Source organism: Buteo buteo, chromosome 18 (genome assembly GCF_964188355.1).
Source record: "Buteo buteo chromosome 18, bButBut1.hap1.1, whole genome shotgun sequence".
NCBI lineage: Eukaryota > Metazoa > Chordata > Aves > Accipitriformes > Accipitridae > Buteo > Buteo buteo.
In genome coordinates, this window is record NC_134188.1 from 26,058,588 (window position 1) to 26,175,795 (window position 117,208).

At 40.2% G+C, this 117,208-nt stretch overlaps 4 protein-coding genes across 15 annotated transcripts; 2 read left to right on the plus strand and 2 right to left on the minus strand.

Moving 5' to 3' along the window:
- Nucleotides 1-3,238: 3,238 nt before the first annotated feature.
- AAMDC (adipogenesis associated Mth938 domain containing) lies at nt 3,239-14,913 on the minus strand. 7 transcript variants are annotated; one of them, XM_075050203.1, is made up of 4 exons: nt 14,848-14,913; nt 10,349-10,499; nt 5,707-5,802; nt 3,239-4,953 (listed from the first exon to the last, which is right to left on the minus strand). In XM_075050203.1, exons 2-4 carry the CDS (start codon nt 10,478-10,480, stop codon nt 4,813-4,815), a joined length of 369 nt encoding a protein of 122 aa, XP_074906304.1. In that variant the 5' UTR covers nt 10,481-10,499; nt 14,848-14,913; the 3' UTR covers nt 3,239-4,812. The 7 variants fall into 7 exon arrangements, with proteins under 7 accessions (XP_074906304.1, XP_074906305.1, XP_074906300.1 ...); XM_075050204.1 differs by lacking the exon at nt 14,848-14,913 and adding an exon at nt 14,724-14,746; XM_075050199.1 differs by lacking the exon at nt 14,848-14,913 and adding an exon at nt 14,183-14,241.
- On the plus strand, nt 14,451-79,503 carry RSF1 (remodeling and spacing factor 1). 2 transcript variants are annotated; one of them, XM_075050189.1, is made up of 16 exons: nt 14,451-14,786; nt 37,813-37,904; nt 42,340-42,432; nt 43,101-43,306; nt 45,328-45,485; nt 48,754-50,474; nt 52,871-53,068; nt 54,299-54,403; nt 56,036-56,115; nt 60,136-60,190; nt 61,508-61,617; nt 64,631-64,698; nt 65,786-65,993; nt 67,635-67,858; nt 69,980-70,171; nt 71,665-79,503. In XM_075050189.1, exons 1-16 carry the CDS (start codon nt 14,585-14,587, stop codon nt 72,237-72,239), a joined length of 4,287 nt encoding a protein of 1,428 aa, XP_074906290.1. In that variant the 5' UTR covers nt 14,451-14,584; the 3' UTR covers nt 72,240-79,503. The 2 variants fall into 2 exon arrangements, with proteins under 2 accessions (XP_074906290.1, XP_074906291.1); XM_075050190.1 differs by lacking the exons at nt 14,451-14,786; nt 37,813-37,904 and adding an exon at nt 39,912-40,028.
- Nucleotides 79,504-83,471: 3,968 nt separating this feature from the next.
- CLNS1A (chloride nucleotide-sensitive channel 1A) lies at nt 83,472-94,308 on the plus strand. 3 transcript variants are annotated; one of them, XM_075050196.1, is made up of 7 exons: nt 83,472-83,668; nt 85,531-85,667; nt 87,963-88,073; nt 88,822-88,932; nt 89,397-89,570; nt 90,968-91,052; nt 93,687-94,308. In XM_075050196.1, exons 1-6 carry the CDS (start codon nt 83,520-83,522, stop codon nt 91,033-91,035), a joined length of 750 nt encoding a protein of 249 aa, XP_074906297.1. In that variant the 5' UTR covers nt 83,472-83,519; the 3' UTR covers nt 91,036-91,052; nt 93,687-94,308. The 3 variants fall into 3 exon arrangements, with proteins under 3 accessions (XP_074906297.1, XP_074906298.1, XP_074906296.1); XM_075050197.1 differs by having other exon boundaries at nt 87,966-88,073; nt 90,968-91,042; XM_075050195.1 differs by having other exon boundaries at nt 83,473-83,668; nt 90,968-91,042.
- Nucleotides 94,309-94,355: 47 nt separating this feature from the next.
- AQP11 (aquaporin 11) lies at nt 94,356-108,921 on the minus strand. 3 transcript variants are annotated; one of them, XR_012653467.1, is made up of 4 exons: nt 107,715-108,921; nt 102,226-102,342; nt 97,521-98,150; nt 94,356-94,428 (listed from the first exon to the last, which is right to left on the minus strand). XR_012653467.1 is itself a non-coding variant. In XM_075050193.1 (4 exons), exons 2-4 carry the CDS (start codon nt 108,307-108,309, stop codon nt 98,098-98,100), a joined length of 765 nt encoding a protein of 254 aa, XP_074906294.1. In that variant the 5' UTR covers nt 108,310-108,371; nt 108,483-108,921; the 3' UTR covers nt 96,724-98,097. The 3 variants fall into 3 exon arrangements, 2 of the variants coding, with proteins under 2 accessions (XP_074906294.1, XP_074906293.1); XM_075050193.1 differs by lacking the exon at nt 94,356-94,428 and having other exon boundaries at nt 96,724-98,150; nt 107,715-108,371; nt 108,483-108,921; XM_075050192.1 differs by lacking the exon at nt 94,356-94,428 and having other exon boundaries at nt 96,724-98,150; nt 107,715-108,371; nt 108,452-108,921.
- Nucleotides 108,922-117,208: the final 8,287 nt, after the last annotated feature.

Consider the following 117,208-nt stretch of genomic DNA (forward strand, 5'->3'; position numbering starts at 1 on the left):
GGCTTCTTGATTGCATCCTGTATTTTTTTCTCTTGATTCCTAGTTTGAATTGTGGAGGAAATCGTTGTTTTTCCTTTTCTTCTTAGGTTTCATCTATTCAAGCAGATGACTAACTCATTGGCATTTTAACTGAATTGAAAAAAAAGTGTTCTGTAACACTGATGATCTTAAGATTCAATATCAAATGCTGTTTCCCTAACACTGTACTCTTTCCAAGATTCAAATTTACCTTTGATTTCCCCACTCTGTGGGTAAGCAGACTTGTAAACATAGAATCACAGAATGGTTTGGGTTGGAAGGGACCTTGAAGACCATCTAGTTCCAACCCCCCTGTCATGGGCAGGGACACCTTCCACTAGACCAGGTTGCTCAGAGCCCCATCCAACCTGGCCTTGAATGTTTCCAGGGATGGGGCATCAACCACCTCTCTGGGCAACCCGTGCCAGTGCCTCACCACCCTCGTAGTTAAGAATTTCCTCCTTACATCTAATCTAAATCTACCCTCTTTCAGTTAAAACCGTTACCCCTCATCCTGTCACTACACTCCCTGGTAAAACATCCTTTGTAAAACATCCCTCGTAACTACGTTATATTGGAGCAGGTCTTTCTGTACAGTACACTACTACTCTCTTGCTGCTATTCTCTACCTTTTCCCTTCTTACTAAGTATGTGTTTGCTTTTGTTTTGTTATTTTTTGGTTGGTTTGTTATTTTTTGGTAGGTTTTTTTTTAACTGCTTACCTTGATCCCCAGTTTATTTTAGCTTACTTTCTCTTTTAAATGCATTTTCACCCCGTGTTCCAACATACGGGAAATGTGAAAGGCAATTTGTATAAAAGGTAAGCATTCTGAGATTTTGTTGTAGTTGTTTAAATCTAGATACTGACTTTTTCCTCCCACCCTCAGGTTAGAGACATTTAGGCTTTTCTGCTCTCAACAATACTGGAGTTCACGCTCTCTGTGGAGCTCCAGGACTTTGTGTCATCTCAGAAGTGTCTCTACCCATTCACTGGTTGTCCTTTAATTTTGGCTAACACTATACTTCTGCACTGCAATAGCCTAAGAGATAATTGATCTCGGAATGAAAAGAAATCAAAGGGCCATACTCGTGCAAAAAGCTAATTCGCATCTTTCATCTCTATTGAAGAGGGAACAGAGCACTTCAAATCACAGTCACCGGAGTACAGGGAGATTCTGTTCTCTCAGATGTTTGCCAGCGAAGGAACATGGTGCCAGTAAAGAGCTGCAGCCATAGGGAGATTGAGCAATCCAGAATCAAGGGCAAATAATTTGCCAAAAACTAACGATGTTCAAACACCCCTCACCTCTGCATTTTACCTCCCATAAGGCATAAGGGAAGAGGGTCAAGAATCTGGCAGAGAGAGGAAAAGGCTGAGCTTAGTGGTTTGAAAACATGTTGTCGTGTTTACCGTTTTTTCAGACTTAATTATACATGGCAACTGTGTGTGTGGGAAGCCTAGCTCTGGATGCTTTTAACGGGAAATTCATCATCAGCTTGCTGCAGTCCACTGAAATTCATTAGGCCAATTCTTAGAACTTTGCAAGTAAATAATGCAATTATCAAGTCAAGAACTCCTAAAACAATGCATAAATGTACGTGGAACAAAGTTGAAGCTTACGAGATATTAACTCAAACCTGGTCTGACTTTCACGTATCTGATCTTAAAAAGTACAGGAAAAATTAAGTGGGCAGGTACAGTCCCTGCAAAAAGTACCGAGCAAGTTCTTGGGAAGACAAAAGAACACGGCAGGCATTTAAATTAGGACCATATGACATCATCTTGGGTTCCAGCTCACGGCGATGGGTTTCCTCTGGATTCCTGTCTTGCCTGTCTGAATTCTCAAATCTTTTGACCAAGTCAGAGATACAATCGCTATTTTTGTCTTATTTCACTCGCCTCGTCCAGTTCATTCCTAGTAGCAGGCACTAAGAATGGGGGAGCAGGCTGCCTTTTCAGTTTACAATTTGCTAATGCAATATTGGTGGGACTTCAAAATGAAGTTTGAATGCTCACAGATGCTAGACTTTTGCACAAACGCTGCCCGATGTCCCTTAAAAATGCTGGTCGCGTCGCGTTCGGTGTGCCTGTGAGCCTTTTTATGGCCTCTTTCTCCTGGCTGCCAGCTCGCACGTGCTGCTTCACAAAGATAAGGGCTGGGGACCGACCCGCTGGGCGGCGGAGCAGCTGGGGTGGAATCTGCCTGGCACCCGGCCCAGCCGCGGCTCTGCCTTAATGAGAGCGTCAGGGTGGGAGTTCGCTGCCTACTGGGAGATCGTTTTCCTGGTGGGAGGCAGAGGAGTGGGGTATGCGAGAAATCCTGCCCTATAAAAGTGCATTCCCATGATTTGGGCGACGAGCCTGTAATTTTAGCAAATTATTTATGGCTCTAGCTGAAAGCAGCGATTTAAGAAAGATACCGTTCTGAGCTCTGGTTGAATTTTTTGATGAATCAGTCCCAGCTGTTTCCACCATGTAGCAAAGCCATTTCAGGCACCAAGGAGGAAATGGGGCTTTCAGTGACTGGAGCAGCCCAAGTGGAGCGGCCGCTTTTGTGCGAACTGACAAAGCTGACTCGGGAAGCTGTGACGAGAGCAGGAATAGAAGACAGGGATGGAAAAAACTTGCAGCAGATAATCTCCTTGTGGACACCGACATTTTGTACTGATGGTAGCAAAACTTGGCGGATTTACCTTTAAAAAGAGAAATCCATTTCTCCCTGTTTTAGAAGTGGAATCTTCTGTATCCTACCGCTTGCCAAATGAAAGGCACAATTAAGAGGCTGCAGCACAAAGCTGGCTAGGGCGCACCTCTGAAAGTCACCTGGCAATGCTACACGGGGTTTGCTCCTCCCATGCCTTTTGGGAGGGCAAAACACATCGCACGGGTGACAGGAGCCCACGGTATTTTTCTCAAATGCAGCACCTGGGCTGAGCAGTTTTGTTGGACGTGGCTTCTTCATTAATGTGCCACATTAGTATGAAAATATTTTTTAAAAAATGAAAAAAAGGAAAAAACCCCTGGAAGTGAAAGTTTAAGTCTTTGCTCAACTTCTCCTAACAGTGTAACTCACATATGGCAGTACTTTAAAAAAATGGAATTGCCCTCTCAGTAAAAACCTTACAAAGCCTCTTCCTATTTAAGGCTGCCTTAAGGCCCAAAAGCTCACAAAATAACACAAATATATGACTGTGATCAAGAAAGTCAAACCACCTCCACTGTAAGATAATGACATTTAATGCAAAAAGTCTTCACACTGCAGATTGGTAGGAACTGGTTCTACTGGCATTCCCTTGGGATGACTACGGTCTTCTGGGTCAGTGGTTCACCTTCTACTTCACACCATGCAAGTTATTCAGAAAAATGTCACAGCAGTTACGATGAGAATTATACCGGCTGTTGTGTCAGAGAGCACAGATGCAGCTGGAAAGGCAGTTCTTGCTGGTTTTGGTAAGATCTTGCCTCAAATATAGCTACACTAGTAGAAAATACTGGCGTAATTAGGAGATGGCAAGATAAAATTTTCAAGTACTCACTTTCCCTTTGCTTTTACACCACATTGTATTTTATCAGATAAAAGGTTTTAAATGATTGCTAGAGCAAATAAACAGAAAAAGAACATAGTATTTTGTGAAGGGTTATTCTTGGGTCTTGGGAAAGTCGTGGTGTTCTCATACTGATCTAAGCCTCTCTGCTACTACTTGGATAGCTCCAAGTGCCTCAGGGCTTTTATAGTGTCATCTTTGTACTTTCATTAATACACACAGACTTCATATGCACGGATCAAGAATTACTGAGCCTGGTGGGAAAAAAAATCTACAGTAGGTAACTTGTAACTGGTAATATTAACAGAAGCCCACCAAGAACAGCAACTACAAGAACTTTTTAAATTTTCAGTGTAATAATATGCTTGTTGGCACAATGTTTAGATCACCAGATAATGATGACCAGTGAGAATTCCCACATCTGTTCTGAACTTGCTAGCAGCAATTTAGACTGATTTCCTAAAGATCAACATTTTATGTTGCAAAATCTACTTTTGTGATAAATCTTTCTGATGATTTTAAGCACAGAGAGATTTTTGAATGGATACATCTTGTACCACTCAATCCTCCCAATTCACAATTAATAGGAAAATTCTTCAAGACCCAGATTTTGTGTTTATTCCCTGTAGACTTTTTTTTTCCCTTTTTCTAGGTTCAACGTAAAATTTAAAAGTGGTAAATCATGTGATGTTCTTGAATTATCACAAACAGATCTGCATAGCCAATATCCTGACTGACATCATCAGCAGGAGCTAAAGTTGTATGTTCTGGGTTAGCTTTTTAACTTATTTTAACTTATTTATACAGTGGTGGTAAAGTGCTTCTTTACCACCGCTTTGTATGTCCCACTTGATTGTACTCACCAGCTATCTTATGGCTGCATTCCAATAGCCAGTAATGTAATTTCAGGCCATTTCCTAATAAAACTATTCAAAATCTAGTATCTTAATTTAGCCAACAGGTGAAAATTTAAGTAACCAGAACATGGACAGTCTTCAGAGGAAGTTTAGGTCAATCTTAAGAATGCATGGAAATGGTTCTGTAATTAAATGATTTCATTAACAGCCCCCTTTTGTGAGCACTCAATTTGTTTAAATCCTGAACGAATAAACTGTACTTGCATTTTAAATTGTTAACGCACAGATGTCTTGGCACATAAGTCCACACTGTTGACTGTAATCTGATTCAGCGGAGAGGTGTGTCCGTGATTTGGCTGCGGTCAAGAAAGGCGGAGTGAGCTGTAACGCTTCAGCAGGTTGAATGGAAGACTCCCCCCACTTTGACACCCTGAGCAGCCAGCGCATTGTACTCTTCCACAGCCTTCTCTGTTTGCAAGACCAACACATCAATCCCGTTTTTCTTCAGATAGTCCACAGTGGATGTCGGAACCTCGGAAGAGAAAAGGAAATGGGAAGAGCAAGCATTAGGTTCTTTTCCCCTCACACTGTAAGGCTTGAAGAAAAACAGGTACTGGTGCCATTTGTTAGTAGATGCACTTAAGTAACTGATAGTAGCCAAATTGATAATGTGCTCAGATATTGCTAAGATTGATTTAATTTTTTTTCTCCTCAATAACCCTACTTTTATATACACACCTCCTGTTTCTCCTTACACTGTTTAAAATGCAGCCCTTTCTTATAAAAATAAACAGAACTGGAGCTAAAGGTAATTAAATCTAAACAAGGTGTTACTCACCTCACCAAAAAGCTAAAGAATTACTTCTCATGAAGTAAAGCTCAGCACTTCTGAGCTTCCTGTAGCTAGTTTCTCTGCTGAAATGACACCCTGCCAACATTAGTAACAAAAATGCCTAATTATCAAAGTACCTACAGCAGGCTAGAGTGCTAGTTCATAACCTATTCTAAGGGGGGGGACTAATGACATTGTAAAAAATTCTCCTTGTTTAAATTGCTCCTGTAGCAGAACGTAAACCTGGTTTACTGCTTGACATTGACGCTAATACAGAGGAGCTCAAATGCTGTTTCTTTCAGGAAGAGGACTCCTGGCAGGAGCTCAGTCATGCTAACTCAGCATCCTGATTTTTTTCCTTCTTAGTAAAGCATCACACATTTTCCCCTACCCCGCTAATCAGCAGGAAAACGAACAGTTCTAGTTTATGTTTCTCACGGAACAAAAACCTACCTGCAAAGCCTCACTCATGCCACGACCAATCACCATAGTTTTAACACCCTTCTTGACAACTTCTTCAAGGTCAGCTGGTTGCACTCCTGGAGAATGCTAAGTGTCAGGGGGGAAAATAACAGTCAGTGTACTGACAGCATCAACCAGGAAAGCTTCGTCTATATGTTTTGAAGCTGTCCACGGAGTAGCAGGGTAAATTAGCAGTACCAAAACATAATACAACCCTCTTTTCTGTATACACACAGGAGAGAACATTGGTAATTAAAAAAGGTATTTTATATGCAGATGAAGGATGATAGTTAATCAATTGATGGCAATATTATCACTCTTCATTAAACAGTTAATAAAGAGATGCATTACACATTTCTAAAACATTTATGTCTAACAACTAGCATTTTATAAATATTAACAGTTAAAGTGAAATCAATAAATAGCAACATATTGCGGTTTGTTTTCCAATAAACAAACCCTTTTTGTAATAAAGACTGTGGCAAGCCAAAGTTTACTTACTTTAATTACAAAGAGCTCCTCAAATAATTAAAATGATTAATTATTTTCTTGTTTACTTTGCAAATCTCATTTACCAAAGAGGACTGAAACATATTGGTTAGTTTCATTTCAGTTAACGGTTTCCATTTCTGCACTATTGTTAATTTTGAGAAAGGAATATTTGAAACCAAACTCCTCAAAGAAAAAAAGAGCTTTAACAGCATGTTGATTGTTAACTACTAGTATGCTTTAAATACATGAATTCACACATCATACACCAGTAATGTTAATATAAAACATTATTATGTCATACTAATTCTCCTCCTGGATTCAATCTCTACGTATCTCTGTATAGCCAAGAGTAAGATACTATCCAACCTGTGGCTAGAATTCGGCCCCTCTTTGGTGTGCATTTTTTTTTAACCCATAAATACTACTCATATGCTCCCCCCCCCCCTTTTTTGGGGGGGTAGGATTCTTAAGTTCTTTTAGAGGACCGAGATGAGTTTCTCACTTGAAATAGGCAATGCCATGGTGGACTTCTGGAGAATGTTATTTTTATGATTCGTGCCCTATACTTCCAGAAAATACTACATTCTTTCAATGAATTTAGGTCAAAGCACCAGCTTAACAATTGGCTTCTGTTGTTCCATTAGTTAGTGAGCTTTTCTCTTTGACATCCTTGGGTCCTCTCTTGTTCTTTTTCCCCTGCCCAAGTCTTCAGCAGCTGATGCTGCAGCCTCACACAAGGTGTCGGAGTTGTCTTCTCAGCCCTGTCCTTGCCTCACCTTGCAGAACAGAGCAAGCCAGACTTTTCAACCTGAAACAAACACATGAGCTCCTGAAGTTGCAGGTGAGGGCAACCTTCCATGGTTGGGTGCCACTTTCAATGAGTGGATTAAATTTATCCTGCAAGAAAGCCTTTAGCCTGGCTGGTATCTGGAATTTCAGCAACAGAGATGGTTCACCTTTATGGTTCTCCAAGTTCGTAGAATCACAGAATATCTTAAGTTGGAAGGGACCCATAAGGACCATCGAGTCCAACTCCCTGCTCCTCGCAGGACTAACCAAAACTAAACCACATGACTAAAAGTGTTGTCCAGACGCTCCTTGAACTCTGGCAGGCGTGGTGCCCTGGGGAGCCTGTTCCAGTGACCGACCACCCTCTCAGTGAAGAGCTGTCTCCTAACATCCAGTCTGAACTTCCCCTTCATTCCATTTCCTCGTGTCCTGTCGCTGGTCACCAGGGAGAAGAGATCAGCACGTCCCCCTCCACTGCCCCCCTTGATGAAGTTGTAGACTGGGATGAGGTCACCCCTCGGCCTTCTCTCCTCCAAGCTGAACAAACCAAGTGACCTCAGCTGCCCTCCTAAGTCTTGCCCTTGAGGCCTTTCACCATCTTGGTTGCCCTCCTCTGGACACACTCAAATAGTTTGATGTCCTTCTTGTACTGAGGTGCCCAAAACCGCACACAGTACTCGAGGTGGGGCCACACCAGTGCAGCGTCGAGCTGGACAATCACCTCCCTCGACCGGCCAGCTAGGCTGTGCTTGATACACCCCAGGACACGGCTGGTCCTTTTGGCTGCCAGGGCCAAAGGCTGTGCCCATTGACATTTGATATCTGCACCTAGAACGCAGAGGTCACTTTTTAATATGCTGAGCTTTCTCAGACCGAATTATTGCAAGTACATGTTTATGACAGAATAGGTAATGCTTTTCCTTTGGGTTTTTTTAAAGCTGACTCAAAACTTAGACAAAAAGAACTGGTACGTTTTACTGCAATTACAATAATTAGATTGCTGGGGAAGGTTTGCTGTCATATGATAAGTACTCTTGAGACATTAAAGCCATGGAACAAAAGGATTTTCTTCGGTTACACAAGACACTCTGATGTGGGGGCTCCCGCATGTTTTGTAGGAAACTAGTGTCATTAAAGTAACATGATGGAATAACTGTATCGTTCCTGATCTGACAGCTGGAAGGGAAGAGGAAGGGCAGTAGAATTTCTTGCCTATTTTGTTCTCTGGCCTTCCTTTCAGGAATTACTACTTCTTTTCTCCCATTAGCAGACGGCACTGATTTGCAGCCAGCCAGGGAGGCTGCCTTTCATCCCCAAGGGTTAAGGTCATAAGAACTATTACACTTAGTTACAGAACCTTGCAGAGCCAGTTATACAATTTGCTCAATGAAAAACTATATACTAGACAGCAGCCTGATAGCAGAGAAGGAAAGGAAGCAATTTGTCCCACACTGTAGTTGGAAATATGACCAGCATTGCTTGTTTCCCAAACTTCAGCTCCACCTACCCCCAGGAAAAACATGCTCAAAGAAAGTAGGCACACTGTAGTCTACCATAAAGAAACACGCAGAAAATGCATCTGGTGAATTTCCAGTGCTGATCATATTAACTTTTTTGTACTTCCAGAGTTGGAGATGCAGTTTAGAAAAGCTTAGTTCTATTCTCACATTTGTCACTTGCTATTTGTTTTTAAACCAAATCACCTAACTCCTCATAGCTGCAAGGGGGATAGAACTGACCTAAAGCAGGAGCTTTACAAGTGACTTATATAAGGCAAAACCTAAATAGGTGTTTTTTACTTCCGGATCATATAAAAAAGGATGCCAGAAAACCTACCTCCCCAAATAACTTCCCCTCCCCCTCTGATTTTAACATAGACTTGTTTTTCTTGTTTCAGTTGGAGGACTCCTCTAAGGACTTTTATGGACTTAAAGCTTTTATTTGTCACCTGAAGATATCACTTGTTAGAAACTTTAAAAGGAACATACGGCCTCCTAAAAGTTAGTAGGTGGTTATAATTTGAAACCAAAGTTTTCAAGTGGTCAGAATTAATATCAAAATGTGATTGAGCTGGGAACTAGTTGGGAACTTTTCAGCTACTGTAGCTGTTCTGCTTCTCCTGTCCCATGTGTGTATAAACCAGGAAAACAGTATCGTCAAACAAACAAAAAGTGACTCTCACCACCCATTTGAACAGCCAGGGAAAGCTTCATTTTTTATAATCAGACCATAAATGAAATATATTTAAAAAGGTTACATACACAGCTATCTTTCTCTCTGCAAGGTACAGATATCTTTGCATGACAGCACTAACTTTCTCTTGGCGTTACATACTCTGTATAAACTGAACTCTGACAGCTTAAAAAAGTTCTGTTCCCCCAAAGATTACAGATGAAGTTCCAAAACCAAAGGTTCTACCCTTCAGTTGTGTCAAAATGAATTCAACAGAGCTATACCCTCAGTGCGGACAGAGCTGCCGGTGCTGGGTCTAAGACCTGATCAGTACATAGTTCTTTCGTGCTTTAACTTTTGCTTAGAAAGTATGGATTTTTTTTCTTCTAGCCAATACAGCTATCCTAGTGCAAGCCCTAATATGGGGAGAATTATCAACATCAAGTTCCTAATGCAATAGATGTTTATGCTGCTTCTAAATCTGGAACATCAATACTAACTATTCCATGTACTTTTATACAATTCTGATGATAGCATTTACAGATAAAGTTTAAAAATTGTGAGGGCAAGCACTTAGTATATGGCTACCAAGAGAAGTCATTGTGTGGTTAGCCAGACTGTGAGCTTTTCATCGAGAAACTAGTGTGTATGACACTGTATCTGCATATTTTTCCTCTGAAATAAGTACAAGGGACCCCAAGGAAAAGGATATAAACTAAACCACATGCATTGTTGTCTTCCAAGCACATAAGGTCAGTTACTGTCGATTTAACTTCCCATAAATTTCCTTCCTCTCCCACTCAAGACAACTTTTGTTTACACAGTCTGAAAAAAGGTTGTTACCAGCATCTTATGACAATCACACTCCTAATCAAACGCAGAATGCTGTTTGAGACCTCCAAGGCGTGTGACAGTGGTCTGGTCAGGGTAGCTGTGAGGACTGGTGGCAACAGTTGCTACACCCTGTCACTGGTAGGACGTTGTGTGTCTGCAGTCCTCTGACCTTTCCGCACAGTCACTTCTAAAACACACACTCAGTTCTTCCCAGGAAAAGTCTAATGGTTAGATGAAAGCAAAAGGCAGCTGGCTGAATTTCTGGCTGGAACTGTAACAACTGTTCTCTGGACCATTCTCAGAGTCCTGTTTAAAATGCAGGATGGATAGTAAACAGCAAACTTACATTAGTCCCAGTTTCTCTCCAATCCCAGGTTCGGCTTCCTCCTGGCCATACTTTGCAGTCCTTATATGTTGTAGAGCAGCCTTTCACCTTCATCTGACCCCAAGAAAGGGAAGCAATTTCAGGGGAAGACATCACAAAGTTGAACCAAAGTCTGGAAAAAGGATATTTAATACATAACATCAGACTAACATATGCAGCATGTTAATAAAAACAGAAAATTCTGTCCTTGCCCCAAGGAGCTAGGAAGGAAACGCTATTACGGACTTTATCTACATGATTTTGTGACAACAGAATTGAACTGAGGATCAGGAGATTTGTTGAACTACCAGTCCTCTTGGGGATTTTGTGCAGGATTTTGGGCAAATCATTTTACATGCTAAATCTGTACAAGTATTGGGTGCTCAACTTTTAAAACTATCGACAGGGATCAGGTCCCAGAATAACCCCTCACATCTGGGTTTTAATCTTCTCCCCAAAATGTACAATGAAGATGATAATAATTTCCTAAAATATCTGAGAGATACACTGTTTCTTTGGCCGCTTTATTAATGTAAAGCCATAAATGAGGTTAAAAAAATCCCAAACAAACCAACCCAATAGAAAAGCCATGAACAAAACAATGGCATTGCCATATTGCTGCAGCAAACAAGACGTCCAGAGACCTAAAGGGGTCAAGCCTTCTTTCCCTAGTCATTCCTTCCAGAGGCCAAGTCTCCCTATGTAATGTCTCAGGACAGTTAAACACTCAATATCTTTTCTACTGTTTGACCTCAATCTTCATTGTTTCAACTTAAACCCATTATTTCTAATCCTTTCTGTGGTGGACAGGGAGAACAGCTTAATCTGTCTTTTCCCCCATCTTTTGTTTTCCTGAGGACTTAACTCTTAGTCTTTTTTCCTTTCTTTTAGATTAAATAAACTTCCCTTCAGTCATGTTTTCTAAATCTCTGCTTATTTTCTCCTTTTTTCCCTGGCAGCCAACAATTGTTATGCATCTTTCCTTTATGTCTGTTGCCTAGAACTAGACAGAGTGCTCCAGCTGAGACCTTATCACCGCTGCTATAGACCAACCGCTTTTTGGTATTAGCCGCAGTCATTTTTAGATCTGCTATCACAATCACAGCTGGGCATCAGTAGGGCAGGGACTCTGCCTCATAAAGCACCACCTCACCCCACCATGAGAGCTTACGCCCTCTTCACAGTCCTTCACGTTACTGCAGTCTGATTGCTGGTGTGATTCTGGCAGTAGGCGACAAGAGGAGACTCACACGGCGATACCCTGGGAACGCGCGAGACTAGCATGGCAGTCAACTGACACGTCTCAAGGATGGAGTCACCTTTCTGCCCTTCCAGTTCAGAAGGAAGATGGTCTGAAATCCGCATTATAAAGAAAACTTGTTGTTTCTGCAGTAAAAAGAGCTCTGCTCCTGGATGATCCAGAAAACCTCAGTGGCAGATCCTTCCAGATACGCAGTTTCTCATCCTTTACTTGTTAATTGTTCAAATTCACCAGGAAAAAAGAAATCAATCATGGAATGCTGGTGGCACAGATTAAAGAGAGGGCCCTCGCAAAAAAGAAATCTTTGGATTACCAGGCTGCCAGTCCTCCTGGAAGCCTCCCTTCTTGTCTTGCACGTGCTACAGCAAACCACAGTTCAGCTAGACAGGAGATGCTCTTGGATTGCCAGGAGCAGACCTCAGCATCCCGCTTCAAACATCACATGAAGTAAAAACTGCGTTACTTTGGACTCAGCACAGGACTGAGTCTGCCAGAGGTGCTTCTTCCACAGAATAGCTGGGCGATTCTTTTCTTTCTTGCTCCTTTGTGAAGTTAGTGGCACATGTGCCCTGCCAAAGAGGAAGCCAGGCAAGCAGCTATGGGGGAGTGAAACTTGCTTGGATTCATATATTCTAGATTCTCTCACTACACATCCGCAACGCAATGGATTCAAATGAAGGTGTGTAAGACTGTTTTTCCAAAAAACTGCTTGAAGGGAGATTATAGCAAAAGAAATAACCCACAATAGTCCCAAGAGAATGAATCACCCATCAACAAAAGTGTAAAGGCTGAAAAAACCACCCAGAACCTGGCTCTGAAGAATGAAAATAACTTCTGCCTGTGCTAGTTTTGAGAGGAAATGGCAGAATTAGACCTGGAGGGTAGACAGAGGTGAACGAACAATAAAATGATTAGGAATATCAGACTCCCCAACCTAAATGGTATTACAAGGCTGGGACTGTGCGATCAAACAGGGACAAACTGCATATGGGCGAGCAAGGGTTCCATACTATCTTTTCCAAACAGCACAAAAATATGTAAATAACAGAAATGAAGAAATAAAACTTAAAAGCCATAAATAAAATTTTTCATCTAAAATGATTTCTCACAATACTGCCAGAGAATATCAGTAAGGTCGGGTCATTTAACTAATAAGAGTAACTTAAATTGGAGTAAGAATGAACTTTTTAACAGGAACTTTGTACATTCTTGACGCAGGGCATGGTCCAATCACCAATCAGCAAGGAGTAGGAAAATATTCCCAGCAAATTAGTTGTTTTTTTAATTATTCACTGTGACAAATGTACAGCACCAAAATACACAGTACCACTTAAGACCAAAAGAGAACCATGACTCACATATATAACCTAAAATAGCAATTTCTGTAAATTGCAGTAGTCCAAATGCAAAGAGACATGGAGGAGAAATGGTTCAGGAATCTATAAGCAAAGTTGTAAGAGTTTAAAAACATAGGAAGTAAAGGAAGCAGAAGAGCTTAGAAGGAGGCAAAATACAAGTTAATGCAAGGAGACTATACTGAAAGAAAGAAAGGAAGCAGTGGCTAAGGATGGCAGAAGAAAAAAACAGCTGAGAATGAAATGGAAGAAACTTGAGACTGAAGCGCAGTCGGGCAAGCAGGTGGATTTTAAAATTGCCAGCACACCTGCCTTCTGTGAAGGTAAATGTTGTTTCAGAGTAGCACCCACCAGCAACAAATAGAATAAAAGAGGTGAACGAGAGCAGTGCACCAGAGAATATTTTATGGAGAGACTGCAGGAGGAAAGAATGTTTCATAAAATCCAAGGCACAACCCGAGATTGAAGAGGATAAAGGTGAAGGAGCAAATCAGTATAGGTCAAGTTTTGGGTAGAACAACTCCTGCAAGGTGTCAAAAGACAACATAGTTCTCCAGTGCTGCCTGCGAACAGGGTCAGCAGGTGAAGGTGGGCGACTTCCCTGCAGCCAGTGCCATTTCAGAAGTGATACAACAGTTGGGAAAGAGGTCAGGATTTAAAAACTGACGGCAGAAAGGCAAGTAGAAAGGACGGGCTAAGTCTAAGTGAACTGGGTAGGGAGGGGGCAGATGTCAAGTTTAAGAACTAGGAAAACATTTTTTGGGAACTCAGTAATCTAATTTTGCTGGGGAGCCTGATGAAGGCGAGTTATTGGGGGAGTCACGGAGGGTGGGGTGCTGGTAAGAGGAGAAGAGGGAGAACAAGGCGAGGAGGGGGGAAAGTCCAGAGAACCGAAAGAAGCGGGGGGGGGGTGGGGGGTACAACCGCGAGGAGACAGGCGCCTGGAAGCAGAGGGCGAGCGGCACAGCTCTTGTACACCCCCCCCCCCCCCAAACAAGGCCCTGCGAGGCGGCCCAAGGCCCCGCCGCCTCACGCCACTCTCTCCCCGCGCCGGGCGGGAAGCGGCCCGCTCCACGGAGCGCCTCCCCGTCCGCGGGACCGGGAACCGAACCGAACCGAGCCGAGCCGAGCCGCCTCCCCTTCCCTTCTCCCCCCTCACGCTGAGGTGATCCGTTACGACCGTTACGCGCCCACTCTCACCGCCGCGCGCGCGCGACCCCCTGCCCCGCCGGGCGCAACGTCCACCTGTCCCGCGACACTGAGGGGGGGGGGGGGGGGGGGGAGGAAACATACCCTGCCCTCTCATTGGCCAGCGCTACCTGGCGGTCCCACCCCCTCGCCCATTCCGATTGGCCAGGCCGGCGGCCTATCCCCCTCCAACCGCCCCTTTATAAATAGCCCCGCCCCGCCGCTCCGCCTTGTTTTCATTCCCCTTGCCGCACGAGGCGGAGGGGAGTCGCCTTGCGCCGCTCTAGCTGCCGCCCCTCCCCTCCCCGTCCCGCCGTTGCATTGTGGGATAGTGGCGGCGCGGCTCGGCAGCGCCCCCTCCCTCCCAGCCCCCCCCGCCCCCTCCCCAGCTCCTTCTCCATCCTCAGGTCCAAGATGGCGGCGGCGGCGGCGGCTCCTCCGGCTCCATCTCCGCCTCCCCCTCCTCCGGCAGGCCCCTGCTGCCCGGGTTCTTGGCCTAACTTCGCCGTCGTCTGCTCTTTCCTCGAACGCTACGGGGCCTTGCTGGACCTACCCGAACTGCCTTTCCCCGAACTGGAGCGCGTCCTGCAGCCGCCTCAGGAGCCCGGAGACCAGGGTGAGCGGCCCGGATACCTGCCCCCCCTCCCCTCACGGCACCCCCCCTTCCTTCCTCTCACCGTACGGCCGGCTGAGGTGGGGGGAGGATGACGACCACGGTGTGGAGAGACGGGGTGGGGGGGCCGGGGTTATTCCCCCCCCCCCCCCCCCCGCCTCTTCCCGGCCCCGGGGGAGGAGCGCGTTGAGGGAGAGGAGGGGCCTGGGATTCCCGGGGGGAGAAGAGCCCTCTCCCCCCTCAGCACGGCTCTTTTTTTTTTAGGGGGGAGCAGCTGCTTGTGTGTGTGTTGGGGGGGGGGGGCAGCTCCCCCCCACAGCGGAGCACGGGGAGGAGGTGGGGGGCCTTCCCCCCCCCCCCCCCCCGCCCCGTTTCTCTGGGTTCCTTCCCGAGCTGTGTGCGGGTGGGACCCCTGCAGAAAGGAGAATAAAGCTGAAATAACTATTTTTGTTCAGCTTGGCGCTGGCAGCGGGTCTCTTCCATCTCCTCCCCTCCCCCCAGCTTGGGGGTCGCTTCGCTGCCCACCCCCCACCACCCCCCCCCGCCATGTATGTGTCCGTTTTTTACATCTCCCCTGAAACAAGAAAGGGACGCGCACACACAAGGCCATGTCCTGATCCTCTTTTGCCCCCTCTCCTTTCCTCTCTCTGTATGTGGGGGGAGGAGTGGGGGGGCACAGAGAAGCCCTGAGCCCTCCCCACGGCTGCCGTTGTAGGCCATCTCCTCCCCCCACACACAGACAGCCATTGTGTGCCACCTCCATCCCTCCCTTCTCCTCCCTCTCATCCCCTCTTGTTGGGGGGGGTGGGGGGGTGAGGGATAAGCTCGCTGCTTGCTTCTTCTCTTCCCCCCCCCCCCCCCCCCCCCCCCGAGCTGTGCGAGGTGGAGGGATGGGTTATGCACTCCTCTGTTTTCTTTCAAGCTACTCCTCCTCTCTCTCTCCAGTAACAGATTCGGTTGCCAGACCCTCTAATTCCTGCTCCGTGCAATGGATGTGGGAGGGCCCAGGCCAAGAGAGCAGCCTGGGGAGGGCTGTGTGGGGGCGGTGGTAGGAATATAGAGGGGAAGGTGCTTGTTGCTCTTGGTCTCTTGTCTCTGTTATTGGTTTGGTTGTTGCCTCTGCACTCTTGCCACATAGGGAGACCGTGGAGCTCACGGCGCATGCTCGGCAAGGCCCCATAGAAACTTCCTGCTGCTGGAGAAGCTCAGCTCAGGGCTGCTTTTGGTCCAACAGCCCCTGCTTTTTCCCCCAAAAGACACTTGCTCTCACCTCCTTCCCCAGCAAACCCACCCTGTATGTGTGTGGGGGGGTTGATTAAACCGGCGTGTAGGTACTTCCTCATGTAAAGGAAGTTGCTTTTTGCAAAGTGCAGACATCCTATCTGTGAGTTCACAACAGTCACTGCTGAAATATAATGAAATAAGATGAGTGTATTGTCTCCTCATGTTGACTGGTGCCTAACCAATATGAAAAAGACAGGTGAGATCTGCTGACTTCTAAAAACAGGGGTAACTTTAATGAAATTAGGTATTTATATTTAGTTCCTCAGCACTCCTGTGCCTTTTATGTTATATAAAGGACTCGTTAGAAGAAGCATTGTTTTGTTAAACTTTTGCAAGACTTACTCATAAAAACTACCAGCATACTTAAAAGCTTGAATTTTTAATGAAAATACTCCTTTTAAAGTGATGCCTGTAAAGAAAAGTAATGCTTTTACTGTGTGACACAACTTAAGTGGGTGTGTAAGAGTAATTTTCTTGTGTGAACTGCAGAATAAATTAAAATAAAAGGATGGGAGAGTGACCTGTGTTTTCAATATATACATTTGATTAAAAAAAAAAATCCCGATTACTTTAATTGCATAATGGGGGGTGGGAGCTGTTTGTCAATAGGACAATGATGATTGCATAGCCCTTTTTAGAAAAGCTTTCAAATGACTTGCATTATGGAGTTTGTGTTATGGGTTGATTTGATACATGCCAAATTTTTGAACTTTTTTTTCTGTATTGCCCTTCCTGTTTGGCAGGGGACAGGTTATTCTCACTGCTTTAGAACAGTCCCCCCAGATGGGAGCAGTTTTAGCTCCTGAAAATGTAATCTCTAAATTACTTGGGGTTTTTTGCTTGTGTCTGGTGTAGATGATATATTTGCTTGCATTTTCTCATTTCTGAGAAAGTGTGGAGGTGTGAAAAACAAACTTGGGTGATTCTTGACACTTTGTGTGATAACTTATGTGACGGGGGTTTTCTTTTCCTTTGATACAACCAACTCGCTGGGCTTGGTTTCTGGTGCTGGTAGCTGTTAGCTGATCTGTTTTATGCTTTTGGATAAACGGTTGCAGTGACTAGATTTCTCTATGTGATTTTTACTTCAGTCAGTCCCCAAAGTGGCGTTTTTAAGGGTACAAGTCAAAGTTGCTAAACATGGATTGAAAACTGAAATGGTCCTTTTTTTTCTGCACATCTGTTATTTACCAACTGTGTTATTTCCTTGGATAGCAAAAGGGATTTTGATTTCAGTTATATACAGTTAGTTTCACTTTTGACACCAGCATTGCTTGATAGTGGATTTGCATTCACAGTAATACATAATAAAATCTAAGCAAATAGCTACAAAACCTGAGTGGTTTTTTTTCTGAACTTCTTAGAATCTGGACCAAGATTTAAATCTCAACTGCCAGGTAATGGCTCGTTGGAACTCCTCTCCATATTAATTTTGCAATCAAGGAAGGGAATCGGTAGTTTGGGGGTTTTGTTGATTACCTTTAACACTGTTTTGATGCTCAGCAGTTTCAGAAGTGTTTTTTGGAGTGGTTATTTTATTTTTAAAAATGTGGCCTGTACTGTCTTGTGTGAAGAGTTACTCTTGGAAGATGCCATGGAAGTTATTTTCTTCATATTAGGACCCTGAAGGAGAACTAGGAGCTCAAGTTTGAATGTTGTTCAGTAGTTGTAGAACAGTCATTTTCTATCCTGTTAATAATTAGAACAAAGAGCTTGCTCAGTATTAAGGAAACAATGTATAACCTTCCCTTACAGGAAGGGATGCTGTGTGATGCTGAGCAAATGTTGACAGCTAGGAAGCTATCAAATATTTCTTAGAGGGATTTTAGATTTTTTTTTAATGCTCAGACAGCGCTTGAACTTTTGAGCCCTATTACCTCTCCTACCTGAGAATTTCAAGACAAATAGTAATGACAGCAGTGCTCAAGTATGAATAGTTTTCCATAGTAGTCTGACTAGTTAAGATATCAAATTAACTTACACTAGTAGTGGGTTAGATGTTTTAACTGTGTGTACACAGGTATGGTCTTGTCTTAAAATGCACAAACCAATCTAAAATGTTCTTTGGGATCTGGTGGGTAATGTAAATCATGCTTGAATAGGAAAATAAGAATGTGTGGTGTTGATTTTGCCCATTGCTATTGAAAGGTGGCATAAACTGGTAGCTGTGGAAATAGTCTGCTTCTTAGGAAGGTTGTACAATAAAATAGCTTAACTTTTCCTGCTGGTGGTTCATTTGAAAGTTGCAACTGTTCAAACAAAGTAATAAGACCTGTGGTTATCTGCTGAAGATTTTATTTTATGAAGAATAATTATCTTCCCTTTGAGAATGGTTATCCTTGCTTTACATAAAATGTTGTGACTTGGGTCGCAATTATGACAATCTTAAACTTCTTTGGAAAGAGTAAAGTCGAGTGTCTGTCAAGATGGTGACAGTGTTAACTCACAAAATTTGCTAGTTGATATGCCTCAAAAAGTAGATTGTTTCTTGTAGGATTTATTAAAAAGCAACCCAATATATGATTTTAATCGGAACTTCTGAGGGCTGGGAGATGATGTTACCCCCATATTACTGTACTTTTAGATGTAAAACTAAGGTAATGGTACAGATCATTCTACAGTGTGCTGCAGTACTTTATCTCTTTTGCCTCTGCTAGCTTCCAGAGGCAAAACTGTGCAAACTGGAACAAATCATCACAGGAAGCCAATGCTTGTTCTCCTTGTTCTAACAAACGTACAGTCTCTTTTTTTACTAAGAGTTTTACTTGCAACAGAAGAACAGTTGCAAATTTAAATAGTAAATATATGTGCTAGAGGGGAGTGAGAACTATATCTGTATTTAGGGCTGTGTTTAAGGAACCATGATATCAAATCACCACCTCCTTTGTGTCAGTAAATAGCTTGAGAATCAGTATAAATGTTAATTAAGCACTTGGTCTCTTGTGAATGAAAATATTAGTAGAATGTTAGCTTGCACAACAGAGATCTAATTTTACACATGACTACGCAAAATGCTTGCTGGTTTGCCAGGTTCCCTAGTGTGTGAATGGGGGAACCTCTCCCGGAGGTGAATGGCATCTTCCGAAGTATTTTAGACTGTGATAGCTCATCAATTTTTGCAGGCTTTTCTTAGCAGTATGGGGTTTGATTTGTTCTTGATTGAAATGGTAACGAGTATGCATGCTTTTCATATTCTTTCAGCAAAATAGCGAACTTGCATCAGGATCATGCTAAAGGTGGTCTTGAAAACAGCAAGTGTATTTTGGTGTGTGGATTTCTAGTCTTGAGGCACTCTTCTGTATCCTCACCACAGCTCAAACTTCTTTATCTCCTTTGACTCTTGACAATCACCCTGACAGATTGACCTAGCCTAGAAGTTTGTTGCTTAATTGCAGCATGAATGTGCTGTGTTTGTTTGGAGTTTTATAGTAAAAACACTCTTCACATGTTGGCTCTGGTTTAAGTGGTGTAAAGAAAGACATGATGAGATGCACATGCCTGGTAGTAGGTCCATTTTTGTAAATCTTTTCTCCCCTTCCCCTTTGCTGTTCTTATAATGAGAACTGAGGTTAATGACAGGTAGCTTGTGAAAATCTGTGCAAGCCATTTATAGTTTCTTTAACTTCTTTCTTCTATTTTCTGATCTCTATTTTAATTTATTTCTTCTCTTTCTTTTAATACCTGATACTACCTTGTAGAACTGGAAAAAAAAGTCTTTGGAGCTACCATGCTTCAAAGCAGTAAGTTATATTTTACAAGCTGTTGTATTTTTTCTGTATCTTCTAGACACCTAACATCTTCTCCCTTTTCAAATGAATTTGGATGCTGAAGTCATTTGTTTCAGTGGGTTATGTCAGGTTTTTTTATTGTCATTGCAATGCCTCTGGAAAGCTTTATAGCATTAAGTTTAAGGGCTGTTACCATTCTCTGAAGAAATTAACAATGTTGACTTAAACTGCTGCTGAATATCTGTATGGGAGAAACATAACTGAAGCTTTGTAGCTGTTTAATATAGCAAGCAAAAGCCAACCATATGTAATGACAAGGAGTTTGACAGAGTTTTAAGCTTAAGATGTTAATGTGATTGATTTTTCTTGTATTTAATGTTTGATATCAAGCATGTTTGTGTACTATTGATCAGAAGTTACGGGTTTTGACGTGACTCTTAGGTAAAGTCATGATATGTTGCAGTAACATGTAATATCCACAGTAGACTGGTCAGTATTAAAAGTAGGCAATAAATCCGATATGGAAGTACTGTCAAACATTCTTTCACTTAAAATTTAATAGTTGATACTGTACTTGAGATTTATTAACTGGTTTCAATGCAGAAAGATTCATTCATGTGGTGTCCTCTTATGTAAACAAACAAGTTCTGACATCTACTGTTGGTAGTGTCTGTAATGCTGGATGGGTGGAGTTTATTCACACACTATTGCTGAATCTCCTTCATTAAATATATTAAGTGTGTGGCTATATCGATATTACAAGCTTGCTTCTGCCATAAAGCTATATCAGCTAGTCAGAGGTAACGCTTTTCATCTGCTCTGTAGGTCTGAGTGTTCGTATCTTTTCACACCCTTTCCTTTATGAGTAAGAAATTTAACTGCTGTTGTGAATCAGTCAAGTAGTTATCACTTGAATGCAGGCTGAACTTATTGTGTATATGTGGAATATAAGTAGATCATTGCTTTCTTGCTGCACGTAGGGACTGAACCAAAACATTTATGTCAATGCCATTAATCCACCACCTGTTAGTAAAATGCAGTATTTTTAACTTAGCAACAAACTGTTGGAGAATAAGTGTATCTAGTAAACTTTAGAATGTGGTGTATTACTTCTGTGCTTGTTTCATTTTTGAGTATGATGGAAGTTCTACACCTCTAATGTTTCTAACCATCAAATTAACTGATTTGTTGAAGGTAGACTCCAGTGGCTTGGAGCTGAAATTCTCAAACAGCATAACAGGGTTAAATTCTGAGAAAGTAAGTAGCAGGGGTAATCATTCTTGTACCAACTTCATGGCAAATAAGTCTCTAATGCAGAATAAAGTCCTCTTGTCTACACTTCAGTCACCTTAATATGACTTTAAGGTCAGCATGCCTTATCGACATGTGCTTTCCAGTTGTTCATTTAAGAAATGAATTAAGTTTACCTTGGAATTAATTATCTCATAATAGAGTATGGATGCATATCTTTGTTTTAACTATTCCTATTTTGTTATTTTTTCCATGGTGAGATTCTGTATCTTTATGTGTATTGAGCTGGCACGTCAGCTCACCTGAGCGTGCTCTCGTATTTAGGCTGGCAATGCCAGTTTTAACTAGACTCCACATCATCTTCTGATTCTACGTAGAAGACAGGAAAACACTGGACTTCTGGGGAGACAAGCCATTTGGTCTCTTTCTAGTAACACTGCCCATCTGAAAGAGATGACAGAATGCCACGCGGAATGGGAAAAAAGAACTCGGGATGCTGCTCTCCAGGCACAAATGAGCTGTGGCAGGACATCCAAGGTCCCCTGCCAAAGTTCAGCCCTCCTAGGGATTATGCAGGTTCTCTTGGACCATGTGCCTCCATCAAGGAAGGGTGGTATGCTTTTGGTAGGTGGCTTTGTTGAATTCCAGCACACTTTGGATGTACAGAATGGGAGGAAAAACTTCTGACATTACTTTCACGTCATGGTCTTAAGGCTTATTTCAGGACAAGTCTGTAAGATCTGTGATTGCTGGTGGAAAATTTTCTGGCCAGTGTGAGATGATGTTTACTGAAAGAAGCTGTATTGTGGTATATTTGTATCAGAGAACTTTACAAACATCAGTGAGTTGTGTATGACACCATCACATGTAAGCTGGAAGTTGTTTTGTCCAGCAATCCATCAGCACTGTACCTTGTCCTTGGCCCTGGCCAACTTCAGAGGTCTGCAGAAGCTGTAAGCGTTTCTCAGAATAGTCTCCCTGCATCCATGTTTGTAGCTCGGGATTCCTACACCAACTGTGGATGCAGCTTTTTTTCTCCTGTTTGGGATTATTTCAAGCTAGTGTTGTCTCATGTAAGAACAGTTGGTGGATAGATGTGTGCAGTTATTGGTGTCCACATAGCCCACAGCTATTGGTGTGCAGGTTGGTTCCTGGTACACATGCTTCTGAGCCCATCCCAAAGCTGACATTTAGATTAGCTTGTTTATGGCCTGTATTAAACTGAGAAGCTCATGGGAACTTCTGGAAAACTCATAGTATTGTTGATATGAAGAGTAAAACAGAATAACTATTTATGGTGTTTCTGTGCTCTTCAGTAGCTGATAGACTGCATCCCTCAGGCAGAAACCTGGTAGATTTGGGGGGGGGGGGGGGAGAACCTACTTAATGACTTGGTAATATTATCCTACTGGAGGAAGAAGACAATGGCAGAAAGACTTCCTTTGTGTGGGATGAAGGACAGGACAGGAGGTACCAAAGGTCTGAACTGGCAGGAAGGGGCAGATGATGGGAAAATGATGAATAAATATGCTGCTGAAGAATATTGTAATATTGTGGCTGTGTGCTGACTGCTGCCTCAAAGCCAGTTGTCTTGCAGTTCTTTGAAAGTATCCATTTTAACATCAAGATCTCTCTGGGCTGTGTAATGTTTCTTAGCGGTACAGCTGTGTTCCTCTAGGTTAATGGCAGTTGGAGTTGATGGAGATACTCAGGACTTCATGTTTATCTGCCATAGCTGGGACAAGTGTCCTCTGGTGTCCTCACAGGGCGACCTGTGTTGTGCTCCTCTGGGAGGAAACACAGATGTACGGCTGGCGAGAGCGCTGAAGTTGCATTCCAGGAGTATCTCCTGATGCAGACAGTCTGCACTGGGACTGCACGGTGCACTGCAGAGATCGCCCATCCCATGGCAGGGAAGCTGCCAGGCTGCCTGCCCAGACTGCAGCAGTGTGGCGCATGCTCCCCTTCTGCTGCAGGCTCTCCCCTCGTTCCCTGCTTCGGCACCAGTGCTGGGGCAGAATAATGCATCAATGGCTTTGGCTGTGGGCTTCAATAAAATTGTCTGGTTGGTTCCAAATGTTAAAATCATTGAGAAATAATAAAACATTTACAAAAGGTGTGTATATTTTTTTTGTTTCCTCCAGCCTTGCAGTAAGCATAGTTTGTTGCAGTTGTGGAGTAGCAAGGTCTGTGGCTGTTTGTAACACTAAGATGATCTATCCAACCTATTTCATTACCCTTTCTCCTCTCCCCAAATCAATGAACTCTCCTTTGCTTCAGTTGTTCTACAAACCTCGACAAACATTTTAGCATTAACAAGTATTTCTTAGTAGCCTGTAGCATTTGTCAGTCTCTTGTATATGCAGTTTGCTGTCAGCCTGATACTGTTATTTCTCTTCCCCAAGAGCCAAACAAAGCTCTTAAAGCTTGAGCAGCAGAGAATTTCTCAGAACTACAGTAGAAATTGTGACCCTGTTGATGTTTGTAATGGTCTGGGGAAAACAAACAATTTCTCAAAGTGAGGGAAGGTCTATTTCTAAAGATTCCTGTTTCAGCAGCTGTGCTTTAGTATTTGATTTCTTTCCATTATGATCATTTAGATCTTGTAGTACCTTGGAGAAAAGCACTGCTTACCCTTGAACTCGCAGGCATGATTGATATTTGAAGAATATATAAGAAGCAAGTCATACCTCACCAGTCCCAGCCTTGCAAATCCCCTTTTCCAAGAAAATGGTGTTTATCAGCATGAAGCTCTGCGACTTTTTTGGTTGTCTTAGGCTGTACCATTTTTCTGTCCTAACAGTCAGTTCTGGTTGGCAAAGTCCTGAACCCAGTAGTGTGCTGAGTGAAGTTGGTTGTTAAAGTTTGTGTGCAAGTAATCATTTGATTTCCTACTCCACTCAGTGTCCCTCAGGTACTGCCTTGGCTATTTTCCAACTCATCTTCAGCTCTCTAGTAGCACAAGTGCAAGGGCATGTTCCCTGCCTTTCAGTATTAATGACTACCAGGATTATAATGGTTTCCTCCTGAGAACAAACTGCGATGGTTCACAAAAGCCATATTAATTAGTGGATGATAGAAGTGTGGAAATTTTAGTTTGATCCCAGAACCTGTGGTATGGCGTTCTTGTAGTTATCAACAGTATGTTGCAAGAAAGCATCCAAGGTGGAGAGCTGCGTGGCAGGATGCAGCAACAACAAAAAATGCTCAAAAAAAAAAGCCAGTATTGCTTGGAGGTGGTAGTTGAAAGGGAACTAGCTTAAGCTGGCCTAAAGTGGCCATGTGAATGCCCTGCTTTGCAAAAGATACTTCCAGTAAGTGGCAAAACTATCCCTTGAAATGTATATTTAAGCTTAGACAAGTTCTGTAACAGACAGTGCTAGCTGCCCGCCTAAATAACACTTCAGCAATCTGTATGAAGGTTAAGAAAGGTTAGCAGCAGGTAAGAAAAATTGATACGATAACAACGGAGCGTTTGGAAGACCTAACATTTATAAGAAGGGAGACCAGAAGGACTAGTCGTAAGTCAAGGAATAAAAATGCTATGTCATAGATGGAGCATGCTTGCAAAGCTAGTAGAGGTTTCTGAATGTGTGTTCATCTGGCAAACGGGAGTAGGATGGTGAAGATAAGCGTAAGGGCTAAATGTCCAAGTTTTTATGCCAAGTAGAAATTGTTTGAAAGGTGGAAATCTAACCCTGGTGAAGTCTAGGAGGAGAACGTACTCATAGCTGGCAGTAGAAAGAAGGAAGCTAAAAAAGCCAAGGTGGATTTGGAGAGCATGTGGACAGAGAAGTGTCTTGCATAAAAAGAAAAAAATCTAGGAAACATGGGTGTCTAAAATCATCAGCTACAATACAATGATTAAAATAAGTATATTGCTGAGAACTTCTTTGCATAAGGTGTCATTATTAGGCTAATTTGTGATATCTTTAGTCTAGTTATGCTGCCTTTCTGGTAATAAAGATGAAATATGATAAAACTGACATGTTAGGAAATGATGTACTGGAACACGCTAATAATATGAAAGCATGCTGAGTGCCAGGATTAGGTACTCATTTGGCTTTCTGAAAAAGTTTAAAAATACAGCTGGTAAAAATATACAAACTCATATTAGAGTACAGTAGTGGAAAACAGTGTCTAGCACATTTTAAAGAGTCTAACAAAGATTTAGGGAATCAAAAGCAAGGAGCTTTTACATCTGGTTTTGATAAACCTTATGAAATTGGAATTTCATAGTTCTGATAGTTGTATTAGTTATTCCCCAAAGAAAAATATTCCACTGTTTTCTTTTGAAAGCATGGATAGTTCTTTTGAAACATAGATAGATGGATCATGCTTGACAGGTACTTACTTATAGATGCAGAGTCTTTGACGGAGGTCACTGATTAAAGTGGTTGACTTGTGTTCCACAGCAACCTTACCTGATATGACCAAAATAGTAACACTCATGCCCAGCCCTTTCTTTGACATTATTCTTTGTGGCAAGAGGAATCAGGTGAGCTGTTGCAGTCTGTAGCCCAATGTGTTAATGCAAACTGATGTTGCCAGTGGTCTGTGTTCATGCTGTCGATTTTAAGTTAGGACTAGCTGAGGAGTGGATTTGCTTTCTGTTTATCTTTGATAACCCTCCCTGGCAGAGGGTTGGAGAACATTGAGGAATACATCACCCAACTATTCCAGCTAAGTCAACCACTGAACTGTGAGTCAGCATCCAAAATGGTCATTGGTTGAGAGGGAAAGCATCATCATAAACCTTAAACTGATGAACCAACAGGAAGGTGGTTAGAAAAAGAGGTTTTTGGTTTTGTTTTTTTGTCACTGTGGTATAAATAAAGTAGAATTCTGAATTATTTTTTTTTTAATGGCATGGGCAATTAATCTTATTTGCCCAGAAAGCAGGAAGGAGATGAGTTGTTTTAAAAAAGATCAAGGTGAAAGATAGTTAACCTGGCATAAGGGGAAATACTGCTGTGGATAAAACAGTATTCTGAATGCGCAACAAAACTGCGAATGAAACGGAGTTGCAAGTATGCATTAGAAGGGAAAACGTTCATGACAAATACATCCGAGAATATTTAAAATGAGCTGTTAGCTCAACAAAATATTCTAGGTAGTATTGCGATAGGTCAGAGGAAATCACCCCTTTTAACATGGAACTGGAGTTTAAAAATTAACAAAATACCAGATAGCATGAACAATGGGCTGAGAATCATATGTAAAACTTGGGGGATATTTTATTTTGGGTATGTGTATCTACCTCTAATTTTGTCAGTTGCTTGTTTGCCTTCATCTTGATTTTAGTGCTCAGCTGTGGCAGCTCCATCTTGAAAGATAATGGAGACAGATCAGAGACTAAGGAGGACTGTATGAAAGTTTCTGGGAAAAGGGTACTATTAACTTCAGAGGAGATTTTTAAAAGTATACAAAGCAAGGCTCCTAGAGGTTTGCATTCCCTTTATATTTTAAAACCAGAAAAATGGTGTATTGAATGAAATTTAAAAGTAATTCAGATTTAAATGCCTTTCACATGTTCTGTAATTACAAGTGATTGCTGCAAATTATTACTGAGGCCAGAGCTCAAAAAGATTTAGGCACTAATGAATATTGAGTTGTAGTGAAAATATTTAAAAATAAAAGTAAGAGCATGAAGTTTCTTGCTTCTAAGGTAAGCCAGGCTCTAACTAAAAAGAGGATTTAAAGATAACCTAGGGGCAGGTAATTTCATATGTGTGCTGTGAGTTTTCATTACCCGTGTTCTGAAACAGCAGATGGTGGTCACTGTCAAACCGAGTGCTGGATTATACGCACTGTGACTCGTCGTTTTCTCTTCCAAATGCTATGCACAAACACACAGTTTCTACTGCCACGGTTTGTTCTCCCTTCTTTCTACCTGTTTTGTGCCCTACAGGAGGGGAAGGATCTCCTGATGTCACAAGTTTTATGTTTTTCAGATACTGTTGCGTTTTCGGGAAGCCAGTTGGGTGGGAAGATTCAGGCCGCACTTTTCCTTCTGCCTGCATCGCAAGCTGCCAGGCTCTTCCCCTATCCTGATAGCATCTACGCATGGTTGTTTAGGTTGGAGGGTTTGTATCTCAAACGTGAGTTTTAAGTGATGGTAATATGCAAATGGTTGCTAGAAACTCATCGTCCCTTCAGGCTGTTACACTCATCTTTCTTTCTAGCTCAGATTAAAAAGTTGTGTAAAAGGTAGCTGGTGGCAACCGAGCCTGAGTTACAGAGAGGTAGCGGCACTGGCAGTCTGGCAAACTGGTCTGTGGCTTTGAGTCTGCCTAGACAGACAGGAGATGATGTTGACCCCAAAGCTAACAGTCTTGGCTACCCCTGTGAAGCTGCAACAGCCCCAAAGTTATAACCGTTTCTTGCAATTAAAAGAATTATGTTAACAGGGGTAGATAATTTAATAATGTTAGCAGGTCAAAACATGAGTTTGCTCATAGAAGTTTATACTTAAGAGTTGCGTGTTTCAAGGAATGCAACTTCTGTGAATCCTCACTTTGTATGAGATTCAGATGTCAGCTCGCAAGAGGACATAGCGGTTTCCTTTTTCTTTAAGTCTAAATAAGTCTTTATTTTAGACCTAAGCTTAAGAAGGTCAGTCAATAACCACACTGTGTTTTTATTTACTACTAGGACTTTGTCAGGCAATTGTCTTGGATGGATGTGCTTCTTAAATTTCTATTCTCACTTGCTTCTTTGGTTTCTTTAAAAATAATGGAGAAAAAGTTGCTACTAGTTGTGAAACTGTTTAAAAGAAGACTCAAATTCTGTGCTAATTGGATTAAACTTGTAAAATTTTAGGCTTGTGATCATGAATTCAGCTGTAGAATTACTTTCATCCAGCTCTGTGACTGCCGCCTTTCACAGGATTCTTCATCAGCTGCTGGAAACATTGCTCTCATGACTGTTTTGCCAAAGTCTCTGAAATGTGGTGCATCTTTTTCTGGATCTCTGGTATTTCTGTAAAATATTTTAAATTTTCCTGTGCACTGCTGATAAATTAATGAACTGATGTTACTGTAGAGCAGAACAAAAGTGCAGTTACTTCCAACTGACAGGGAAGTGTGTTCTGCGTTGCAGAATGACTTGTGTTGGCTTCACCTTCAATGTTTGCTTATGTTGATCCTTAAAGAAAACTCGTGCTTGCACAATGCTGCTGTTTGTAAAATGCAGAATGCTTACTGAGTAGTACTTACTTTTTCTACAGAAATTAGTCACTGCTGAATGTTTTGCAAAATATAAAATGTATGTCTTTGTAGCATGGTTACGTTCTTGTACTTCCATAAGGTCCAGTAAACGACAATATTTTTTTAATTGGGAGACCTAAGTTTGCCAAACTAGGTTTTCCAGAAAAGGTGTCTGTAATATTTGACAGTTACAGAGAAACTGCCAAGAAACATTCACCTGTTGATACCATTTAGTAAAGTTGTTGGTAAATGAAGATGAAATGGTGAATCCCAGAGTATAAATGAGACTTATTTGAAGTGCAGGTTGGATGACCTGGGTGATTAGAGAAAAAACACGCTATTTTTAAAGTTGAACCCAAAAAAAGGGCAGAAATATCTTTGTAGTAGATCTCATCTGATATATGAAAAAGGATAAATCTTTCTATTTTGTTTTTTTTCCCCCACTGAAGACCGAGGAATGATAACCTCTAACCTTGGTAACAAAACTTATTTTAGAAAAGTGATTTTTATTCAGTCTGCTCTGAATTTTTTAATATTGCCTTTTTATTCAAGTGAGAGATGTGGGAGAAAGTGATTTTATACTGTAATCAACATCCTTCTTCCGTTAATGCTGAAGAAAACTCTTGGACAGTACCGGAGACATTTAGCAAAATTCACACCAGAGTGGTGTTTCTAGTAACTAAACAAAGTAAGGAATTAAAAAGCATTTAAATTTGTCCTTGTTTTCATATAATGAACTAAAAAAGGACTTGCCTTCAACTTATCCTCTAACAGAACACATTAAAAGAAGCTTGTTACATTTGTTACGTGAATAAAGCTAAATGAAGCTGAAGCCATCTTGACTACTGATGTATGCAACTCTATGTTCGTATGTTTAATCTTGATTTTCACTTATTTCACTGCACTGAGGATACTTTAATTTAGTTTAATATAACGGGATATATGCTCTTTCACAGGCTTAAAGAATTGATTTTTGTCTGCAAGGAATGTCTGTGCATAGACAAACCTTATGAGCTAAGGTCAGATCTCCAATGGCAATCCTGTGTCTTAATGGGGAGCGTAAGAGCTTAGGGAATGGTTTAAGAATGAGATGTACTCCCCAGTACCTGGTAACACTCCTGTATCCCCAAGGGTTTCCCCCAAGACCTTACATACATTAATTTTCACTGGAAAAACTTGCCAGACACTCTACAACAGAATGAATCTCACCAAATGTGTTTAGCAGAGCTTAGATGTTTACTTTAGGATGAGCTGAGTCTTCCTAAAAGTGTTATTCTCTCCATGGGCTATAAATGGATTATATGGAACTAGCTCAGATGTAAATATCTACATTTGTTTAGATGAATCCTACTGCTATGCTGCTGCCCTTTCCTAGTTTTTAATGGCAAAATACCTAAAAAATGTTGGGAGCTAGGAGTAGGGACTAAAGCCCAGGCTCCTTTTTCACAGGAATTAGACTCATGCTTTTCTTCCCCTCTGTTTGGGCCCTTGAATCTTGCATTTTTCACTGCCTGCCTTGTGGCTGGGCTGCCTTCCTAGGAGTGGGAGTTATAATTTTGAACCTTCTGAGAGTGAACGAATTAAATTTTACCATTTCTTGAACGGCTGTGTAACTACTTAGTGTTAGATCAAAAGGTAAACATTGCCATCTCAACTTCTTTTGCTTACATCCTTTCCGGTAAGTGGGAACTTCCATTACTGTAACGGCCAGCAGATGCCTCAGTCCAGACTGAGATCTGGATGTAAATCTTCGTTTTGCTACTGATCTTTCCAGAGAGGGGTTGCGTTTCTGAATACATGCCACTTCAGCATTTCCTATTGTAGAGCTGAAGAATCCCATCTGATCAACCCCCCTTTTTTTTACTAGGGCTCCTAACTCTGCTTGTGCTTTCTGTAAGACACCTTGGTGCCTAACACAGTCAAAACGGGGCACCTTACTTGTTAGATCTATGCGGTGTGGGTAAGTGTATTCCGCAACATGCTCCAAAGGCTGGCTTCCAGTGCCCAAACTGGGCACACTGATGCCATCCACTGCAGCTTTTCCCTGCCCAGCTCTTTTTCCAGTGAAAAAAAAACCAAACTACTGAAAGCTACTAAAATCTTTCCGAAGTGGACTTACCCAGTGTATCGGGAAGCTGTGTGGGTGTCTACTTGCACTGAGGAGCTGTGAAGCACTCCAGAACCCACTGCTAAAGCGTAATCTTTGTGATTACCTTTCACCTTTGTCACACCTACTCTATTTAAGAATCATAGAATCACAGAATGGGTTGAGTTGGAAGGGACCTTAAAGATCATCTCGTTCCAACCCCCTGCCATGGGCAGGGACACCTTCCACTAGACCCGGTTGCTCACAGCCCCATCCAGCCTGGCCTTGAACACTGCCAGGGATGGGGCAGCCACAACTTCCCTGGCCAACCTGTGCCAGTGTCTCACCACCTTCGTAGTTAAGAATTTCCTCTTTATGTCTAGTCTAAATCTATCCTCTTTCAGTTTAAAGCTATTAGCCCTCATCCTGTTGCTACACTCCCTGTTAAAGAGATCCTACCCATCTTTCCTGTAGGCCCCCTTTAGGTACCTGAAGGCTGCTATAAGGTCTCCCTGGAGTCTTCTCTTCTCCAGGCTGAACCACCCCAGCTCTCTCAGTTCAGTGCTAAGGAGGGAAATGAGGCTTTTCTGCTCATAGTCTAAAAGTCCTGGATAATTATGACAATTATATTGGAGGCTGAGATGCCTCAGCCGGCAAAAAAAAAAATCCCAGAGTTGTTTTAGAAGATCTTATTTCCTGATTTTTACTAGCCAGAATGAAAGATACTTGTGCTGCTGTGTCTTTGCTTTTATAGGCTGTGGTCCCAGCAGTTTCAGAGTCAAGTGCTTGCATACACATGCATTAAGGATCAGCAAGTCAAGTGCTCTTAGATAGTTGAAATGCATGGTGTGGTCACTGCGAGTGATTTAACTGTGAACAATTACAATCTGTTACAATTTCAGATGTTTTCAGTACCTGTTTTTCAGTGCAGTCTGCTTGTTTGCACATTGCTGCCATAGCCTGATTTTTCTCACTTGCTGTTCATGTGTCCAGAGTTTGTGGAATGGAGCCCATTTTTTATTCAGTACATTTTTTGAGGCAGTAAACTGGGCTTTTATTTGCTGTCTTTCCTTTCCTTGGCTATTTCCAGTTTCTAAAATAGATCATGCGCTATTTTTTCCTGCATTGTTTTCAAAGTAATTTTCCTTTCTTCTTTTTCTACCTCCATTTCTTTTTCATTGCCCAGTACAGCATGCTTTTCTTCCTAAATTTTATGCTTTATTCTAACATCAGTCTTGCTTTTGTTAACCTTTCTGCTGTTGCTTAATATATTAGCTTAAAAAACCCCAACATTGCTAGGAACTTAATAGCCAGAGAATGAAACAGAGGACTTGTCATTTAGGTGAAAAATTAAACCATCTTATTAGGTGAAAAATTAAACCGTCTCTTAACTGCTAAAGGGCTGCTGAAAAACAGCTGAACTTCTGTGTAGGGATTTTGTTTAGGTCAGTATGGTCTTTAGCTCCAGCTTCAAGAGTTCAACAGACAACAATGCATACTTTTTTAATCTCAGTTTCAGGTATAGTGAGAAGGTGACTGATGGTGGCGTGGGCATTAGAGAGCACAAGCATAATCAGATTGATTTGCGGGCAATGGAAGAGGGTAGAATAAAAAAAAAAAGGAGGGAAGGGTGCTCAATAGCAGTTTTGACAGATGATAAATTCTAAATATTTGAAAATAATCTCATAGCTAAAATTAGAGCTGAATTTTAAGGTCACATCCTGGTTGCAGCAAGGACTAATGCAGTGAAGTCAGTAGCAAGGTCTATTAGGCTAGTGACACAACTTGCTAGAAGAACTGGGGTGGAAAGGGCTTTTTGGTCCCAGTTGAAAGCACTATCCACGTTGGTCACAATTCATCCGGAGGCAGCAGTGAAAGAGGTGGTGGGCTGGGATCCTTGCATGGGGATGGCTGGAAGGGGTTTATCGGCAAGATAAAAATCTTAACTTTGCTGAATATTAGAGTGGCATGTGCTCTGAATAGTCCAGACAAGCAGAGAGTCTTCTAGTAGGTATCTGCACACATAAGGGATACAAAGGTACTCCAATATTTGTGTGAAAATGATCTAGCTGCTGAGTATCCAGATTTCAAAGTACTTTCCTAGGATAACAATGTCATTTAAATGTGAGCGTGGTTTGTTTGTTTTTAATGCCTGCCAAAAATCTTTCTAGGAACAGGATATAAAACTGCTACTTGGTGACTTGTTCTTTCTGTTTTGATCTTCGGTTTAATTACAGCATGTTTGATTGCTCTTTTCATTCACTCGGGAGGCAGAGCGGTTACATTTTTCCCCCCTTCCTGTGTGCTTTTTTTTATGGGCATGCAACTTGGTAGGATGATAATACTCATCAAGTGACTCAGCTAGAAAATAAGATCTTTAGATTGTCCTTTGGAACAGGAACTACTGCTTTCTCATGTTGGGAAACACTATAGAGGTCAAATGCTTCAAATTTTTTCTATGCTAAGCTTGCTGCATGAGTATGGGGCTCCTTATTATCACAGTTATTTGTCAGAGGTTCACTGCAACTTCTTGCCTGGTTCATACTAGAGGTTTTGTGCTTTCATTTATTTATCATGCCAAGTTCTTACCAAGGCCATCTTTTCTCTCTATGGTCTATAAACTTCTTAATAATACATCCCAACTATAGAGATCCCATTTTCCTTATACTAAGAGTTGAGATAAGAAACAAGTTAGATGGTTCCTAGAGAAGAATATTGATGTTACCATAAACCAGTACTGCTTCTGAAGGAGATCCTATCCCCTTTCTTTTCCCAAGTGTTTTGCTGGCTATTTAACGAACCAGATGAGGCTCTTACCTTTGGTTGAAACTAAGCTAGAAGACAAAGCGTTTGCTGCCTCAAACTGCTCATGGGATTTGTCCATTTTTGTGTGCAAGTATGGAGAATATTAAAGACGTTAGAAATGTGGTCACTTGTCTATTGGGTACTCTTGTGCCTTTCGTAAGGGATGCAACCAGCTGGTTTTAAGCAAATTTGTGCGTAAGGGCTTGTCTGTGAAGGGAGTTAAGTGCATGGTTAGTGTGTGGTGGGCTAAGAGGAAAATTGACCACATAGCAACTCTTCACCAGTGTCTGAGCGGATGCTCTTGCCTCTGCATGTACCTCTAGTACGGTACCCTCCAGCTCTGATGGCAGAGGGAGCTGAACATGGTGGAAGCTAGCTTGTCTTTGCTTACCATTAAATTCTTTGCGCAGGGTGCCAGTAGCAAATACATGTCATTTTTGTATAGGTTACTGTGAGATAGCTTCCCTTAGCAGAAAAGAAGGGGGGGTTACCCCATCAATCTCGGCTGTCTACGTGCTAAGCATGGTTTTATTTGACAGCGGAGTCACAGTGTGCAAAGATAATTTTGGTCAAGGGAGAAAGGTGAAAAAGAGCGAACTGTTAACGGAAGTATTTGCCATGTATATCTTATGAGTCACTTTTTTTCTTCCATTTACCAAAACAAGTTAGCATGGAAAAAGGTTTTACTAGCGTAACTGGGAAGACCTGTTTGTGTTCGTGAAGCATGAAAGCTGCCAGCAACCTTTGCATCCCAAAATGTTATTTCTTGTTCCCTTCCCCCTAAGTCCGCATAGCACAAGGGGTTCAGTGTGCTTTTCCCTTACATCTGGAGGAGGAGAGGAAGCACGGGCTTTGCAGTCCACTTCAGTACCAGGGATTCTGCGTACATCGTGGTTCTGATCTTCCCCTCTTTGTCCAGCACTTCATATCTGCTCTGATAACGAAGGTTTTTTATTTTTGATCATTTTCTGAATAACAAGTTCCGCTTATCCTCCCTCTAGACCCAGGGCTTTGTCTGTCATCTACGTTTTCTCTTTTCCTCCTTTATTTCGATTCTGTTTAGGCGAGTGTTCAGCTGTGAGCATATTCATTTTGGCAGGGAAAATAAGTAGAGGTAAAATGGGGTTATGGTTATATGGGAAGGTGTTAATGGGTACCCACAGCCAGGCCTTTAATCCGCGGTTGTGCAGGTGTTTGAAAGTTACAGCTTTTCTAACCAGATGATGGGGTTTCCATGTGTTCATACTTTTTCCTCTTCCGTTTCAATTTTCTGTCTTTCTCAAATTTATTAGAAACGTGTGACTGATGTATGGGATGTTCCCTGAAATGCTGGAGTAGATAGAACAGTGTTCAAAGTATACTGTATGAGGTCCAGACAAGAGCCTGCCCTCCAGGAAAGTGCAGGACTTAACAAATTGGCTAAACTCCACCAGAAGCCCTATAACTGTATATACAGTGACTCATTCTTTCTGACTCATGGCTTCTTCCTATGAAAAGTCTGTATTTTTGAATATCTAGCAGATGGCACCATGGTTTAATTATACTTGATTTTTTGAAACAATTTTTCTTTTAAAATAGTGCTGTACAATTTTTATTAGCCTTGTGCACAGAGTCCTGGTGTTTTCTTCCCCACTTAAGTGCATTCTATGAAGGTTTTAGAGAGCTACTATATTACTTTTCAGTGTTTCGTAAAAGTTTGAGAATATCATTCAGATTTAGGGGTTTTTTTTGTGTATGTTCCGTCACAGTTTTTTGGTCAAATCCTTCTGGAGAACGGGTATTATGCACGAAAGATGCTATGTATTGTACCTTCCCTTATGTGAAATTTTTAAAAATGCAAAATGTTAATTAGGTGGTTATATGAGTTCCTGAAATAAGTGATGCAGGTCCCATCTGAATGGAGATGATATTTTACAAAGGAGATCATAGTCTACTGTTGTTTTAAAAAACCCAAACACCACCACAACCCAAAAGTAATTATATCTCATGTTCATTATCTTTGGTATGTTACAAGTGGGATTAGAAGAGTGTTGTAAAAATGATGCTTATTGATGTCCCACTTCAGAGAACTCTTGTCAAGAATTCTCTCTATATTCTGAACAAAAATAAGTTAATTTAAAGTTATGCAGGTTCAATGCATCTCTGAGACAACTGAAACGAGTTAGTCTCGTTTACTAGTGCACTTCTCCTCACCAAATAAGTGTTCTGGGAAAGGAGAGATTTTTCCACCACTCTTTAGCCTTCCTACCACCCCTCCCTGAGCTGGTATTTCTGGGCCAGGTGTACACTGCTGCACATGATCCATATATTATTTACAGTTACTTTGGTTTCAATATGGAGTTTATTTCTCAGTCCCATAGGCTTCTGCTCCTGCTGTGGTTCACGCACCCTGGCTGGTCTGGCTGCACTTCACACACTCCCTAGTTTCTGCCTGCAAATGGACATCAGTTTTCTTCTCCAAAACTCCCACTTTGTTCCTTAGAACAAGGAGGATAGTGTATGATTCTTCTAAGCGCTTACTAGGGAACTAGCGAAAAGCCAGCCTAGAGATCCAGTCATTAATATTGTTATGATACATGAGAAACATCTTGAAAGGGTAATAAATAAACAGAGTATGGATTTGCAATGTTTCGTGAAGTTTGCGAAAATAACCACATCGATACATCATCAAGATCCTAGAAATGCAAGAGCTGAAATGCTGGAATCTGAGAAAAGAACTGAGGTTTCTATAGGTACTAACACAAATCCCAGTAAGTGCTGACCAAGGGTGTGCAAAATTACTTTCCAATTTTTGAATTTTTAACATTCTCTGTTTCTTCGAAGACTAACACTCTAGCAAAGATTTTTGTGGTGGCTGGGGTTTTGATTATTTGAAACCAATCACCTTGCTTCTTTAAACTAGGTTTCCAATCAGTATGTACCCATAAAAAAGAGATCTGATTAAAAACAAATAAACAAAGATGCAGAACAAAAGCTTTGATCTAGCAAGATTTTGAATACTTGGCTCCGTTCCATGTCACACAAACACAAGCTGAGGTTTAATTGTATGGGTTGACTTTGATAGAATTGCTCATGTGTATAAAGTGCTTTGTGCTTAATTTTGTTCATGCCAAGTGCTCGGCACCTATCAGGGTTAAGACCTTTGATCTTGTTCCTTTTAAAATATGTGGTAGTTTAATGCATCAATTTTCAAAAAAAACAAGGAGGAGATGTGCTAGGTTTCTTCAATATGTAATGGAAATAATACAAACGGAATAAAAGAGAAAAAGTCAGGGCTAGTTTCAAGTTGCTTATGAATTATCTGCATTGAAAGGAGGTCTCTTTTTGGGTACCAGGCTGGTATTTTTATGTATTTATTGAAGGAGTTTGTATTAAATTTCTGGCTGCAAACCAGCAGCGATGATTTAATTCTGAAATGACACAAGCATTTTCATCAAACTGATGTTTTACCAACTCAGTGTGTGCACCTGAGAATAGAGGCATTTGATTGAAAGACAAATATCAGCTAGGTGAATTCAAGTTAAATATCAAAAAGATTCACAGACACTCAAATGTCGTATAGATCAGTAAAAGAAGTAGCATCTTAGTAATGTCTAGTTTAGAACAGATGCATTTGGTGTCTCAGCTGTTTATCCTGTGTCAAGTAATGCTGCTGGACCAGCAGAAAAAAATGTAATCATAAATTATGATCATAAAAGTTCTTGGGTTTTTAGCTTCTAAAGTGTGTGTGTATGGAGTAATGAAAATGCTTTCTGAAAATAAAATTGTACACAAAGAGTAGAGAAATAAAAATACTTGTAAAGTTCATGTCTAAGTTTTTCTCAACAAATTACAAATAAGAAAGCTCACATCACTGGGTGTGTAGAGTTGCATTAATAGTTATCAGTTACATATTTTTAAAAAATTGTATACTACTCTCTAGCTTATAAAACTGATGTTCTGCAAATTTGCCACTTGGTGGTGCCAGATTGATTTATAAGTCACAGATAGGAGCTAAGATGAGATGTTGAAGTTGTATCTGAGGAGTGTACATTGAGAGATAAGTAAAATTGGGTTGGAAAACTTTGATTCTATGATGGCACTGGTGCAGCTGTACCCAGCAGCGGTTCTTTCCTCCATCCCTCAAGCCCCAGATCTCGAGTCCCTCTCTGTCCCTCCAGTACAAAAGAGAGTAAGCATATAGCAAAGCTACATCTGTAAGGACAAAGTTTCTGGAACATTTATCCCATATCATGCACTCAGCCAAAAATAGTTTGGATTCAGTGATATTCCAGGATGGCTTTGGGATTTCTGGAGGCAGCTGCAGGTGTGCTTGCTGCTTGCAGTAGTATTTTTGTAGGTGTTTGACTGGCATAGTTCCTGTCCAGTTGTTGTTTTGATGCTGCCAAAATTTTTATATATTTGTCACTGAGGTCTGTTTCCTTGACTTTAAGGAAGGGCAATGATCATTGTAAATGTAAAACTAAACAAAAAGACCTATGTGATTAAATTAACCTTCCTCCATCTCTCAGTTGCGGGGCTGCTCTTCAGCAGACTTTAAGTTATTATGTTTTGTTAAAATTTCTCAATTTGTCATAGTGTTTCAGTGTTATCAGAGTTTAGCGTTGAAGTACGTTTGCACCAGTCTTCATAACTTCTGTTTTTTTTTTTCTCTCTCAATACTGCAGTTCCAAAAGAATTGGTGGAGCTTCACTTGAAACTGATGAGAAAGATTGGGAAGTCTGTCACAGCAGACAGATGGGAAAAATATTTGATCAAGGTACAATATGCATGTTGTATTATTCTGCAATGCTGGAATATGGTTACGATGAGCTGTTGTGTCAGCAATCCCTGGTATGAATTATAGTGAGCCTTGGGCTGTGTTGTGGCCAACATCGATGTGCGTGCCCAGACTTTAGTTGCATAAGATCCCAGCTTAACTTTCAGTCTGCCTAGGCTTGTGTAAAAAAAAAAAAAAAAAAAAAAAACAAACAAAAAAAAAACCCCAAACCTCTGAAAACAGACAATATCTTCTGCTTGTAAAAGAGTGTGCACCTTCATACTTGGTAGTAAAATACTTTTTTGAGCATTAAGACCCTAAATAAAGGAGAAGATTTAATAGCCTCCGAAAGGGCTAAATTGAGCAGAGAGATTTACACAGTAATGATTCATTTGTGTATCAGTTGTCTGGATATAATTTAATTATTGTGGTTTGGTTGGTATTCATACAGGGACTAACCATGTGGAGTTCTTGTAGCATGTGTTAATAATAAATGAAAGTATTGCAGTGATTTATATCTGTGTGCTCAGAATGGCACAGCTAAGATGAAAATGTAGTTATGCATCTGTAAAAATATAGCATCTCATTGTTTTACATAATTCTGTATTGGTATTTTAATTGTAGCTCTGCCATTGTTCACACTTTACATGCAAGTAGTTTTCAGCTTAAAGAATTTACACTGCTTCAGAAAATATACATATATTCAAAACTAGTAGGTTTGCATTTCCCCTCTGGATTTGTTCCACGTGTCTTTTAATCCACAAAAATGTAGTCTTGGTATTGTCTGTGTGGCCATGATTGCATCTTACTTAGAAGTCCAGCATTATGGTAATAGCAATGATACAAATAATAGTACTTGGCAAATCTAGTTGCAGTTTGCCCCTGTAAGTGCTATCTGTAAGCTTTACAGGTATAGGGATTTGACCTGAGGTTTGTGTGGTCTTAAGATGATGTTTTTGGGACTGAGAGTATGTCAGGAAATAACCTGCTGAAAGGCCTTAGGTTAAATCTAACCTCTTAGTTGTAAAGTATTTATGATGATGTTTTAAAATAACAATGTAATAATTTATGTAACTGTTGTATACTTTGTATATTACTAAGTACTGTGGTTACTGAATTGTGTTAAATTCCTTAATATACCAAAAAGCCATTGCAGCAAGCTGAGAAAACCCAACTCTGACTAGTGAACTTATGTACCCCACTGAAGCCACTTACCACTTGTGTGGTAAGCAGAAAGCAGAGGGAGAAAACAAGTTTATGAGGGTGTAGTTTGGAAAATCTGCCTTCAGCAGGCATTGAAAGGATGGGAAAGTGGTAAGGAAACCCTCCCACGCACCCCTGTTAAGACCAAGTAAGTGGTGATAAATTCTACTTCATTTAGCAGTCTCCAGAGTTAACTTGAAGCTTATTCTAGCCAGTGGTTCAAAGGAACCTTGAAGAACAAAGGAATTTGAATATAACTAATTAGAGAGGTATGCTAATATCGTCCCCATTTCAAAGGAGTATAATTAATTTAGAAAAACAACAGAGTATTGGGATAATGCCACTAAAGCCAGGAAAAACTGAAAAGGTGTGGAACCGTTAAGACCATTCTTCCTAGATGCCAGCAGTATTGTTCGACATACTATTGACATGCTCGTAAGAGGCAATGTTGGCCTGTTTTTCCTTTGTTAGAAACTACTGATGTGCTGCTTTGATAAAACGGGGTTTGATACGTTTTAGATGTGACCATTTTCTTATTTAGGAGGAAACTTTAAGTGGAGGACATTCAAACTTACATGCTCTTAATATTTATGCTTGTATATATTATTAATATGTTTTGTTTATATACCAACTGTTTATGGTAGATAAAGATATGCTTTATTTGACTGCCATACTTATAAAAAGCATCATAAAAAATTGTCTCTGAGCTGTGGTTGGTATTTTGACAGATGAATATATTTTGGGATAGGAAGTGAACGTGGCAGTTGAGAGTTCTTTCCCTTCCCTCTCCTGATGATGAACCACCCAAGTTGGCTCACCAGCATACACACTAGTCTATTTTGGAAGAAAATGGCTGTAGGGCTCCAGGAATCTGACTTTTCTCCTCTGCGCAAGGAATGTATGTGGTCATGTATGACCGAGGTAAAGAAATGGCTTGTCCTAAATGTTTTAACAACTAAGAGGAACTGTCCAGCTTAGCTGTTTTTTGAGAAACATGTAGCTGAGTTAATTCAGATTGCACTGTCTTCTGGCAAAATGCTTTACTTGACTATTGTCAAGCATCCTTTGTGGTTTTATACAGATAAGATTTCTCTGGACTGGTCCATCTGGAACCTTCAACCCCGAAATCGGCACGTTCCAAACACACTTTTCTGATTGTTAGAACTTAGGTGCCTATAGTCCCACCCAAGCAGACTCCTCTGCTGTGTCTTTCACCTTCCTGTTCTCATTGTTTAAAGAGAACATCTGGAGCGTGGTAATAGTAAGTGTCAGATGCCATTGTAGCTGCTTTGGAAATACTTGAGAGCGCTGTGTTTCGGTGTCTCTTTTGCAGGGTAGGAAGGTGCTGACCACTCTTTAGTATGCAGAAGCCAGCTGCTCCCACAAGCAGCAGGTTTTTGATTGGTGTGAAACTTCCCCTCTATGAAGGCAGAGACTTAACATTTCAGTGGAGTCTGAATCAGTGAGATCTGTAGTTCAGGTTTGTGACAGTACTTGTCAGGAGAAAGCACGATCATCTGTTTTTTGTCAAAATGTAGTCATTTCAGTTTGAACAGATGCTTCATCAGCTCTGATGTCTCTGAGCTTTTGCTTTGACAATCATACACTTCCGCAGCACATGAAACTTCTCATTATTGCTTTCATACTTAATGAGTAAGTAGTGAACAGTGACTGGCACGTGCCCTTAGCAAGGGTTTTGATATACAGTTTCCCAGCATTCTTCACGTTACATGGTTGAAAATGAGAGAGAAAGCAGAGTAAGCTTGTTTTGTGAGCGAGCAGTGATTGTCCTTCACTGTGAGCTTTGGCTTTGCATCAGAGAAGCACCAGTGTAATGTTCCTTAACCTCGGAGCAGGAAAAACTGCTCTTCAGCAGGATTCATTGTGACCAGAGAGCACTCCTCACCGTTCTCTGTAGGTCGTAGTTTAAGGTCAGAGTGTGATTTATGGTGTGGCTGAGCCAATCTAATTGCAGGCTTACCCTTGGGTCACTTAAGAACTGGTGTCAGTACTAGGGATAGCAGAGGGTAGGTAGCACGGCTGTGGGGACAGAGGAGGCGTAGCGGCCCCTTTCTTGGTTGTAGCCCATGTGGAGTTTTACAACATGAATCAGCTGATCAGTACTTCTGGTGGGTGACATTTAGGGTTATTTTTGCTGCTGTTTCCAGTGAAAGCTGCCTTCAGATGCAATTTACAGGTTTCCAAGTAGCTTAGTGACTGTATCTCGAGCTTAGTAATAATTTGGTGATTGGGAGACTACGCTGTTTTGACTGAGTCCATTCAGCAGGGCTTTGCTTCCTTGCAGATTGAAGAGCAGCAGTGCCTCGTGTGCTAATTTGGACAGTTGTGATTCAACACTGGCACTTCAAAGTAATCCTGACTGGAGATGCAGCTATGATTAGCTTTTGCCTCCTTCTAATGGGTATTTCCACTAGAATAGCCTCACCGATTGGAGATCCCACCATGTGTCCTCAATTGATAAGCAGCTCTTCTGTGTTCATGAGAGTTGTCTTAAGCATGTCTGAATTGCTTAGGAGGAGAGGGAATTCCTTCTCCACTGTTATTATTGGAGCTCCCGCTGACTCAATCTATTTATCCTCTACTGCCACTTTCTTTTCGTGTTCAGTTTTTTTCCCCATATTGGTGTCATTGAATTTATTTGCTTTAAGTAAATTGAAACTGGCTAAACTTACAATATTTTAAAATATTTATCAAGCAGCTTGAAGCCCAAGATATTTTCTAAAGAATAGTAATTCCACAGCATGGAGGGAGTATCAGTTGCATTTATTATCTGCAGTACAGTTGTAGGACTTAGGGGGCCCCAAGAGAGCTTGGCAGCTTACATGCTAAGTGCTGTAAGGGCATGTAATAAGAAATCACGTCTACTCGAGAGAATTTATGTTCTGAATAGACAAGTCAGAAATAGCAAAATGGGAGATTTTACACAGCAAAGACAAGAATACCTTCCCAGTTCAGAATTGTGCTGTCTAATTTAAGAGGTTTAGGGAAGTCGGTGGTGATCAGGGCCTTGGTGATCTGCTCTTCTATGGAGATTTGCCAGAGCTTGCCAACCTACCCCAGTTTTATTTTGTAGTTTTGTGTGAAGCTTTCTGACCTGCAATCCTGAAGAGATCATGTATAACTGTTACTGAAGTAAGGTGCTATTAATATAAAAGTTTTAAGTTGCTTTTATCCACTAATCCTAGCAATCTTACTATTTTGTTTGTGACAGATATGCCAAGAATTCAACAGCACGTGGGCTTGGGAGATGGAAAAAAAAGGCTACCTAGAAATGAGTGTTGAATGCAAACTGGGGATTCTGAAGGTACACATCAAACAAGTTTCTAAATTACTTTTTCCTCACTTGCTTAAATATCTTGGAGATTTGGCTTTCTCACTCACTTGAACATATTGCAAATTTAGCTTGACTGAACCATAAGTAGATATACTAAATGTAGAGGTGATCTTGTTACAGACGTAATATTCATTGTAGTGGGATGGGCCCAAACTGAATGTAACACTTTGCATATTTTTCACACTTTGTATGAAAATTGATTTGTACTTTTTCGTCAGTAGCTATTTGCTTGTGCAGTACACTTTAAAAAATGTTTTATTAGCTTGCTGAATTCCAAAGGCAGAGATAGGATTTTTTCTTTTCAAATCTTGAGAAAACTGTCGGAGTTGGTTCCAAGTTATGTATGTGTTTTATTGTAGAACGACATCATTTGTACTATGTAAAAAAAAAAACAAAAAACAAAAACCAAACAACTTTCTAAGCTGGCCAGAAAAAAAACCCAAACAACCCAAAAACTTGTCTCATTTAAAACCAACATGGTCTGGGAAGAAACCTGATAGCTATAGCTAACTCACAGATCCAATAGAGAGAGGCCTAAAAAGAAGTTCCAAATTACAGTGAAAGGAAATGAGCTGATTTTCTTATTTCTGTTTATATTTTGATATTTTAATAGTCTTTCTACTTTCTCACTTTTTCAGTATCTCTGTGAATGTCAGTTTGATGACAATCTAAAGTTTAAGAATATAATTAATGAGGAGGATGCTGATGCCATGCGTCTTCAGCCCATCGGTCGAGACAAGGATGGCCTGATGTATTGGTATCAGCTGGATCAAGAGCATAACGTCAGGATGTACATAGAAGAACAGGATGACCAGGATGGATCCACGTGGAAATGCATTGTTAGGTATTCTGGGTTTTTCCCCCCCCTTTTTTTTCTTTCTTATTTTGTAGGGGTTTTTAGCTATTTGTGACTGGGGCTCAGAAATTTATTTCAATAAATCTCCACTTCTCACAGATGAGGATTCATGACAGCGGGATTTTCTGCCTTCACATGTATGTTTTAGTGAAAAAACACACAATACAGAAATAACTCACTGATTTGTTGGTAACAGCCAATGCATAATTTGTTTTCTGCTTAATTGAGCTACAATGGATATATGGAAAGGGTACCAAGAGAAGACTCTCTTGAGGACGATGGCTCCATATTGCTCACTGGCCAGCTAAATGCCTTAGGAAATGGAGGAGGACTCTTGCTTCTTTAACTTCTGCTCTATTAAGAAAATGACAAGTGGACTGTTTTGTTCTTGGGGGAATTACATTGCAATTTTAACTTCATGGAACTACAAAACTGTTGACAAAACAAATAGGCATGAAAAATCTTCTGGAGTAGAATTCAGCTCATAGATCACTGAAGATGAGGTGGGTGATGCCGATGCAGACTGATGTGTATGTGACTCAGTGCCTCTGGGTCTCAGTTGCTGCAGATTGGTCTGTTAATATTTTAGTGGTATTTTAGCTTCAGATTTATGGGTTTTTTGTGATTCTTGTTACTTTTTTTTTCATTTTCCTACTATGCAAAGTATATGGAATCTTTCTTACTGGAAAAAGAATTAGCTTGAAATTTGTTTCATATCTACTAGTTATACATTTTTAGTTCATCTTCATGTAAACTTCTTTAATTTGATGAGTTCCAACTGGATTTTAAACTGGACTTAGCAGAATCAACTCTGACTTAAAAAGTACGTAGAGATGTAAAAATAGATCTAAAAAAAGTCAGATGATGGGGTGGTTTTCTGTTTGTAAATTTTAATCTTTGTATCTGCAGCTTATTTACATATCCATAACTTTAGTAACCAAGGGACTCATACTAAACCGTTTAAACCACTGTCAATGGGCCATAAAATGATAAGCATTACTACCAGTGAAATTTAGACAGCTGTTGTGGGTGAATAAAGTAAATGTATCTAAACAAACCAATCAAGATCTGAGCGGTGTTTATCTCTCTCCATGCATTACAGACTCCAGAGATCAATGCCAAAAGCAGAAGAAATCAGGGTTCTGCTGGGAAAGTTCTGATACTCCATACTCACAGCAGAAAAACACAATAATGCATTGTAAAATGTGAAATGGTTTTGAACCCATGAGATTCCACACCTCAGGGCTGTTGCAGTTCCAGGCTTCCTTTTGTTCTGTAAATGTGCGAAAAATGAATTGCTGAACGTTGACTTTGAAAAAACAACTGTGAGAGTCTTGTTGTTATAGTCTGTTATGAAAACGACTGTTTAATCATGGCTCAAATTCATTATACATTAAGGTGTTGGGTTTTATAGTTAGATGTCCAGTTTAAATAAGGAGTTACAGTGCACTGAGGTTTCCATGCATAGAGGTGCACGAACATTTTCTTGCTATTGTAACTCGAGTAGCTTGAGCTTTCTTGACAACTTTGTATTGTTTGCTACATGTGCTTAGGGTGAGTACTTGCAAAAAGTATCTAAATTACTTAATTGCTTTTGAAAATTTCACTTGAATGATGTGGTTGCTCCTTTGGTATGTGAGCAGAAAACTACAACTTCCTCTCTGCTGAGAGAAAAAAGAAACTGCAAAGAAAAATCAGTGAGGATTGGTAAGGGGATAATAAATAAAAGAATAATAGCTGCAGCTTGGATCCGGGACTTGACTTGAGATAGATAGGGTCCTTCCAAAAAGTTATTTTATTTTGTATGGATAAATTGGAAGGTTTCAGACTGCAAAGTTGCAGCCGCTTTGATGGGACAGGCATTTCACTATGCTTGTATATAAGGTTTTCAGGGCAGCATTCATTTAAGCAGATGGTGTTTGTTGATTTTTTTTTTTTTTTTTTTTATGAATCCCTTTGGGGTGAGTAAGTGGCTTATCAGACAGTATGTTTTTTCTTCTGTCATCTAGAAACCGCAATGAGCTTGCTGAGACCCTTGAGCTCTTGAAGGCACAAATTGATCCTGCCCTCTTGAAAAACAACAATTCTCAGCAGGAGAATTCATCACGTGAAAGCCCAAGCATAGAAGATGAAGACACCAAAAAGGGCGAAGAAGCATCTACACAAGGTTTTCTGCCTTCTTTTCTCAAATTTTAAATGTTGTGCTGTGGCAATGTTAGAATTTTCAAGTTCATGAAAAGTTACTGTGTTAGATTAGGTATTTTAAAAAAAAACCCAAACAACACAAAAAATGTTTCTGTTCAAAGTAAATCAAATAAATATTGAATACGTTAATAAATATTTTTGGAGTTTTAGTGCATATTTAGGCTCAAGAGTTTATTTATAAGAGAGCTGTGTATAAATTGTTTTCTAAGTAATTTTATTTTTGCTGTACGTATTGTATAATATTGTAAATGCTCATCATTGTATGTTTTTGTGGGGCATTGAACTGTTGCCAAACTTTTCCTGTTCTAGCAACATTAAAATTTTAAAAAGAAAAATCTGTTTGTGCAATGCCATGATTGAAATCAATACAGTATTGGGTGTCTTGTTTATTTTTTCTTTTGAGTTTGAATCAAAAAAAATTAGGTTACTTCCTCAAATGTTTCACAATTGAGGTGATTTTTCAAGAAGACATGAGTTTAAATTAAAACAATTTAAGATACCAAAATGTTTTAGAAGTGAAGTGGTCCTTAGCTGCCTCCACTGTATTGTTGTTATTAACGAAGAAACTTTCTTCCTTACTATCATGTCATTGCACATATTTCATAACTTGTGTGACTTGTTGGTTTGTGCATTGGTTTTACTAAGTATCAGTTAGCCTGAAGTATTTTACGTTTTAAGAATCTGATCTTTTCTGAAGTTATGAAAAGCTAAAAGCTTGTTATCCCAAGCAATTTTTCCCCAGTTACTACTTGGTATTAACACTTTGTTAAAATACAGGAAAATATTTTCACGATCAGAAACAAGATTTAAGTATTCCAGTGTGTTAGTATGTGTTTTTTCAAATCTGTTTAAGTTAATTGGATATATGGAATTAGCCAAGGCCTGTCTTGGTTTTGAGTATCAAGGAGAAAGACTTGCTATTTTATTCTCAATCTTTGCAACAAACAGTGTAGAACAGAAGAAATAAATAAAACATTTAGCTAAAATTTGAGTAGTTGTGAAAGCATTAAAAGACTACTGTAGAAATTGCAGTAAATTGCGACAAACACCAACAGAATTGTCTTCCAGTCTAAGGCATTTCCAATATCTAACTGTGCATGTAAGTGACAACCCGGTGGAATTAATTCCAAGTACTGATCTTGCCTTTGTCTCACTAAAAATCGGTCAAGCCAGCTTAAATCATCTAATTGAGATCTCTGCATCAGATATGATTTTACTTTACATTGAATTCAGAAGAAGCCATTTGAAAACATTTTAATGAATGTCCCCACTGTAGGTAATTCCCCAAATCCCATGGCACACTCACCTGGGTCAGTACTTGCATTAGACTGTGTATTGATGCAAAATCACCCCTAGGCACTAGTCCCATGTATGTAATGAATAATGAAATTATTTACGTGCAGTGATTGCAGTGTAGTCAATATATTCACAGAGTGCTACTTTGAGCCTTTCAGTTGAGAAGCTCAAGTAATTCTTCCTGTTAGTCCATGGACTACACTCAGAGCCCTTCTAAGGTACAGTGGAAACATAATGGAAGACCTGATGCCTGTTTGCTTTGGCCACTTCCCAAATAGCGTTAAATTAGTTCATACAAAAATAAGGTAAACTGAACCAATGCTTACATGTTTTTTACTAGCCTGATTGACTCGAATAGCATTAAGACAAGTTGTGCATCGACTGAGTCATTCCATATGTACAAAATGCTTTATGAGCAGTTTGGGGAGTTAAACTATAGAACAACTGTTTGTTTTCCATATAGAGAAGTTTTGGGATTCTGGTGATCCTAGCTGAAGTTTGGGAGAAGGCAGTAGGTGAAGGGAAGAAATGGCTGAACAAAGCTTAGACAGAAAGAAGTGAAGGGGAGGGCGGAAGAATTCGAACACAGAAAAAATATCTCATTCTCACTGTTATAGACGAATGTCTTCAAAGAGGCAGCTTTTATGTTACAAGGGCTTGGAGTGGGGACCACTTCTGTGAAGGGGAAAAAAAACAGCCTTGAGCCTTCAAAAAGTTATCGCTTCTGGTGCCCTAGAGATGCATCTTTCACTGCAGACTTATTTGGATACATGCTTTGTATTTGAAAATATTATGCAATGTATGAATTCATCCTTACCACTCTCTTCTTTTCTAAAATGCTTATTTTCTTTAATGTTACTAAGTTAGCTGTCATGTACTTTCTCCTGTATATTTCTAACCACTTTGGGAAGCTCTCATCTTAGAAAAAAATCACACTAGCATGGAGGGAGAGGAGTGAGGTAGAAGAAAAAAATCATCTTTTTGTTTGGAGTTATAACACCCTTGCAATAACATCTTCCAGATGGTAGAAGATGCTGTTATGGTATATGTAGTGCTATTATATTTGCTTTTTCTAATTAGTTCTATCCCTAGCTGACTCAAAGTATGGTAAAATAAAAAAAAAAAAAAGATATGTTAAGAGGCTGTGGTAGTGATAAATAATAGGCTTAAGTACATAGTAATAAAATAAATACATGGTTTCTTCTGAGTGCTGGAACTGCACTTTAAGCCCTGCAGGTTTTTCTGTGATATGGTACTACTCCCTGTGCTTGTTTTAGAAATGGCAGATGCAGTGAATGTAGAATATTGTCTGTTACTTGTGTTTTGATAGTATGTAGGAGATGTAGTCATTGTCCAGAGACTCTAAATGAATTTTGCCATAAGCTATAACGTTGAATGTCTTCTGTTTTCTCTGAACTGTTGGAATACAATAGTTAAGTATTTCTTGAAATAAAAGTGTCTACAAACAGGGGACTGATTTCTATGTGGAATTTTCACTTGGCCATGGAATCTTACACCATGTTCTGATTTGTGAAATAAATCAGAAACTCAAGTGAGACTTCAAGTTGATGCTTTGTGCACTCTGCTTAGGTTTTATGTATTCTCTGAAAATGGTGTGGTACTACTAAAGAAAGGGGCTGTGATGCCTGTATAAAGAAGGATGAATCTAGAATTCTGCTGCTAGCTTCTGAAGTTTAGGCTTATCTTGGTATATAATTAAACTGAACCGTGATTCTATAGCTAAAAAATGGGCAACCCACTCATTTAATGACAGTATTAGATAAGCTAGACTCCTAATAATGGGATGAGAGAAGATTCGTTTGCGGGGGACTTTGGGTTGTTGGGTTTTTTAGGTATGCCTTTGTTTTGATGGATGCTTTTTGTAATCCTTTAGGTCCCCTGGTTGTTTCATAGTTGTTTTTCTCTGTCAACAGAAAATCAATTAAAAATCAAAGAAGAAAAAGAGGAGGTGGAGGAACAGTCAATGGAATTGGAAAGCCTTCCTCTTCCTGTGGTCAAAGATGACGAAAATATGCTGAAAATTGAGAAAGCAGAAGAAAAAGAAATTATAAAATTGCCAGTAATAGTAAAATTAGAGAAACCTTCAGAATACAATGAAGAAAAGCAAACTGTCAAAGAAGAAAGTGACTCCTTTAAGGAAAATGTCAAGCCTGTTAAAGTAGAGGTGAAGGATAGCAAAATAGAACCAAAAGACTTAAAAGAAGTAAAAAGTTGTACGGACAAAATAGCAGTTAATGAGCCAGAGAGGTTAGAATTTTGTGTTAATGCCAAAACTCCCCAAGAAATTGTGGAAAAATCTGTGGAAGAAAGTGAGAAACTTAAAAATGACCAGCAGGCAAAAATACCGCTTAAAAAGCGAGAGATCAAGCTGACGGATGACTATGACAGTCCAATAAAGGGGCCCCTATGTAAATGTGTTACTCCAACAAAGGATGTCTTGAAGGAAGAAGGGAAACCGGAAGAAGAAGCTTTTAAGAGAGTCCCTACAATTACTGCTTTATGTCCTGATGGGAAAGTGCTAGTAAATGGAGAGGTTAGCTGTGAAAAAATAATCCCAAGTGTCATACAAAATAATAAGTCCGAACACTCTGCTAGCACAAAGGAAGACAGCAGCTCATTAAAAGAGAGAAATGGAAAAAGTGGGGAAAAGGTATCAGACTCTGTTAGTAAAATTATAAAAGCGTGTGAGGTTGAGAAAAATGCAGTAACTGTGGTGAAAGAAATAGGGGCTGTGGTCTCCGAGGTTTCTAATCAGAAAGTGCCTTTAAAGGAGGAATCTAGTCCTGTGGAAAAAGAGTCGCTTGACAGCACAACTACTGAAATGGTAGTGAAAGAGTCTTCAAACTCTGAAGACTATGCCAAAACATCTGAAGAGAAACTAGCCATGAAAATGAAGAAGGACAGACTACCGCCACCCAAAGAATGTTTAGAGAAGCTAGAGAAGTCCACAAATGCATCTGCTTCTGCAGAACTGCCCAAGCTTGCACTGTCTGATGAAGAGACTTTGAAAAGTAAAGGTGAGTCTGAGGAGAAACCCGATTCACCAAAAGCTGCTGAGATACTCCCTGCATCTACTTCTCCTGTTACTTTAGAGAAACCTGCTTTGGAAAAGGAGGGCTCTGATAGTAAAACAGCTCTACCTGAGGAGAGCAATGTAGAAGAAAAATCCAGCCCTGAAAAACAAGAGGAAGAGCCAGAAGCTGCCAAGACAGAGCCAGATAGATTAGATGATGCCCATCCTTCTAATCTAGAGGACTCCTCAGAGAGTAAAAAGGAATCTCCAGTACCTAAAAGCAAATTTAAATATAAGCTAGTTTCTGAAGAAGAAAGCTGTGCAACAGATAGTAAAGAAATAACTTCTGAAAGACAGAAAGAAGGAATTAAATTAACAATCAGGATCTCCAGTCGGAAGAGAAAAACAGAAACACCGCCAGAAGAGGTCAGCATTGGCCGCACATTAAGGCGATCTCCAAGAATATCCAAGCCTACTCCAAAAGTCGTGGAGACTCGGGATCAGAAACCTGACAAAAAACGACCTGAAGAGGAAGAGGAGAAGCCTGCAGCAGCACAAAAACCAGAACGAAAAGAAGATGCAAAAAAACAAGAGAAGGAGTCAAATTCTAAGGTTAACAAGGTAATACAGTTTTATTACCCGGGAATAAAGAATACCCACAGTCTTATCTATAAGGAGAATATGCACTTACGTAGGAATATTGAGGATTATGTTCCTTTGGTCAGCTTTTCCAAGAAACTAGCTTTGCAATCCAGTTAGTGGACTCAACCAATTTAAAAACACCCCCTAAGAGAGTGCTAATGTCTGTTGACTTACCAGTTTATAAAATCTGTCACTTAACCTAAACTAAGTAGACCAAGTCAACCGGAGTGAATTCTTCTAAAAACTGAAATGATCAGACCTGAGTCAGTCTGGCTGAGTGGCTGAATGGAGACTTCTAGCTCCTGTGGATTTACTAGATGGATACTTGTTGGTGTCTGGTTGGTCAGGATGATCGTAAGCCAAAAAGGAACCAACAAATGGTGAAGAATAAAAATATTATGACTTCTGTTTCTAGTTATTGTTGTGGTGAGTTCATGATATAATTTAGTTTTTCTCATACGTGGGATATACATTTTACTTTGGGTGGAGATACCGTTTTTTCATGAAAAACTTTTGCTTATGCAGCATAAATCTTAAAAGTATGTCAGGTAAATGTAACTAAGTTATACATATGTGTAGTGTGCTTCTAAATCTATGTAATTATAAACGCCTTTTATTAATTTATCTTCCATTTTTCTGGATATGGAGTACAAAAGAGAAAGAAGGAGTAAAGAGTCTGTATTTTTAAGTGCACTCTTTTTATATCAACTTGAAATCCCATTAATTTTCCACAGCTACACATTTTCTTACCGATTTTGTAGTTTTACCAAGACATTCACTTATTTAGCAAGTTTCTTTCACATAGTGCTATGTTGAATAACCTTCATAAAATGAACAGTTGATTTTTCAGTGAATGGTAACATCTATACTGAAAAATTCTGTCATATACATAAAGAAATGAAAAATCTTCATTTAAAGGTTTTCATTACAAAAGAAAATAAATGCAAATAATAGTGATTGTAAGTCCTACAAGTAGTTTTAATTTTGAAGTACTGTTGCTATAGTTGTTTTAACCTGATCTCTTTTTGTGAGAGATAAGGAGATCTAGAGATGCTTACTTTTCTAGAGAGATTTAAAAATAAATATGGTAGAGGAAGACTTTTGAAACTAGTAAGCTTCTGTCATTTCATCAAGATGAAAAATACCCAAATCTTTAACAGGCTATTTTATATTTGTTTTCTTTTAAAGAAGGGTCTTTGAAAAATAGGTTTGACATGATGAATGACGTACGATGAATCCTGAAGCCTAAACTAATACTATCATGGATTTAAAGTACATTTGCTACTAAAGTTTAGTGAACAGTAAAATCTGTAAAGAGGTAGAAATTAATGTTAAGAACCTGAAACAAAATTTTACTAATATAACAAATACTGCTTTGGTACAAGTCCATACTGCAGGAGAAATAGAATGTTTTGTATGTTTTAGTTTCTTCAGCTCGTTCAGGTCAATGAGTAGTTTAGTCAAAATTGAAAAATTATTTTGAGTTGAAAAAGCTAGATAAGTTATTTTCCTTTTTCAGTGTCAGGGGGCGGGGGTGGTGGTGGGAAGAGTTGTGAAAACTCAAGTTGGTTAATAACAAGTCGGTTAATGGGAAGAAAACTTTCTTCTGTTTGGTATGTTGCTTTAAATATAAAATAACTGAATTGCAGAAAGCAGTTTTCACTGACTCAAAATAACATTCTGAATTTTAATTGAAATCTGTTTTTCATTGAAAATATGATAGTAAATATGGTAGAAAAGGGTAGATGCCCCTTTGATTAGCAAAAAATAAGCATCGACTGAATCAGTTTTCACTTAAGAAAAATAATGGAAAAGTATAAATGTGAAAGAATACCTAGATATAAGTTATGCATTTAAAAGAGGCAGTGATTTTATTTCAGAAAAGTATGCCCATCTTAGAGGAAGGCGCCAGAAATACTTAAGTTAATATACTTGTTAGAGTGCAAACGTGTTTCCTAAAGTGAAATAAAAGATGTAAACTGTATGGGGCAGGGGGAGAAGATTCTCTTTGGATTGAGGAAAGCAGTCATCAAAAAGTGAGATGGTTTAAATGTAGATTACCATGTTCACAAGCAACTTTACCTTGTCAAAATAGAAAAAAGGGGCTGAGTGACAAATTTGTCTTCCTACTTTTAAATCTTTCTTGAAAATTTCTTTCTGCAGGTCGGTATGAATTTTTCTCCCTTTATTATGCTGTTGCGTTTTAAGACTCTTTGAAAGACAATCTATTCATTGAAATGCTCTGTTGTAAATTTACTGCAGCTCTTCTGATTGTAATGAATCACTTCACTGTAGTGACAAACATTTTTTAAGATCTAGGAAGAAACTCTGTGAGCTTCCTTTGTGTTTTCTCTTTGAAATGGTATGTCTCATAGAGAAGCAAGGTTCGGTGGACGGGTACGCGAACACGTGGCAGGTGGAAATACTCAAGTAATGAAGAAAGTGAGGACTCGGAGAGTGAAAAAAACTCGGATGATGAGGAGGAAGAGGAAGAAGAGGAGGAAGAAGAAGCTGCACCTGCTGATGATGATGAGCCGTGCAAGAAGTGTGGCCTTCCCAATCACCCTGAGCTGGTAGGCTTTTGGGGAAAGCTTCTGTTGGCTGTTGTGTCGGATTTGGTGGATTGGCTTTGGTGGTATCTGAAGGCATATCATCCTTTGGAGTGGCTGTACATAGGAGAATATTCTCTGGGTTTTAGGTGGTAAACTCATGACAGTAGACGAGTTTACCTTTAATAAGGAGGGAAGGAAGTTATTTCTTGTGTTTACCACCTCTGAAATGTCTTCTTTTATGAGATATAACACAACTTAGTCCACTGAGAATTAATCTGGGTGAGGCTTTGAGGTTGTGCCTGCAATCTTAATGAATACAGAGGAAAGAACATTGAAAAAACACCCTAGCAGTTTAATGTATGTTTTCCAGTGTCTTGTGATATGGTCACACCTACGTAGTCATCCTCATTGGATATAGCTGTACATCACCCTGAGGACTGGGGACAGCAAAATCCCATACAGAAATAGCACAGCGAGCTTTCACTATTTCTAATGTTTATGGTTCTCGTTCATCAGTGGTAGATATCATCATGAATTCCTCTGTTTATCTGGGAAATCATAATGCACAGTCCTGCTATGAATCCACAAAATAAGCATACTCCCAGGTGTGTGACAGATATCCTAGCATAGTTGAGACAAAGTTCAACCTTTGGGATGTTAGAGATAAATACTGCAGTATATATGCACACAGCTTTGTTCCTGCTTTGTTCCTCAGTTGTGATGGAAAGGGATATCTCAAGTTTTACCCAGCTAAGTGAACTCTAATAGTTGCCTAGTTCCGTATGCCCCTAAAAGTCTGTGAGGCTTTGTCTCTGCTGACCGGGACATAAAATCATCCTAACTGAGGAAATGGCCAGGTTTCCTCATGTGGATGCGAGTGCACAGGGAAAACAGCTCACAGCGCATCTTGTCCAGATGGAGTTTTTCACTTAGTCCAGGATCTGGAAAGCATTACCAGATTCCACACTATGGGCACACAATCTGTGTAGTCCAGTAGTACTAAGTGCCTGAGAACATATAATAAGAGGAAATATGGTATTAAAATGGAAAACTGTGATACATAAACTTCCCCATAAAAACCATCCCTGGCCCTGGAAACATCTAGTGATAAATGATACAGGATTTTTTTTTGCTTTTGGCACAGTCCAAAGTATTTATAAAGCGCTTCTGTGTTGGCTGGGGGAATAGTTCTGGAGCTTGTTACATGTTGTGAATGCCAAAAGATACTCATGATTCATTTTGTTTCCACAGATTTTGTTGTGTGACTCATGTGACAGTGGATACCACACAGCCTGCCTTCGCCCTCCTTTGATGATAATCCCTGACGGAGAGTGGTTCTGCCCACCCTGCCAGCATGTATGGTTCCTGTTTGACTTCACTGTTCTCCTTTTTAGCTTTGCTTGTGGTTGTGGAGATTTGCTGGGAGTTTAACAAGTTCTTTCTTTCATCTTTTTTCTGTTAAAAAAATAGGCTGTGATGAATGGTAGGGATGCTGATCCTCCTTCTTGTCCATTAGTAAAACTGAGTTTTGTGAAATGGTTTTCCTCTCCCTTTCTTTTTTCTGCTAGTGATGAATGACTGTGTGTTGCTGACATGTAGATAGGAGTCTCCAACCACACTGGTCTTCTCCCATCTTTGGTTAAATTACCTCAAGATTAACATAGTATTAAAAATATAATCTCTTAATTTTTCTCAAAAGAAACATCATGTTATCATCCTGGAGGGGGAAGCAGTAGGCAGCAAGGGGGAGATTGGTGGCCAAAGCAAGCAGCTGTTTCTGAAGTTCTGTTCCTTCTTCAGAGACATTCACTCAGAAGCTAGTTAGAGAAAGATGTTATTTCTAATGAGTCTTGTGGTATAGTTTGCCTCTGCTGGGAAAGCCAGAATTGTCCTTATCAAGTAATAGACAAGTTTGAACACTTTTTTGAAGATTAGAAGCTGGTTCTGCCAAAAAAAATTAAGAAATCAGTGCATGTGTCCAGTTTAATTTAATGTACATCTAAAATAGCAAGATTTGCAGGGGTGGTACTTGGGAGGATAAGCCAGAGAGTGCGTGATGCTGTTCTTGTTATATTAATGGGGAATCATTTATGCACATTTTCAGAATAATCTGCCTGATCCCAAACCCCTTCCTTGCTTTTAGGAAAATTCGTTGCCAGAAGGGCTGTTGCTCTGCAAAAAGTTAGCCATTGGTTTTTAGTTGTCTTCTGAGGACTATTTTTAAGTAGTGATGATCTTGAATATGTAAGAATGTTTTCTTTACAGGATTTGGAATTGCAGCTTGTAGTTACAGCATCTGCTTGCTCTGTTGGTGTTTAGTAATTTTCAATATGAAAAATGACAGATTTGTAAAAGTGTGAAGACTGTCCTTGGAAATAGTACAATGAGGGCATTAACAGGGAATAAGGCACAATTTGTCCATAAAAAGTCATTTTTACATATGACTCCTTGAGTATTAAGTGATGTTCTAAGACATGGAACATTTGGTAAGCAAATAATCCTAAAGTGTATTTCTACTTTTTACTGTGGTGTCCACAGAATCACGTGTTCTCCAAAGATTAAGATAAGGGACAAACACGTATCACTGTGTGTACACACTCAGCTTTGTGTATGTGTATTATGTATGTCTATGAAATCCTCGGGTTTCTCTGAGGCAAGGTTGTAAATACCATCAAAAATGTGGTACTAATTTAGAAGTATGTTTATTCTAAGCAACTTTAATACTTGCTTTAGGCATATTGCTTCCTACAGTAAATGCCAGTTACTGGGAGGATGCATCTCTTCAGCAGTTCATGGTGAAGCACGTGTGTTTTAGGAAGACAGTCTTTATTGTAAAGCCTTGTTCATTGAAGAGGAGCCTCCAGTGTAGCAATGCAGTCAGCCTTCTTCTAGATAAATGTAGAAATAATGAATGAAGTGTCTGAACATTAGCTCAACATGAAAATAGTTGGTTATGAAAGAAACTAATATTGTGTTTCATTCCCTTAGAAATTACTCTGTGAGAAATTAGAAGAACAATTACAAGATCTGGATGTTGTCTTAAAAAAGAAGGAGCGTGCAGAACGCAGGTACTACTGTTTGGTTGCGTTCACAGCAAGCTGCTATGCGGAGGAGTAGTAGTAACTGAACAATCATTAAAATAACTGGGGACTGGGGAGGAGAGCAGTGATGAGACTGGGAATTGGTAAGACCAGTTTTGACTTCCCACTGATTATTGGTGGCGCAGTGCTGGGAGAGCTTGCAAGAAGGGAGAAGAAGTCCAATAATTGGAAAAGATAAGCAAATACATTTGTATTAAACTTTGATTAAGGTGCCTGAACACAAATTTGGCTTTCCTATACCAGTAGTTAAATGGATTTCAGTGCTGGTTCAGCTGCATGTGTTAGTAATACTGTCAGCTGTGTGTGGAGTTCCTGCTGTAAGCAAGGTTAAGTCCTGACTTTGTTACAAAGGCCATACAGATTAATGTGGGTTTTCAGTCCTGTTGCTTTAGATTCTGTTAGACCTTGCCGAATTTACAAGATTATGCAATTGCTGTAGTGGAATGGGTCAGCTAAATTATAACTTGGAATGAAATTTTGTGCCCACTGCTGCCATTACTGAAGGCTAAATGCAAACCAATTTACTGCATTTATGAACAACATCCTTAATATTTGGAACATCCTATCTGCAGTTTTCAGACCTGAAAATGAGGGACATGAAACACAGTCTGCGTAATTTATACCTTTTAGGACATATATTGAGTACTTTGCAAAATTTAATAATATCTGTATACATTATTAAACAAAACTTTGCATGAATTGCATCTTAAAAGGCAAATTTCACCAGAAGGTGAGACCCTTTTAAAGAAACTAATTGAGCAGGCCTATATTTGTAGCAGGTACTGTAATACCACATGGCATGTAGTAATTTGGTGCTGGGAAGAGCAGAGCACAATCCGTGTCTGTTTTCAGCTTCCTTCAAATCTCCTGTTTGGTACTGCTGTTGCAGCAGCAGCAATGATAGTGACAGATCAGGTACCGACTGTTCCTAACATCACTACTTCTGCTCAGAGTGGACCTAGATCACACTGTGGTAAAATTATCCATGGTTTGCCAATTCTAGTGAATTTGTAGCTTTGGGAATGAAACTATTAGCTATTTTTATGAGTGAGCTCGACTTACACACAGCCTCCATCTGTGCAGGAGCATGAGACACAAAGGAACTGTGTCTGCTGCTCTGCTTTATGGTGGGAAGACTCATTACTAGCAAACAATATTTTTGGACCTACTTTGGTAAATATTCTGCTGGCAAACATTACATGGAATGCAAGCTTTTTCCAGTTTGTCTTGCTTTCTTGAAATCACTAGTGTTGCATAAAAATACAAGCTTTTAGTGGTTATAGGAGAGCATACAATTGATGTCATAAGTTTTCAGTGTCTGAAACAGATGTTTAACAACCATTTTGCAATCTGATCCTCATACCAAATGAACCTAATGTTTTCTATTGTATGTCTTAAGACCAATTTTTTTTTATTATTATTTCTTTTTTGGTTTTTTTAAGTCTCTTAAAAAAAGAAGTGAGCCTAGGTTATAAAAGATTTCATGGTACAATAGTTGAATATTGAAGTCTTTCAACTTAATGGTGGTATATTTTAGCAAATTGTAAGGTAAAAAGGCTGAAGAATTATAACCCTAGAAGAAATTACAGTTCTTATTACATCTCAATGTGAAAGTTAAAGCAGGTTGGTTGTTTGGGGCACAGGAATATTTTAATGTAATGTTTCTGTAAAATCACAGTACGTGTTGTCAGTCTTTTTGGCAAAGAGAAGAACACCAACTGTCTCATCATGGACACACACTTAATAGATTCTTTGAACCAGTGTTATTATTGTGCTTTTTGAACTAGTGGTGATGTCGTGCTCTTTCAATTCTTCTCTAGCTTTCAGGAATCTGATTGAAATTGATTCAGCTGCTCAGCTATATTCTTACGCACCCCCAAAGTGTTATGTCACAGATTTTTTAATTTTTTTTTTAATGAAAACTTTAGGTTTCACATTGACTTACAAATACATAGATCAAAGTCATGCCTTTTTTTTTTTTTTTTTCTGTTCATGAATTCAAGGTGCTACCGCAACATCCTGGCTGAATTTCAGGTTTCTTGCGTACACGCTAACTTCTATAATCATGTCCTACCACCAGCTAGAGGGAGTGGACATTAAAGCTAATCCAACTAATCTTGTGGTACTCAGATGGATGAAGATTTCTTTTCATCTATCAGTTTGGAGAATTGACATTAGGAGACAAACCCAATTACTTTTATACACAGGCAGAAATTTCAATTTAGATACAATGATACTGAGTTGTCAAAGTTCATGGTCTCTTTGGCTGTAAAACAACCTAAAATTTTCATTTTTACTCTTTGTCAGTATTACTTTAGGAATTTTGCTTGTTCATGTTATTTAAGAAAATAACATTATGCTAGATTCTTTCAGTAAAGAGTTCTCCAGGAGGTTATTTGGGTAAAACTGTATAGTGCAGAAGGCTAGTCAGAAGAGTTTTAAAATTTACTTAGATTCTTTAGAAAATAATGAAAGTATTGGAAACAAATTTTTACACATAGATGCCTCTATTTGCAAAAAATAATGCACACAAAGTAAACGTATCTAAAATTAATATGCATCTTGGGCGTTTGTGTACAGGTCTAGATGACTTGTGTACATGACGCATCCTGTTGCAACTCAAGTGTAATGGGATATGTGCTCATACAAGCACTCACTGTAAGTTCAGAAGTCTGATTCTGGTTGATTGAGACTCTTTAGCTCAGAAGCCCAGAAGAGGTTAGCATTGGTTTTTGCATGATTTCATTTCACCTGTAATGATGTTTCACTAGATCCTGGAAGTTGGAGGTTTGCTGGCAAATGTCTAGTTCATACCTTGCCGCCCTGCAGGATCATTCTTCAGAGTGTGTGGTCTAAAACACTGTTGTTCAAAATAGTTTTAAAATCTGTAGAGATGTGGCTTGCTTTTGAAGCCCTTGCAGAGCCCAAGAAATGCCACCAACTTTCTTTGATATCTTCATTTGTTTAAATTATCCCTTGTTTTCCTAGAAAAAGGCTAGTAAGGACCTATGGTGATGGTAGTTTGGTTACCTGGCCTGGTCTGTTTTAGTACCTGGCTATTCTTCCTGACAGACTGCTTTTTTGAAAGCTCAATTCAGTACCCTGAAGGTCAGCACCCAGTGCTGTTTGCGAGGTGCTAGGATATCCAAGACATCTCTAGTTGGGACTGACAGATACGACAAGACCTATGGGACACTTGTGTCCTTCAGGAGCCACAAGTAAAGGCCAGGAGCCAGAGTTGTGCCCAGGGCTGGCTCTGAACTCTTCAGCTGGATCACATCTTTCTTTGAAGTATGTGTGGTGCCCAGATGGCACCAAGTACTCCAGCTTGGCGTGAACAGGGCTGGCTACTGTGGCAAGCTTCCTTCAGTTGTCCTGTTCTGTTCACACGTCCATCTGTCATCAGAGTTGTTTCCACAGCAGCTTTGATGATCTTTTTTTTCAGGCTGTTCTCCTCTGGCAAAGAACTGCTACGTAGGCAGTTATTTGTTCCCTGGTGTTTCTAGAGTTGTTTGTTCCTGCCGGGGTCTAAAATCTGGCAGTTGTCCATTTTGGAATGCATGCCGTCTTTACATAATTTTTCCAGTTCAGTGTGATTTTGAATTCTCATTTTATCTTTCAGCGCCTCCAAAGTTGGTGGTAGTTATGGATGTGACAGCATAATCTTGATCACAACATTATTATTTTTCAGTTGTTTTTTAATTGCTTTTTACACCCCAATTCAATCATTTCTGTGGTGCTCGCAATCATGAAGTACTGCTGTTTGTCAGAACTCTTTGGAAAGCTCTTAAATTATGCATGCAGGAAAATGTAATCATATGAGATTTAACACATAATTCCAACTAAAATAACTGTTTTCAGTTAGAACATTCTCTTGGGATGCTTCTGCCTAGCGATAGTAAGAGCTTCAAATGGTGCTAATTACAGCATTATTTTTGATATCTGCAGTCTTTCTGTAAGCTTATTTTCATTTTTTCTCTCCTAAAGAAAAGAGCGATTGGTGTATGTGGGTATCAGTATTGAGAACATCATTCCACCTCAGGTAAGTTACTGTGTCTATGTTGTTGTATTGTTTTTATTTTCCAAACTTCTCAGGGAAGAAGTTTCTCAGTGGTGTGTTAGAAGTGCTAGTAGCATCTTGGAAAGAAAAATCAATCTATATGGAGGTCAGAAGTAATTCTAGACCCTTTGTTTTAGACTGAGATTGAATTTAGCAGGAAACCAAGGGAGCTTTATTGTGTTTATCAGAGCCAGCTGGTGCCACACAGAGTCCTCTCTCAATGAAGGATCGCAGAATCACTTCCCTACCCATTACAGTTGGGTTTTGAGTAGAGTGCTCTACTATTCTGTAGTTTATAAAGGTGGGATTCAGTTTATTTAACTCTGGTGTCTGCTGTATAGTTGTCTAGGTCTGAGCTAATTGTCATAGCTTTCCTCTGGAACTGATGGAAACAAATGTTTCTGGCTTATGATTCAGAGAGAATATGTAGTATCTATTAGAAGGATGACATTTGCCTCTGACAAATGTATATTGAAGTCACATGTGGTTAAAAACTATAAACATGTAGTGTTTTATTAACAGATGCTTTTATATGGTTTCCCTTTACAGAAGAGGAAAAATGTTTTTATTCATGTGGAGAACAACCTCTTCTCACTTCTTAAATATATTTTAAAGTGATTCTTTTGAAGTCTTAGCCAAATGCCTTCGTCTGAAATTATATAATCTGTTCCTTGCATGAGAGTTTAAAATGAAACTTTTGTTTGTTTTAAGCATAGACTTTCCACTCTGACTGACTGTGATAAAGCCAACTTTCTCCTCCTGTCTCTGAATAACAGAAAAATGATAACAGATTTTACAAACTTGCAAAAGAGTCTCTGGCTGGGAGCAAATATTTGAAAAATTCAGCCTGGGGGCAGATTTTTTTTTTTTTTTTTAATTAGTAACTTGGAAATAATATCATCAAATTAACCTGCATAGAACTCTATTGAAACTGCACCATGTAGAGGTGTCCCTATGCTCCGTATGTAGAGATGCTAGCAACAATTTGTTCAGCTGCTGCATTTACTAGTCCTGGGAGTATCACCTGTATCAGTGTTGTAGTATAAACACAACGATACAATAGCTTGGACCCTTAAACTGTGTATTTGTGAAATTATGTAGCCAGTAAGGGCAATATGTGCAACTGTTCACATGATCTCTGCTGTAACAAGTCCTTATATTAGAAGCCAAAATGTGTTGTGTTGGGAATATGAGCTTTCTAGGTCATATGAATATCTGTATCATACGAGTTCAGTCATAATGAGTGTGGGGGATGGGGTGGAGATAAAGCTTTTTGACATTTCTGCCTTATGTGAACAGGAGCCAGAAATACCTGAAGGTCAAGAAGAAAAGAAGAAAGATTCCAAAAAGCCAAAATCAAAGCTGCTTGAAAGGAGGTCTACCAGAACCCGAAAGTGCATAAGCTACAGGTCAGCAGCTTGTTTAAATAGCTTGTAAAACAAAGAAAAGTCATACTGTTGTTTTCTTTCTCAAGCAACCCACCACTTCTCATGCACACTTCTACATTTAAAAGAGAGGCCCAACTAAAATGTCTTTTTTCTTTTCTCTGAATACTGGTTATGCTTGATAGTTGTAAAAGCATGCAAGGTGGTATAGTGAAGGGATGATGCATAAAAAAAATAAAATATATATGGTACTTTATTCAGAAATACTGGAGAAGGTTTTGGTGTTACTGCAATTTCTGGAGTAGGTTAAAGCAGGCGAATCATACCTCTCCTTTCTGTTGAAAGGGAGATTTAGGCTTGTGTCTAAAGGCCTTAAATTCCTCTCTCTCTTCCCCCCTCCCCCCTTACGGCTTCTTTACATGAAAGGGGCATGAAACTTAAAATGCAATTATGAGAGAGTACATCTAAAAATGGTCTGTAACTCTTTAGAGAAATTGTGATAAAAATGCAATTAGTAAATACAAGTTCCAAGATATTTAGACTCTGTGCATTCTGAAAGTAGAACAGGTCACTAACGTTTCCAAAATTCAGCATGATCTTAATATTATCTTTTGTTCTCAGTGTATTACCAAGGTTATAAACTATTTTCTAAATAATACCTTGAGATGCTCCATATCCTCTTCAGCTCACCAGGCAAGTATGCTGCCTTTTGGGATTAGAGAAGAATGTGGTGGCCTGAGAGCTTGTGTTTTTTTGTTGCAGCTGCATTAGAAATATTAAAAAAAAAAAAAGTTTTACCTTTCCTGTACTTGCTCTGTGTAGACCTTTATCATGAAAAATTAGAACATTACAACTTTCAAAACCTTCCAACAATAACTATGATTAAACTCGTAGTCATTCTGGTTTTGCTGTTGAGGAGAGGCATGGCGTTTGTATACACTGAGTTTTCCAGCCTGTTCAGAAAACTCAGTCTGACCTTGCTTCACTGTTGATTTTCGGTAACTTTTTAAAGTAACAGCAGAAGCCACACTAATGAAAATGCCATTGCTGCTTTGGGAAATTAAGTATTTCTGTAAGGAACATTATGCCACAGGCAAGATTATATAGATTTGCTATTATGTGCATGACGGGTCAGGCAGCATTTGACCAGGAGAAAAAAAACCTTGCCTGTAGGGTATCTGGCAGGACTTCAGCAGGACACATGTTGTGCAAAGACAATAATTTTTATTGGAAATAATGTTTCATATAATGTTGCTCTGGAAAAAATCAATCTTCTGGTACAAAATGATGGAGTCTTTCTAACAGGCTCCATCATACACATAACTTTGAGCTGGTGAAAATATTACACGTGTCAGTGTGTCACTTCAAATGTATATGTCTGCAGTAAAGTCCTGCTAGTGTCACTGAGAATTGTGTATGCTTTCCTTCAGCAGCGGAAAATAAATGCTAAACCTCTTATTCCGCTTACAGACAAATCTGTATTGTTTAGCATTCTGGTTCTCTAAAGATATGTAATCCCTTCATATCACCCGAGTCATCTGTTGAGTCCTCTCGTGAGCAGGTTAGCAAAAATTGGCATTATAAATAAAGCAGCAGCAGAAGAAATTATGTTCCATTACACCTAATGGATGAGCAGCTGTCAGCTCATGTTTGAGCTCAGGTTATTTGGTAGCAGTAATTTGAAAGCGTTAAGTGATTTCTTACATTTTAAAGAGCTTTTTTTTTTTTTAGCGGTGTGGATGGAAAATGGTGTTTGAGTAATGTGGAACTAATCTTATTGATGGAATAATTTCAGAGTTACTTCCTTGCTGTGTAAAGCTGCCTTGAACGTGACATGCAGTTGTTCTTAGGGAATATAAGAGACCAGAAATCCATCACCTTATTTTTAAAGGAGAAGGTGTTTTATGCTTACTGTTGGAATATGGAGTAATTTTAGATCTATTCTTTTCTTGTTCTGCTGGAGGTTATTATGGAGGACCAAGCAAAATATAACTGTAATCTTTCTTTTGTGACTGAGAAACTGAATATTTAATGGAAGTATTGTCCAATTGTTAGTTGTTTGTATCAAAAAAATACCAAAAAAATATTTTTGTTAAAAATTAGAAGAAGAAAAACTTGCATCTAAATAGAATGTCTTTCCTGTATAGGTAATAAAATTTGTACTTTTGCATGTTATATCTCAAGGCATCTATTTGGTGATACAGGTAACAATCCTTTTTTTACGAGATTTGAATTCATGACTGAAGAAACAAAATGAAGTCATCTGTGTAAAAGGACTGGATCCTTTACCTCCATTTGCTGTTCCCTTTAAATGAGTTACTCGGCATGCAGAGATTTATGCAGTTTTATAAAACCTGCTGCAGGACAAACGTACTCAAATATTTTGCTTTTGTTTGTCCTATCTAGTTATGTAACATTACATTATAGCTTATTTGTATATCATTACAAAGAACTGTGTACAGTATGTTTTATCTGTTCAGCTTAGGATGTTGCAGATCCATAAAGTATAATTAGCATGAGCTTTAACAAGAGAAAGAAGCTATCTGAAATAAGTTTTCAAGGAAAATTTAGACAGGATGAATAATTTTACTTTGAATTTAATAGGTGCTTTTCAGAAAGTCTGTTTGCAGATTGGTAGTGTGTATGTCATCTAATAAAAGGTGTGGAAAAAATGACTAATACTTTGTGTGAAAAATACCACTGATAATCGTCTTGGAGAACTTTCAAATTACGTATTGTTAAATTCAGTGGTATGTCATGTAAAATGGAAGTGGTTTTCTGTTCACATAAATCAATAATAAGGCAGCCAGGCAATGATAAATAATCTGCTAGCAAGTAGAAATAAGAAACACACCTTTTAAAAAATGGCTATTTTATCATCGATCTGGCCCATTATCTTTGCTAATTTATTATATATCCAGCCTGTTGTCTGTGCCGTGTGATTTCTTAGAGCGGTTTTAGATTTTGAGGTATGTTTTCATAATATAATTTAATTAGGGTTCGCTTCAAAGTGGTAAATGAAAGCTGTTACTTTTAGGTTTGATGAATTTGATGAGGCAATTGATGAGGCAATTGAAGATGATATCAAGGAGGCTGATGGAGGAGGTATGTTTCTGATGTTATTTGTTTTTCAATGTTGATATTTGTTTGCAATGTTGATAAGATTGAGACCAAATTTATTTTGATATGAGAAGCAACAAATATAATCCTCTCCCTTGAACTTTGTAGTTTACAGTTTGTACTGCTGTATTTTTGGAATCAAATTAAATCATTTCCCTTGGGAATGGCCATCCCAGGCTGCAAAAAGATGCCAAAAAGTATTTGGTAATTCATTTGCTGAGTTTTGGATTTGAGATTGGAATGGTAGCTAGCACTGTTGACATTTGACCCCTATAAAAATTGGGCTCATAAAGCGATCCACAGTTGGACCCCCTAAGGACTGGGTCTACAAAGTTGTCTTAAAAATATTAATCCAGATCTATAAGCACTTGTCAGGTGCATGTGAATAAAGTGAAATTATGTTCTTCGTTGCTTGTTAAGGCAACATAGGGGACCAAAAGAGAGATCTTCAACAGTATCTGAGAGATGTAGATGGATTTGTGCTTCTGCATCACCTTAATTTGTTTGGAGAAAACCACCGTGAAATATTATCCCTCAGTTGTTTGGCTAGTGGCATCTCTGTAAAGACACCAGTTTTCAGAAGCTTGGTGGATGTATACAGACAATCTGAAAATCTATCCGATGTCTGTGGGTGTGTAACACAAGACCCATATAATAAACATAACTAAGTGTCAATAGTAAACCCAGCTTTTCAGAAACTCCACTCCCTGGCCAAACAAAAACTTAAACACTTCATCTCCCAAGGAGGATATTCAGCATTATGAAGAAAATGTATTTTCTGGTATCTGTCCTACTCAGAAGGCACTAGCATTGGCAATAATGTAGGTTTGGGTTGAGTATCAGAATGCCAACACTTACCCACTGTCTTCTGCATGGACCTCAGTATTTCCAAGGGACCACAGCTGGGGCTGTGTGTGTCAGGAGCAAGACTCCAGCCAGAGTCTTGCATGACAAAAAAAATATTCTGCTTTGCAGAAAATAAACTGAAGCTAGAGGCATGGAAGAATGATATGTATAAAGTTAAACAAAAAATAAACTTGCTCTTTTTTACCGTTTCTATCACTGAATTCAGGCATTGGCAGGGGCAAAGACATGTCTAATATCACAGGTCACCGTGGAAAAGACATTTCCACAATCCTAGAGGAAGAAAGGAAAGAAAACAAGCGACCACAAAGGGCTGCTGCAGCACGGCGCAAGAAACGACGGCGACTAAATGACTTGGATAGTGACAGTAATCTGGATGAAGAAGAGAGTGAGGATGAATTCAAGATCAGTGATGGGTAGGTCTGCAATTTAACTTCCACCACAAGTTGCAGACTGCTACAGGCTTCTGTGACTCTGCAGTGCCCCTGCAACGATCATTAGGAGCATGTGCCCAGTGCTGGAACAGCACTGCATGGTGCCAGCAGAAGTCCTCCTGGCCTAGGGGAACGTCATTGTACTGGAAAAACTGCACTCCAGATCCATGCGCTGAAATCATCCAATCTGTATTTTAATCAAAACATGTTCTGGAAATGTTACTGGTGTGTTTGAGGCTACTCTGTGGGGTTCTGTAAACGGTTGTTAGTGAGGGAGCCAGACAGGCTCAGTTTTCTGGCTGATGTGACTGTCTAGCAGAAATCCTTAACAAAGATGTAGCTAAAATGAGGCTGGTTGTTTCCTTTTGAAAATATGTCCTATTTTGTGGGATTTTTATTGGGCCTGAGTGTCATTTAGAAATTGGAAAAGTAAAATGTCCCTATTTAGACCATACAGAACTTGACATGCAGGTTCTGAAGTCAATTCTGGATTTCTGCTTTCTAGGAGATAGAGTTTTGAAACAGCCAAAGAAATGAATTATACTGTAAAAAACAGATACGTATCATGTGAAGCTTTAAACGCTAAATGAGTATTGCTCTGGCTAACTGAAACTCTCTTTCCTTGGAATTTCTCATTGTTCAGTCTGGGGAATTCCTAATGTTAAAAAATTTAATAATAATTTTAGATGTCCTTTATGCCTCAATGAAGAAACGTAATGGAGCATGAGGTCTTTACCATCAACATTTAAAGCTTTACACCAGTCACTGAGTCAATTTACTAAGTGTATGGATAATCTATACAACATAGATGCAAATTCTAAGCTGTGTTTTTCACCTGTGACCATGCTGAGGACATTACAGTGGCACCCTGAATAGTTGAGCTAAATGTGCTGGAAATTTCCAATCAATGAGTGTGGCTTGCGTAAATCTCACAGAATTAATAGTGCATTGATCTGTTAAAGTGTGCTCCTGCATTTTCAAATCCATCCTCTGCTGAATGCCTTCTGGATGTTATACTGGAATTTGCATTCGGCTGGCAGCCAAATGCAAGTGACTGTGTACCTTCAGTGATCAACTGTTTTTAAAAAAGCATTGGTTCACTTTTGAAATGACATGAGTGTTACTAGCTGATAGGTTTGTGAGATACATGTTTTGCATGAGAGCAAGTTTTGTGTTAAGGCACAATAGTCTAATTCTCAGAAATTGCGTAGGACGATGCTTGGTTCATGAAAGGGAGGCCATCTCTGCTAGAACATGGTGGGTGGTTTTTTTCCCCTCCACGGGGATGCTCATCCATAGTTATTGCTATGCAGACATTACATTGCAGTGTACCATATGAACACTCTAGAATCCGTCCTGTGTAAATGTCACCTGCAGTCTCAATTTGACAGTGTGTTTATAGTCACCTGCTGTTCTAATCTGCTGTGTAAAGCTGTATCCCAAGTATACAACTGAAACCTAATGTCAGTGATGGCAGCTTGCTCTCTCTGGATCTTTGCTTCGTGTTATTACTATAAGATCTGTGCGGTTTTTGTGTAAGACAGTACTTACTTTGCATATATCTGTTTCGAATCCTTTGTTTCCGATATCTATCTCTGTTGTCTGTGTTGTCTCTTTGAACAGATCTCAGGATGAGTTTGTTATATCAGAGGAAAATCTGGATGAAAGTGAAGATGACCCACCCTCAAACGAAGACAGTGATTCAGAGTTCTGTGCCCGCATATCCAGGCGACACCTCTCCAGGCCCATGAGGCAAAGCAGGCGGTTACGAAGGAAAACAGTCAAGAAAAAATATTCTGAAGATGATGAAGATGAAGATTCTGAGGACAATTCAAGCAGAGAATCTGGTGAGTATAAGAAGTCTTAGATCTATTAAAAACTCTGTATTGGAGAGAGGAAGAGTGGAAGTCTCGGATTCCTGTCATGACTGACACTAACACTTGCTTTGCTCAAGTCAGATGTCATCTCTGCTATGAAGCAGTTTGCTACTTGTTCTGCTGTGAATATTCTGCAGGAAACTGGTCTTGAGTACTAGGTTCTTGGCATTTTAAGTAATTATGTATTTAAATGAATGCTTGTGCTATGATTCAAAAGGCCACCTTTGTGGATAGTTTCAGCTACCCTGTACCTTCCTGTTTGGCACATGATTGCAGGGAAGAGAAAGGATGGAGGCAAAAACATGCTTCTTTATAATTTCTTGAAGACATTCCAAATACCTTTGAAAAAGCTTCTGAAAGAAACATTTTCCCTCACTTTGTATGGAAGAAAATTCCTTCAGTTGTATGACATTCTGTGTTCTCTGGCAGGCTTGAAAGCAAATGATAACACTTTGAATCTCTCTCTTCTACAATTATGCTTTTTGATCTTTAGTAACTGAAGGGTCTTTGCATCACAGGAGAACCTAGTAATTCATGTTACTCTACTTGTCCTTCAACCAGTTTGTTTTCTGTTTGCACAGTTTGAGGTGTGAGAGTAATACCTCTGCAATACATAAACCTTTTCATGTTTCGCATCTTCCTCCAGAGACTGTCCTCCTGCTTCTGCTTCATTTGAGACCCAGTCCTAGAAAGTGCCAGATATGCAAGCACTTACTTTACTTATTTTTATTGTGAATTTAAGGTACTAAGTACACTGGAGCATTAACTTATTGCAGTGTGTGCTAGCTTTCCAGTGTTTTATCTTTCTCTCTAGAATATAGATGATGAACATGTTGGAGTAAGTTGCTTTGAAGTACTAGTTTCCAAAAGGAGGGTTTCATGCATGGACAGGTGAAGATAGCTATATGCACTTAAAATAGTTGCTGTCTCCCTGTCCTGACTGCATCATTGCGCTAATCATAAGCTGTTATCAACAAAGATGCTGGCAGAGGTCTAAAGAGATTGCTCATCTATTCTGTAATGCACAGGAGCAACTATTTGTTTCCTGGTGGACACACATATGTGATAAAATTGGCTGGTTCCAGTATCATTCCATATATGTCTAGGAGTATAGTCTTAACTATGTGTTTCTCTCTTTCATCCCTGTTAGTGTCCCTCAGGATCCTGCTTTAAGCCTATTTTGAGCTAAGGAAATAAGGTATCCCGCGAGTGGCTTTGTTTTCAGTCTCCAGAGATGGAGTTTCTTTCTGAAGGTGGTTGTTCTTGTTGACTTGCTCTGATTCTTTCTCTAATATTTTAGGAAGTAAAGAGGATGCCACTTTGATCTGTGATTCATGTCAATCACTAACTTAGGAACAGTATGTGACATGTATAGAAATGTATCTTGGGGTAATTGGTTTGGCACAGCTCAGTGAAAAAGCAGCTAAAGTTGATTGAAGGCTATTTTCTGCTGATGTAAATAAATTTAATTCTTAAAGACAGTAGCTGCAGTAGACTGGTGCAGGAAGAACTGTGAATGATGGTAAGTTTCTTCTACACAGTTTCTGTTTTAAGCAAACTTACGAGCAGGTGAGACTGATTTTTGTTGTTAATTTAAATTCTATAACTCAGATCTTACTGGGAGTTTCATCTTGTCAGTGCTTTTTCATCTACCTATTCTTAAAAGTCTTCAAGTAGAGTACAATTTATTTAGATTTTAAAAAAGAAAGGAATTTCCAGTGTCAGTGGTAATGTGTATCATCCACTCCAATTCAGTAAGGTTGTTTCAGCTGTCAGGAATTGTAGAGGAGGCATCTTTGGCACCAGTAGAGCTGAGGGAACAAAAACACTGGGAGGAAACCTTCTGGAGGAGTTTGGGGGAGACAGGAAGAGGGTTTGTGAGAAGATTTTAAAATCAAGCAATTCTGCACTGGCAATGAATGGGGGAACTGATGCATGAGCCTGGAACAGGTCAGGGTAACAAGGCACGATGCTTGAGACTCTCCTTTGCTGGAAGAGCTTATGATTTTATTGGTGCTGGTCTAAAGCTTGTCTAGATTGTGCAGTTTTGCTTTAATGGAATAACACACATCACTGTTTTCTTCTGTACAGAGAGTGGTGATTACACAGATTACAGTGATGACGATTACCTGGAAACTAGGAGGAGAAGATCAAGACGGAATCAGAAGAGACAAGTTAATTACAAGGAAGATTCAGAAAGTGATGGCTCACAGAAAAGTGTCCGATATGGGAAGGAGTTAAGAAGAGTTCATAAACGCAGGCTCTCCACTTCAGATAGTGAAGGTAAAATAAACAGTCCACCATTTGTAGGAGCTGGTATATGTCAGCATTAGCACGAAGAGAAAATTGTATATAATTTGGAGAATCTTCTTTCTAGAGTTCCTTGATGTTTCTCAGAAACTGTTTCCTTCTGAAACAGTTCACTGGTACTTTATGATGCACTGTTACAGTCACTCCTCAAAAGTCATCATTGTCTGAATTTACTGTGTCTGGGATTCCAAAATTGGCACTAATGTAACTGTTTCACCACTTTTCTGTTGAGAGGCCACAAAGCTTCATCCCACAAGCCTTTACAGATTCTGTTTTGTAAGAGAAAGGGTATTACTTCTGGTGCCCTGATCGTATTTGTGCTGGTGGTCAAGACTCATTCAATCTCTTGTTTGAAGGAGCTGTGATAAGAACAGAGGAAGCCTGCTCTCAGTAACGTCAGTCACACCATGAGCGACTGCTGTGCATTTTGATGTGAAATTAGCTTTTACAAAAGCAACCACTGACTTCGGGTGCTTTGCATTCTGAGTGCCCAGCTTATGAGACCTTAGGCCCAGCTTTCAGAGATGCTGAGCGGTACAGGTTGCAGTGGATGCCAGGCTTCCTCAGAAAATCAGCCATGCTTGACAGGCCAAGCACCTCTGATTTGTGGGCAAGTTTTGAAAGTGCTGGCCTGAGTTTACAGAGTGTTAGAGGACCCTCTTAGATGAAGGGAAACAAGTACAGTATCTCGAAAACTTGATCTTGTACATCTGTACAGTCTGTTGTCAGAAGTACGATGTATAGTTTTTTGCTGCCTGCACTTGTGACTTTAAACAGTGCCTGATTGATGGTGTCTTTTCTCCATGGAAATCACAAGGAAGACAGCAAATGGTGTTTGCCATTTGATTTTTCAGTCTCTGTCTTTCCTCACCTAAGCTGTCAGTGTGGCTGTCAGTGTGCAGGCAATGTTCCAGTTTGCCAAAAAAAAAAAAGCCTCCCATTAAAGGGCAGCAAACTTCAGGTGACACTTAGGCAGTGTTCATATGCTTTGGAAGAAGTTGTATATAAATTTGGGGGTGGCGGGGGTACGATATAGTTTTGTGTGTGTGTGTATACATATATATGTATCTTTTTATGATAGTGCAGCCATTATTTGGGCTCTCAGTTTCTGGAAGGGTCTAAAGCAGGTGATGTGAGATTAGGGCTACAGTTCTGTGTTATTCCCGGCATGCAGTTACCACTTTAAGAGGGGGATACACCTGCCTCCAAAGCTTCTGGTACTCCTCAGATTGGAAACAGCATATCAACAAATTGTTGGTCTTTGCTACTTGAGCAGTTTATTGAAAAAGGAAGAAGAATGCCAGTGTTCTGACATGGTTGGGGAACCTGGGGAAGGAGACAGAAATGCGTGTGGTGAGAGAGGGAGAGATGGCTTTTTAATGTGTGAAAGATGAAAAATAAAAAAGTGTAATTGTTTTGGTTGCACTCAGATTTGCTAATGGCTTTAAGTCTGCTGCTTATTCCAGAGAGCTACACATCTAAGAACTCTGAAGATGATGAGTCCACAAAGGGGTCAAAGCGACTGATTCGAAAACGTCGGCGAAGTACAGACGACTACTCTGAGGAAGAAGGAGAGGATGAGGAAGAGGAAGGGAGGCCTGTCCGCAAACGGCTGAATCGAATCGAAACAGATGACGAAGATAACTGCGAAAACGCTAATGATGACGCAGAAAACCCCACTCCTGCAAATAAGCTGCCAGCACCACAAGCTCCTCAAGACAACACCAAGAAGCACTGCTACCGGATAGAAAGCGATGACGAAGATGACTTTGATAATGTAGGGAAAGTAGAGAGCCCTTTGGACTACAGTCTGGTGGACTTGCCTTCCACCAACGGACAGAGCCCAGGTAAAACCATTGAGAACTTGATTGGCAAGCCAAGCGAGAAGACCCAGGCCCCCAAGGACAGCACAGCCAGTGCCAGCCTGGCGCCCAACGGGACGGGGAGCGGGCAGGAAGCAGTAGGGCCGGAGGAAGATGAAGATGAACTTTTGAGAGTGACTGACCTTGTTGATTACGTCTGTAACAGTGAACAGTTATAAGACTTCCATTTTTGTGCTAATTTATTCCACGGTAGCTCATACCAGCGGGCCAGTTATTAAAAGCTGTTTTATTTTTCCTAGAAAATTCTCCACTACAGTATCACTTTTTAGAAGCAAGAATTTCACCAGTCCTGCAGTCTTTCTGTGAAGTGACCAGTTTTGAACTTTGAAGATGAGAATTGCTGTAAATTCCCTCTCTTACCCCCCCTTCTCCTTCCAAGTCCATGGTCCTGGGTAATTTCACTCACAAAAACCTTATAACAACAAGAGATTTGTATATTTTTGACTTTATATTTCCTGAGTGCATACAAATTTGTGGAAATGGGTGGCCTAAGAAAGCATTCCAAATCGGTCAGGGCCCAAACCGGAACTGGGGTGGGTTTGGCTCAAGGGGTGGGGGTGGGGGGGTGCAGAAGCACTTGTGCTTTAGCTTTTTCATATGAGATATATATTATATTTAAATGTTCACAACTTAGATTACAACTTAACAGACAGTTAAAAAAAATTAATGTCTGTACTGTCGCATTTTGTGAGTTGTAGGTTAACATACCATAGCTCATTTTAGTAATCACCTTCATGGAAGCAGTTTGATTTTGATACTGGAGGCAGACAGAGTTATTAGAGGCCAATAAGGTACCATAAGCAAGAACTCTACTATCCATTATGACTTGCAGACTTTCCTAATAAACATCCTTTAAAGTGTTTGTACAGTAAAGTGTACTGTAATGAAGTTTTTGACAGTCGAAATACGCTAGCCATGAATTTATAAAGCTATCTCATACATAGTTCATCAGATGGTCTTCGATGCACAGTGTCTAGTGGGAGGACGTATGGATGTGAAGTTAGTCTGTAAGTTGGATGGCATCTTGACGTGCTGCAGACTTGTACAGACAAAAGAACCCTGCGGTAGCTGCCCAGCCACTCGAGTTTCACCATCTGTTGGAGTACTCTGAATGAAATACGTTTGTACAAATGGCATTGACCACAGGATGACAGTGCATCAGAGGATTGAGGGATTTTCAAATAAACCGTGACTGGTCCATTCATGTCCTTAATATCTACTTCAAATTGAAGTAAACAAATGGAACAGTTTTCCTTTTGGAGGTTTTCTGTTTGGGGTTTGTGTGTGTTTTTGTTTTGATTTTACTTATCTGCCTGGATGTATTAGCAGGTTTTGAATGTAGTGTTGGCCTTTGGCCATTAGAATTTTCTTAAAATACATTTTAATAATTGTCATGTGACCAACTGATTTCAAGAAGGCAGTATTTCTGAGAGAAAACGCTTGACTCCAAGACATCTCATCAACTTTTGAGTGGGCATGAAGTGATATGTGCTTTTATTCAAGGGAAAAAAAAAAAAAAGACAACAGAAGAAAAGAAAAAAACCACAACACGGGGCACAAAAAGAGCAGAGCTGAAATTTGCTCTGGGTAGCATTCAGTTTTCTCTTTACTCTGAATTAAGATGCAGGCTGTAGCATTTGTACATGTTGTAGCACACAGACAGCTCAAACAGATCTGCCAAACATTGAAATCCAAAAAGGTCACATCTGTTAATCCTTTTGCTCTGAGATTTGGATTTTTGACTGGTGTTTATGTCCATTGCCGGCAATGGATGCACCAAAACTGCTGCTGCCACCGAGGAGTGAGTTCTCCTTTCCTGCCCCACCTGATTCCCTTCCATTTTATTGTATTTACTAGTCAGTCATTAAGCACTTCTGTTTTCTTGTAATAAAACCGGCATTAGGCCTTTACTAAATACCTCTCTAGAAAACCTAGATCCAAAAATCACCTACCTTCTGGCCTTGAAAGTCTTGGTTTTGTTTCCCCACCTCTTTCTCCACGAGTTCTATCAGAACCACTCCATGACTCTTACTCATTTGGGTTCTAGCAGTGCACATACCCTGCTATAAAACTAGAATCAGCAGAGACACAGAAAGATGGAACTTGCTCATTATCTGCTGTGCTAAGCAAGCTTGTGATTTAAAAAAATGAGAAATCACTCTTTCTACATGAGAACATAATTCCATTAAAGATTAAATATTTTTCCACCTTACTGATGTTAACTATTAACAGTTTCCATGAGCAGGCATTAAAACAGTAGTGAAAAGCCACAGAAGTTTAGAATGTTCTTAAAAGCATATGTAGCATTTTAAGCTACTCTAGTGTTTTTCTTTGCTTAGGTGATGAATAAATGTAGTGCTTCTACATTTCTAATATACTTGTGTTTTAAAACAAGCAAGAACATATGGCTTCCAGTTTTCAATGTTAATAATTGCTGAGCATTTTTCATACTTGCAGTACAAACTGTCCAATTCGCATGCAGCAACACTGTGCAACCAATGGTTTCTCATTTGTTTTGGCAGTGCCATAATCCTTTTTGCTGCCTGATGGAGCCTTTTAGTATTGGGTCAGTGCTGCAGCAAACACTTTTGCTTGCAGTCAGCCCCAAATGTTAAATACTTAGTGGGGAAGTAATTGTAAATGTAGGAAAATACAAAAGAGTTACAATACTGAATATACCAACCAGGAAAAAACAGTACTGAATTGGGGAGTGATGTAAAAGCAGGAAAGACCAGGAAGCAGAATTGAAGCATTGAAGCTTACATCAGGAGCGCCGCATTTTAAAAATGTGGAATGACAAGTTATTACCAAGTTTTACTTTCTATAGGTCACTTTTCAAAAACAACTTTTCTGACTACTAAGAGGTCACCTTTGGTACCTGAGACAGCTTCATCCCCCAGGATCCAGAGTTCCCCCTTAGACCAGTGGGAATGTTGTGCAAGTAAAAACTGCAAAAAATGCCCTAGAAAGTCTTAACATTTTCAAACTCTTATTTCTCTCATTTCTAAGGCATCCTGCTTGGTGGAAAATGTACAGTCTCCTGTTTTGAAAGATGATATTTTCTGACATGAGGCTAGCTGACTGCTGCAGAGGGTTCATGCTGTTATAGTATGTATATGTGATTCCAGAGTGGAAATGTCCTCCTGGTGTCCTTACAGTCTTGTGGTCTTCTGTACTCATCGTAAATCAGAAGTTAAATGTCTTTGAATAGTGATCTTCAGGTGTGGCTTTGGACTAACAGAAAGCTCAAACCATATAAGAAGCAGTGAAAACTGGCCAGGGATTTTTTTTCATGTAATGGATTTAAAAGTACAAGAGCAAGCAGCTATTGGCTGAACATACAAAGCATTTATTCAACAAACGCTTGTTTATTCCACACAGGTTGTCACCAAAAGCCTTGTCTTTTTTAACTGCAAACTCTTCAGAGTGTAACTGATTGGGAAGAAAGTGAATTGACTTCTTTGTGGAGTTTTAAGTAGCATCGGTGAGGGGAAGAACCTATAAATCGAGTGGAGGAATGGACTTTTTTTGTGTCACCAAGATAAATGATGGCTGTTTGTTTTCTTGCATGCAGCTCGTGTGACTATCGGCGACACAAAGTACACAGTAGGTCTGATCTGTAATTAATGAATGTGGTGCGTTAATCTAACCAGAAGGGTAGTTGAATTAAGAACTCTGTTTCACCACAGTTGCTGTGTTCTAGTTTTTGAGTCTTCTAAACCTGAGCATATTCTTGATTTTAAAATGGAAAATGACATCACCAAACTACCAAAAAAACCTTAGTGTTGAAATCTTGTAGGAAGATCAGTGCTGAACAATCAACTCTCTGATAGTTTGACTTCGTACATCTTGAATTACATTATAAAATTATGCATCTTCTTGATTTTTTTAATGAAAAATTGCTCTAATAGCACTTGAGAGTAACAGAGATGCTTTTTTCTAAATTGCTCATTTATGAAGTATGTCACCTTCAAGATTTCTTTGCATTAAAGTGTCTTAGTCACTCTTCATATAGTGGGAGCTAATGACTTAGTTGGACTTGTTTTCTGTTCACTTCTGTTTTCTAATTGCTGTGTCTGAACTCTTGGCGAGAGACCTTACTCAAAGAACCTCAAGGGGAAAAAAATATATGTTCACAAAAGAAAAATTGTATGGCAGTGGTACACTTGTTCTGATTTGTCTTCACATCTATCATTTGAACTACATTGGTATCCAGATCCTGCAACTGTTCAATAATTTTAATAGTTCACTGTCAGGGTGTCCATTTTATACCTGTTTTTAGGTGCTTACGACTTGGTTTGCAATGTTCTTCAATAGGAAGGCCTGGTCTAAACTTTAAAATAATTGTTTCAAATTACATATTTTCACAAACTTCTCTTATGAAAAGTAAATGAGGAATTTTTATGGCACCTACTTTTTAAAATTCACTTTGTACACAGTAATTGAAATAAATTATGGCAGTAATGCCAGCCCCCAGAACTGGTCTGATGAAGAGATTTGTATCATCTAGTTCAAAATGGCAATATATAGGCCTTGAAAATTGGTTTTGGTACACGTGCAGCGACTACTATTCACAGGCTTGTAATACGGATATAATGTGCAGCGCGCACCCTAGATACGTATTTACATTTGATGTATGCTTCCGATTCACTGGGTATATAAAATCCTTAAATATATAGATATATATAAAAAAGATCAAATATCTTCAACCAAAACAGTAACTTTCTGAAAAAATTTGTTTTGAATATGGTGGGGGAAACTCCAGCAATTCACGTGAAGGAGTGCAATTCTGGAATTCCTGAAGTGTTTAAAACTTCTAAAGAAGCATTTAGGATATTGTCTGAAGCAAGGATTTGCAGGATCAAGCCCACATTTCCTGATAGTCTCTTCTTCCTCCCCTTCCCTAACAGTTGGGGTAGGGACTATATCTCGCTTAAAATGTTGGAAGGCAGAAAGTAAAAAATCCAACAGAAATGATCCTTATTTTTTTCAGTATATACTGATGTAAGAAAAATTTTATATGACTAATTTTTGATGCTTTACAGTTGAGTACCCAATCTGAGACCTAGCGGAGAGCTCTGGCTTCAGAAGTATTTATCAACCGAAAATTATTTCTCAAGCTGGACACCCATCAGTTGGGGTATCGAAGATTATTAATCACGTCTGAAAACACGCATCACTTACAAGCTCTTATTTTAGATTAGGTGTAACTAACTGCGATAGTTCCAAACAGCAAAAACATGTGCTTGGGAATTGATTGTCCCAACGCTTCAGAGTAATTTAACTTATTTTGTATATTGCAAAAGATGTATATTGCTTAGTATGACACTTAAAAAAAAAATTGTGTACAGCTTCTGGGGGAAAGAATAGAACACTCTAAAGTAGATAAGAAGTTTTTATAATTGAATATGTGGTGTAAAGGCTCCAGATTTAACTGCAATTAAAAGGAAGTCCTACAACTTGGGTTTTTGACTATCATTTTGTAAATGCTGGCACCCCGCACCTGAGCTGAGGAGCAGGAGTGGGGACAATATAGCAGTTAGAGGGGACACGTGCTTAATGAAGGCACTTGTCTGCGAATATATCTACTATTGCTACATATAACCCCAAAGGTTACTAACGAGAACTGAACGATAAGAGTCGCTCTGTTCGTTCAGTTGGTTTACTTTGTGCACTTTGCAGCACTTTGTGTATAGTCAGTCTCACTGGTTCCCCAGGTGCAGACAGAGTTGCTTTCTCCTGCTGTTTGAATGCTTGTTCAAATAACAGCAGGAGATGGGGAATGGATGGAGGGAAGCGGAATGGAAAAATGTGTATGCAAACCCATGCCATTTGCAAGACAAGTCTTGGACAGGCCTAAGAACTACTTCTGAATTGCCCTTTAAAGACTGTATTCCCAATGGAAGGTCTCCATTTAGGAGAATCATCCCGATACCCTCCTTGTCTCATTCTGACCTTCAAAGTAACAGTAAAAGTTACTTGAGGTCTCCTTCCCTGAGGGAATCGGTGATGTTCCATCAGCACAATGTGGATGTGGAGAAAATTAGGATCAGTCCGTGGAGTATTATGACAATGTTTGCCTCTGGGGACGTCGGTCAGAGTCCACACAGTTTGCTTTGTTGTTTGTTCCTGTGTCCCACACAACTAAACTTAGATTAGTCTGTCAGAACTTGACTTAAATGATTCTGTGGGGATAAAGTCCTTCTACTAAAACATATAATAGGCCTAGTTACCAGTGCACCATTTGTTAGTTAGAGCAGTTAAAAGTCCTTAATAGATACTAATCTGCTACTCCAGTTAGTGGTAGAAAAGGAAATCAAATCATAAAGCTATAAGCCTTGTTTAGTTTTCCATTTCATACTCGTTATATGGACTCTAAAATCTTGTACAGTATCTTATTCCTATACTCCATTCATTAAAATGGTACTCCTCCCCCTAACTAGCATTAAAATGATTTGTTGTTGATGCCAATGCGGTCGCTAGTTCCTACCTGTGTTTCACAGCCCTCCTGCAGCAGCCAGGAGATGGTACGTGACCCATTCAAAAGTGTAGTGTCACCGTTCTCGGTATGCATGACGGTTCTCGCATAGGCACAGGTCCTGTACGTTAGACAAACATTGGGTAAATTCAGTGTCCTAGGTAACACGGAACAGGTTACTTGCTAGCAGAATGGTTATCCTCCAATACTCTGTGAGAATTAGATCAAACCTGCCAGATAGGTCTCTTAAAATTTAAGATATACTTACATGAAATACAGTTTTGTCTTACTCCTGTGTGCTGTTTATATGTTTGCAAAGAAACCTTGAGTCCCTTAAAAATGATCTCATTCACAGTTGGCCTAATTTTTGTTTTCTTTCTCTAAAGAGTTAACATGGTAACGTTCCACAAGCTGAGCTCTTTACTATGTAGAGTTTAACCCTTGCGTTTCTGGAGTCCTGAACCTTGATTTTTCAGTCTCTCTTCAATCATGACTTGCTACGGTGTCAAAGGGAAAGGACTGAGGGGACACACACTGTGTGTGTGTGGAGTGGGGGGGAGATATGTTGAAAAAACTGGAAGTGTTGTTCTTGTTGCACATAAATCGGGTGGTGCTTTCACTGTCTTTCCCCCCCCACCAGTAATACCACGTGCATGTAAAACATGATGCATTAAAACTTTTTTAAATGGAAGTCATGGTGGCCTCAGTGCTCAAAGGGTTAACTGCAGTTTATTAACAGCTAATGTTTTTAGATTTGCAGTACACAACTGTTTAAATACTGTATTCCTTGTAAATGAAGTAAAAAAAAAATGTTAAGGCTGGTGCCAATATTTTTGTTAATGAATTGTTCAGCGTTGTCTCTCACTAAAGTCTGGTCAGAACTCTTTGTGTATAAGCTGGGCCTGAAGCCATTTTATAGCTTGTAGGCCTAATTGTGTAACTTTTCTTTCATAATGTTTTTGTTATAATATCTACTGTCATTTCTTTCATATAAATATGACATGTAAATTGTCATAATAAAAAAAAATTGAAATAACTTATGTACAAAGTATAATGTGTATTGAAGAAACAAGTGCTTTTTAATGGTCATCACATGTGCACATACATTTCTTTTTTACTTTTAAAATAAGCACCGAGTAACAGCTGCTGCATATCGTTCCAGCCCATGACGGTGCCACTGCCTGCAACGGGAATGGAGAACTCGTGTTTTCTGTGGATTTTGTTATGGCAGCTCAATTGACAAGAGTTTTTCTTTCTTTGACCAGCTCTGGCTGACAGTGGGGAAGACCTGATGGATTTATTTTTGCAGTTCTGATGATTTTCTGTCTCTGTTCCATCTTATATATAATTTTTATATCCAAATTCATAGTGGTGTTGCAGTCACTTGACAAAAACCAGTAGCTTGAACAGGGTTCAGTGCTTGCCTTATGCTACAACACCCATTTCGTCAGCTGTTGTAGTTGTGTAACGGCTGAATTAGTGGTGAATTCTCACAGCTAGGGAGAAAATCTGCCTGGTTGTTATCGGTATTTGTTTGCAAGGGTCGTACTTGCAGCCGGCACCATACCCAGCTAGGCTGTTCCAGCATACATCGGTGAGGTTTCCACGTGATGCTGATGAGAGAGGAGCTAGGTTCATCTGTTCAGGCTGAGATGTGTAGAACCGCTAGATGGAAGCTTGCAGAGAAGCACTGACAATGTAGATGTTCTGAGATGTGGCTATGGCAAGGGACATTGATGATGTTTTAGGACTTTTAACAGGAAAAAGTCAGGGAGAGAAGTGAATCAAAGAAAAGGGTAGCTTCTCTCTGTGTGAATCACTGAAGCCTGTCAATCTTTTTTTCTTTGAATGTGTCTGTGGTTAGTCAAGCTACTGCGTGTTCCTGTAGTGAATAGAAATTGCTGTGAAATCCATCCTCTTGCTCCAAATGCAATGCCAAAATTTTACATATGCATTTTTGATGGATTCTGAGTGTTTTAACTGGCCACTTACAGCAGGCAGTGCTGTGTAGTCAGCAGAGAGGAAGCAAGTGCCCTTGGGTGGCAAGTCCTACCTTCTGTCCCATGATGACTCTTAACCCTGTGAAGGTACCTGCTGCTCTCCCTTGCCTCTGAACACAGCCCTGGTTGACTTAAATCACTCCGGGACATCCAAGGTTCAGGCACTGGCATGCGGGTGGATCCTAATTCACTTTTTAAAGCTCTTACAGCTGAGGAAAAAGAGCTTTCAAATAGTGCTATTCTGTTTGGTTTGTGAACTTACAGGAAATGTCTGCCTATCCACTCTGAAGTTCTGTTAGATGCAACACTCAGTACTGGGGTACCAAGTGTGTGGAGCTTGTAAACGAGGAAGATGTGGATTTCTCCTCCTCCCCAACACCTCGGCCTCAAAACCAACTTCCCACCCTGGGCTTAAACCATCTTTTTTCCCTGTCTTCTTTTGGAAGAGTGGTATGTGACACAAGAAAGAGTCACATTTGTGTGCAGGAGGAGAAAAGAACTCTGTGTTGCTCCACTGCAGTGGCTTAATTCAACTTCAATCACTCAGAAATTTTAATTTAAAACAATCTAAAGGAGTTGTCGTGTGATTTCCAGCTACCTACAGAGGTGGTGAGGGCTCTCCATGGCTGAGATGGACAGCCGTGTTAGGTAACAGGGGATGGACATGAGCAGGAATATTGATCTATACCTGCTAATTGTGGTGAATGCATCTTTCCAAATATTTGCATCTCTTCCCACCAACTGCTGCTGGTTGATCTGTATTCATGGATGAATAGTAGAATTTTGTTTCCAGATAAGCACTGTCTCGGCGTGGCAAACTTGAAGACGGTCGAGAAACTTCCTTTTCCTCATCTCCTGTTGCCTCTGTAGATTTTTTCAAGCTATTCTAGCAGTGTTTAAATATTACCTCATTGTGGAAGTTGCTTTGATTTCGGTCAAGGTGGTTATTTGTGTGAATAATATTTGCATAATTAGAATCCAGAACGGATAGACGTGGCTGAGGAGCTTTCCAAAACATTTTAGAAAGCTCAGCCTAAAAGAACCACGTTATGTTCTTGTTCCCCCTGTTTCTTCACACATTTCTTTTTCCAGAATGTGCTGCTTTGGCTTTTTGCTATCCAAGACCATAACTAGGAAAGTCTGGAGAAGGGAAAGATGGAGACCTAATTCTGTTAGTAATTGGTTTGTGTTTGTGAGAACCTGGGTTTGCACATAGGTAGGTAAATGACTCCTTAAATGTAAATTCAAATTGATCAAAGGGAAGATGCCCTGGTTTCGGCTGGGTTAGAGTTAATTTTCTTTCTAGTAGCTGGTATAGTGTTATGTTTTGGGTTCAGTATGAGAAGAATGTTGAAAACACACTGATTTTTTCAGTTGTTGCTAAGTAAGGTTTACGCTAAGTCAAGGATTTTTCAGCTTCTGATGCCCAGCCAGCAAGAAGGCTGGAGGGGCACAAGAAGTTGGGAGGGGAGACAGCCAGGACAGCTGACCCAAACTGGCCAAAGGGATATTCCATACTACGTGACATCATGTCCAGTATATAAACTGGGGGGAGTTGGTGTATGGGGGGGTGTCGCTGCTTGGGAACTAACTGGGCATCGGTCAGTGAGTGGTGAGCAATTGCATTGTGCATCACTTTTTCTGTATATTCCAGTCCTTTTATTATTATTGTCATTTTATTATTGTTATTAGTTTCTTCCTTTCTGTTCTATTAAACTGTTCATATCTTAACCCACGAGTTTTACCTTTTTCCTTCTGATTCTCTTCCCCATCCCACGGGGTGGGGGGAAGCGAGTGAGCGGCTGCGTGGTGCTTAGTTGCTGGCTGGGGTTAAACTACGACAGAAGATTAAAAACCATGACAAGGTAACCACTGCATGGGCTCTTGGTGAGTATGTTGCTACTGCAGGAGCATTTGCCAGCCTGAGAAGTCAGGGAGAAGAGATGTTTGCAGTGATGCTGCCTCGCTGATGGAGTTATCAGGAGCATCTCCTGACAGAGATGTGCTTTACTGGTGCAGACTGAATGTTACCATTTATTTACTCGCCCTGTTCTGGTGTAATCCCTCTTTCTTACTGCCGTAGCATGTGTCATAAGAGAAACTTGCTGCAGAAGTGGTGTAAATCCAGGGGAAGATGCAAGGCCAGTGTTCGTGAAGGGACGGCAGCCTTCCTGTTACTGCAATCCGCTGTCACAAAACTATCCCCAGCTCCCTGATGGCAGTTCACCAGGTACATGCTGTAGTAGCATCGGGCTCCTGATGTCAAGTTCATCACTGCTGAGAGAAACCAACTGGATATCCTTTAAGCAATTCAGGTACTTGTGACTGTCTTTTTCTTCTCCATGTGTATCTATCAGGCACTGGGTGCTGGCCATCCATCTAAAATTCCCTTTCCAGCATCTGATAATGGTCACCAGAAAGCTGCCTCGTTTGTTTTTCCCTTTGTCACCTGTCCAACAGAGATTTACAGGCCAAAATAACGTACGCTGCTCATCCGCAGTCATCGGGCGGTACTGTCAGCGATCACCTCAGCGTTTCTCTTTGCTTTCTCTTTTCCAGACAATGAAAATTTTACTCAAAAACTGCCAGAGACAGACGCTCCTGCAACACAGACGGCATCGCTCCGGAGGTACACCGCAACTCACCCTCAGGAGTACGGAAACCTTTCGGGCTGAAACACCGTCCCCTGCCCTGCGGGTCGATGACGAGGAGAAAATTACTTCAGGGAGAACGACAACCTTCGCCGGAGCCTTCTGGTGCCTCACAGGCCCGTTCGCCCTCCCGTTCCTCTCAGCCGCCCCAAAGGCGGGAACGGCTCCAAGATGGCGGCGGCGCGGGGACGCCCGCCCGCACCATCGAGACGTGCCTAGAGAGGTCCGGCAAGGCGAGAAGATCCGCTTCTGGTGGCTTGTAGGGGCGCGCTTCCGCTTCCGGCGGCCGCGGCGGCGGAGGAGGAAGAGATGGTGGAGGAGGGAGGCGGCGGCGTCGCCATGAGTTTCCTCAAGCGGTTCCCGCCGCCGGCCGAGGGCGTTCGCCACCAGCAGCCGGACACGGAGGCGGTGCTGGCGGGGCGAACCTTGGGCGCCGGTACGCTCTACATCGCCGAGAGGTGTGTGGGGGTGTTGCGGTTTCGGGACCCCCGTAGGCCTCGGGGTGCGGGGGGTGCGGGATGTCCCCGCTATTCACGCGTGTTTTAAACAAGGCAAGAGGGAACAGCCCCGGCCAGGGATTCCGGCTGGCCGGCTCATTAAAAACACGGTTGGCAGGGGGGAGTGGACGCGGCTGTTGGTTTTTCTGCAGTTACTAAGGACTGCGGTTCTGGGAAGTCTCTCGTGTTCATGTTAATCGCGTGGACACTCTATGTCCTTGCAGAAATTAGTTTGGTTATTCTGGAAGGTGTTACCAGAGTTCTTTATAGTTTCCTAGAAATCCTTCCTGTGTTGCTCGGTTCAAGAAGACAACCTGTTGACTAAGGCAACATAATTTTCTTTAACCATGGAAAAGTACCCTAAATAGAATATATTTCTGCAGCCAAAGGGTGTTGTTAGAACGAAAGCACCATCTGAAACGTGCACCGAGGAGTGAATTGTCTTTTAAAACCTTTAGGCTACGAAGCGTTTATAAAATGGGTAATACTATTCCAGGGGCTTTTGTCCCACCTGAACCTGTTAGTGATGTTGCGTTCCTCTTGGAGAGGAATCTCTCTGGAATTTCACTTACTGTTTTGTTTAGTTGTTTGTTTGCAGATACAAGGGCTTCTGTTCGCACAGCATCTCCTCTCAGCACATATAATGTTGAGTTTCCTTGTAACTCGCTTTCAATAGATTTTTGTGTGAGGCGCATACAAGTCTGCCAGCTTCCTCCCAGCGTTTCGAGCGTGTTGCAGAGCTTTTACCAGAGTCACTTGCTGGTAATGAATAGAAAACGCCAGCGTTTGCAGGAGTGCCGTGCTGTGGGAGAACCAGGCAGCCAGGAGTACAATGCGGCTTTGGATCCATGTATTGACTCTACGTCAACAGCTGTAAACGTTGAGAACTGGCTGATTGAGGCTAGGAAAGACATTCCTCACTCCCACTTCGCTAGCTGTTGCTCTCAGCCTGATTTCCCGAGGCGAGGAGTCTTCTGTGACCTTTGCATTGGTTTTGTACCCCTCAAAAACTTGTGAACGCCACATTTTGCGTGTGGTGGAGGTCTCGCTTTCTGCCCTTCAGTATTTCTGTTCGCTGTGTGACCTCATTGATCACAAACACCCAAAACTGGCTTGAGTTTGATTTCTCGTCTGCTCAAAAGACACTGATCTTTCTGGTACGAAGGAGGTAGCAGCCCAGTGGCGACAACCTGTGCTGTCTCTTCCTGTGGTTAGGGATGAGAGCAAAAATGGGGGAAAGCAGAGGTTACAGCACATAAGTTGTGAGAAGGGGGAAAAACATAACCTGGCTTTGTTAGCTCTGCTGATCACAGAACTGGTTGTTTTTCTACATACAGGCTATACCCACATCAGATCTATAATCTTCCAGAAATTATGATAGTGACTTCCTTTCAGTGTTCTCTTTATCTTGGAAAACCACAGAACATTTAATAGTTTGAGTTATAAATCACACTCTGGAGCCTCTCTAGTTATCTTTGGGATGATAGATATCTACAGGGAGGATAAAATTTAAGAGGTAGGGAGGGAAATTCAGGGTTTAGTGCAAATGTGTTTAGGGTGCTCAGCTTCACATTCTTTAAGGTTTCTTTTACCTCAGCCGTCAGTTAATGGCGTTGCAAGGTGCTGTTAGGGCAGGTCCAGGACTGTGTATTACCTGAGAGTGGGGTAAGTGCCTTGTCCAGAATTACTCACGTTTTTGGGTTTGGGTTGCTTTTCTTCAGGAGTGAGTCAGGTACCTTAGATTCCTCTGTTAGTTTCTAACTTGTCTCTTTTTTTTTTTCTTTTTTTTTTTTTCTTTTCTTTTTTTATCCCCTCCTTGTTAGTCGCCTGTCTTGGCTGGAAAACTCCGGAGTTGGCTTCTCCTTGGATTATCCCACCATAAGTTTACATGCCGTCTCCAGGGACCTGAACGCCTACCCATGGGAGCACTTGTACGTCATGGTGAATGCCAAATTCGAAGGTATGCCCTGAGTGTTGCTTAGTGTTCCCACGCAGTCCTGAGTGGCATGACTTCTTCTTCAAAAAGAGTAAATTTTGTTTTTAAAAATGATATCCTTCATTCAAGTAATAGTTTGTATTCTTGTTTTCATTACCCTGAAGGATAGTTATTTTGAAAGTATAGCTTTGCCCTTGTTTAGAGTCACTTCTGTACTATTCTGCGCTCAGCATGTGACTATGCATAGCTGGAGCCACTGAAAATTGGTTCTCTGCTCCATTATACTAATTTGAAATAATTTAGTTCCTCTGCAGTCTCCCTGTGATTCCAGCTTAGGTGTTGGTTTTGCTTTGTTGAATTTATGTTCAGGCTTTATGAATTCCTGCTGTTTCACATTTGCCTGCAAGCTTTCATTCATTTTCTCCCACAGCTTGCTTAAAAAAAAAAAAAAAAAAAAAAAAAAGACAATAGCTCATGTCACCAGGCTTAATGGATCTTTGTAGATTTCCCACAAAACCAACATTTGACCATTCTTGCTTTGACCTAGAGAAAACAAGGTTTCCGTTTCATTGTTTGTATGCAGATTTTCTATGTTTTCGATGTATCAATTTTTTTCTTCTGGCAGAACTCTTAATATTTTAAGTGTGTCATAAACTGCCATCTCAATTGAAGAGTAACAAGCATTAGTCTTGAGCAGGTTTCCTTTCCCCTTCATGCCTACTAGTCCGTGTAGTTAAAGGTTAAAATCTGGCATATAATGTTTCTTTAAATAGTCTATATGCTGAAAATACTGACAAGACTCTGAGGAGGCAGAGGCGTTTTTAAGCTATTAATACTCTTCATTATTTCCTTTTTTCATGTTACTAATGTTCTCTGACAGTCATACCACTACAAATAATAAGAGGACATGTACGTACACCTCTTGGTTCTTATTCCTCATTTTCCTTTAACTGAGTTTATTCTGAAGTAAACTGAGCCTAGTCTGAAGTAAGGTATTGTTTCCAGCTTTTAATTCATTCTGATAATGGTGTTTGAAAATATGGATATTCTGTGATAGTTCTTATCAATAAATACTTAATAGACTGATTTTTGTGGAGGTTTTTTGTGGGTGGCTTTTTTTTTGTTTAATATATGAAATCTGGCTACAGTAAAACTTCTACACAAGTAGATTTGTTTAATTTTCATGTCTATCCCTGGCCTGCAATTTTAACTGCTGAACAGTGTTAAACCCAAACCTCTCCACTTCTTTGGCTGCAGGAGTCTTCATTCTTAGTTGGGCAGGGTACATTTTGTTCTTCCTCTGAAAGTTTTTGTTGTGCTCCCTGTGTATATGTGCCTTATCCTTGCCCCTTTTTTAGAAAAAGGCAGTCAGAGGTTGACTTCATTGAAAACAAAGAGCTGGACTCGGCAGTAACAAGCTGTGCCTGCGGGTGTCAGCTGGAAAAGAATTGGGTAGCTTCCTTGGACACTTCATTTTTTGGGGGCAGCTGGCTGGCAGCTTCTTGGCTTCTTAATATTCTTTGTGGTGCCAATTTTGTATGTGATAAAAGCCACTCTCAGTGGAACAGCCTTAACTGTATTCCTCTTTTTCTGTAGAAAATAATTATGCACTTCTGAGGCTGTCAGTGCAGTGTCCCCAGCCACAAAGTGATGAACCATAGCCATCTTTGTGGTTTTTTTATTTACGGAAAGTAAAACGTCACCTTGTTGCTGACTTATTCATGTATGCAGTGCAGAGAAGTCAGGAAGCACGGTTTTGCCCACAGTTGTCACTGGCTCTGGCTGTACCTTCTACATCTGACATCTTGCTGGCTGGCTAGGAATGTCAAAAATCGAGTAGAGAACTTCTGTAAATGTCACAGTCCTCTACGAGAGGCCACACTGGAAGTGAGTTGATTTCATGACAGCAGTGTTAAGGACCTGCAAAATTCATGTGATTTAAAAAAATACATATATAGCATTGTGCAAGTAAATGATAATGATTGTGAACTGTTTTTGGAGTTTTTTGACCGCAGCTGTTTTTAATAAGAATCAGGCAGTTTTCCTGAAGTACATGGATACATCATGCAAACGTTACGGAAATCTGAAGTCCTAAAATTATAAACAGAGAAGTTTTTGTGCACATTGCAAGTGGTGTTGAGGTGCTGTGAGAGGACCTCATATATCTGTAATGTGAATGGGAGTGGGTTGGTTTGTGCCTCTCTCGGGTTGTGTCCAGTTTCTGATTTGATTACATGTGTGTTCCTGAAAGAATAAACCAACATGGCTTTTTTTGGACAAAACAAACATGTTTCTCTTAAATCTTTCAATTTCCTAAAGAAGAGGAGACAAAAGAGGCTTCCATGGCTGAAGGGGAGGAGGAGGAAGACAGCGATGATGATGTTGAACCGATTGCGGAATTCAGATTTGTACCTAGCGACAAATCAGCTTGTAAGTGAAGAGGGAAATCGTGTTTTAGCTTAAAGTCCTGGCTGTGTGTGGAAGACACTGGGGTATAAAGATGTAAACAATGTGATCCTTTAGTGTCCTTCTCTAATTACTTGATTTCTATGCGCTGAAAAGAACAAAGCAAATTGTTTTATCTTACTTGAAGCTGGAATATTTCAAGCACTGCTTCTCAAGGAAAACTCCATTGCTTTAAAATAGAGACTTTTAAGTGTAAATATATGACAGAGATACATGTTCTCTGCAAATGTATATAGATAAGATTATGGGAAACATCTTTTTAACTACAAATTCAGTGGTATTTGAGTCAGTGACAATTTCATTAGGAACATGCTAATGTCTTGACACTACTGCTGGAAAGCAGCTGTATCCTGTCTAGCATGGAGTTTACAGTTAGATCCAAATTTTAAGAATCTTAGGTATTAGATGCTGCAAGGAATCCTGTAGTGGGTAACCCCAGACTGAATTGTCCAGAGATAAGCCTCTGTCATCAGTGAAATAATGGAAAAAGTGCTGTTAAGAGGACAAAGCACCAGGCTGGATCTAGGAAACCTGATTTGTTTCTTGCATGGCTGCTGGCTGCTTGGATGGTGTTTTCAGATATGAATTCAGTGGTGGTTCTGGTAAAGGAAGACTCAATCTCTCTGATCACTCGGTCCAGGATTTCTTGCCTGTTGTTGTGGGGTGTTGGTGGAGAAACAAGAGAGGTTTGTGTTCATTTGTGTTCGTGCAGTGGAAGCCATGTTTTCAGCGATGTGTGAATGCCAGGCTCTGCACCCAGACCCAGATGATGAAGATTCAGACAACGATTACGAAGGGGAGGAGTACGATGTTGAGGCCCACGGTTCGTAACAGTTTTTTGTTTTGAAATACCTGCCAGCACTTGGATACCTGGTATCTGTCATAAGAATGTTTTGGTCTGTTTAGAAGTTCCTTGTTTATTACCTTGCCAAAACATTCTTTTTGCCACAGAGCAGTATAAAAACTCAGAAATGTGCAGAAAATCTGTAGTTTAGCTGTCACAAATCACTGGAATTCAGCAAAAACATTGTTCTCATTCTCAAAAGCCCCAAGACACAAATATCTGCCTTTCCTCTTCCCACTGGATGTGCCAGCACAAGTTCAGTGCCCATGCTGCGGTGTGGTCAATTCACATCGCAGTGTATATTCTGTTGCTGATGTAAGTAGCCTTTTAATCTCAGTCACTTAATCTGAGCATAACTTGCTTAGCTGTTGTCCTGTTCCTCTACCCCTGCTTGGTGTAGGCTCCTAAACTGAGGTCTGATAAACATAAACTTGTTTTTGCAGAGCTAGAACAAGGTGACATCCCAACCTTTTACACTTACGAAGAAGGATTGTCGCATTTAACTGCAGAAGGTCAGGCCACTCTGGAGAGGTTAGAAGGCATGTTAGCCCAGTCTGTCAGCAGTCAGTACAACATGGCTGGAGTGAGAACAGAAGACTCAATAAGGGAGTTTGAAGGTAAGAAATGCTTTGTTTTACTAAAGAATATATCAAAGCAGTGGTTTTCCAGTCTGGCTAATCCATCAACACCAGGACTGAGGAAATACCATGCTGTGGGTGATACCTTACTACACTGTGTGTGTCACTAGCAGTTCTATCTTTGTTCACAACCACAGGTTATAAAAATGCCTGTGGCCTTATGGGCAGTGTGTTGCCTGCCGTGGGTTGAGGGCTGCTGTGTTAAAGAATGAGGACCACTGTGTTAAGAATTCTTGATTCTTACTGGTATGATTTTCTGGAATAGTGGTAGGGTGAAGTTGATTTAGGATTTTAAAAAAATTAAATTTCTGCTTTTCTGAAGCATGCTGTCTCTTAATGCTACTGAGTGTTCAAACGTGTATTTAAGGAGTAAGGTTTCTTTTTGTCAGGAAGAAAAACAGTCTCTCAAATTTTGCCTTTTCTGCACTGGAGCAGTATATTGCCTGGGAGAAGAACAGGGAAGTAGTTTAGTAGTATTGCTGCTTTTTTTTTATATAATTCGGAGTTTTTTTGTGTGGACTGATGTTTTTGAAGGATGAAAAATGATGCAGCAGTTGTGGATTTCTAACTATCAGCTTGCCTAGAATAGTCAACAGAATAGTAACCAATCTGTTCTTATCCACATGGATGATTTTTTAATCTATTTGTTTTGTCAGTTGTTTACAGGTTCTCCTTGTTCCACAACTTTGAATAAATCTATATAATGTAAAGATAACCTTAGGTGATATACTCTGGTCTTAGCAGTGCCCTTCATTTGAAAATTTTGTCAGGTTTCTGAACCCCCAAATTTTGAAAATTACAATAAATTGAACAGCAAGTATGTCACATGTCTCAAAGTCATCTTCATCAGTTTTATTTGCCTTCCTAATGTTATTTGCTACGGTACTGCTTCTTAGTTTGCTACAATTACTAATATCCCCAGGGCTGCTGGGTTTCAGAATTCTGTTATTTTTTTACATTGTAGCATAGAGCGATTGTTCCTTTTTTGAACTTGATGATTACTGAGAGTGGTTTCATAACAGGATCCAGCCTCTTTCTGTTAGAGCGGAATTAAAGCTATTGAAAGGAATCATGCCATTTGTTACACTGAAACATCATTTAAAAAATGAAATAGTTTATATTGTTTAAGTCTTTTAATAAGATAGGGTGAGATGAGGTTGTAGGAAGCAGTGAGGTCTTTAAGTGACTGACTGATAGAGCTGGAACAAAAACCACAAACTTGTGAGCACATCAGTTTCCTTGGGCCGCTTTCAGAAGTTCAGCAAAAGAGTTTTCTGCTCTGGCCATCTCTTGTCAACAGAGGGCACTCGCTGTCTTTCGTGTGACAGCATCATCTGCTTGTGAGCCTTACGTAGCGTTGGCTGTTAATTTTTCAGATGGGATGGAGGTGGACATAGCACCAGTAGTTGCGGGGCAGTTTGAAGACGCAGAAGTCGATCACTGAGAAGGAGGTATGCTGCTGTAAGTTCTGCTGTCTTCCAACACCAATGCTTTTTGGTCCTGCACAGCCTTCCACCTCTAATTTGTGTAATGGAAATGATCCCAGATCTCCTACAGGAAGTATCTTGTGATATCAGGACGATGGTGATTTAGAGAATGAAAAGGTAGCTGTAGTTATCACAAGTATGGAAAGATGTTCAGTGATCTGTCCAAAATTACCTATCGGCATAAACTATCACGCTGCGCGGGTAACCTGCACGGACGTGCCTGTTTGGAAGACAGGTCAGCCCTTTAGTAGATTTAAGAATGGTCCGATCTTAAAGGCTCTTAGATGCTGATGTATGAATGCTGGAGCCATTGCTGGCAAGTTACTGTCCTTAGTGTTTGTTATTTTGCCCTTAGTGTGCAGGGTTTCCCAGGCCTTTCAAGGGGAAAGAACGCTTCACAGCGCTGCAAGTCCATCTCTTCCTTCACTGTAAGCGGAGCAGGAACAGTTCCTGGTAAAGTTAATGAGCAATTTGGATGGAGTTGTTGTTAGAAGTGCACAACTTGGAGACAACACCCTGCTTAGGTTGTTGTGCCAGTGTGCAGTCTTGCCTACCATCACCTGTACTGCTTTTCTCCTGTAATGCCACTACAGGACATGCCAGCATTTCCTTGCTGGCACTGGGTGGGAGAGGAAGAGCAGCTTATTCTGGGACTGTGTTTGTGGAGATGCACAGGCACAGCGGGGTTGTGATTCCGCCCCTGCTTCAGCAGTGCCCGCTAGTGCACAGTTTGCACGTGCTGCTACAAGTGGTGGTGTGTTGTCCCAGTTCTTCTGCCTCTCTCAGAAGTGAGACTGCCAGCTCTCTCCTTAAAGTGAGCGCAGAACTATCCCACTTGAAATGCCGGGGAAAACAGTTGTGGGACAGACAGCCAAAAGCTTGCTGGAGAAAAAAGGAATGGGGCAGGGGAGGAAAGGTCCACAAATAAGAAGATGGCATGCTGAAAAAAGTTGATGGAAATGGGTCAGAAGTAGCTGGTTAGGGATTACAGCGTCCCTGAGAAAGGCTGTCGCGGAGGGGTGATGCACATCCGCTTTCCTCCTCTGTTGCTTATTTTCCTTTGTTTCTGAATTTCTGAAATTCTGTTTTTCTGAGATTTCTGATCTCAGCCACTGCCATTAGTCCCAAATTAGTATTCATTGTTTGGTGTCAGAGCTCAGACTTTTCTTCAGTTATACTTCCTACCCTGGGAAAGAATTTGCAGTACAGAGGAGTTCTTCCCAAAAAAGTCAAGATACTGGTTGCCCCACCACTGGACAGTTATCTTATTTGATAAAGGACACATTTTAAAATTAAGGAAAACTCTTCAGCCATAGATGAAGGGCCTTTTAGTTAGTGAATGAAAAGCTTGGCTCTGATGACTCCATCTCCAAGATGATTTTGGTCCATGGTTTCTAAAAAAAATTTTAAAAATGAAATTGTGCTGTTGAAAACTTGAATTTGAATGCTTATTGTCCTGGTTTAAACTTGAGCAAGATTAAAGAGAGTTAGTGGCTAGTAGCAGATCTCTAAGGAGCCTGAAAGTGCTGGTGAAAGCGGTGTTGATTGATCTTGTAGCAGAGCACAAAATACACCCTGTAAGAAGTAGTTTAGGTCAGTGGAATTCTTCCTGCTGCTTACTCCGTGCCTTCCACGGTGCAGCAGGTGGCTGTGGGAGATTAATGCTGCGAGAGGTGACTGGATAAGGGAGTCCTTCTGTCCTGCTTGCGCTGATCAGAGCTGAGGAGCTGATCCCTGTCAGGGCAGAACAAGTGATCTGCACGTGCAGCGTCAAGCGTTGCAATGACATCACTCCAGGTAGCAGTTCAGGAGCTGTGGGTGTGATGGGCCTTTTTAAAGTAACCACTAGCCTGACCGCGTTGATGTAATTTAAGTCAGTTCAAAAACCTAGGATATACGGCAGCAATAAACAACTGAAGGTGCAAAGTGACAAGAACAGCTCTTGCAGGTCTGTGCTAATCACCCTGCTGACAAGTTTGAGCACGAGGGCAGCTTGGTTCTACACTCTGAAAATAGGGGCAGAGAGGGAGCACGCTGTGATCTTCTTAGTACGCTGTGGAGCAGCTTGGCCCTTTTAACTTTCTGAACTGCAAAAACGACCTATAAGAACATCTTGTTGGTGATCCTTTAGAGAGCAACGTGCTGCCCTGCCTCTAAAGTGATGCCCTTGTGGGATGCTCATTTTGCATGTTACTGCTTGTTACCCAAACGAGATGCGACAGTTGACCGCTGAAGCTCCTGGAAGACTTGCTGACAGTTGATGTGGGACATTTCCACTGGTTTTGTAATAAGCGGTGTTTTTTCTGTCGCATTGTGAGGCTGCAGTAATTGTTCTGAAGCAACTGGTGTGTCTGTGTGCGGTGGTGCAGCGGGGTCTTGCAGGGCACAGGCTTACAACTGTGGATTGTAAGCACATGCTGTCCTTAGCTGAACTGAGTTTAGAGCTGCTGCCAAAGGCAAAGATGCTCAGCCCTTCTGAAAATTAGTGGGTTTGCAGTAAAATGCTGTCCTCTGTCACTGCAAATAACAGATAGCTATTGCTTTGTAAAGATTAATAACCTTTTATTTTAATGCCAATTATGTAAACTTGGTGTCTTCTATCTTTCAGATTCCTCTTGTGGCACTTCCAGAATAAGCTGTAAAACTGAAGGCATTGCAGTGACTATCGGGAGTTAACCTTTCTTTTAATGACCTAAGCTTAGACATCTAGGTCTATAAATGCTTTTATAGATGTTTAAAACAGGGTTTGACATTTGTGACCACTATGGGGTTATTTAAAAAAACAAAACAAAAAACAATAAAACCTCTTGCATCTAACACTTGAATGGGGCTAATCAGGGGTCATTTCAAAAGGGCCTTTGTAGGAATTCTAGGACTTCAGAAATAAAACTGTAAGTAGAACAGAAATGTAGATTGTCCTAGAATTTTCTGTATTTTTGTACCTGTTCATTGCATCAGTGGAGTAGAATGGAAATAGAAATGTTACAAAGTTCGACTAAAAGGAAACAGGGTTGGCGAAGGGTTAAAAGCAAAGCTAAATTTAATGCCCTCAAGTAACTGGCTTTATCAGTTCAGTGCTATCCCTCTCATTTCTCTCAGAGCAGAGTTTGGGTGGTAGGGGAGATGGAATACAGTCTGCAAAGTCCTGAAAAAGAGAACTGGTTTGTGTCTTTGTATTAAATGTTAACAACATTGTTAAATAAACTAAGATTTTTGTATCTCACAACCAACTGTGTTGCAGTTGTCAGTCCTTTACTTCAGCAAGCAGCTGGCAACTCTGAGCTGACATCCCTTGAGTTATAGCACTCTCTTCTGTAACAAAGTCCAGTGAAGCCATTTTCGTCGTTTACCTAGATGTGAGAATAAAAGGACAGAACACTTGCAGAGTGTGCCTGGAGGATACAAGTAGTCTGACACATCTCAAACTTAGGAACCCAACTTCAGATTGCCAAGAGCTTAGTCCTGCTGCAGCTTTTACTGTTTCATCTCTCTGCATGGTCTTGTTTTTGCCATGGGGAAATGGCAGCAAATTCAACGTTTTTTTCCCTCCAGTATTCAGATGAAAGTCTGATACTAAACTTTTTCTACTTTCATTTGATTTGGAAGTTGACCTGTGGGTTTTTTTTCAGTATTATTATGTTGCTATATGAAAACTTTTCTTTACCAGCCCTACACTCTTGGAATCGTATTGAGTGGTCCTGCCCTGCTTAGCATGTTGGGATATGGTTTGGTTTCAAGGTATGTGAAAATTATAACCACTCTTTGTTGAATATTCATTAGGAATGCCAGTCAAATTAGTGATGATTTAATAGTCTTGTGAACTATTGACCTTGCTGAATAAATGAAGTATTGAGCATGTTATGCAACAAGACATTCTACAAGAGTATCTTTCCTAGCCACTTTGTATACATTATGTATTTATGTAAATGCATGCATGTTTTTGTTAGGGATACAGAGTAACAGAGGAGGGTACAGAGTGATGCTTTAATTTTTGCACTGGGATTTGGAGAACTTCACATAGTGAGATTTCAGGACAGCTAAGGAGTACTAGAACTCTACCAACACCATAATTTAGGAAAGCAAGCTCATAACAATTCTAAATTCATGGTTCATGGTTAAAACAGCCTTTGGATTTTTTTTTTTCCTGCTGTATAACTTAGTTGTTGGAGTGTGGTCTTTCTGTTGGTTTTCTTATTAAACTGCAGACTACTTTTTACATATCCTGGCATATGGGCACAGTTAACCTGCAGGGCAGCTGGACTATACGCAGCTCCTCTCAGTACTCTCAGGCTAAGTCTGAGGAGTAGGAAGCTCCAGAAAGGAGAATCTGTGTTGTATTGATGTAGAGCTGCAGGAGCAGACATTTTATGGTGCTTCCAGTGAAATCAATGGACTAAGATTAATTTCAGTCAGGCGGAAACAAACCTGGATGAGCCCTGAAGGTGGTATTGAGGAGTGTCGTGTGTGGATTTACAAGTTTTATTTTTAATAAAACTTTGTATTTAAGCTATGTGTAAGTATTCTGGGAACACTTATACTTTGTCAGCATTCATTACTTTGAATGTAAATAGTTTTTTCTTTACTACCAAAAATAGTTAAATTGTTCAGTTTGTAACTTGGTTTTATTTTTCATTCTTCCTGCTTTTTGTTTTTTGCTTTTGTTTTGCCTTAAATTAATCAATTTGAGGCTTGTCTACTTCTGAGTGATTTTTTTGTTTGTTTAAAATTCTACTTCTAGTGGCTGTAAATAGAGCAACTGCTTGTTAATCACTCAGACTTTTCCCAGTTTTTTTTAAACTCTATGTTATGCCAAAATAAACAATGTAGACATACAGAAATCAGATCTGACCTCTTTGCTTTATGGACTTTGCTTCTGCAGGCTGTCAAAAATGACGTGGAAGTAGGGCCTCTCATCTAACAAATCTTGGCCGCCTGCAGGTTTGTATCTCTGCTTTCTCTTTTCTCTGGCTGCCTGTTTCTATGCTTTTTGAGGTTTGAGTCCTTTACCGTGTGGGCCTCATGGGCTCAAAGGAGACATGCAAATCAGTTCATCATGTAAGGCTCATTTCCGTAAGAAATGAGGCTAAAAACTGGGCTTGAGTACACCAGTAAAGGCAAAGTCCCAGGGAGGGAAAAAAAAATATCTGTAAGGTATGGATCACTTTAAAAATATGTAAAAGGGATAAAAAGCAGTAAAACAAGAAAGTGACAGGTAGAAGCCTCCCAAAACATCTGTTTTAGAAGCAGTACATGGTGTAAAAGTACATGTTTTTCAGAGGTCTTATGTATCGGGTTTCTGCTCTGGCGGCCCTCTGCAGCTGCGTTATAAATCAGCGGATAAATGTAAAGCCAGCTGAAGGGTGACATCTTACCAGGCTCACAGCATGGTGGTGTGTAGTCCTTGCCATGAAGAGTTTTACCACAGATAAGTTTCCTTTAGTAGGCCTACTCACACTAGTATCAAAGAGCTGCTGAATGATAACCCAGCAGTTCTAATTCTCTTCAGTGTATTGGCAGGCTACTTTTTTTTTTTTTTTTTTTTATTTTAATGACTGAATATAGGGTCATGGATAAGACTCTTTTCTATGAAAAGCATGTTCAAACAGCTGATTTCATTTTGCAATATAATCTTAAAGGTACCCTGGAAAACCAAAACGAGAAAAGACTTTATTGCAATAAGTAAGAAATTACATGAAAACATTTACTTCCCAAACTCTTGCAAAAAAGATAGCTGACAACAGTAGCTGTTCAAGACCTGGTTCATAATTTCACTGTGGAAAAAACCCCTGTCTGATTCCCTCCCTTTCTCTTAGAATATGGTCTGCAAGGTGACTTGGGTAATGAGCTGAGGGGCTGACTACTGAGATCTTTGTAGAACTTGTTAACCATCTCTCCTTTCAAACCTAGTAATTATAAAGTGAAAAACTGACTTTAGTCTTAAATTTGAAAAATATATATTTTGGCATATATAAAAATTACGATGAATCCAGAAGAAGAAACCTCATTCTAGAAACAGAACTTCAGAGGATGGTACCTATCGGTGGTGTTCTCCTCAGCTGAGGCTATAAAGGGCATCTTTGTGCCAGTTTGTGTATGTAGCTTTCCTGTGGTTTTAGCTCTTTTATTTATTCTCTTATATTGCAAATTCCTTTATTTCAAGAAAAATAGCTGATAAGAGTTACATAAAATCAAGGAAAAATAAGTTCCACATGATTTATCCCTATACACTGTGTCTCTCTTACTATGTGAAGAGGCAGCAGTAATCTCTGATAAAGCAGGAGGGGGGTGGTTTGGTTTGCCAAAAATGGCCTTTTATGTGTGTGTCCACAGAATTTGATGGTACTTTATTACCTCTCTTTCCAACCAAGATAAACAGTCAAACAGACTATAGTGGGACAGGATGGGTCAGAGCCTTCTGGTAAGGAAGCAAGGGGTTACTTACCTGCGCTCGAGTATTATTAGAACAATGCTGGTCCTACAGACTTTATTTTGGTGTAGGGTACCTCTACAATAGAGCTGTGGAGACTCTTCTAGGGAGTAGTGTAGCCTTTCTTCCTCTCAGAGGTACGTATATTGCAAGTAGGAATATGGTGAGGTCAATATAAGAATAAAATCTTCAGCTCCTTTTTTGCAGGTGCCTTCTATGGGAAGAAATCCAATAAAATCAAACCTTGAAAGGACTGGGTATTTCTTTAAAATTAGTTTTGCATGCTGTTGTAATAAAGGTCAGCAAATGGCACTTATGGCTAAAGTGAAAAAGTTTCAATGTTTTAACAGTCCTTCACATTCATATGGGTTAACTGAAAATGTTGGCAGATATTCTCAAAATCCCACTATGCTATTACAAAATAAGTATTTGAATACAAAGTTGTAAGTCACATATTTCAAACATGAAATCTGAAAATACAACAGAAAGGTGGTGGGGCAGTCGATGTCAACAGCTTTCTGAAAGCTTCATGTCTGCAGATGTTGAAAGTATTTTTTTAATGTAGTACTGCTAGATTTCAAAATTTGATGTCTCAGGATATCCGAGGAAGGATTTCATCCCATATGAAAGCCACAAGTATTGTACCTGAATAGAGAAATTAGAGAAAGGACCTTTATTTAAATGTATTTGAGAAAGACACAGTACTGGTATTGAAAATACACATTATGTTCAAGTATTTGAGTGTCTAGCATGCAATACAGCAGCGATTGCAGAAAAATCAAATTTTCTGTTGGAAATGTTAGAGGCAGTCAGTGCTTTTTGCAAACAGTCTTTTTCACAAAGAAAACTTCAACAGACCATGCAAGTGATCCTTATGAGTTATCTTGTTTTTTCTTTGGATATTTCATGTTTTAATTCTGATCTGTATAAGCCATTCCCTAAATAAGCAGAATTTTGTTCTCCTGAAGTCCAAAGTCTGAACAGCTCTGCTGTTTACCTTCCCAGTCTTCCTCTGGACCCTGAACTCTTGTGAAGACTACAACCCAAGTGGCCACATTCACCACCCGTTTTTCTGTTTGTAAGCAGGTCAAGTACAGGTTTACCACTCACTGGCCCTTTCGTATTTGAATTAGACTTGATTAGTGACAGTTTTCTAAGAACTTCCTGGATGCCGATCACTTCACTGCACATGGACTTGCAATTCTTGTTTTCTTTGCTAAGCTCCATGCTTAAGTGTACTGAACTTGATGGAAACCTCTGAATACCCTCTCCTCTGAGTAGAAAGGTAAAAGTTTCACCTGTAGCCTTCCTTCTCCCTTGCTTACCTCCTCCATTTACATCTACTGCTAAGTGACTTTTGTGGCACGCACTTATTTTCTATCCTGATGGTGAAAAATCTTTTTCTTCTAAGGAATACTATTAGTCTTCCTGGTAAAACTAATCTAAAGAAGTGGGCATTCATTCTGTTTTTATAGTGTTAGAAAACTGGCAGGATGCTAAGCTGGCACCTATCCAGGAAAGAGCATTTCATTTTATTGCCCTCATGTCCACTATCTTGTCACCAACTCTTCCATTCATAGCTGCCCTTGCATTGGTACTGAAAGAGAAGAATTAGCTCAGTCCCCATTTTTCCTAATGGTGTAATCATGCCTGGACAACTAACACGAATTCCTTTGGCAGTAAAACAGAAACTATCTTTGTTCTACTGGTATTTACTGCTTCTATGTTCACAGTCCAGAATTTAGGCCTGCTAAGTCATAAACACTTGCTGACATCTGTATTTACTACAGGAATTAGTTGTTTTAGTGCTACTGGAGAATCACCTTTACCAAAACGTCAGTGAAGCCATTTTGAAAAATGAATTCTTAACTACAGTTCCAGGATTATATTCATGAAAGACCATAAAACACCAGTAGATTTGTTTATCCTAAAAGAAAACTTCCACTTGTGAAGGTGATAATCTTTCTCTTGTTCTAAGTGTCCTTTCTAAGCAAATTGATTTAAAGTTGGCGGTTAAGTCGTCGCTTACAGCTAGATCAGGGTATCCATCATATACTGAATGGTCTCAGTCTCCTTGTCCTCATGGGTGTTTGCTATGCCCATAAATGAGATCATATTGCACTTTGCACAGGCAATTTGAAGTTTCATGGTATGCTAGTCCCTGGTTCAGCAAATCACAAAAAAAACTAGACTCCTAAAAGAATTCCTAAAAGAATTCCTCAAAATAAGAGCAAAGTAATTTAACCATCTAAGATGCTGATGCTGGGAAAAGTGAGATATCAGGTTAGCATATCACTATGACTCTGCCAGTTTCTAGGAAGTATGAAACAGTATTTCTGCTGACACATGGATTCTGAAAGTAATTTTTACAACTAAATTTAAAATATCCCTTCCCTCATCACCTACTTTTATGATTCTGCTTAAATATTCTTTTCACAACAATTTTATTGTCATTGTAACAGGTCATTTTCCTACATGCCTCATCATTTGGTACAATTTTGGAAGAAAAAAATCTATTCCTATTATTTTCTTATTTTCAAAAAGTGTCAGAAAAATTTCTTTTCGTGTTAGATTTGTAGATGTGCACTCCTGTATTCATCAATTCAGTTTTCAAATACAACTATCTCCTCTATGCTTCCACCTCTGACACCTTACATTTGCTTACAACTCTTGGTTTATAAGATAAGGTCTATATGTATCCATGAAGCTCCCTTGTTTTGTAATGAGATATCTGTATTACCAATAGGCTACTCAGCTCTTCAGGTGACCCACAGACCTGTGATCTGTAGCTAAATGTTTGGCTACAGTAGTGACACTACAAAAAGTGACATGTCCTGAGTATTCGCATCTTTACAACTGCTTGGTCTGGAGTTCCTTTCCCTCATAAATTAGGAGAATGCATTCAATACATTCTGTATGTATTTTCTGTATGTTAACTAATTATAAAGTGCTGTTTATGAATTTTCACAGAAATAAAACATTACTCCCTAACCGCATTCTAAATTCCTCAAGTCATGGTTCCATTTGTGTTAACATCTGTTAATTTTCTTACTCAAGACAAAATCACCTGAAGGCTTTCTGCAAAGCAGTTCTGCAGGATGCATCTTGCTAAGTAGAACATGGTGTTTTGTCTGAAACATGTTCTGCCTCCTGTTTCTTTAGATCCCTTGTCAAAATATTAAAGCCCAAGTACTTACAACCCAGACAATCAGGCTGAAATCTGTTAATATACCAGAAAGGTAAATGTGAAATCTAAAGAATATCATATGTTCTGCTAGGATCCAGCTTTGCTGAAGACATTTCATTAGCTACTAACTGGAGTAGCGCATGGGGTTTTATCAAGCTTATTCTATTGTTCATTCATCCTGTTTGGATGTCTAATTTAACAAAATTATATTATAGTGAATTTTAGTTTGACTAAAAATTCTGTCTCCATTTTTGACTGAGAGTCACTGTAAGTAGAACACGCACAGACATGGACTCAAAGAAAAAGAAATCATTTGTAATAACTGGAGCCCTTTGAGATGTTTCCTCAGTGTTTTTCACAGCCCACCTTCTTTCCAATACCACTGTAGTACCTTCTAATAGGATTAACAGACATGAAAGGACTTGAGATTAGTTGACTGCTGCTTTATATACCCTCTAAGCAGAAGGCTCAAGATTTGTAGGGACTAACTGTAAACAATCAACAGCATGAAGTATTACTTGGAGCTTTTCCATCTGCACACAACTAGAAGTTAAAAATCAATAGCTTCCAAATCAAAACCGTAATTTAAGTTAGAAAAATTCCAGTTACTAATAGTCCATATTCTTAAACTAAGAACAGATTGTTTCTAACAGTGATTGGGGCAAAAATGTAGAATGGGAACTGCAAAGTTTAGACACTATGGAGATAAAAAAAATCTGATATTATAATAGTAATAATTGAGAAAGCGTATTTTAAGCATTTGTCCTAATACTTCTGGTTTGCTTTTTTTTTTTAATTAATCATCCCCATGTTCTTGTATACTGTCACAAAGCAAGACAGAAACTGCATGCTAGCTACTATGTTTCTCTTTTGAACTTAATCAGGCTAATATTTACTTTCAGGTAGCCTCCTGTCCTTTTTAATATTCTCCTAGAATCTACAAGTGCACCTTTGGTCAGTGTGAGAATATGCAGCATACCTCAAACAGGCTGGATTTTAATACCAAGGCATAAAGTCCCAAACAACAGGCAGCTTCGAAAGGATCACGCTCCGGAGTAAACAGCTGTTGGTTTATAACTAACCAGTTAACCCTAACCTAAACACTAACCTTTTTCCATTTAGAATTGTGCTGTTGTGGTTTTTTTGGTAGGTACATTATATCTTGGTCAAAGTATCCCAAAAGTACTTAGACTTTGAACGTGACATCTAAACTAAAAAATTATATAACCTAATATGGTTGTTTCCTGATCTAAACAGTAGATATTATTTTGTGAATAAAACTGTTGTTTAAAACTCAGTATTAGATTCACAAAACAGTGTGTTCTACATAGAGCATTAAATGAGTTTAAAATATGTAGCTTACATTTGCAACACAAACCCATGATTCTGAATGACTTTTACACGTACGTTATAATTGACCATTTTCTGGATTTTATTTAAAACAGAACACGAGCAGGCTATTAAATAAAGAATAGCCATTTTTTGAAGCATGTACTAAATAACACTTAAATACATAAAGTATTAAGAACTTACCTAAGGATGGTGCTATCCAATATACTAGTGAGTAACTAAAAAATTTGTCATAGAAACAATTTGCATGTAATGAAAAAGCCAATGCTGGGTTAAATATTGCTCCTGTGAGATTTCCACCTGCAATAAAATGTAAACAATATAAAATCAAACCACCTTTCTTTATTTTAAATTAATATTGAAATGCACATACACAATACTACAAGAAATGTACACACCCTGCAATAAAATGAATTAGCAGAAAGCATTTGAACAGATAAACTCTTCTGAAGTTATTTACCCGATTATATGGTTAACAGTTTAACTGTTTTCTAAAATGCTTTAAAATATCTGAGGTGTAGGCTATAACTTCCTTTATCTCTTTCTAGCAAATATTCTTTGAAGAGAAGGATTTGGCTAATGTTGAATGTTTCTATTGATAAGACTACAAGCTGTTTTACTGATAGTCTGTATCACACTTTTAGAAGAGACAGAAATTACACAAATATTAGCAAACAAATACTAAGCTTTCATAACATCCCCATGTCGCATGTAACACATGCAAGACAATGGAAAAACTGTTAAGCGCTGTTCTTCCTAAACTGACCTCTATACTTTCTTACTAGAACACTAATATTATCATATCAATGTATAGAACACTAAGATTATCATATGGTAATAACTTGGGGAAAAGCCTTCACAATTATTCTGTATGTTATTTGAAGAAAACAAAATCAACTCCCACTCCACTCTCTTGAAAAAGGAAGCTTAAAGAAGCCAAGCATCTTTCCTTGCCTCTGACTTCAGATGTAAATAAAGTTGCCTAAACATTCTCTAAATAACTAGACCCAAACATATTACATTGTGGGGACTAACTGTAATTGCACTGCAGATGAACCTGGACGTTAACTGTTTTTAATTCCAACATATGTTGTTCCTCTCACTGCAATCCTGCAAGAAAAAGCAGTACGTGGTAAAATTATCTATTTCTATACTATAACCGCCCCCTGTTTTATCTATTAGTCTATTGCCATAAAATATAATTGGGTCTATTTCGTTTCTTGAAGCTTATTCTTGATTTTCTCAAATAAGCGAGCATGAGCTTTGAAATTATCCTTTGTGCAAACACGATGCTGCTGTAATCCTCATTTGTTATGAGCACCCAATCATTTACCGAAAGTTTCAGTAAGGTCTTTGTCATTCTCCTCTTCTGTATTTCTCTTTCTGTGTTCTCCTTATTATTTCCTTTACCGTTAGTACAGTTTGGGAACATTTTAATCTTTGTTGACCTACTCAGTTTACTCTGGTTTTACACTTGCTCTGAAGAGCAACTCAGATTTGCTGTGCAGCCTGTTATTCTAGACATTGACACATTAACAACTTTCACTGTTGCCAGGAAGGCCATCTACAATAATTTACTTTGCTTTAATCTATTTATTTATGAATTCACTGCTTCTGCTTTTATATCCACAAACATACATTTAAGAGTAGAATTTCACTCTCAGGATGCAGTTGCTGTTTCTGAACATTAGACAGTTTTAACTGCTGTTATTTCTTCAATATTCACTGCTAATAACTACTGGAATATCAACCATAGGCCAGGGCCACTAGTATAATCTTATTTTAAAATATTTATTAAACATCTCAGTCTGTGTACCAGAAAAGAGAAATGATTTTATGGCAAAAGAAGAGTAACATCTTTGATGGTGTATACATAAAAACTTAAACAGGTGAAGTAATGTGTGCTCCACACAATGTGTGAGAAAGTAATTTTAACTTTTGAAATACTAAAGGCAAAACCAAAATTAGGAAGAAACTCAGAATTAAAAATATGTATGTCATTTTTACCTTGCTATGTTTGGCTCGGAAAGATCTAATCAATTTCATACAATTCTGACTTCATTGTAATATTGCCTGTCAATGAAAAAGCCCTCAAAAGGTGTATTTTTTTTCTTCCCCCAATTAAACATTTTCCTAAAGGAAATATCCAAAATTATTCTGTACCAACATGTATATGGTCTGCATCCTTAGCTTCTGAATCATTCCCTTAATATGCAAAGACATAATGTTCTTAGTAGAAGAAACAGAATGAATGCAGTATTGGAGCTTTTGTGTACAGTATGTACTACTATAAAAATGTGGTCTGTGTAAAACTAAATGTAAAAAAAAATCCAAATATTTTTAACTATGAAGAAGTAGAAGAAAAACTAAAGGAACATCTTGTAATTTTGAAAATACTGTATAATCTGATGTTTTTTGTTAGAATAAGTCGTATGGCATACCTAAGTACCTTTCATGGGGTACACAAAACAGCGACCTAACTACATTTATTTTTTCCAACAACTTCACTTAGTCAACCATATAAATACAATTTAATGTTTTTGAGCCCTATATGTGTATCAGTACATTTAGATGGCTGTAAGCCATGGGGATATGGCTATCCTTCAAAATTTTACCCAAACCAAATTGGAGTAAGAGATACTCCTTCTTACAGTCCCTTTTTAGACAGCAATCATTCCTCTGATAGGATACAGCTTTCAAACTCATAGTAGAACATAATTCATGGAATGAAATATGATATACTATGTAGGAGATGTATTTTCTAACATTTCTGATTAATTCATAACTGTAATATAAACACGGGTCCTGAAGGCACAATTGATTTGTTTTTTTAAATCAGTGTGTAAAAAGAAATCATTAGCATGAATTTTATTTTGTAAATGTAATGCACCTTTCTGAGTTCCTAGCTAGAACACTGTATCTGTCAAAGTTTGAAAAATCATTATTTATACAATATTCTAAACCTTTTGCTATTTCTGTAGGAAAAAGGAAGAATGTTACCAGTTTGCCTAAATTAGCATTGCTTTGCCTAAACTTGTGCTGGTTGCCTAGCCCTTTGGTGCTGGGTGAGCAAGAAAGGTCCGTTCCTCTTGAAGAAGCGCTCAAGTTCCTTATAAACAGTTAACAAGGAGGTGCAGAAGATTTCCTGAGAATGATCCATCCCAGCTAAATTAAGCATCTGCCTGTCTTCAAAGCCTGTAGAAGAGAGTTTCATCTGCTGGAGGCCACTATCCATAATTTGGAAGTCACTCTTCCTACTGCGTGTACGAAGCATGGTTTCTCAAACTGGAAGTGGAACAGACATGGCTAGGGCTACACCACAAGACCCAGGATATACTGTGGTCGTGTATATGCACCAGACATGTGTTGTGGCTGCCTACCAGGCAGGCCCTTTGCTATTGCCTCAGCTACTTGGCATGCTGTCAGGAGGCTGTGCTGAGTGGCTGTGGGAAGGGGGTCCCAATCAGCAGCCCTCAAAATGGAGGGGGCAGGAGAATGGAGGATATCCTGGGGAATGTTTGTGTGTAGACTTGGGCAAAGAGAAAGAGGCAGCAAGAAAGGTTTGAGAACTCTTAAGATGTCCTACATGTACATACCTAACCTTCCACTGAAAAAGAGATCTGTTATAGTGCAAGCCTGTGACTTCATCACAGAAAGAAATTAATAGCAGCAGCCTGTTCCCACAGTCATATAATAGCTCAGTAATGGAAATATTGGGTTTTACGCCCTCCTCTACCTCAAGAGGCCTCAATCCACATCTTAGTAAATGCCAGGCTCATGACTACTGCAGGGAGAGAGGACTGCACTTTTCACCTTTCCTTTTGAAACTGAGTGTACAGCAAAGAGTGCAAACCTTAGGAAGCTTGGAGCAGAGTGAACAAGAAAGAATGAGATTTTCCACTAAGTAGGGAATAAAAGTAGGTTCAGGATCTGCTCCCCAGAATGCATATATATTTTTACAGTAGACCTGATTCTAGATTAAAGGAAATGAAAAGAAAAATGCCCAGGTAGCACAGGGTGTTCTGCACGTGATACAGACGAACTGTGCATATGAAAGAGGCCTGGGTGCAGTAGGTCTGATGTTTCCTAGAAGTACATGCAGATCGATTGCACTGGATAGTCATAACACGTCCAAGATTGTCACAAGGAAAGGGACTTGGTACACAGCCTTCTGCTAGAAAAAGATACGAGGCCAGCCTGGCCAATGACACTGGGTATGAATTCTTTGTATGAACTAGCAAAGAGAAAGGCAATGTGACACGTATTATTTTATATGACTATTTGCTAAGCAGGAAAGGAATGTTAAGAATCAGGAATCCAGCTTTCAATGCTTGTAGAAGAGCCAGTATAATCTTTGGCTACACTTTCACTGAGCAATTCAGAAATATATTTAATGTGCTAGGATGCATTGATGCCTCTGCCTTCAAAAATTAATTTTAGAAAGTAGTTCAAATTGCTAAGTTAATTCTCAAAATTCTCCATGGAGTTCTTTTAATCTTTCAGGTGTTAGCTAATTTCAGCTAAACATAATGAGTAAGGCTTTTTTCATTAATACATCTGAGAATTTGACTGTACTTTATTCTACTATATGCTATTATGTTAGATAGCATAATACAGTTAAACCTTTTGGACAAGATGTCAGTGACATCCCAGATGTTTGCAGATAAGGGAGTGATCTCACCTTCTCATAAATGGATTTGATAATCTCCTAGATGACCTTCTCTGTGGTGGGGGCTGTAGCACAAGCAAGGACTTCCGTAACCATCTCTCTCTCACCTCCCTGTACCCTAAACTACAGAAACTCTTTCCCAGTACAAGCCACTCCCTGCAGGGCAGTGCTCAAGTGACAAGTGACATACTCTGGCACTTCACTGGTGACAACAGGGAGCATCAACAGTCAGCAGAAAGAAGTTCAGACTGAATCCCCTCACCTCTTCCTCCCTGATGGTCCAGAGAGGCTGTGCAGGTGACAGTGTCCCAGCTCTGGGAAGCATGAAGTGACAATCAGGCAGAGGCAAGGACATGGCCACACAGGGCATTACAGACACATGAGACCCTTGTAAATGCTATGACACAACAGGCACCTAATTTTTTCTTTTTTTTACATTTGGTTTCATGAGTTATTATTTTATCATTTCTGCATGCATTCTACAAATAACCATTCCTGCTTCTGACTTAAGGCAGTTAAATAAACTGCACTGATATGAATTATGCATTGCCTGAATGCAGAACTTCCACATTACCGGTCTGTACCCTGACGTTGCACAATCAGCATTTTTTTCCTGATGCAGACAGTGGTGCGCTCTCGCAATGCCACTTAGAGCACATGATATGAAATCTCTCACGCCATATAAAATCAGATTACAAAATGGTCCTTCACTGAGATATTTTAACAGTGTTCTGTGAAACTCTTAATGATATTTAGTTGTAGATTTGACATCATTTTAAATTCGTAACTCATTTCATTCTTAACCCCACACTTGCCTGGAATCTAACCAGGCAAACTTTACATAAACTCCAAATGAACTCTGTGTATGTAGGACCAAAGACTTTCCTTGATACGTTTTTTGTAATCTATGAAAAATAATTTTGCAACTTAACACTTTTAAGAAAATAAAAACCCCTTTCCGTTACAACTTTATTGCAGAAACAGAGGGAAAAAAAAGACTAACCTGCATACACGAGCATGGTGATGAGAAGAGCAATCAAATGGACTTTGTATTTGGGATTAACACCTTCCACTCGCAGGACGCTCAGCTGGAAAACGACAGAAAAGAGCAGTTCTATGCAGAATGCCTGCGTCTCTGTAGTCTGCATGGGGCTGCTGCAGCCCTGCGAGAGTGCTCCAAAATGTGGCTCTGCCATCTCCAGGCTCCAGACGAAGTGCATGAACACTCTGGCAAGCACTGCAGCCACGAACTGAGCGGCGATTTTGAGTCCACCCATCTTGACCGATATCCCACCACCCCACATCGGCTGCAAGGTGCCACAGGGATTGCATGTGCTGCCGGTCAGAGTCAAGCCGTGCAGGACGGTGAAGCCGTAGGTGAGAGTGAGGGCGGTATGCGGCTTCGGCTCCACATTGCCGAGCAGGCAGAGCTCGTTAGTGCAGGCGCAAATCTGGAAGGTGCTAAACATCTCCAAAAGGAAAGTGCAAAGGCGCTGGTGGGCACGCAGCCGGCGGCGGGTCAATCTCCTGCACAGCCCCACCGCTACCATGATGCCGGCCATCAGCAGGAGCGAGGTCCCGACCCCACCGCCAGCCATGGCGAAAGTTTCACGGGCCGAAGGACTCGAAGGAGGACTTCACCCTGGTCCAGCCCCGGCACCTACGGGGAGAAAGAAAGTGGGAGAGGGAGGGAAATGACCACCCTTCCCCTTCGAGGCAGGAGCCAGCTTCTGTCCCCACCTGCTTGCAGCCTGCGAGACGTCTGACTCACCCTCCGCCTGACAGGGAGCAAAGGGCAGGGGAGCCCGGCTTGACAGGGGTGAGGAGGGCAGGGGGATCCCTCTCCCCTCCGCTCCCCGCCGGGGAAGGGGTTAGGAGAAGGAAGGTCTCTCCCTGCGGTGGAAAAGAGGCCCGGGGGTGGGGGAAGAAAGGGGGCTCTGCTTTCCCTCAGCCCCTCCGCGGTGGGGCGGACGGAGCTCCCCTCAGCCCGCGGCGGAGGCCGGGGTGGGGGGGGACGGGGGACACCCAGCCCCCACTCCCGCCCACGGGGGAACAGGAGGCGAAGCCAATTCTCTCGGTCGGGTTGGTAGCGGGGCCTCTCCGCAGGCAGGCGAAAGCAGTTAAAGAATAAAGCTCCGGCCCCGCGGTGGGGTGAGGCGAGACGGCGTCGCCTCCGCCTCCTCCTCCTCCTCCTCCTTCAGTCAAGCGCTGCGCGCCGCCGGCAGTGCGCGCGCGAGAGGGCTGCGGGACCGCGCATGCGCGCGGCGCCCGGCTCCCCGGGCGAGGGGGCGGCAGGAGCGGGGAGGGGAGGGCGCGAGGCGCCGCTTTCCCGCGCGCGGGCTGCGGCCGTTGGCGCTGAGGTGAGGTGAAGAGAAGTGAGGTGAAGTGAAGTGAGGTGAGGAGAAGAGAGGAGCGGTCCGGCCCCTGCCCGCCAGCCGGAGTGCCGGGAGGCAAAACCGAGGAGGTGCTGGCGGCTGCCGCCGGCTTCAGCCTGGCTGAAAGGCTTTTAGAGTGGTTTCCCACGTTCTTGGGAACCTCGCCGTGCAAGAGGCAGGTGTGTGGGTTAATTGAATCTCTTCCTCCTACGCGCTTGCTGGGAGAAAGGCGTTTGGGAGAGCGCCAGCAGGAGGCATGTGGTGGTTCTTGGGCTTCTCCGGTGGAAGTAACGCTAAAAATAGGTGCCGTCCTCATGCTGCTGAAGGTGGTAACTTGGCTTGTATAGCAGGCCCCAAATAGCCTCAAGGTGGCCCTGAAAAATAGGCAGGGCCTCCTTTAGAATAATTTTTTGCACCTACTAACTGAGAAGAGTGAGTCCAGTGTGAGGTAATTGGCGTAAATGCTTCCCGTCCTATTAGGCTGCGGCTGAGTTTTTCTTCAGTCCCTAACTGCAGTGCTATTTTGCAGTTACAAGTTCGGAACAGGTTGTACCTCTCGCCACGAGTGTTTTTCTAGCGGGGAGAGAGAAATAAACACATGGGCTCCGAGCATGCGAATGTTTGTGCCATGTGCCCTTTGATGTACCGCTGTGGTAAGAATAAATGTGTTTTGCAGCGCTTTTTCCTGCTTTTCATCCTCTCCATCACCGACTGGTGCCGCATTTTTAGGAGTGCCAAAATCCTGATTTTTATGAACGCTAAAACTGAAGCGCTGTTGGCAGCAGTTACCACTGTGCTGCAGTTAAATGCACCTGCAAGGAGCGACAAATGCTGAGTATTTCTAGAATCCAGTATTTTTGCCACAAGGTGGCATCAAAGACGACAGTTTGTCAGACCTGGCAAGAATGACTTTTGCCCGATCAAGGTCTGTACGGTTTATTTCTTGAAAGGAGGCAATACACAAATATATTGCTTCCAAGCAACAAAAGGAAACCCTTACTTTTAGTTGAAGCTCAGCCTACCATAAAGATCAAAGTTACAAAACACAGAATCGTTTCCCTAGAAGGGAGTGACGGGACAAGCTCTTTCTTATTTCCAGAAAGGTAGGACCATCGAGACATCTGGTCTTAAGACATTTGGGGATAAAAAGAGTATTTGGAAGGCTCATCTTCCAAAAAGATCATTTGGCTATGAGAAATAGGGATTATTTTTTTTAACAGAAGGGGAAAAAACCCAGCAGTTGAACAGTGATAATGTAAAGGGAGGAAAGGTGAAAATGGCAGAGGGGTTAATATTTGGCTTTTTTTGTTTGTACGAGATTAGATGTCAAGAAATGTGAGTGAGGGAAGGCAGGAGACATGACTGTGTTAAGGCATTACATAAGTCCTGAAGCACCTTCATGAAAACCCTGAACTGAAGCAATTGCTTTTCTCAACGATGTTCTATAACTAATGTGGAAGAAAAATCAGTTCTATCCTTTATGTATTTAAGATTTTGGATGAAATCAAGGAATGTCCTGTTAGAAGTAAGGATCAGAATAAGAAAGCTGGCTTTTAATACCTATATAGGCTCCTTTTTTTTTTTTTTCCTCTGACCACAGCTTTATGCACTCTGTTTTGAATTAATTGGTGACAATGTATGCACTTATGGATGTGGTCAGCACTAACTTGGAAAAAATTATCCTTCATTTTTCTTTCTTGCAAGCATTATTGTAGTTTTTATTAAATACTTGTACTAAAGTGACATCTAGAGACTGGATTCTATTTGTCTAGGAGCTCTCCTGCACAAGCTAAAAGTGAATGTCAGTTCTGAAGAGCTTATTTTCCAAAGAGATAAAGCAGAAAATTGCTGGTAATAGCTTTATGTTTTATTTGGGAATAATTTGGAAATTTAGTATTGTGTTACTTCATCTACTTACATAGTTAAGAACAGCCATGTGTGGTGTTCCTATTCTGCCTGGTTGCCAGAAAACAAATAAAGTGGATGTGTCATTTAACAGCATGGTCTCAAGGTGGATTACTGAAGTGTGGTTTGGCATTGATTGCCTTTTTTTTTTTTTTTAAGTATAGTTCGTGCCAATGACATGAATAAAGGATCAAACAAACCACAGTTATCTGTATGGCCAGCTCCAAATATTTTACCTTCCTGGTGTACATATAACTGTATTTTTTGACCACCAGAGGGTAGTGTCATTCCAAACAATTATTTTTGGTGTGATCCTATAGCTGCTTTGTTCTGTATTTTGCCACTGATAGGTGAGAATATAGATCTTCTACACACAAGTGCAAACCCTTAATTTATAGTTTGTAAAAATGAATGTTCAAGCCTGGAATGTCTTATAAAATTCATTTTACAACATACAGTTTCTTGAAACTGAATGAGTTGGGCTCATCAGTTTCTTTTTCCTTGTGGTACTGCTGGCTCTGTGTCTCATTCTAGGTTGTCCTTGTGTCTGCTCCATGTACCAGATTCCCTCATGCTCCTGCCTGCTCTCTACTAGGACATACATAGTTTCCCTTTTCTCTGATACTCCCCGCTTTCTTCTCATTTCAGAGTCCCTCCACATCCTTTTCTCCCATTTTCCCTTCCACGCATCTCGGTGCTTGTATTTTCTTTCCTATTTGTGTGTACTCCTACTTTCCTTCTCTGCCCAAGCCCTCTTATTTCCTGCTCTTTCCATAGCAGTTATGCAATTAACTGTTCTTAGCTCTGTGTATGATTTCAGCACCCTTCCTTCCTAAAATTCCCTGATCTATTTCCTTTTCTTATGGGAGGCTGAGTCATTTGGAGGGTATCAACATGCCAAGAATTCTTGGATGGGTTTTGCAGGGGTGAAATTGGGCATTATTGTGCTGGAAGATGCTGGTAAACACTTCCAACCACTTTAATGTTAATGAACAATTGCAGAGCAGTTGAAACTGTAGTTCAGCTAACTATATAACAGGGAATTCGTGTGCCCCTATTTTCTCTGTTGTGGCTTAGCTGGTTTTCTCCCAAATCAGTAGCTTTCCACTGACATTTAAATCTTCACTGGAAATCGATTAGATACAGAGACTAAAAGTAGTCATAGTGCCTCAAAAAAGAAGTAACTTATTGAGCACAGGCCCTGGCGAGCTCAAGCACAGCTTCAGCACAGCTTTTCTTAGCAAGCGGCTGTGGAGGTTTAGGACATTACCCCTTTCCACCTGCTTTTCACAGCAGTTGAAGGATGGTGCCAGACTTTGCACCAGAGGGCACTTGGAAGCTCCGCTGTACCTGCACTGCTGTGCAGACAGTAATCCTGGAGCATGGGCGATAGGAAAGAGCCGGGGATGATGTCGTCAGGGGAACTGCTCAGTACACAAGTGTGAGCTTTTAGCCAATATATCCAAGAGTGTTTGATATTGGGGCAAGAAATGCTGCTGCATGCGTGGGCTATTGCTGTAAGGGCCTGGTGAGGGTATTAGCACAGATCAAAGTGTGAAAAATGCACGGGCTCTTTAAAGCTCTGCTGATACCAGCAAATTAAACAGCATCAGGATGTTCCTGAGCACCAAAGCTTGGTTGTTTCTACTGATTCTCATTAATCCTTCCATGGTTTTAGCCTGGGGCAATGAGCAGTTTCCCAAAATACTCCAGGGCACGGTTTAGGGGATACATCCTGCCATCCCCAATAGGCAGATTCTGTGTTTTCACTGTCTTTTTGAGGCTTTGATAGCATGGACGTTGGATGTCCTGTGCCAGTTGGCCTCCAGGGCAGAGACTGGTCCCAGACTTGTTTAATGTACTAATGTGGGTGTAACCACAGTGACTTGGCCCAGCCACTAGACTGAAAATTTGGATTTGCAAACCCTGTTGGGTTTAGGCAGCAGCAACTGAAGGGGGGTTGCCCCCATCTGTTCCTCCGCTCTGCTACCAAAGGTTACTGTCTTGTACCAAAGGGCCAGAAGGTTTAGTTGCTCTTCAGTCATGACTGGCCACCCTGCACAGTAAATGAGTTCTACCACTAATCTCTGTTTTCTGATTATGCTGTTAGCTTTGATGAGAAGCACTTTTTTCCTAAAAATATACCAAGCAATGTTATTTGATGAGGTGAATCATGGAGAAAGGAAGTCTCTAAACCACCTGATGTTCATAAGCTTTGATGCACCAAGACATACACAAATTAATATATATAAAATCACTATTCTGTAATAATAGAAACATCTTTCAACATTATACAAAACAAGATATTTTGCTGTAGGAACTTACCTGTTATTACTGCAGTAGTGTGTGTAGACTTGGGATTTTCAAGAAAATTTTGAATATGACTGGAGCAAAAATAGATTAGTTTTAAGTAAATGATGATTTGAAGGCAGGCCCTATTGGCAAAGACCCTTGCACTAACTGATGCTGCCAAAGCTCTTGATTTTCTTATGAGTACTTCAGTTTTTCTCTTTTCCCCCTAAGACATAGATCCTGAATTCAAGTGATTATGTCTGTCAGTTGTGATTTAAAAACAGAAGGATCTAAGTTTCCTCATTCTGAAGACAAGCTCACATAATCCAAAAGGCTAAAAACTAAAACAAAAAGCTAAAGGCAGAGAAAAAAACTTCCCATTTTTTAAAGGCTCTTGGGTTTTAAGCCCATTTCTGGGTGTTCCCCCCACCCCCCAGGTTATGTAATACAAAATCATCCTTAGCTTTGCCTTTTGTAAGTGTTGCTGTTAGCTGCCACAGCCCCATTCATGATAGCAAAGTGACAGTTGCTAACAAAAATTGCACAGTGTGCAGTCCTTCATCTTTTGTTCACATCATGTTGCTTTCCATCTGTTTGAAGCTTGCTCCAGCATCAAACTGTTTGCCTTAAAACATGGTCCTATATTGAACAGGGAGTCCATGAAGTGAATGTTTATTGTTTCAATATATCCGTTGCACCCAACTTTCAAAATAATACTTTTCCAAATTCCAGGTCTGCAAAAATGACCCAGACTTTTAGGATAGTGTGTCTCCTCACTGGTGATACACCTCCTAAAGCCCAAGTGCTTTCTTCAGGATCAGCTGCCCTAACTCATCATGGTCCTGCAACCACTATTTTACACCTGGCTTAGGCAATATATGTATTTAAAAGTAGGTAGCATGCCTACTCACGTGGCCTCAAAAGTCTATTTGCTAATGATATTTCTTCAGCCATGTTTGTAGTAATTCTACAGCACTCTGTGTATCCCCTTTTCTGTTTCCTCTTAAGTACCTTGCTACTCCTGCAAGGGCACCATCGATTTGAAATAATATTTTAATATTAAAAAATAAGTTATACCTGATAGAAGGGTAAAGATGTCCTGAAGGAGATCAGTGCGCATTTTTTTTAATTGCTTACAAACATACCTTACTTAATTATGTAAGATAACTTAGAACTATGTTTCTAAGAATTGTAAATGCCAAAAACCCAGAAGGCCCTGAGGTGAAATGACTATTTTTCAAGTGTATTTAGAACAACAGCCTCCAAAAGAACAAACTGAATTCTCTGCTTCTGTTTATTATGCATAGTGCCATAGATCAACAAAAATTATCATTGCTCTGTTTTCTTTATACCTGTGGGTGTTTCTAAGAAAAATAATTATATAAGAGCAAAACACAATATTCTGCTGAACTTTTAAAGAAAGATACAGTACTGAATTCCAGTTGCTATCACTGATAATTAGCTTTCTCTGACTCTGTGAAGTGCCATAGAACAAAACCAACAAATAAATTGTCACTACGATTTACAGTGGCTCAAATTAGTATTTTTGTACAAATCTAGTTTCGAAGCTAGAAAGAAGGTTGAGGGACTATATTGTCTGATGTAGCACTAAAATGTATTTAAATATGTATTTGTGTTTTGCTGGGCTGAGTTGGAGACTTGGAGTCCAGCAGTCTTTTAGCACACTGTCTTGTTTTTAGCAAAACACTTAAACTGTGAAAACTTTTCAACCTGGTTCATACCCTTTTTTGACTTTGTTCTTCATGGATCTGGGCTGTGAGTGGCATTCCCTGTGCTGTGTGGGCAGGAGGGCTTGTACTAGCAGCACATCCTTTTGCACTTGCTACCAGAGAAGTGTTTTGGCCCAGGCAAAGTAGTTCTTGAATTAAAGTTTAATTGTAGGTAAGCTGTATATTCGAGTATAAATCATCCCACTGATGTCTGCATACACCTGCCAAGTGCCCTTCTGAACCTGCTATCAGACATCACATTCACTTGACAAGTATGAAAGCATTTATCAAAAAATGTATGTTAGCAAGTGTGCCAGAAACTTCTTTGTGGGAAAGAAGTGAGTTCTTTTGTTCTCCCTCTCTCAATTGTTAGTGATAATGACTCATGAGTTGCTTATAACCTCAAAAATACAATAGCAGTAGTTCAGAAAGCAAATGGGAGCTCTGCTTTTCCATATGAACAGGTGATGAAAGATTTTAAGAGGAAAAAAAGGAGGCAACCCATCTTAGAAGGATTTGAATCAGACAGCTGCAGCAGCAAGCTTGACCGAAGGTGAGTGAAGAAACAGATCTAAAGGGAACAATCACAACTTCTAGTTGGCTCTGGTGTTGTCTGCTTCTGATGCCAAAGGAAAAATTGTGGAACTTTGGAAAAGGAACATGACTGATTTATGCCTGGTTTTATATTTACACATTCCCTTTGAGCTGTACCATGCCTGTGTCCTCTGTGGTTTCCTTCAGAGAGAGCATTTTGTAAGCTCATCTTTGCTGGAGTCCCTGTTGATAAGGTGCATTTGTTCATTGTCTGCTTCTGCTGCCATGAAGCTGAAGCAAAGGAAAACTTCAGAATTAGATGGGAAGATCAATTTGAGTGAGTGGTTCCCCGTGGCAGAAGTTTATGTTAGTGAAGTTGTTGCTTCTAGCGCTAGGAGATATCTCATGCCTGTTTATCATTGCATTCACATAATTGCTTTGACAGTTTAATAAGATTAAAGCTTTATTAACACAACAGTGTTTCTTCCACTTCACTCAAGGAGATGCAGTATTTTTTCTATGGCAGATTACCACATCTTTTGTTTGCTTATATTTTATACTTTAATTTTTTTTTCCCAGTGTAAGAAGAGGTGTTGAGTGGACTACGTCTATATAGTAGTCATAATTGAGTTGTGAGAGATGAGGTAATCTGGTAGCAAAGCATTGGTATGTTAGTCAAGAGAGGTGCAGTCTAATCCTTTTTGCATAATTATTTGTGTTGTGGTCTTGATTTGATTTCTGTTCTTCTTGTCTGCATCTTTCTACTTGTCAATTTACAGCATAAATGCTTGGGTGTATGGATCATCATTGCAGTGTGGCATGCAATCAGATCTCAGATGGGATCTCTAACCCTAATGTAATACAAAGAATTAGTAATAACAATGATCACAGAATATTACATGAACATTAAAAGTATATTTCACAGCACTGTTACAAGATACAGTAGAAGATGACTCACCTTACTGTGTGGTAAATCAACAGATAGTTAAATGCCTTGCCCAAGATGACAGGAAGGCTGTGGATTATGTGGAGGAACTAAGCAACATCGAAGCCTCTTGACTACCAAGTTTGTACCATGACTGTAGGGGTCGGCGTTCGGAAGATCTTGCGATGTCACGGAAAGTTAGAGGGTTAGTTGCAGCCTTGTGATGTACCTGTAACCCCACCTCCCCTTGTTAGTATAAAAGGAATTAACTGCGCAATAAAAGGGGGAAGTTGGCGCTCACACTGTGTGTGTTATCTGTCTCTTTCCCTGGTCCGGGCCGACCAGTGATCTAGGCGTGGCACCTTGATATGTAGCGAACGCTACACATGACCACAAGATCAAAGTGAAGTATGGACCCCCCCCTCGAGATCCTCCCTCCAGCCACTTCAAGTTATTGGTAAACCTGAGAACTGTGAGATCAGAAAGCATAACCCAGCTCATGTACGGAGAGCATGCAGTGTGTGCTCAGGTGACAGGGTGTGATTTTATTGGTTGTTTTTATCTTCGGCTGCTGCTGCTTGGGTATTCTTGGCCTAAAAAGTGAGCAATGGCTTTGCTATTTGATGTGGAGATGCTGGGCCCAAGCTGAATCAATTGGAGCTTTGAAAGTTTTCATGAGGGTGAGATGAGGGCACTGCCTATCAAGAGACTTTCTTTCCTCAGCAAGATGTTAGGC

Bases quoted from the DNA above. Each gene is read 5' to 3' on its own strand.
- AAMDC (XM_075050203.1), bottom strand. From the start codon at position 10,480: ATGTCTTCCCCTGAAATTGCTTCCCTTTCTTGGGGTCAGATGAAGGTG. The intron at 5,803-10,348 runs GTAAGTTTGCTG...CCTGACACTTAG, and splicing joins GGAGAGAAACTGGGACTAAT to CATTCTCCAGGAGTGCAACC. The intron at 4,954-5,706 runs GTAGGTTTTTGT...TTCTCTTCCGAG, and splicing joins GCATGAGTGAGGCTTTGCAG to GTTCCGACATCCACTGTGGA.
- RSF1 (XM_075050189.1), top strand. From the start codon at position 14,585: ATGGCGGCGGCGGCGGCGGCTCCTCCGGCTCCATCTCCGCCTCCCCCT. The intron at 45,486-48,753 runs GTTTTCTGCCTT...CTCTGTCAACAG, and splicing joins CGAAGAAGCATCTACACAAG to AAAATCAATTAAAAATCAAA. The intron at 53,069-54,298 runs GTAGGCTTTTGG...TTGTTTCCACAG, and splicing joins TTCCCAATCACCCTGAGCTG to ATTTTGTTGTGTGACTCATG.
- CLNS1A (XM_075050196.1), top strand. From the start codon at position 83,520: ATGGTGGAGGAGGGAGGCGGCGGCGTCGCCATGAGTTTCCTCAAGCGG. The intron at 88,933-89,396 runs GTTCGTAACAGT...TTGTTTTTGCAG, and splicing joins GTACGATGTTGAGGCCCACG to AGCTAGAACAAGGTGACATC. The intron at 89,571-90,967 runs GTAAGAAATGCT...TTAATTTTTCAG, and splicing joins CTCAATAAGGGAGTTTGAAG to ATGGGATGGAGGTGGACATA.
- AQP11 (XM_075050193.1), bottom strand. From the start codon at position 108,309: ATGGCTGGCGGTGGGGTCGGGACCTCGCTCCTGCTGATGGCCGGCATC. The intron at 102,343-107,714 runs GTTAGTCTTTTT...ATTTTATTGCAG, and splicing joins CACCATGCTCGTGTATGCAG to GTGGAAATCTCACAGGAGCA. The intron at 98,151-102,225 runs GTAAGTTCTTAA...TTCTCTATTCAG, and splicing joins TTGGATAGCACCATCCTTAG to GTACAATACTTGTGGCTTTC.